Source organism: Peromyscus leucopus, chromosome 7 (assembly GCF_004664715.2).
Source record: "Peromyscus leucopus breed LL Stock chromosome 7, UCI_PerLeu_2.1, whole genome shotgun sequence".
NCBI lineage: Eukaryota > Metazoa > Chordata > Mammalia > Rodentia > Cricetidae > Peromyscus > Peromyscus leucopus.
In genome coordinates this window covers 7,379,545-7,500,360 of record NC_051069.1, presented here as the reverse complement: position 1 = coordinate 7,500,360, position 120,816 = coordinate 7,379,545, and the positions used below count along the sequence as shown (strand labels likewise).

At 43.9% G+C, this 120,816-nt stretch overlaps 3 protein-coding genes and 1 pseudogene across 4 annotated transcripts; 3 read left to right on the top strand and 1 right to left on the bottom strand.

Annotated features, from left to right (window-relative positions):
- Window positions 1–25,476: 25,476 nt before the first annotated feature.
- Clpx (caseinolytic mitochondrial matrix peptidase chaperone subunit X) lies at window positions 25,477–61,294 on the top strand. 2 transcript variants are annotated; one of them, XM_028866612.2, is made up of 14 exons: window positions 25,477–25,776; window positions 35,008–35,168; window positions 36,644–36,761; window positions 43,507–43,661; window positions 45,055–45,214; window positions 46,478–46,519; window positions 50,825–51,001; window positions 51,480–51,644; window positions 52,678–52,766; window positions 54,142–54,306; window positions 54,787–55,086; window positions 56,461–56,553; window positions 59,418–59,524; window positions 60,839–61,294. In XM_028866612.2, exons 1-14 carry the CDS (start codon window positions 25,698–25,700, stop codon window positions 60,927–60,929), a joined length of 1,902 nt encoding a protein of 633 aa, XP_028722445.1. In that variant the 5' UTR covers window positions 25,477–25,697; the 3' UTR covers window positions 60,930–61,294. The 2 variants fall into 2 exon arrangements, with proteins under 2 accessions (XP_028722445.1, XP_028722456.1); XM_028866623.2 differs by having other exon boundaries at window positions 25,482–25,776; window positions 59,418–59,559; window positions 60,839–60,926.
- Window positions 61,295–64,215: 2,921 nt separating this feature from the next.
- LOC114691992 lies at window positions 64,216–65,456 on the bottom strand (annotated as a pseudogene).
- Window positions 65,457–74,757: 9,301 nt separating this feature from the next.
- Window positions 74,758–85,301, top strand: Pdcd7 (programmed cell death 7). The gene is made up of 5 exons (XM_028866599.2): window positions 74,758–75,699; window positions 79,890–80,028; window positions 82,066–82,302; window positions 82,521–82,608; window positions 84,205–85,301. Exons 1-5 carry the CDS (start codon window positions 74,827–74,829, stop codon window positions 84,326–84,328), a joined length of 1,461 nt encoding a protein of 486 aa, XP_028722432.1. The 5' UTR covers window positions 74,758–74,826; the 3' UTR covers window positions 84,329–85,301.
- Window positions 85,302–94,939: 9,638 nt separating this feature from the next.
- On the top strand, window positions 94,940–106,866 carry Ubap1l (ubiquitin associated protein 1 like). The gene is made up of 5 exons (XM_028866585.2): window positions 94,940–95,410; window positions 99,300–99,881; window positions 102,281–102,490; window positions 105,695–105,796; window positions 106,641–106,866. The coding sequence occupies exons 1-5, from the start codon at window positions 95,051–95,053 to the stop codon at window positions 106,773–106,775; spliced, it is 1,389 nt and encodes a 462-aa protein (XP_028722418.1). The 5' UTR covers window positions 94,940–95,050; the 3' UTR covers window positions 106,776–106,866.
- The last annotated feature ends 13,950 nt before the right edge of the window (window positions 106,867–120,816 follow it).

Below are 120,816 nucleotides of genomic sequence, written 5' to 3'. Positions count from 1 at the left end.
ATTTCAGCATTTGGAGGCAGAAGTAGGCGGGTCTCTATGAGTTCGAGGCCAGCCTGGTCTACAGAGCTAGTTCCAGTGTAGCCAAGGCTACATAGAGAAACTTGCCTTGAAAAACAAAACAAACCCTCAAACAAGTGTTTCCTGGCATTGTCCTCAGGATTTGGAGTTCCTCTGCGTGAGCTTCAAGAACCAGTTCACCACCGCGCCCAGAGTCCAAGGGAAGTGTGGTAAACTAGCGCCCCCTGCTGACCGTCTCTCTAAAATCAGCAGGATGACTGCGTCCCCTGCCTCGATTTCTGAGGTCTTCCACGCAAAGCACTGCCACTGGAGAGCGGGGAGTCCTGAGGTCTCCTTCATTTCCCTACAACACAAAAGGTGAGCAACGACCCTGGTGGAAAAAAGCCAAAAAAAGAGATCTCAGGAAACTTAGGCTCGTGCTACCAGAGGGGAGCCGTTCCTCACTGCAAATAAGCCTTAGGAGTCCACAGCTCCCGCAACAGAAAATAGGTTCCTCAGCTGGGAATGTAGCTCGGTTGGTAGAGTGCTTGCCTGGCATGCACGAAGCCCCGCTTCAATTCCCAACACCAAGCAAACCAGACAGAGTAGCCATTGCCTGTCATTCCAACTCTTGGGAGGCAAAGGCAGGAGGATCAGAAGTTCAAGGTCATCTTCCACAGTGCTGTGAGTGAGTTTGAGACTAGTTTGTGCTACCTGGGGCCCTGTCTCAAACAAACAAGCAAACAAACAAAATATTCCTGAGTCCTAATCCAGAGTATTTTATCAAAGCACTTTGGATTTTGGGACAGGGACTTAGGTGTATAAAAACCAACACCCTCATGCTTTTTCTCTTTGATATAGGATCTTGCTGTTTACTCCTGGATGATCTTGAACTCTCAGTTCTCTGCCTCCCCAGTGGTGGGATTACAGGCATGAACCACATCCAGCCACTCCAGGATTTTTTATTTTTATTTTTAGGATTTATTTGTGTGTGTGTGCGCGTGCGTGCGTGCGTGCGTGCGTGCGTGCGCGTGTGTGTGTGTGTGTGTGTGTGTGTGTGTGTGTGTGTGTGTGAGATTTATGCCAAGTGTGTGTAGGTGTCTTTGGAAGTCAGAAGAGGGAGTCTGATCCCCTGCAGCTGGAGTTTTAATAGATTGACCCAGTGCAGGGAACTGAACTTGGTTCTTCTGAAACAAAACAAAACACTCCTAACCACTAGGCCATGCTCCCCCTCAGGTGTGTGTGTAATTTTAAGAGAACGAAGAATGCTAGGTCCTTGTCTTAATGAAGCAGTGGAGTTTTAATCCTTGAAGTGAGATATTTCTAAGTAAGGGGTAGAGATTCTGCAAATCTAAAACCTCACTATCATTTGAAGGAGGAAACAGGGAAGAAATGGGGGGTCCATGTGGGAGACTTCAGTTTGAGCCCTGATTCAGATAGGCCAGTCAGTTAAACTCAAGTGCTGACAGTTGTCTACACCTCAGGCTGTAGTGAGGATTAGATTAAAATACGGATGTGAAAGCACTTTCCTTTTACACAGGTATGTGTGGTGTGCACGTGTGCATGTGTATGTAGGTGTGGACACACACTTAAGGGCCCCTGGTTTTCAGCATCTGTCTTCCTCAATTGCTCTTTACCTTATTCACGGAGGCAGAGGTCCTTATTGGAACCCGGAGCTTCTTGATAAGTCTAGACTGGCGAGCCAGCTCTGACTGCTGAACTACCTCTGCAGCCCTCACTTGTTTTCCTGAGACAGCAGCTCACTCGTAGCCCAGGCTAGCCTGAACCCAGCATGTAGCCCAGGCTGCCTTCCCAGTGGGAGCCATGCTTCCACCTCCGTCTCCCAGGGCTTTGATTCCAGGCAGGAGCCACTGCACCCGGCTGTAGAGGTTTTCAAAACTGTGAAGTTCTGTATGATAGCGGCTCGCGCCACCTACAGTTGCAAACCCTTATCTATGTGTGTGGCATGTTTGTGTGTATATATTCACATGTTGCGACATATGCATGCTTGCACACTTGTGTGTTTGTGGAGGCCAAAGGCTGACTTTCAGAAGTCTTCCACAAGTATTCTCCCACCTTATTTTTTTGAGATAAGATCTCTAACTGAACCTGGAGGTTTACTTAGGGATTTGGGGCTGTGGAGATGACTCACTATAACTATAACTGTAACTATAACTATACCACCCTGATGTGGCTGCTGTGACTGTAACCCCAGTGCTGGGAGATGGGGGAGGCCAGAGACAAGAGGACCACTAGGCCATGGGCCTAGCTTCCAGGTTCAGTGATACAGACTGTCTCAAGAGAATATGGAGAGTGATAAAGACACCCAATAATTTCCTCTGACTTCTGCATATGTGTACAGGCATGTGCATATGTCATATGCAATATAAACTCCCCTCACACACATACTAAAAAAGTCTTTGTGGCTGGGAGGTGGTGGCACACACCTTTAATCCCAGCACTCAGGAGGCAGAGCCAGGTGGATCTCTGTGAGTTCGAGCCTGGTCTACAGAGCAAGATCCTGGACAGGCACCAAAACTACACAGAGAAACCCTGTCTTGTTAACCAGGAAAAAAATTGTGAAGCATTTATCTAATTATTCTTTATCAATAAAAAAAATTGGTAGTTAGATATCAGGTAAGAACCTGAATGATCAGAAAAGCGGCAGAGAAGCCACCAGTGACCTATCTCTTTCCTTTCTCAATCCAAAAGGCTGAGATCCTCTCTCAGTCTGACCTTACTACTTCCTGTCTCCTATCTGTCCTCAGTCCAAGACCTCTATGGTTAATTTTGGTCAGCCAGTGACTAGCTCTGTCCTCTGACTCAAAGCAAACTTGATTGTCAGAATGTAATCAAAGTACCACATAACATTTCCCCCCCTTTTGTCTAAATAAACGTTTAACTAACATAGTAAAACTATATACAATAAGTACAATAACTGTATACAAATATGTACAGATAAGAAGTACATTAACAATGTCCAGTCCATTTGCATTTGGAAAATTCAGAGAAAATACTCTATTCCTATCCTATCTTGGTGAGTCCAAAGTTTTGCACCTAATTCACTTTCTATCCCAACTTGCATTACCAACCCAAAACTATCTTTTTATGTCTCTCAACCTTATATATTTTACATCTCTTTTGTGAGTTTCTTTTATCAATTTGGTAACAAGGAAAACTATAATCATAATGATTTGGTCTTCAACTCCATCAGAGACCTTGAGTTTACTGCTTGAGTAAACATGAAGTGCAGAACAAACAACTTCCAAATCTAAGAAATGACAGAAACAACTGACTGCCTGGACAGTTATCCAAGGTTTCTCTGTAACATTGGGGTGTCCACCTTCATCCAATAGGCCTAGAATACCTGACAGAGTTTTCTGTGAAGCAGCAATTTTGAAGGACTGTCTTGCCTTATCTTGGCAAAGTTCAGCAGTCACTTTCTTTTGTGTCCTGTTTGTGCAGTTTGGACATCATACTGTCAGCAGTCGAGGTAAGGCAGTTCTTGCCCAGTGGCTAACATTTGCTACAAAGAAAGTAAACTCCATATGGAGTTTCTTCTATGCCCATCATTTTCTCTGTTGTAGAGTGGTGTTGCCAGGAGCAGACATGTCTCATTGTTATAAAAAAACCCTTATGTTATTAAAACATCTTAAATGCCATATTCTATAGATCTCTGAAGTGTTTGAAGACAACCTGTTTATCTAAAATATATCTCTTTTTGACCTTGAAAACATACCTAACATGATTACAAGTTTGATTGTTATAGGTGACTAACTACTAACCTGCATTTCTCTATTATCCTAAATAGTTTATAAAATAACTTTCAAGGACTAGAAATTTACATTACATTGTTAAATGAGATGCATAGGTACAATACCTTAAATAAGATAAGAAACATAATGTACAGTATGTTCTAACAAAAATAACCTTAAATTTGTATCAATATACAAAAATATCTTAAACAAGAGTAGAAACATATATACAGTATAACAAAAATAACTTCAAAATTGTATCAATATATAAAAATCCAAGCCAATATAAAATACTTAAGACTAATAGTTGCTTTTTTGGTTCAAAAGTAGATTCAATAATTTACCCTTTTATCCTATCATTTCTATATCCCTCTTTTTTCTTTTCAGAATGAGATTCCTGAATCTAATCTCCTTTGTTCAGCTTTTTTTCTTGACCATTACCAATAACAACTTGTAACCAACCCTCCTAAATGAAGACATATATATATATATATATATATATATCTCCCATTGAGTGCCACAAAATCAGCCACCCTACCTCTTGGGAATGTGGATGTCATATTTTCAAAATTACTTCCTGTTGTCTGGGGGTGACAGCATCTTTAAGGGACCCTGAGAAAATTGGGATAATTGTCAAGTCCTGGGAGAGCTAGCTGTATCATTTGTTGTCCAATATCTGTGTAATGGGAAAGTGAAGGGCTTATCTCAAGTGCTAGATAGAGTAGTCTGTGCGGCCAGACCATCTCAGCTATCGTCCTTGAAATCATCTTGAGCAGTTTGTAGTCCAAAGTTGATCTTCGGGTGGTATTTATCAGATTAGTGACATTACCACAATCCAAGTGGAATATTATTGTGGGGTCCTATCTTCCTTTTGGAAACTTCAAAGGTTTCTATTAAAAATGGTCATGGTTCGAGCCGGGCGGTGGTGGCGCACGCCTTTAATCCCAGCACTCGGAAGGCAGAGGCAGGCGGATCTCTGTGAGTTCGAGGCCAGCCTGGCTACCAAGTGAGTTCCAGAAAGGCGCAAAGCTACACAGAGAAACCCTGTCTCGAAAAACCAAAAAAAAAAAAAAAAAAAAAAAAAAAAATGGTCATGGTTCATTGTAGAAAACTTAAACATTTTAAATCTCGAAGCAAATCTCAAAGAGGTTGAAGGATCATAATTTGTTAAGTACATCCAGAATAAAACTTAATTCCTAGTTACCTGATAGAGACGCAAACCCGAAATCATGTACAGGAATCTAGATGAAGCCTTTTTCTAGAATTAGTATTCTATATGACCATTAATATAATGACAGAAATATATATATATATATATATATATATATATATATATATATATATATATATACAATCTTATAAATTTTGAGATAGTATTTATACTTTAAGAAAAGTTTTTTGTCTTTTTTTTTTTTTTGGTTTTTCGAGACAGGGTTTCTCTGCGTAGCTTTGCGCCTTTCCTGGAGCTCACTTGGTAGCCCAGGCTGGCCTCGAACTCACAGAGATCCGCCTGCTCTGCTCCGAGTGCTGGATTAAAGGCGTGCGACACCACGCCGGCTACTTTAAGAAAAGTTTTAAGGAGTCAAAATAAAACCAAAGAATTATGAGATTAGTGGCAATAGATTAGTCCATTAATTTTGGTTTTTCTTCTGTCCCATATCAGGTGGCTCTTCTGACTTGAGGCAGAGATTTTGAATTTTCCTTTAACAAGCATGCTTAGATTTAGAGAAGGAGGGAGTCAAATTCCAACTTCAAAGCCAGCCTTAATTTTTAATTGAACTGGAACTACAAAAAGACCTTTTGCCTTATATCTGTAGAGAACAGCAGAAACAAACATTTGGGAAGATTTATGAAATTTTATCATGTTGGAAATGTGATATACCATTAGGCCAATTTATTCTTTTTCTTGGGACATCTCTGGATGATTCATCTTTTTTCTTCAGATGCCTCATTTGTCCAGTGGCCTTAAGATTCCTTAGTTGGATGCCTTTATTCTCCTGGAAAGACAAAAATAAAACCCTGCCCCAACCCTAACTTTGAGGAGTTTCCTTTTGGGCAAGTTATATCTGATTAAATAAAAGACATTTGTTAGTCTTATAAGTTAGTTTAGATTGAATGGTCACACTGTTTGATGAAATATCACCTTTTTAATCAATCAAAAGGTCTCTCCTGTTTGAATCTAATCTTTATCAGTTTTGGTGGTATCCATAACTTTTCCTCTTCTGTGGAAACAAAAGCAAAACTTCTTTCCCAATGTAACACATATCCTGGTTTCCATTCTGAGGTCAACACATCTTTAAAGTATACAGGCTGGTTTAATTCAGCAGGTTTTTTTTTTTTCTATTACCTAACATCTCTCTGCAGCTGTTGTTTCTTTCTTATTAGCATTTATAAAATTTAAAGTTAATAAAGCATTGTGCAATTTATCTCTGGGTATCTTTATTACCTCTTTCTGTTTATTAAACATATCTTTAAGAGTGTGGTTAGATCTTTCTATAACTGTTTGTCCTGTAGGATTATGTGGTATACCTGTAATATGCTTTATGTTATAATATGCACAAAACTTTTATTATACTAGAGACATATGCTGGAACATTTTCTGTAGATGTATCCAACCATCTTATTAAATAAGAAACACAGAACCAATGTAAAAGAGAAAGCCAAGAGATCAGAGATCAGAGCTAAAATCTCACCCTTCCTCCTGCAGTGGTTCCAGCTTCCCGAAAGAGAGCTATTTCCCTGTGTGTAAGTCGTTTCACAGTCATTCTGCCTTCTCATTGGCTGTAGACCCAAACATGTGACTGCCTCGTCACTGTCTGTATGTACAGCCTCCCAGGTCTTAAAGGCATATGTCTCCAATGCTGACTGTATCCCTGAACACACAGAGATCTATGGAGTTAAAGGCATGCGCCACCACCGCCACACTCTGTCTATGGCTCTAATAGCTCTGACCCCCGGGCAACTTTATTTATTAACATACAATCAAAATCACATTTCAGTACAATTAGAATACCACCACATTTCCCCTTTTCTATTTTAATAAAAAGAAAAAAAAACAAAAGGTTATAACTAACAAAAGAAAAACTATATACAAAAGTACAATAACTATATACAATATATACAAGTAATAAATACCCAAATAGGTATTTGACAAATCAGAGAAAATAATTCCATCATCTATCCTATTTTGGTAAATCCAAGATGTATCTAATGCACTTTCTATCCTAATTAATTTTCAACTATAACTAACTAATCTTCAACCATAACTAACTAATCTTCAACTCCCTCAGAGACCCAAGAAGGGAATAATATTAGCTAACAAAAATAAAAACAGGAAGTGCATGCAAGAAACTTCCAAAAAATTTGTGAGTCGACAGAAACAGCCAGCTGCCTGGACAGTCACCTGAGGTTTCTCCACAGTGTTGGGGCATCATCTTTAGCCTACAGGCTTAGCGTATCTGACAGACTCATTTGTGAAGTAGGATGTACATAAGGTCAACAGTTCAACCTCACATTGGGTGAGAACAGTCCATGTACCAGAAACACCTGAATTCCACTAGTGTCCTGTCATGATTCAGGATTTTAAATTCTGGAAATTGTTGACAGTTTTTTAATTCAGCTGTCCATTCTTCTTGGCTGTGTATATATATGGCTTCATCTCAGCATCCCCTTCTTCTCCACATCCCTCTATTAAATGCCAGTCTACTATCGAGAGGCATGAGCTTTCAGCTGCTGTTCCATTGCACAACAGAAGCCATCGGCCCACTGCCTGTTCAGCTGCCTTTGAAGAAAAGGGCACCGTACCTTTTCCGGATGCGAAGGCCACTTCAGGGATGGGGCCATATTGTCCTGGCCTCAGAAGATTCCTTTTGATAAAGCCATAACAACACTTGTTTTGGCAGGAATCAGTAGTCCTTTGTTTAGTGTTCTGTCTGTCCATTTTGCCCTGTTGATTCGAGGATACTTTGTTGTCCAGTGGCTAACTTTTGCCACAATGAAAGTTGACTCCATATGCAGTTTCTTCAATGCCCATATTTTCTCTGAAGTAGATTGGTACTGCCAGGAGCCGACATGTCTTAAAAAAGAAAAAATTTCTAAGTTATTAAAACATTTTAAATGCCATATTCTGTAGATCTCTGAAGGGTTTGAAGATGACCTGTCTAAAACATCTCTGCTCAATTTTTAAAACATATCTAATATGACTACAAGTTCTATTGTAATGTCTAACTACTAACTTTCATTTCTTTATATCCTAATAGTTGGTAATAATAACATTCAAGGATCAGAAATTTGCATTACATTGTTAAATGAATGGTATAAATACAATTAGAAATATACATATAGCATTTTCTAACAATATCAATTTCAAATTTGTATACAATATAAAACAATCCAATCCAATGTAAAGTATTTAAAACTAGTAATTGTCTTTCTTTTCTTTCTTTCTTTCTTTCTTTCTTTCTTTCTTTCTTTCTTTTCTTTCTTTCTTTCTTTTTAAACAAGAACCTTAAATTTAATCTCCTTTGCTTAGCCTTTTTCCTAACCCTTGACAACAACTTTTACATTGGTTCTGTGTTCTTATTTAATAAGATGGTTGGATACATCTACATCTGGCACCCAACGTGGGGCAAGAGTTTCTACCTAAAACCTGAGAAAAGATTCTAAAATGGAGCTAAAAACAGCTTCCTAATTGTCTCTCTCAAATGAGCGGCAGCTGCCGGTTTGAGTTACTGGCGGGTTCCTAGAGTGCGAGCTCGATCTGCAGTATGGCAGTAATGAGGCCTCTGCAAGTGGCACATTAAGCTGCATGGTGGATTTAGCCTTTGCTAGTACAAAACAAAAAGAGGTTTCTGGGTTACACGCTGCTTTGATAAGAAGCATAGACCCACTATTTCTGAGAATTAATGGCTCCCAAAGCTGGCAGAAAATGTACCACCGCCATGTTGGGAAGCTGAAGTGGGCGGAGCCAGCAGCCACAGCGCCTTTTCAGTCTTAGAAGGCTACAGTTTAAAGCAATAGGCTCAAAGAAAAATAAAACATAAGCCACATAAAGATGGCTACCACACAGAGAATCTGGATTATGTTCTCTTTGATATTCGTAACTGAAGAAAAACATTTGATTGCAAAAGCTGTTGAGTTATGCCAAAATGTATATTTTAAAGGTACCTTGACTTCAAAATTTGGCTATAAGGATATGTTGCTTTGGAAAAGAGGCTCTGCTTTTGTTTCTACAGAAAGCCAGAGGCTATAGATTTGTTCCAGATTAAGATACATCAGGTTTGACCAGACAAGACCACCTGAAAGGTCTCCAATGACACCATGGCCCAGATGATCCAATATCTAGAATCATTTCAAGGCAACTGGCTCAGATGATACAGTCTCACAGACTACTCCATGATCCTAAAATTTTCTTTGTGTCCCCATAAGATACAGCGCCCCCCTCCAGCAGGAAGTAGTAAGAGAAGCTACGCCCAAATTCCCAAATATACCAAGCTGGCTTTGGAGATGTGTAAAAGTTAAAACCTTCCTTTTTAAAAAAAAGAAAAGGGGAAGTGCTGTGGGATGGTCTGTATGTCAAATTGCTCTGATTGGTCAATAAATAAAACATTGATTGGCCAGTGGCCAGGCAGGAAGTAGGTGGGACAAGGAGAGAGAAGAGTTCTAGGAAGCAGAAGGCTGAGACAAAAAAAACACTGCCAGCCACCGCCATGACAAGCCGCATGTGAAGACACCGGTAAGCCACAAGCCACATGGCAAGGTATAGATTTATGGAAATGGATTAATTTAAGCTATAAGAACAGTTAGCAAGAAGCCTGCCATGGCCATACAGTTTATAAGCAATATAAGTCTCTGTGTTTACTTGGTTGGGTCTGAGCGGCTGTGGGACTGGCAGGTGATAAAGATTTGTCCTGACTGTGGGCAAGGCAGGAAAACTCTAGCTACAATTTTCAGTCTTAATTTTTACAGGTATCCCCATGATGGCCATAACTTCTAGTAAATGTGTAATTATAGAATCAGCCGATATAGAACTCAAAGCAGTTGCCCATTGAAATCCTGAATATATATCTATGGTATGATGTACATATTTTCATTTTTTAAACTCTGCAAAATGAAACATATCCATTTGTCAAATTTCATTTTTTGGGTACCCTTTGGATTACTTCCTATAGGTAGTAAAGTTTGTTTATACAAAGAACAAGTAGGACATTTTCTTATAATTTCCTTGGATTGTTGCCAATTAATGGAAAAATCTTTTTTTCAAACCCTTGCTATTAACAAGGTATTTTTAATGAAAATTTGAGGTTATTTCTAGCATATTTCCTACTAATAGCTGATCAATTTTATCATTACCTTGTGCCAGGAGGCCTGGTAGACCTATATGTCATATGTGTTATATACAAGGGCTGATTTTTATTTTTGATTATTTTTTGTAATTGAATAAATAACAAATTTAATTCTGAATCATCTGGAATAAGTTCAGCAGTTTTATATATGCAAAACAACTCTTTTTGTATATTGAGAGCCAGTAACTATATTAAGAGGTTCTGGAAAATCTAATAATACCATGAAAAAAGCATACAATTCTGACTTTTAAACAGAATCATAAGGGCTTTGAGCCACTTTATTTAAAATTTCTGACTTATAATCTGTCTTTTTTTAATTTGTTTGTATCAGTAGAGAATGTAGGGGCTTGAGAAATTGATGTTCCACATACAGTGTAAGGAAGGACCCAGTTAGGTTTTTTTTTTTTTTTTTTTTTTTTTTTTTTTAAATAAACTGAAATCTCTTGCTTTTGGGATATTTGTTGCTAATCTCTCCCAAAAATTATTGCAAGTTCTTTCTCAATGTTTTTTTGTTTTTGTTTTTGTTTTTTTTTGTCTATAATTAGGAAGGAAATTATAACATCAGTAAAAAGTATCACCATTTCTGCTGGGTCTATTCCTGTTTATTGATGAAGTCTTAATTTTTCTTTAGGATCAATTTAGAAAATTTTTCTACACAGGTCTTTAATTTTTTACTTTGTTTGTGTGGTAAAAATATCCATTCTAAGATATCCATTATCTTTTCTCTGCATTAGAATTTCAGTAGGAGAATGTGTACAAGGTAAAATAACTAGAATACAATCGAGCTGTGGATCCAAATGATCCATATGTGCATCCTGTAATATTTCTTTTTTTTTTACCAAGACCAATTCTCTCTCAGCCTCAGCTGATAATATTTTTTGGACTATTTAAGTCCTTATCACCTTGTAGGGTTTGAAATAAATTACTTAGTTCTTGAGCTGTTAATCCAATTGTGGATCATAGTCAGTCAATATCTCCCAGCAATTTTTGAAAATCATTAAGAATTTGTAATTGGCTGGGCGGTGGTGGCACATGCCTTTAATCCCAGCACTGTGGGAGGCAGAGGCAGGCGAATCTTTGTGAGTTCAAGTCCAGCCTGGTCTACAAAGTGAGATCCAGGACAGGCTCCAAAGTTACACAGAGAAACCCTGCCTCAAAAAAACCAAACCAAAAAAAAAAAAAAAAAAAAAAAAAAAAAAAGAATTTGTAATTGATCTCTCCTGATTTGTACTTTCTGTGGTTGAATTTTTTGAAACCTATCTTACATCCTAGGTAATTAATAGAATCTCCTCTTTGTATTTTTTTTTTCAGGAGCAATTTGCAATCCCCAACAAGGCAAAATTTTCCTTACTTCTTCAAACATTTTTCCTATGGTATCTACATCTAAATCAGAGATATCATCCATATAGTGGTAAATTATAGATTGAGGGAACTGATTATGAATTATTTTCAATAGCTGTTGTACAAAATATTGACACATGGTAGGGCTGTTTAACATTACTTGTGGAAGAATTTTCCATTGATATCCTTTAACAGGCTGGGGAATTATTAAGAATAGGTAATGTGCCAGGGTGGTGGTGGCGCACACCTTTAATCCCAGCACTCAGGAGGCAGAGGCAGGTGGATCTCTGTGAGTTCGAGGCCAATCTGGTCTACAGAGTGAGATCCAGGACAGCCAGGACTCTGTTACACAGAGAAACACTGTCTCGGGGAAAAAAAAACCACCAATAAATAAATAAATAAATAAATAAATAAGAATAGGTAATATGAAAGCAAATTTTTCTCTATCCTGTTTTTCCAAAGGTTTAGTTTTTTAAAAAAGCAGTTTTTAAATCAATCACTATATTATAAACCATCCTTTAGATAATAGAGAAGGCAAGGGAATTACAGACTGTAAAGAGACCATTGGTTGAATCACCTTATTAATAGCTCTTAAATCTGTTACCATTCTCCATTGTCCAGATTTCTTTTTTAATGAAAAGTATAGGAGAATTCCAAGGACTGGTCAATTATTTGATATGCTGAGCATTCAGCTGCTCCTGTACCAGCTGTTCTAAGGCCTGTAATTATTCTGATGTCAAAGGCCATTGTTCCACCCAGGCAGGTTTGTCAGTCAACCATTTTAAAGGTAGGGCTGTTGGTGCCTTTGAAAGATCAGCAGCTGTTGTGTCCTGCTTATGTACAACCTGAATGATCGGTGACTGTTCTTTATAATACCTTTTAATATTTTCCCAGAAAAAAGTTAGTTTATGGTTTGTTTTTGAGATTGAAGGAATGTTAATCTGGGTATTCCATTGCTGTAACAATCATGTCCCATAAATTCATTGCTATCTTAGACACATATGGCTTTCATTTTCCTTTCTGTCCTTCTGTTCGTATACATTCAACCCATCTCTCACTTTGTTTTACCTGAGATAAAGTTCCAATCCCTAAAAGCTCAACATTTACCTCCTGGAGAGGCCAATTTGGATGCCAAGATTTTGGTGCAATTATTGTTACATCTACCCCTATGTCTACCAAACCCTCAATTAAAATGCCATTTATTTGTATTTTTAACTTTGGTCTTTGATCATTTATGGAAGTTTGCCACAATATTTGCTTTATGATTTCTCCTGAAAATTTTGTTTTATCTTCTAAAGCTGTTCTGTCATCCAGAGCAGTATGGTTTTCCATAACAGATATTAAGTCTTTTAATTGTTCTGTGGAGAAGTTTCCCCAATGTTGACAGGGAATGATTGACTAAATTTAATATGACAGCCTGCAAGAGGCCTCCTATGGCATTTCCTGATGGCAAAGGATTACCTTGCCTGTACCATGTTGATCTGCATTCATTAGTCCAATGTCAGCCTTTGCCACACCTTCTACATATCCCAGAAGGCTGGGGCCTAATATTTGGATTTTCTCTAGAAAAAACATTACTCCTAGGAATGCCTTGCCTACAATACCTTTTCAGATGACTTGGTTTACCACCATTAAAACATCTAACATTTTGATTTTTCTTAAAATTTTTAGAACTCACTTCTCAGGGCTGGAGAGGTGGCTCAGTGGTTAAGAGTACTGACTGTTCTTCCTGAGGACCCAGGTTCAATCCCCAGTGCCCACATGGCAGCTCACAACTGTCTATAACTCCAAGATCTGACACCCTCACACAAACAAAATACCAATGTACATAAAATAAGAATAAATAAGTTTTAAAAAAAGAAAAAAAAGAACTCACTTCTCCTATCTAAGTATCATCATATGCATGAGATCCAAATTCAGCTGTATTTCTCTCTCTCTCTCTCTCTCTTCTCTCTCTCTCTCTCTCTCTCTCTCTCTCTCCCTCTTTGGTGGGGGGTGGGTTTTGAGACAGGGTTTCTCTATGTAGTTTTGGAGCCTGTCCTGGAGCTTGCTCTGTAGACCAGGCTGGCCTCGAACTCACAGAGATCTGCCTGGCTCTGCCTCCTGAGTGCTGGGATTAAAGGCGTGTACCACCACTGCCCAGCTCAGCTGTATTTCTAATCCATTCATCTATGGGTGTTGATCTTGCCTTTAAAGGCTTGATCACCTTTTTACATTTGAATTAGCATTTTTAAAAGCCAAACTTTCAATTACTATTTGTCTAACTTCTGGATCTGATATTTTTTTTAAGATTTATTTATTATGTATACAACATGTATGACTGCACACCAGAAGAGGGCGCCAGATCTCATTACAGATGGTTGTGAGCCACCATGTGGTTGCTGGGAATTGAACTCAGGACCTCTGGAAGAACAGTCAATGCTCTTAACCTCTGAGCCATCTCTCCAGCTCCCTGATATTTTATTTACAACTGAAGTCAATCTTTGTAAAAATTCAGTGAAAGCTTCTTTTGGGACTTTTATAATGTTAATAAATGGCTCAGTTCTCTTTCATGGTTTTTAAATTTTGTCCCAAGCATTCAAAGCTGTTGTCCAGCATAGGGCCAAGTTGTGATCATCAAATGTAATCTTTCTTTCCACATCAGCATAATGGCCCTTACTGGGGATTTGATCTTGGGAAGTCTTGTAACTTCTAACCCTACCTTGTTGTCCAATGCCCCTAGTTTTGTCTCTCCACCAGGTTCTCTACTGTAACTTAGGACCAGCTTCTAGTACACTTGTAACTAAATCTTTCCAGTCTTGTAGAATAATTCTGTTCTGGGTGGACCATGAATGTAACATCTGCTTTACCAAAGTGGATGTATACCATAAGAAACTATTGCTTCCTTAAATCTCTTCAAATCTATAAAATCCCAGTTAACATCTGAATAGCCTTGGGGATGCCTACCAGCTGGTGGTCATTCTTGAATGGTAACTGAATAAATTAAAGTTGGTTTTTAATAACCTTGGGCCACTCTTCTTCTGTTTTCTAATGCAATGGTATAGTAACTTCTGCTCTAAATTCTCTGTGTGTGAATTTTTTTTAGTTCTATTAGTCTGTCTTTCTAATAATTTTATCTTATAAATCTATTTTTCATATTTGGCACTGATGTCAACCAACTTTTTAGGTATAAAACAAGAATTACCAAATTGATAATGATTATAATTGACATTATGTAAATCCCAGCTAAGTTAATTATCCCTTAATTTAATTGTTCCATGTGGATATAATTCTAAACAGTCTTATTAAATAAGAAACACAGAGCCAAATAAAAAGTTAAGAGCCCAGAGATCAAGCAGTAGCCAAGAGCTAAGACCACCTTATCTTACCACTCGCTGCTGTCCTTCCCCTCAGAGAGAGACCTTCTTCCTGTGTCCTGTCTTTTTATTGCCTTTCTGTTCTGCCTTCTCATTGGTTCTAAACCCAACCACATGACTTACTCGTCACTGTCTGTCTATACAGACCTCCAGGTCTCTTTGGTTCGTACTGAGATTAAAGGTTCAGGTCACCCCGCTTGGCTGTGTCCTTGAACACACAGAGACTCTGCCTGCCATGTGATCGGAATAATGGCTTGTGCCACCACCACCCGGACTTCTGCTAAATGGCTTGCTTTAATCTCTGATCTCCAGGCAACTTTATTGACATACAAATAAAATCACATTTCAGCACAAATGAAATATCACCACAGTTCCATTTTCAAACCATTCATTGTGGAATCACACAGGGACCTAACTCCCTCCATTGCAATGTTGTTTCCCATGGTTCCTCCCTTTGAGAATTCCCAGTTGTCTCACTAAATCTGTTGATGGTGACAGTGAAGTGTGAGTCTGGCTGTTGTTTCGTAGCACAGTTGGACAGAGAACACAGACGGTGCACACAGCCTGCCAGTGTGGTGGTTGCAGCCATAGAAGCCTGAGGAGGCGTCGAGGTGCCTAACCTAGTGTGGCCGCAGCCTGAGGAGGGGCTCCAGGGGAAGCCCCACAACCCACGGGGAGAAGGAGCCACGGAGCCAGCCGTCTGAAAAGCAGATGCAGAGGAAAGTGTGGAAGGGGCACGTGTGACCGGAGCTGCCTGATGGCAGAGCCAGCCGGTGCTGGACAGCTAACTCCGTGTTTGGAGCCCAGCCCGCGTACCTGTGGAGTTTGGGGTCCGTGGAGTCTGGGCGGCAGCTGGAGGCTGTTGCAAAGAGGCTGAGACAGGAAAACCCCGGGCTTGCTCAGAGGGCTGGGGTAAGGGACGAAAAGCTAGCCGATTCTGAAGGCTGTGGAGGCTGCAGAGCCAGTGGTGAGAGACTGTCTCGTCATTTTTGTGCCCCGGGCTGGGCTCCAGGTGAAGCGTTTATCTATTTATTCTTTATCAATAAAAAAAATCGGGAGTCAGATATCATATAAGAACCTGAATGATCAGAGAAGCGACGGGGAAGCCACAGTGACCTCACCTCTCTTCTGTTCCTCAATCCAAAAGGCTGAGATCCTCTCTCAGCCTCACCTTAATACTTTCTGTCTCCCATCTGTCCTCAGTCCAAGACCTCCATGGTTAATTTTGGTTACTTAGTGGATAGCTCCACCCTCTAACTCAAAGCAAACTTTATTGTCAGAAAGTGGTCAAAATATCACTCAACATCTTTATTTAAAAGGCAATAGTGATTGTAGAAGAGCATGCGTGCTGGAAAGTTTTATGTCACATTGACCCAAGCTAAAGTCATCTGAGAGGGGGAAGCGTCAAGAAGATTCCTCCATAACATCAGGCTGCAGGCAAGCCTGTAAGGCATTTTCTTAATAAGTGATTGATTGGGGAGGGCCTAGCCCATTGTGGGTGGGGTCATCCCTGGGCTGGTGGTCCTGGGTTCTATAGGGAAGCAGGCTGAGTAAGCCTTGAGGAGCAAGTCAGTAAGCCACACTCCTCCAAGATCTCTGCATCTGCTCCTGCCTCCAGGTTCCTGTCCTATTGAGGGCATGGTGTGAAACACAAATTGCTAAACGGTCTTATTAATAAAACCCGGAGCCAGATATTGGGGTGGAAGCTAAAAGATCAGAGGGATAGAACAAGCTAGCCACAAGTTCTTACCGCTAGGAAATCCTCAGCCCAAAGAGAGCTACTTCCTGTATACTCAAGCTTTATAAACCTTTCTGTGCCCTGCCATCTTACTTCCTCTTTCTACCCAGCTCTATCACTTCCTGTCTGTCTGTACAGACCTCCAGACCTCTATGGTTAACTAGTGCTGGGATTAAAAGCGTGTGCTACCATTGCCTGACTTCTATGTTTAATATAGTGGCTGGCTTTTTCCTTTGATCCCCAGGCAAACTTTATTTGTTAGAGCACAAATAAAATATCACCACATTGGTATTTCATCACAGCAATGATGCACTGATTAAGGCCCCATGGCTCTCTGAGAGGCAGCACTAGAATTTCTGGTGAAAGAGAAGGTGAGATTTAAAAACAGTGTTTGTGTGCAATGGGGTGTGTGGAGGTCAGAGCACATCTTTGGGGAGTTGGTTCTCTCTGTCTACCATGAGGGCCCCAGGGATTGAACCCCAGCCATCATGCATCCTGGCAGCAAGCACCTTACTCACCCAGCCGTCTCAACAGCTTCAAGCAGTAAAAAATTTAAACCAGAAGGCTTGGGCTCTATTCTGTCTCTTTTCTGAATCACCACCGGATCCTGTTCAAATGTTTACCTTTTTCTTTTAACATTTATTTATTTGTGTGTGTGTGTGTGTGTGTGTGTGTGTGTGTGTGTGTGTAGGCACACAACACAACTCATGGCCTCAGACACCTTTACCCACGATTCAATTTAAAAAAACTCAGTGTTGGTTTTGGGTGATGTGCTGACTCTAACCTATACAAATAATTTTTTTTCCCACAGAAACCCACAATATTCACAATGCTAGGAGATAAAACTGAGTAAAAAAGAAAAAAAAATGAGTTTTATGCAAGAAGAAGACACACAAAGCTATGTTCCTCCAGCTATGTAGTTTACACAAGATAATAACTGGAGATAAGGACTCGGCGGCTCCATTAAAACTATCTGAGATGGAAAATTGCACTTGATTTACTTTTTTTAAGCATCATTAACCTGTCTGAAAAGGGTAGAAGTAGGTGTAATGTGGAAGTGCTTTGTCTCAAAGAGCTGATGAGGTGTGACCAGCGGTATTTCCCATCCATTTTTTTAATCATAGCGGAAATCTCAAATGGCCCTGTAGTTCAGAATCAAAAACTTGAGAGGGTGACCTGGTAGGAATCTGACCAGAGGTTATCGGTGCTGTGCCAAGTGAGAGAAAAGCCATAGTATGCCTCTGGGATTCCATGTTCAGACTCCCAGCTCTGCTCTGTCTCACAGCTGCTCACCATAACCCTGGGCCTGTCCCAACCTGTGAATATCAGGGCAAGGAGTGTACACATGCAAAATGGAGCATGCACTTTGCTGAACAGTTCCTAAAGAATGATGCTTACAGCTGAGTAGTGGCAAATGCCTTTAATCCCAGCACTGGGGTGGTAGAGGCAGGTGGATCTCTGAGTTTGAGGCCAGCCTGGTCTACAGAGCAAGTTCCAGGACAACCAGGGCTACACAGACAAACAAACAAACAGAACAATGCTTATAGTTTCCAACATTGTTGTTATTTTAAATATGACACCCATTTGCATTATATGTGCATGAATGTTTTGCCTGTGTGTATGTATATGTACTATGTGTGAGCCTGGTGCCCACAGAAGTCAGAGGAAGACATCAGATGCCCTGGAACTGGATTTAGGGATAGCTGTGAATCCTGTGGGTACTAGGAACCAAAATAGATCTTCTGTAAGAGGAGAAAGTACTCCAGTGATCCCTCAGTTCCCTTTATTTTTATGGCAGGGTCTCCTCACTATATAGCTCTGGCTGGCCTGGAACTCAGTATGTAAATCAGAGTGGACTAGAACTCACAGAGATGACAAGAGTTCCCTAGTGCTGGGATTAAAAGAATTCACCATCATATCCAGTTATAAGTTCCCCAGTTCGAACACCACTTACAAGATGTTCCATCTATACTACTGTGAGCTATAACCATGAAAGAGCTTTGCATGAAGCCAGTGTCTCAACCCAGACTTTGTGAGTGCTAATCCCAATAGTTCAGATGCCAGGCAGTGGTGGCTCACGCCTTTAATCCCAGCACTTGGGAGGTAGAGGCAGGCGGATCTCTGTGAGTTCGAGGCCAGCCTGGGTTACCAATCGAGTTCCAGGAAAGACACAAAGCTACACAGAGAAACTCTGTCTCGAAAAACAAACAAACAAACAAACAAACAAACAAAAATCCAAATAGTTCAGGCATTCTGAAATGCAGAGCACAGTTGTTTGTTTTTTTGAGACAGGGTTCTCTGTGTAGCCTTGGCTGTCCTGAAACTTGCTCTGTAGACAAGGCTGGCCTTGAACTCACAGAGACTTGCCTGCCTCTGCCTCTTGAGTGCAGAGCACAGTTTTAGAGAACAAATTGAAACTACCAAATTTGCTTTGCCATGTGAGGAAACCTTCCCTGGCCTGATGCCAGAGCCACATAACCCTTGTTCACATTGATGAGAAAATTTAACCTGAGTTATGTGCAGTTCACTGTGTTTTGTACTTTCTAGGGCAAAGTCTACAGTCTGCTGATTGGGCAACCACTGGGAATCCCTTCCTGGACACTAAGATTAATTTTTATACAAGTTTATAGGATTTGTCTACTAATATTCACCTTTTCACCAAATGCAGTCCTACTTTTTTTTTTTTTTTTTTTTTTTTTTCTTTCCTTTTCTTTTTTCTTTTCTTTTCTTTTCTTTTTTTGAGGCAGGGTCTAGCTGGTGGACTGGACTTGTGATTTTCCTGACTCTGCCTACAAGTGCTGGAATTACAAGTGTGCATCACTTCAAGCTTTTTATTTGTTTCCAGACAGGGTCTCACTATGTAGTTCTGGCTGTCCTAGAACTCATGTAGATCATGCTGGCCTCAAACTCAAAGAGATTCATTTGCCTCTGCCTCCTGAGTTCTGAGATTAAAGGCATGTACCACCACACCTGGCAATTTGTCTTTTGTTTTTGAGACTTTGTCTCAGCCCAGGCTGACCTTGAACTCCTGATCTTCCTGTTTCCACCCAAGTACTGAGATTAAAAGTGTGGGCCACCACATCCAGCCTGGTTCTTGGCCTTAAAAATTATTTTATTTTTAATATGTATATGTGGTTATGTGAGTGGAGGTGCCTTTGGAAGCCAGAGGCATCAGCCCATCCTGGAGCTAGAGTTACAGGTGGTTGGAAACTTCCTGACTTGGGTGCTGGGAACCAGACCCGGGTCCTCTGCATGAGCAATGAGCACCCTTAACTACCCCATCTTGTTGTTTTTTTTTTTAAATTATTACTACATTTATTTATTCTTTCATTCATTGTGTGTGTGGGGGAGGGCAGATAGATTGTGATAGATGAGAGGACAACTTGTTGGATCTGTTTCTTTCTTTCCTCCATGTGGCTCTTGGAAATCAAACTCAGATCATTAAGCTTGGTAGCAAATGTCATTACCCACTGAGACATCTTGAAAGCCTATTGTTCTTGGTTTTTTAATTATTAGGTTAAAAAAACAACAATGTTCTAATGAAAATGAAGTTTGATGTGCTGGTTTTGAAAGCATCAAGGGATTTATTGTGATTTTTTGTTTTGTAGCATAGTTCTGGCTACTTTTAGGCTCTTTGCAGTCATTTTTGCTTCCTCTATCAGAAAAGTACTTGGTTTATTTCCTCTGTGTTGGAGAAAAGCTTCTGCTAAACATTAGGGAAATGTTGTGAGCTTCAGAAATATGAAGTAGGAGTTCATCTGACAATGGCAAAAGCTAATACCTGTAAGGGCAGGGCTCTTCCAGAGGATAAAGCCAAAACTCAAGGAGTATTGGTGATATTGGCTCTTGATTATATTAGCCGTTTCCTGTAATGAATTTCGTGTGTGCTATTGTAGCTTTCCCATGTGATTCTTTTCCTGAGAACTTTTTTTAAAAGATTTATTTATTTTTTTTTATATACACAGTGTTCCACCTGCATATGTGCCTGCATGCCAGAAGAGGGCACCAGATCTTTATAGATGGTTGTGAGCCACCATGTGGTTGCTGAGAACTGAACTCAGGTCCTCTGGAAGAGCAGCCAGTGCTCTTAACCTCTGAGCCATCTCTCCAGCCCCTCCTGAGAACTTCTAACAGTGTGGTGGATCACTCATTGGGCACAATTTCCCCTGTACAATTGGAGCATTTGGATACCATCCCCCAACTGTGCTGACAACAGTTACGCAGCCAAGACCCCTAATTTCAGGCCTTTCTGTAATCATCTTTATTTGCAAACATCGGGCCAGGGCTTTTTCCGATGAGAGTATTTTATTTGAGATAACTTCCCAGACCTAGATAAGGTAAAGATTTACACTGAGACAACCTTCCAGGCCAGACAGATGCACAAATTAAGCTTAACTCTCCTTTTTCCAAGTGTTACCTCTAGTTCCAAAGAACTCCCTTTAACAATGAACTCAGAACAGAAGGACTTTCACACACCAGGTACATTGGGCTGTGACACAGGCTGCCTAGCTCCCAAGTACACTTCCCCTGCCAGGCCAGAAAATGGCACAGCCGAGATAAGCTTGGACAGACACAGTGCCAAAGGAAAAAAAAGGTAGTTTTATTTTCACTCATGACTTAGTGACTTATAGACTCCTAACATTCTCCCTAACCACTTCTAGGAATATAATTTGAGCACATAAATTCCCTTTTTAGACTATTAACTGAATTTAGCCCTTAGTGGCTTCACTCCCCCATGAAAAAGGCACTTCCCTTTTGGGTTGCAAATGACAGCTGACAATTACTGCTCTTTGTGTGGATCTTATCACCTCTCTGACCCTGAAAGAACTCAAGCTGTGTGATCTTGCTTTGGCCAGAGTATTGCTGATGGCGTGGGTATATACCTGCAAACTCCAGAGACTTGAGAAGAACTAAGATGAAGAACTGAGATGGGGAGGAACGAAGATGGGGTAGGATTAGGATGGGTAAGAACTAAGATAGGACATAGAGAGAACAGCAGAAAATGTAGAGAGGATCAGGCAAGAGAGGAGCTCAGTGTGAGAACAGAATTGAAGCTGTGTGGAAAGATCTCCACTTAGATCTCTGTGAGTTCGAGGCCAGTCTGGTCTACAAAGCGAGTTCCAGGAAAGGCGCAAAGCTACACAGAGAAACCCTGTCTTGAAAAAACAAAACACAAAACAAAAAACAAACAAACAAACAAAAAAAAAAAAAAAGAAAGAAAGAACTCCACTTAGAAGACTAAAGTGAATGGACTAAAGAGCTTGGTGTACTTAGATTCATTCAACATCCCTCAGATTAATTCGCCACTGGTAGTGTCTCTTCTGGAACTCTGGGAGAAGACTATAAGGGGCTGGACATTTCCATTCATTACTTACAACTTCACGTGTGTGCATGTCTATGTTGGTGTACATAGGTGTTTAAGCATATGTGTATGGTTGCAAGTGCATTCGGAGGCCAGAGGACAGTTTCAGGTGCTGCCCCTCTGAAGCCATCCACCTTGTTTTTCTTTCTTTTCTTTCTTCCTTTCTTCCTTCCTTCCTTTCTCTTTCTTTCTTTCTTTCTTTCTTTCCTTTCTTTCTTTCTTTCTTTCTTTCTTTCTTTCTTTCTCTCTCTCTCTCTCTCTCTCTCTTTCTTTCTTTCTTTCCTTCTTTCTTCCTCTCTCTCTTTTTCTTTCTTTTGTTTTTAGAGACAGGGTTTCTCTGTGCAGCTTTGGTGCCTGTCCTGGATCTCACGATGTAGACCAGGCTGGCCTCGAACTCACAGAGATCTGCCTGGATCTGCCTCCGGAGTGCTAGGATCAAAGGCATGCACCACCACTGCCGGGCCATCCACCTTGTTTTTTTTTTTTTTTTTGGTTTTTCGAGACAGGGTTTCTCTGTGTAGCTTTGCGCCTTTCCTGGACTCACTTGTAGACCAGGCTGGCCTCGAACTCACAGAGATGTGCTCTGCCTCCCGAGTGCTGGAATTAAAGGCGTGCGCCACCAACGCCCGGCATCCACCTTGTTTTTAAGACAGGGCCTCCCATTGGCCCAGAACTTGTGAGTAGGTGAGACTGGAAATACTGGGTTTACAAGCACATGGCACCACACCCAGCTGCTTTACTGGTTTTTTAATGTGGATTCTGAGGATTGAACTCAAGTCTTCATGCTTGTGTAGTATGATGGTTAGTGTTAATTGTGACCTTGACAGAATCTACAAACACCAGGAGGCAGGCCATGAAAAATGAAATTTGAATACTACCAACAAATCTCTCCTCACACGAGGAGACTAGACAAATCCTGGTTTGTTTTAAAGACTTAAGTGGTTCTTCCAGTGAGCTATTTCCTTACAGAAAGTTAATCCCCTAAGTACCGGTTAGTACCTGTGCACTAAAGGGCTGTGGTTCATGTGATAATGTCTCATTTGGTTCATGAGAATTTAGTCATATGGCTGGAAATGTTGGCAGTTCAGGACCTGCTAGCCCAAGGGGGAAACACAATTTTGTAATACAAATTATTGACCTGAATGCTTATTCTGGACCCCAACTCAGTCCTTATGTGTGGGCTCAGTCTTTGCAGTTCTCAGGATTACTGGTTCAGCAGAAGCCAAGAAAATAACTTTGGAGTAATTACAATGCTATCCAATCGCAGACTGTTTTCTTAATTGTAAATGATGGTGAGTGGTGGTCAATACTTTTATATCAAAGGAAGAAGGAGGAAGAAAGGTGGTGGAGAGATGGCCTGGCAGTTAAGAGCACTGGCTGTTCTTCCAGAGGACCTGGGTTCAATTCCCAGCCATGTACATGACTGCTCACAACCATGTGTTAACTCCAGTTCCAAAGGGTTTGACATCATCTGCTGGACTCCTTGGACACTATATGCACATCGTGCATAGACATACATGCAGGCAAAACAACCATATGCATAATTTTTTTTTTCTGAGACAGGGTTTCTCTGATGTGTAGCCCTAGCTGTCCTGGAATTTACTCTGTAGACCAGGCTGGCCTCGAACTCAGAGATCTGCCTGCCTCTGCCTCCCAAGTGCTGGGATTAAAGGCGTGTGCCACCACCGCCTGGCTCCAAATACTGTTTTAAAGCTGAACAATTTTTCCCACATAAAATCCCAATACATAAAACAGATACAAGTGTAACTCCTTTTTTCGGGTTAAAGGTGGCGGGGGAGAGAACGCAGGGAAGGTGTACTTGGTTCCCCCACAGCAGCCATGGAGGGAGAGCTTCTGAGAGACTCTGAGAACACAGTCAACAAACAATGTACTGAGAGAACTTCAGAGTACCTTCAAAATTGTATTAGTGGATGTATCTGAGAAAAAAGTCGGTTCTAGTGAAGGAAGACATTAATTCTCTTCTAGCTCTACAACTTTAAGATGAGGAGTTATCAGGAGTCAGCTGCCCTAAGAAAGAATTCTGTGATATGAGCCACACCTGGAATTCCCCTTCTCAGAGCTTTACCTGGGGAACTGTTAATCACTTTTCTGGGTGGAGATTTAGTGAACTAGTGTTGGTCCTGGCTTGATTCTCTCTCTCTCTCTCCCTCCCTCCTTCCTTCTTCCTTTCGGTTTTTTCTTTTTCTTTCTTTCTTTCTTTTTTTTTTGTGACAGGGTTTCTCCTGGAATTTACTCTGTAGACCAGGCTGGCCTTGAAATCATTGAGATCCCCTTGCCTCTGCCTCCTGAGTGCTAGGATTAAAGGCGAGCACCACCACACTTGGCTTCTTCTAAATCTCTCTCTGAAGGTTCTAGCACGGTGTGGTGCAATTCTGTAATCTCAGTCATCTAGAGGTGGAAGCGAAGCGTAAACATCAGATGTTCAAAGTCATTTTTAGCTACATTGCAAAGTCTGGGCTACCTGGCAATTTGTCCTTTAGAGTTGATCAGACCTATACAAAAGAAGCATAACTACTCTGGCATAAACCACAAATAAAACCCAGACAAAGCCGGGCGGTGGTGGCGCATGCCTTTAATCTCAGCACTCGGGAGGCAGAGGCAGGCAGATCTCTGAGTTCTAGGCCAGCCTGGGCTACAGAGTGAGATCCAGGAAAGGCGCAAAGCTACAGGGAGACTCTCGAAAAACCAAAACCAAAAAACAAACAAACAAGCAAAAAACCCAACAACCCAGACAAAAAACATACAGATGCCAGTGGTGGTGGCGCACGCCTTTAATCCCAGTACTGGGGAGGCAGAGGCAGGTGGATCTCTATGAGTTTGAGGCCAGCCTGGTCTACAGAATGAGTTCCAGGAGAGCCAGGATTGTTGCACAGAGAAATCCTGTCTCGAAAAACCAAACCAAACCAAACAACAACCCCCCCCTCAAACAAACCAAACAAACAAACAAAAAAACCAAAACCCAAAACCAAAACCAAAACATATCTTCACTAAGCTTAAGAGAACAAGGAAAAGCTGTCTCTATCCAACAATTGTTGCTGGGGATGGGAGTGGGATTCGGTGACATTTCCATTCAACAAGTAAGGAAACAGAAAATATAAAAGCAGCCCAGAAAGTAGAGTCCATGAGGAAGAAACTTGTTGAAGTGCAAGTGCTTGTTGGTTACTGGCACTTTATTAATGTATTTATTATGTGCGATTAGGGCCTTTACCACTGAACTACATTCTCAGTCTTCGAATCACTTTAAAAAAAAAAAAAGCCCTCACCTTTTTCGCTTTTACTTTCCCTGCTTCTATGAAGGGTCGGGATAACTCCCGCCATGCATCCTTTTGGGACTAAAACTTCTCAAGATCAGAATAAAGGCGCTTCCTGAGAACTTAAGCGATCGCAAAACTTTGGGCTCGCCGCTTGCCGTAGCGCGCTCATTGGTGCCCAGGTTACCGCCCCCATTCTCTAGCTTCACGTTGGTCTCCACGCATGCGCGGCGTGTGCTACGCCCCCTCCCGGGCCTAGGACGCAGGCGCGCGCACGCTCCCCGGCTGGGGTAGGCGGGGGATGGGGGAGAGCAGGAGGGAGGGGAGGAGGGAAGGTGTCTACTCTGGTGAGTAGACGGCAGTGGGACACTCCGATCGGTCGAGCCTGGCTGCCTGGTGGCGAAAACGCTGCGCCAGCATAGAGCCGGCGGCAGGGAGCGGAGCCAGTCGCCGCGGCCCTCGAGCGGCACAGTCGGGCCGCTGAGCCCCTGAGATCCGCAGGGTGCGAAGCCCCGGCCTAGGCCCCGCGGAGATGTCCAGCTGTGGCGCTTGTACCTGCGGCGCTGCGGCCGCCCGGCTGCTCACCACCTCGCTCACCTCCGCGCAGAGAGGTAACGAAATAGTCCCGCGCTGGAGCCCGTTCTGGGCTCCCGGGAAGTGGACCGGGGAGGACCCTGGGGAGGAGGGCATGAGGACTGCGAGGCGCTGCCAGCCTCGGAAGTAGCTGGTGGTCCGATTTGGAAGAAAACTCCGTGTGCTGTCGCCCGCCGGAGTGCTCTCCAGGCCTCCGGAGTTTGTGGCTGGAATGGGGCCATCTCGCTTCAACTCCGGGAGAGGGGCCGAGGGCTGCACTCGAGCGTTAAAAAAGTGACAATCGCTCAGCCCTATTCGGGCCTGTCACTTTTTGCGGGCCTCTGGGTACCCGGTTGTCCGGCTAGCCGCCTGGACTCAGGCAGCGCAACACTCGGGTGTCACTGTCATTGTGCGGTCGGCGACGCTAGAACATAAACACCGGTCTCACGGGGCTTCTAGATATTTGGAAAACTTCGGGGTCCTAGGAAAGTGGCTGGGGAGATGGGAAACGACTGCTGGAATTCTTCAAATACTCACACACAGCAACAGTCGCTCTTGGGCTCCCCCAGTTTGACAGCTGGAATCTGTTCCCAGAGTGGCTCTTGTTTACTTTGCCTCTCTCTTCATCAGGGCCTGTGACAGAGTGCACACCTGCCAGGAGATTCCGGGAAAGAAACCCGTTTTTCTTTTCCTCAAATCTATGCATCTCAGAGTGAGGCTAGGTCCTGTTAGACTTTGTGATCTTACAGACGTCTTTTCATGACGACCCTTTGGTCAATAAGAGTTATTTTCCTACATTTTTGGATTAACTATAAAATCTTCATTGCTTACCAAATGTATAATTGACAGTTTTATGATACGCATGAAATGGAGTTGTTAATGTGGGTGGGAGCCTGTTGTATGAAGTGACACGTAAGTGTAAGGTTTAGTCTTAAAAGATTGCCACACCTCAACAAGTCGATGTCCCAATTCCAGAGGCTTGATTTGTAAACACTTGAAAGGAACTAATTTTAACCCATTTACTTGGCATACATTTGTTGAGGGCTTAAGGTATTACTGTTTGGTGTTAGGTAAAATTTTCACGTTTGAGTTTGGTCAAGTAGACAACAGCATTAACAAGGGTCCTATGTTTTGGACCGGAGGAAGTTCTTGATCTGTCAGCAGGATATTGTGGTGCACGCCTTTGATCCCAGCACTTGGGAGGCAGAGGCAAGCGGATCTCTAGAACTTGGTTGGCCAGGCTGGCCTTCAATTCACTTCTGTGTGCTGCCTCCAAGTGCTGGGATTAAAAAGCATGTGACATCATGCCTGGCTGATTTTTATATTTTTAAATGGACTTGACATGTGGACTGTAAAGATAGCTCAACAAATAACAGCATTTGCTGTGAGTTCAACCCTGGGACCTACAAAGTAGAAAGAGAACAGTCCTGCAAATGGTCATGAGTATACACACGTATGTATGTATGTATGTATGTATGTATGTATGTACATGTCATGTATGTATACATACATACATACACATACATACATGATACAAATTTTAAATGTGCTTGACATAGATGAGGTCACTTTGTATTTTAAATATGTGCATTCAGAAGTACTTGATGCCCATTTAAAATTTCTCAGTGACAGTGTTGACCCTGAATTTAGGTGAAAGAATTGTAAAATTGCATATAACTTCAGCTTCTGACTTCTTTTAATCCAATCCTTGTAGAAAGGGTGTTCTTTCAGTGTGGTGGTAGCCCACGACTTTAATCCCAGCACCCGCCTTAATCCCAGCACTCAGGGACAGAGTCTGGAGATCTCTGAGTTTGAGGCCAGACTGCTCTGCAGAGTGAGTTCCATGACAGCCAGGGCTACACAGAGAAACCCTGTCTTGAATCACGCCCCCCTCCCCCCCCCCAAGACAAAGGGTATCACTTGATAAAAATGTCTGAGTGAAGAGGTCAAACATGTTGACCATAGTTTTCATGATTAAATAGTGCACCTACCTTAATTTTTAGTCCTTTTTTCCCTCTTCCTTTCCTTCTGGTACTCAAGTTATAATAGATTAAATAGGGCAAAGTTAATAATTGATGAAACATTTTCATTTTAGCAGTTTTGCTGGGTAGACCAGGCTGCCTTGAACTCATGATTTCTTCATTTTGCCTCTGGAGTGCAGGAGTCATGGGCCTTCACAAGCAAGTCTGGTTTCTCAAAAATGTTTGTTTTGATTTTTTGTACTGAGGCTTGAATCCAGGGCCTTGAGTATGCCAGGCAAGTGCATACTGTCTCTGGCCTTCAAAGCATTTAAGATCTCTTTTTTTCTTGGCTAGCAGAATGGATTTAGTAAAAACCCATCAAATATTACAGAAATGATGTTATTTTTCCTTATTAAACAGTATTTTGAGCTTATGAAACAATAACTAGTGCATAAAATAAAAATCCCATCATAAATTAATAAATTCAGTCAGCAACCAGGTGTGGTGGTTCATGCCTTTAATCCCAGTACTCAGGAGGCAGAGGCAGGTGAATCTCTTGAGTTCCAGGCCAGCCTCGTCTACAGAGTGAGTTCCAGGACAGCCAAAGATACACAGAGAAACTCTGTGTCGGAAAAAGTAAATGCAGTAAGCACTTGGTAAGTTGCTTTTATATATATATATATATATATATATATATATATATATATATATATATATTTTTTTTTTTTTTTTGAGATAGGGTTTTTCTGTGTAGCTTTGCGCCGTTTTCCTGGAACTCACTTGGTAGCCCAGGCTGGCCTCGAACTCACAGATATCTGCCTGGTTCTGCCTCCTGAGTGCTGGGATTAAAGGTGTGCGCCATCACCGCCCAGTTAAGTTGCAGATCTTTTTTGATATTTTTTCTTTTTCTTTTTCTTTTTTTTTTTTTTTTTTTTTTTTTTTTTTTTTTTTTTTTTTTTTTTTTTGGTTTTTCGAGACAGGGTTTCTCTGTGTAGCTTTGCACCTTTCCTGGAACTCACTTTGTAGACCAGGCTGGCCTTGAACTCACAGAGATCCACCTGGCTCAGCCTCACAAGTGCTGGGATTAAAGGCGTGCGCCACCACTGCCCAGCTATTTTTTTCTTTTTCAATTTGTGCTAGAGGTTTGAGGCCAAACTTGTAAGAGAAGATTTAGCTTCATTTTCTACTTTACCAGTTATTACACAATTAAAATACTGTCACTAAAATTGGTAATCATTTTTCATCTTGAGACTTTTTTTAGAGTATACTCTACTATTGCTTATTTATTCTTTCATGCTATTTAAAATGTATAGATTGGATTTTTTAAAAAAAAAACTGGATCATTTGTAAAGTTTTTAGCCTTCTTAGTTCAAAATAAAGAATCTAAAGATGATCCCAGTAATTGGGAGGTGGAGCATCTGGGATTCAAGGCCAACTTCAGCTACATAGAGTATTCACACCAGTCTGGGTTACATGAAACTCAGAAAACAATGTTAGGTATGGTGTGGGCTCATGCCTGTATATAGCCTTAGCACTTTGGAGGGCCGTCATGGTTTTTAAGCCATAGAAGAGAGTGGAATAGCATGGCTGTAGAATGAAAGCTTGTCCTAAAAAGAAAAAGAAGTTAAATATGTATTAAATGTATATGTTAAGAATAATATCTAAAAGCTGAATAAATTGAGTCTGGAGATAGAGCTCTGAAGAGTACTAACTGCTCTTCCAGAGGACCCAAGTTCAATTCCCAGCACCCACATGGTAGCTCCCGATGTCTGTAACTCCAGTTCTAGGGACCCAGCACCCTTTGGCTTTCATAGGCACCAGGCACACATGTGTTGCATAGATTACATGTAGATAAAATACCCATACACATTTTAAAAAATTAAAAACTGAGTTAATTACTTTCTTATGTCTTTGTTTTGAGACCTGGTTTCACTATGTAGCTAAGGATTTCCTGGAATTCACTGTCTGAGCTGATCCTCCTGCATCAGCCTGAATCACAGGCATACACCACAATACTTGGCTTCTCATATTTATTTCTTTTTGTTTTAGCCATAGTGGGAAATTGAACCAGGCACCTTGAACATGCCAGGCAAGCATTCTACCACCAAGTTATATGCTTGGCCCTTTAAGAATATTTGTTTTGAGACAGGGCTTCACCAAGTTCTCTAGGCTAGTCTTGAATTCACTTTGTAACCCCGACAGGCCTTGAACTTGCCATCCTCCTGCCTCAGCCTCCAAAGCAGCTGGGACTAAGATCTGTGCCACTAGGTCTAGCTTCCTCCTACTTCTTAATAGCCTTAAAATGGACATTCCTATGCTATTATTTTAAAAGACAGCTGCTCTGAAACTCGCAAAGCTTTATCTGTCGGACAGATGTTCATAATGGTTTAACTTTTAACTGACTTTTATCATTGCTGCCAAACAGTGTTGCAAAATGTACAGAAATGTTTCCCTGGCTTTCAGGGGTTTTTCACCTGAAGTTCATAGGACCTTCAGGGGTCCATAGATAGGAATCAGGTTTTCTAAGCCTTATTTCCACTAATTTTTAACTGAAAAATAGCATTTCCTTTAATTATCAAAGTAGGCAACAAATCATAGTTTTAGAAGTATCTATGAATTTGTCACCAGTCAGAATCATACATTTTCATACTACAATTTGAGTTGGCCTGGATCTTGCTTTTGACCTCCCTCAAAACCACGTTTCCTTAAAAAAGAATTACATTTTATTTATTTTTTTGTGTGTGTATGTGCCTGTGTACATGTATCATGACACTGTGTTGTGGAGGACAGTTGTGGGAATGGTTCTTTCCATTCACCATGTGTGTCCCAGGGATTGAACTCAGTTTGTTAGGCTAGTCACAAATGCCTTTACCTGCTGAGCCATCTCTCTGGCCCCTGCTTTAGCCTTTTAGGTGCTGTAATAAGTAATAAGTCTATGCCATCAAGCCTTAATTTTTTTAAATCTTCTTTAGCTTAGTATAGTGAATTTTCTTTATGTATTTTATAGTATACATTCAAAAAATCTAAAATCTGTCCAAACATTCCACCTAAGTATGTAGGTTTTATGTTACAGAAACCAACTGAACCCTCTTATTAGTTTGCTGTAGTGCCTTATATTTTCTGTGATGTTTTTCTGATTGGTGATTGGCCTCTTTGTTTAGTACAGTTGTTTTTGAAGTGCAGTCCCAAGGCAGTAAGTAGCATTGGCAGCAGCATCAACATCAACCTGGGACCTTGTTAGAAGGTCATTCTTGGGTCCTGCCTCCAGCCTTCTGCAGAACCTGCACTGTGTTTAACAAATCCACCAGGCAATACTGATGCACACTTGAGTTTGAGAACCACCTGTGTTACAGCTTGGCATCTTGTTCATGGTCATAGATTACAGCATGTTAAAATAGCACTATGGTACCATATGAAAAGTTTGAGTAAAGAAATCCTTAACTTCCGAAGTTTAAATAACACATGAATTATTTTTTTCTGCTAGTGTTTTCTGTGGTGACTCTGTGTGATTGCATTGGTTTTTGTGTTTGGAAACACTGTATACTTAGACATGCAAATCCTTGATCACATGAAAATAAAATTTAAAGAATGAGTTCAGAATTTTACAAAGAATAAATTGAAGCCGGGCTGTCGTGGTGCATGCCTTTAATCCCAGCACTCAGGAGGCAGAGCCGGGTGGATCCCTGTGAGCTCGAGGCCAGCCTGGTCTACAGAGTGAGATTCAGGACAGGCACCAAAACTACACAGAGAAACCCTGTCTCAAAAAACAAACAAACAAACAAAAAGAATAAAATGAGAGGAAAAAATGTTTTCTTAAATTTAACTACTAATCTCTCCTCTACCACTTCTATTGTTACTTAGTACCTCCTAACAGCACTTTGGTAAACTGTTAGCAAGCCACCTTAGTGATTCACTACAGTCTGTGGTTTATGTAAGGTTCTTGTTTTGTTTTGTTTTTCTGAGACAGGGTTTCTCTGTGTAGCTCTAGAGCCTGTCCTCGAACTCACTCTGTAGCCCAGGCTGGCCTCCAGCTCACAGAGATCCACATGCCTCTGCCTCCCGAGTGCTGGGATTAAAGGCATGCACAGAGCTCCACCACCGCCCGGCTGTAAGGTTCTTAGTAGACCCACAGTACTGAAATAAAATAGAATTTTGTTTAATCAAAGGCCAGTCACCTTTTTGTTTGTTAAGGCAGAAGGAGAGCTGACTGCACAGTTATCCTCTGGCCTCCACTGCACCCACACATGCCCTCATACATAGATACCCAGTAGTAATAAATTAAGAAAAAAAGAACAAAAAGTCAGGCATGGTGGTGCACACCTTTAATCCCAGCAATCAGGAAGCATAAGCAGGGGAAATCTCCATGAGTCAAGTCAAGGTCAGCCTAGTCTATATATTGAGTTCCAGTTCAGTTAGGGCTACATATAGAGACCTTGTCTTTAGAAGAAAAAAAAAAAGAGAGAGAGAGAGAAGGAAAAGGTAAAAGAAAACAACACAAAGAGCAATATAATATCCATCAAGAGAGGAATACAAATAATACTTTAATCCCAGCACTCTGGAGGCAGAGGCAGGCAAATCTCTCTGAGTTTGAGGCCAGCCTGGTCTACAAAGTGAGTTCTAGGACAGCCAAGGCTACACAGAGAAACTTTGTCTTCCGGGGAAAAAAAAGAAATAGAATCTTGAGTCCAGGCTGGCTTCAAACTCAATATGTAGCTGAGTGTGACCTTGGACTAATCCTCTTGCACTAAGTACTAGGATTACAAGCCTGCACTACCATTCTATCCTTGTTTTATTTATTTATTTTTTTAAGACAGGGTCTCATCCCATAGCCCAGGATAGCCTCCAGCTAGGAGTTCTCCTGCCTCTGTTTTCTGAGTGCTAAAATTACAAGCTAGAATTACAGGCATGTGCCACTTTGCCCGATTTGGGGTATGTGTGTGCATGCATGCATGCGTGTGTACATGTGTGTGATGTGTTTCTTTCTTTGAGGCAGGGTGTTAAAGTAGCTAAAACTGGCCTTGAACTTACTATGTGTCAGAGACGGATTAAAAGTATATACCCATCATATTGAATGTCTGTATTATTTCATGTGCGGCTTTTATGAATTGCTGGAAGCAGATTCAACAGCACAATGTGTGTTTTTTATCCTCCTACACTGTCTGGTTATCTTGTATGATGGCTGTTATGGTGTTGAGTTTGAAGCATCCCACTCACTCATGTTGTTGGAAGTTTAGTGTCTGCTTGGGAAAGCTGTTTCGAAGGACTGTGGCACCCATTCAAGGAACTAGGCTTGGTTTGGTAGGAGTATTGAGGGCTGAGTCCAACGTGGCTTTGACCTTGCTTTCTATGTTTCCAGGTCAGCCACAGTCATGAACAAGCCTACCATTCTTAGTCCTGCCACCAAAGAGGAGCTGTCCTGCCATCCTTCCCTGTTATGAAGCGTTGAAATCTCTGGAAGCCAAGCCAAAATCAATATTTCCTGGCCCTATTGTTGTTTCTGCCTACGATATTCACCTCACGCCATGCCAAGGGTAACTAACATCGTGGCATGTTGTTGTACTTGGCTAAAAACTGTCTACAAGCACCTTAGCATTACAAGCTGGCTATAGTAAGGCTTGTTGTTTTGTTTTTCGCAATCGGGTTTCTTATAGTCAGTCAGTAGCCTGTCTATATTTTTGGTTCCAGCTAGCACTGCCATCTCACATATACTGCACCAGATACACATAGAGGAAAAAATAAAATAAAATAAATCTTTTACATTCAAAGGCCAGTCACTTTTTTATTTAAGCAGAAGGAGAGCATGCAATATCCTTGTTCCACTGACAACAGCCTCATACATAAGATCCCAGTTTATAAAATTAAGAAAAGAAAATTAAGTCTGCATGGTGTGCACATTTAATCCAAGCAATCAGGAATCATGAAGCAGGGGAACTCCATGAGTCAATAAGTAGCTTAGTCTATATTTTCATTCTGAAGCTGATGGGTGTTAAAGTAGCTAAAACTGGCCTTGAACTTACTATGTGCTCAAAAAAGAAGAACAGGAATTAAAAAGATATAAATAACGGAATTCTCTGCTTGTCTTCACTATTTTAAAATGTATAATTCAGTAGTATTAAATACATATTAAATATTTTTAAAGTTATTGTTATTTACTTTATCTATGATGTGTGCTTGTGGGTTTATATGCCATGGCACGTCTGTGGAGGCCAGAGGACATCGTTGTAGAGTCAGTTTTCTTCCTTCATCTTTATGGGGGTTCCAGGAATCAAACTCCATTCTTCAAGCTTGCACATCCAATACCTTTACCCGCTGAGCCATTTTGCCAACTCTACATTTCCAGTGTTCAACCATTGCCACCATCCATGTCTGTAACTCTTGATGTTGTAAAAATGAAGCTGTCCAACCGAAACTATCCATTCCTCCAACCCTAACAACCCCCACTCTAATCACTGTCTCAGACTTTCTACTGAGAACCTCCTGTAAGTAGGAAAGCATGTAAGTTTTAAAACAAATAACTGCCCCTGTAACCAAAGAGGCAAAAGTTGTTAAATGCTTATTCTCAGGGGTAGAAACAGTACATAGAAAGCACAAATATAGCAAGCATATAAAGGCCCTTTTCAAAAATGTACAGGCAAAACAAGTGTTAAACGTCTGTCATGTTTTAAAAGAGCCAACATGATCTTGCTCACCTTTTTTTTTTTTCCTTCGAGACAGGGTTTCTCTGTATAACAATCCTGGCAGTCCTGGAACTCATTTTGTAGACCAGGCTGGCCTCAAATGCAGGGATCCACCTGCCTCTGCCTCCTGAGTACTGGGATTAAAGGCGTGCGCAACCACCGGTCATCTGATCTTGCTCACTTTTAAATGATTGATCTGAAAAGAATGTATCTTGCTGGAATCATTCAGAGTCCTGGCTTGTTTGTGAAAGGCCTTTGACTCTGACAGTGTTATTTTTTTTTCCCTTGGTGTGTAGCTTTGCTGTCAAAGTTAGCATTTTTCAACCCTCTTTTGTTCAATTTTTATTTGCCGGGACTTTAAGACTTATTTTTATGTTGTGTGTAAGTGTTTTACTTGCATGTATGTATGTGTGCTATACATGTGTCTGGTGCCTGCGGAGGACAGAAGAGGTCATTGGAACTCCTGGAAATGGAGTTACAGGTGGTTGTAAGCCTCCGTGTAGGTGTTGGGAATCAAACCTAGGTCCTCTGAAAGCGGAGGCACTGAGCATTCTCTCCACTTCCTACTGGGAATTTATTGAGACATACCAGTGTTTGGTATGGGAAACTAATAGATTTCTTCTCCCTCCAGGTATTTCTTGTGGGCGCATTCATGTACCCATTTTAGGAAGACTGGGGACCGTGGACACTCAGATTCTGCGCAGGGCTCCTCTCAGAACCTTTTCAGAAACACCAGCGTACTTTGCCTCCAAAGATGGGGCAAACAAAGACGGCTCCGGAGATGGAAATAAGGTTATTTTTGTCTTTATTGGCATTTAAAGAGCTAAATATAACAATAGTGTTGCATGTTAGCTTAAATGTGTTCTGTAGGAAATACGAATTATGTAAAACAGTCTGAACTATAAATTGCATAAAAGTTTGATTTGATCTTATCTTGTATTTTATTGTTAGTTGTGGTTTTTTGAGACAGTGCTTATATGATTTAGGCCGTTCTGCAACTCACTGTAACCCAGGCAGGCCTGGAATGCGATCATTCCACATCAGCTTCCTAGGTGGTCGCCCCGCCCAGCTTGTTCAGTGCCTACTTTGTGCTGTACAATACTTGTGTAAGTAAAGTTCTAACACCCCAAAGCAGTAAAGTGTCGTTAAATATCCACATAGTAGGACCGAGTGAGGAGTGGCCATTTCCTGCTTTCCTACACAACTCTAACTTATGTAAGAAAGTCTGCCCTTCACTTGATGGGCTTTACGGAGAGATGGCTCAGTGGTTAGAGGGCTGAGCTTCAGTTCCACCACCCAGCAGCAGCTCACAACTGCCTAACTTTGGTCTTGGATCTAATGCCCTCTTCTGGCCTCCACAGGCACTGCACACATGTTGTGTGCAGACATACACAGGCAAAAACCCCATATATTTACATAAAATTACATACATTTACATAAAATGTAAAGATGAAAAACCAGGCCTCCGTTTGTCCTCTATCTAAAACCTTCGACTTCTCCATTTGCTGTCCCGCTGTACTGTAACTGGCAAGTGGATGATTAGTGGTTTACTGAGATTATGTTACTATTTTTCAATGTGTGAATTCAACTGTACCTGAACTATTATATATAGAGATAAAGTTCTAGGCATTTTCATTTCCATACATAATCCTGGCAATGACTCTGTATTAGGTAAAATTTTTCCATTTTAAATGAGATTTGTGAAAGTTACTTAGAATAGTTAAGGTTTGATCGTAGCGAAGACTTGGGAGTAGGTAACATGGTTGTTTTAAATGAGATGGAAAAGTTCTTTATCAGAATAACCAGTCTGGTGGCTTGTGCCTATAATCTCAGTAGGTTGGGGCTAGAGAATTGCCATTATATTTCAGGCCAGCCTGGGCTACAGAGCCAAAAAAAGGAGTGTTAAAAGTTTCTTCCCGTCATGATAATAACTCTTGATTGGTTTCATCAAAGAGATTACTTTACATAGAATAACATTTCTTTCCTTGTACTTACAGAGTCTTTGAAAGAAAGCTATTTAATATTCATGTTACTATAGATTCTATTTTTAAAAGATGGTTTTCAGATAACTGCATGTGCTAAACTGGAACTGATTGGATTTTTGTGGTAGATCTTTTGACACCAGTGGCAGTAGATACAAACTACTGTTACTAAGTCCAGCCTGGAAATTATAAGAGTGATGCAAATTACTGTGTATCATTAAGCTACCTCTAAAATGGTATCTGATGCCAATGACTGACTGTCATTCTCTCTTCTGTGAACATTAGAAATCAGTGAGTGAAGGAAGCAGTAAGAAATCAGGCTCTGGGAATTCTGGGAAAGGAGGAAACCAGCTTCGCTGTCCAAAGTGTGGCGACTTGTGCACACATGTAGAGACCTTTGTGTGTAAGTATTTGAATTTTCTTTCCCCTCCCTTTTTCTGTAACCAGTTGAATGTATAGAAATGAGAACCCAGAATTATTTTCACGCTGAACTTGAGTGATTCTCTGAGTGTTCTAAAAACACTAGGATGTCAGTCAGTAGGACTTGGCACTGTAAGAGATAAAATATTCACTTGTTTAATTTGCTTCAAAATGTTCATTTCAGATTTGGATTTTGTGAGTTTTCATATGTGTATTCATTGGGTTTTAGAAAAACCAAACTTGCTCCCTACCCAAAAAAAAGAAAAACCAAAACTTATTTATACTTTATTGCTACATTTTTCAAATATTTAGTAAGTATCTCATATGCTGGGAAGATCAGTCATTCATGTGTTAAGATAATTTCTTCTCTGGGTACTGATGTACCGGAAGAGATAATCCCTCAATTTTAGACAGTGTTTGATTACTAATGATTCAGACACTAAAAGAAGAAATCAATTGTCCTACTTCTGGTAGTGCCCTGAACTATAAGAGCAAAGTGCATTATATCTAGTGACTCATTGCCTATACGCTTCAGCTAATTACAGTCAAGGGAAAATTACACTGCATCACATGTTAGCCCTCCTATGTGTCATTGTCAAAGGTTTCTTTCCTTGTTTTTCTTCTCCCTCTTCCTTCATTCTTCTCTTTTCTTCTCTTTCCTTCTTTCCCCATGCTTTGAGACCATCTTGCTGTGTAGCCACTTGAACTCCACGCTCTCATCATCCTCCAGAGTATAGGGTTACAGTCACGCCTCACTGTACATTTTAGCTCTAATAGCAATACTTTAGTTGCATTTTCATATTTACCATAATATTAGTTGAGTATCATGTGAAAGATATGACACATGGCTTTTTTTTTTTTTTTCAAGACAGGGTTTCTCTGTGTAGTTTTGGTGCCTGTCCTGAATCTCTGTAGACCAGGCTGGCCTGGAACTCACAGAGATCCGCCTGGTTTTGCCTCAGGGGATCAAAGGCGTGCGCTACCACTGCCTGGCCCACATGGCATACATATTTTTATAGTTTTGGGAAGACTTTTTTTTTTTTTTTGAGACAGTCTCTACATAGCTCTGGCTGTCCTGGAACTCACTCTATAGACCTGGCTGTTCTCAGGCTCAGAGATCACCTGCCTCTGCCTCCTGAGTGCTAGGATTAAACGTGTGCACCACCACACCCTGCTGCTTATATAATAATTTTAAAGTAGCTTTATTGAACGGTTTGAATATGAAGATATTGTTCATGGATCTAACTGGTAAAAGAGAGAATCAACCTGAATAAAGTTTAATTTGGATCACAATATAGAGTGAGAGTGGTGGAAGTGAATGATGAAATTTTCTAGACACATTTGACACATACACAATAAGGTTCTAGAGTCTGGGAATTGCCGTCCTTCACTTTGTAAGAGCACTGCCCTGAGGACTCACTGTGTGGTTCTTCTAATCTGTGTTCACTTTGTAAGAGCACTGCCCTGAGGACTCACTGTGTGGTTCTAATCTGTGTTCACTTTGTAAGAGCACTGCCCTGAGGACTCACTGTGTTCTTCTAATCTGTGTTCACTTTGTAAGAGCACTGCCCTGAGGACTCACTGTGTGGTTCTAGTTTGTGTTTTGCTGATGACCTATAATGTCTAGTATCTTCCTATGTTTTTGGCCATTTGTGGGTGTTCTTTGGCTAGGTGAATGACTATTTGAAGACTGTTCGCTTTTAAATGAGGTTGTCTCTATTGTTGAAGAGCTCTGTATGTATTCTAGGTACTCGACCATTTCCAGATACTTGCTTCACAGTTTCTTTTAAACATAGTATAGCTCTAGTCAGCAAACATTTATAGGAAAAGGCCAAGTAGTTTGTGGACCATGTGGCCTGGTCCTCTGCATCCGTGTCAGGTACTTTCCTTGTTTCTGTGACAAAGTACTGACCAGACAGCTTGAAAAGAGGAAGGGTTTCTTTCCGTTCATGGTTTCAGAACATTCAGTCCATTTTACTTGGCTCTGTGTACTTGGACAAGGACATTGTGGCCACGAGGATGTATGATGGCCCACCAGAGACAGAAAAAGGGAATACCAGCAATCTGCTGACTTTCTCCCTTAAGTTTTTTTGTTTTATTTATTTGTTTGTTTGTTTGATTGTTTATTGTGTGTGTGTATGTGTGTATGTGGTCTCACACATATAGGATTGAGTGAAGTTTGAAGGAGTTGGTTCTCTCCTTCGACCTTTATATGGACCCCAGAGGTCAAACTCAGGCCATTGATCTTGACAGCGTGCACTTTTACCCTCTGGGTCAGCTCACTTTTCCCCCTATTGCTCTGCCCAGGCCTTCAGCCCGTGGGAATGTATGGCTACCTTAAGGTATTTCTTTTTCTTTTCTTTCTTTTTTTTTTTTTTTTATTTATTTTGGAGACAGGGTTTCTCTGTGTAGCTTTGCGCCTTTCCTGGAACTCACTTGGTAGCCCAGGCTGGCCTCGAACTCACAGAGATCCACCTGGCTCTGCTTCCCGAGTGCTGGGATTAAAGGCGTGCGCCACCAACGCCCGGCATCCTTAAGGTATTTCTAAGAGTTAAAAATTCTGCCTTATAATTCATGTCACCTCCATAGTATTTTAATAAGTAAAATTGAGTCATTGAACTTGAATATATACCGAACGAACATGCTTCACTGTAAACTTGTATTGCAAACCCAATATTCAAGTTAAATTTTTGTTTTGTTTTGTTGAGTCAGGGTTTCTCTGTGTATCCCTGGCTGTCCTGGAACTTGCTCTGTAGACCAGGCTGGCCTGGAACTCAGAGAGCCACCTGCCTCTGCCGCCCAAGTGCTGGGACTAAAGGCATGCACCACCACTGCCTGGCCCTCAAGTTAAATTTAAGCAGCCTTTCAGTATCAAGCACAGATGAGATATGTTGGTGTTTAATCTCTTTCCCTTTGACCTAATTTCCATAGAGAAATACTTTGGTCATTTGTTTCCAAGCCAGATTTTCCTGTTACACAGCTTGAACTGGATGAGACGCTTCTCTGCCCTTTAATCCTTGCCCTGTTTCCCATCAGTAGCAGCTGTGAACTTGCACCTTATTAGAAAACAAAGATGCTCACTGTTTTCTCTTTAATGGGAAATGGTGATTATATATTTGAACTTGTGTTAATTTGTGGATTTGATGGCTTGATATCTCTTTAAACATTTATTGGTGATCAGTAAATACAAAGTATTTATGAGTCAGTCCTTGATTTAAAATTTGCTACTGGAACAAAACAACACTTTGTTGTTGTGTTAATAGAATATCTTTTTAAAATGTTTTGTTTTTTAAAGATTCATTTTATTTTTTGAGAATAATTTTTTAAAAATTATTTTATGTGCATGGGTATTTTGCCTTCATGTATGTCTGTGCATTACATGTGTGCAGTCCCTACAGAGGCCCGAAGAGGGTGTAGGATCCCCCAGAACTAAGGAGTTACAGACAATTGTGACCCACCATATGTGTGTGGTGTTGTATATGGGGTATGGGTTCACGTGGGTTAGTGGAATCAAGATACTGAGGCACTTGGAGGAGAAAATAAGCCTTTCCAGCTGCAGGGCAATCAACCTTTCTGGACTGACTTTTTTCTACTGGACTTCTGGAGCTCAGCCTGGTGCTTGGCTGTGGATCTCTGCATCTGCTTCTATCATTTACTGGATGGAGGCTCTATGATGACAGTTAGGGTATTCACCAATCTGATTACCAGAGTAGGCCAGTTCAGGCACCTTCTCCACTATTGCTAGTAGTCTAAGGTGGGGTCATCCTTGTGGATTCCTGGGAACTTTCCTAGCTCCCTGTTTCTCCCTGTTCCCTTGATGTCTCCCTCTATCATGGCATCTCTTTTCTTGCTCTCTCACTCTGTCCCTATTCCAGCTTGACCATCCCGTTCCCTTATGTTCTCATCCCCACCCCTTCCCTCCATTTCCTCACTCCCCCCCCCCCCACCCCCCCCCCCTTTGCTCATGGAGATCTCAGAGAGAAGAGGGAGTCTATGAGCAAGGGGCATCAAGATCATGATGGGGAAATGTACAGAGACAACAAAATCAAACTAGTGGGAACTCATGAACTGTGGACCAGTAGCTGTGGAGCCTCTGTGGGACTGGACTAGGCCCTCTGCATAGGCAAGACAGTTGTTTAGCTTGATCTGCTTATTAAGGGGCTCCTGGCAGTGGGATCAGGGTCTGTCCCTGCTGCTTGAGTGGGTTTTTTGGAGCCCAGTGCCTATGGTGAGACAACTTTACACAGCCTTAGTGCAGGGAGGAGGGGCTTGGACATGCATCTACTGAATGTACCAGGTTCTGCTGACTCCCCATGGGAGGCCTTGCCTTGGAGAAGGTGGGAATGGCGGTGGAGAGGGGGGTGGAGGGGGAGGAAGGAGGAGAGGAGCACCTATGGTTGATATGTAAAATGAACAGAAAACTTCTTAATTTAAAAAAAAAAGGACTTTTTTTTTATTGTTTTTCAATTTACACCTTAAACAAGTTAATTTTTGTATCCCAAAACCTCTTATCTAAGCTCCCCAAAGGGACAATGCCAAATGCAAATTCTCAGTTAAGGAATACTGGTTTTCTGAGTTGCCCCTCAACCAAGTTACATAGGCTTTGAACCCCTAGGAAACTCTCAGAGAAGACTTCAAATAGAAGGTACCAGAGACAGAAGGTAGCAATCACAAAAGGCAGATCAAAGCTAGGTGCTAGCTAGCACTCCAGAATCAAACCCAGTGCAGCTCTGTAGGAAATCACCCAACAATGTGGGTGCTGGGAAATTGAACCCGGGTCCTGTAGAAGAATGGACAATGCTCTTAAACATTGAGCCATTTCTCTTTAAAAATCAGTTCTTAAAGATTTATTTTAATGATGTGTGTAATGTATCCCTGTGTGGGTATTTGCATGAGTACAAGTACTCACAGAGACATTGGACCCCCCTAGAGCTGGAGTTACAAGTGGTTGTGAGCCTTCTTCAGTGAGTACTGTGAACAAGCTCAGGTTCTCTATAAGAGAAGTGTACTCTCTTGACCACTTGGCCATCTCTCCAGCTCCTAGAATATCTTTTTTCTCCTTAATTAAAATTTTTCGCATACAATATATTTAGATTGTCCTCCTCTCTCAGCTCCTCCCAGATCTTCCTATCTCCCTATCCACACACAAGAAAACAAGAACAAATCCCAATACCCCCACAGAAATGAAATCAAAACAAATAAGAAACTAATAAGACAATGCCAAAACAAACAAAAAGGCCACAAAAATATTGGTGAGTTTGTTTTGTGATGGCTAACTACTCTTGAACAAGTATGGTTGATATACCTAGTGACGCTCCATTAGAGAAAAGTGATTTTCCTTTTCTCAGCAGCTACCAATTCCAGATAGCTTCTTGTGTCTACTTACCCCTTTCTTCACCCTTCTGACTTAACCTGTGTGGGCCTTGTGCATGCTGCCACACAGTCAGACTCCACACGTGCATCAGTCCTGCTGTGTCCGAAGACGCTGGTCCCTCAGAGTCCTCCCTCCCTCCCTCCCTCCCTCCCTCCCTCCCTCCCTCCCTCCCTCCCTCCATCACCGCTGGCTCTTGGAATCTTTTCATCTCTCTTCTGCATAGATCCTGAGCCTTGAGGGGAGGGTTTTGTTTCCATTTAGGATTGAGTGCCCCAAAGCCTCTTTCTGCACATTATCATGGATCTCTGGGTTAATTCCTGTCTACTGCAAGAAGCTTGAGAAATGATCATATGTGCAAGGGAATCTAAAGAACATATCTTCTTGCCAGGCGGTGGTGGCAGCGCACACCTTTAGTCCAGCACTCAGAAGGCAGAGGCTGGTGGATCTACAGAGGGAATTTCAGGACAGCCAGGGCTAAACAGAAATCCTATCTGAGGAAAAATAAATGTATCGCTTACATTTTCAGCAGTTAAAATCATTTTATCTCAACCTAAGTACTGAAATTTTTCATAAAAAAGATAGAAAATCTACTTACAGAACTCTTGTTACAGTTCATTAAAATATTTCAGTAAATAATTAGTCTATATTCTCAAACTAGTTTTAAAAATTATCTCTAGTAAATGTGGATAGCTGGATTGCAGCCGACTCTTTTTTTTTTTTTGTTTTTCGAGACAGGGTTTCTCTGTGTTGCTTTGCGCCTTTCCTGGAACTCGCTTTGGAGACCAGGCTGGCCTCGAACTTGCAGAGATCCACCTGCCTCTGCCTCCTGAGTGCTGGGATTAAAGGCGTGCGCCACCACTGCCTGGCTGCAGCCAACTCTTAATGAACATTAGATCAGGAAAAGAACCTAATGGAAATAAATAAAATAGTCTGTTTTTAATACATTTATTTCTTTTATGTGTGTGCATGTGTAGAGATCAGGTCATATCTTTGGTAGTCGGCGCTCTCCAACCATGTGGGTTCTAGCGATTGGACTCAGGCTTAGAAGCACATACCTGAACGTATGTGCTGCCACAGCCAGTGGGTAACAAGTCAGCTAGCCCAGGCACTGTTCACTGAGGCACAGCTCAGCCCTACAGCAAGGTTGTTTGTGTTTGTTTGTTTGTTTGGTTTTCGAGACAGGGTTTCTCTGTGTAGTTTTGGAGCCTTTCCTCGAAGTCACTCTGTATCCCTGGCTAGCCTTGAACTCAGAGATCCACTTGCCTCTGCCTACCTAGTGCTAGATACAGTAAGTTTTTTACGGTGGACTCTATTGAAATTATTTCTAAAATTTTTCTCTCTTGACCTTTTTCAGCTTCCACCCGTTTTGTCAAGTGTGAAAAATGTCATCACTTTTTTGTTGTGCTATCAGAAGCGGACTCAAAGAAAAGCATAGTTAAAGAACCAGAGTCAGCAGCCGAGGCTGTGAAGTTGGCATTCCAGCAGAAGCCACCTCCGCCCCCCAAAAAGGTAGAAGCCTTTCCTCCATCTTCGAGGCCTTTTATCCCGAAACACTCCATTCCTTCACTCTTCCTGTTTATGTTAAACCCTGACACTATCTAAATAAGTCTATAAGGTTTTTACCTCTTTTGGTTGTTTTGTTTTGTTTTGAGATCCATGTCCCACATAGCCCAGGTTAACCTTGAACTCCCTATGTAGTTGAAGATGAGCTTCTGATCCTGGAGCCTTCACCTTAAAGTGCTGGCTATTATGGGCATATGCTACTGTGCCTAGCTCTATGAGTCTTTTCATTTTTAATTTAGTGTGTGTGTGTGTGTGTAAATGTGCACATACATGTGCTCATGGTGTGTGTGTGTGTGCAGATCAGAAGACGACTTTCAGGGCTCCTCTATGTGTGCACATGGTTTTGATGACTCTTTCTAGAAATTTCAGACAGTGTGATTTGGTCCTGTCAAATATGACAGAGTATGCACTGGTTCTTTTGAATACGTGGTGTGTACTTTTGAGAACCCAGAAGGTCTTTCTTCCTGGCCCTGTGGTCTCTGTTCTGGCCATCTTTCTGTGGTCTGCACAATTAACGCTACTTCTTATTTTCTGCTTCATTGTATTCTGCTGTGTTTAGGGCATTCATGGGTGTCTGTCTCCATTTGTGCTGTGGCAAATTTAGTAATGCAGAGATATGATTTGTAAGGAGTAAGTAAAATTTGAAAACTGTAATTTAAGGCTAAAGTAATGGTCACACAAAAATTGGCACTCAGTCTGGCCTTGAACATGAGAGTCTCCTGCCTCTACCGACCACATGATAGGATTACAGACATGCAGCACTGTGTCCAGTTAAAACTTTCTTCACTAAAAACACAAGAAATTGATGTCTGGTTCCAAACAGTTGGTAATATGAAGTGTGAACCAGAACTTTAGTTTTTATTAACAAAGCTGAGTTGTGTGGCTCACTGGCAGGACATACAAAGCCACATCCAAGTTCCTAGGTTTGATTCCCAGCACTGTTTGCCCCCCACCAAAAGGAAAGAACAAAGCTTTTAAGTTGCTATCCAGGTAAATGAATATCTTTTAAAGATTACTTTTTTAATTTATGTGTAGGGGTGTGTGTGTGTGTGTGTGTGTGTGTGTGTGTGTGTGTGTGTTAGAAGAGAGCATCAGATTCCCTAGAGGTGGTTACAAGCAGTACTGAGCTTCCTGATGTGGGTGTTGGGAACTAAACTCCAATCATCTACAAGAACAACAAGCATTCTGAGCCATCTCTCCAGCCCCAGACACTTCATTTTTAATGGGAATCTTTTTTCAAATTTGAAACTCTAAGCAAATTTGTTTAGTATATAGTTTTGCAATGTGTTTGTTTTTATGATAGCTCATAGTGAATTTTTCATACCTAATCATTTTTCAGATTTATAACTACCTCGACAAGTATGTTGTTGGCCAGTCGTTTGCTAAGAAGGTACTTTCAGTTGCCGTGTATAATCATTATAAGAGAATATATAATAATATTCCAGCTAATCTGAGACAGCAAGCAGAGGTGGAGAAGCAGACATCGTTAACACCCAGAGGTCAGTGACCAAAATAGAGATTACTATGCTTAATCATTATTTGTAACTCTTTTTTCAGAAAGTCATTTTACTGTTAGTGACATATTAAATTATACCTTAGTAGATCATGAAATCATTTTGGTGGGTTACCAGTAGCAATAATTTTTTTTAAGTAGGTGAGAATAAGAAATACTAACTTTTAGTCAAGGTAAGTATTGTTTCTTAAAACTTGGAGTCACAGAGTCAAATGTGTTTCTTGAGGGTCTCTTTAGGAAAGTGTGACAAGCTCAGGTGTGGAGTACCTGCCTGACACTCCCAGGCCTCGCCTTTGCTCCCTAGCAGCACAAACACCAACCAAGACTTGAAGGCTGCGGAGTAGAGGCTGAGTGTCTTTGGATTTTGAGATCACCTTGGACAGGTCACTGCAGTGCTCTGGACAATTCCAGTTTTCCTCTCTGGGGTCAGGATACAGAATCTCCTTTGCCTGAGTCCGATCCCCGGAGAGAAGTTCACACAGCATCAGTCCTCATTCTTCCTTGGACCCCAGCCATAGAACGCGAGGTTCAGGGCAGATTTGTGAGTGATTCTCAGGGAGTCCTAGTTAGCCGAGAGTCCAATGTATTATTGTACATGCATTCAATTAAAATGTAAATATTTAGGTTTTTATTTTGTTGTCCGGGGAGCCCTGATTTCTGATCTAGGTCTATAATCCAGCATTTTAGGTTCTTTTAGTCATCATACAATTTGAGAAATGTCTGCTAAATGCTTTATAGCGGCTACTAAATATATAACGAATTTAATGAAAACACCGGTGAGCTTATTGCAAAATAGTTATGTGGTAATAGGAGTTGACCTTATTTTTAGAAAATGGAAGTCATGCCTACAGTGGACTTAGGAAAGATCGTGACCCAGTCATATACCAACGGTTGTCTGGTTCTTTCCAGTCATACCTAAATTGTATGATGTGCTGGGAGAGCAAAAGGCTTTGCATTTATAGTATGAAGAACTTTAACTCTTATTATACCTTAAATTATTGTTCTCTTTAAATAGATATTAATTTTTAAATTCTACTGATTGACTATTAGTATCGGGGCAACCATCATTAAGCTTGATTTTGTTTTGTTTTTAACATAGAAAGGATGTTGTTCATAATGTGAAAAGGTGAAAACAGTACATCCTGTAAATGAATTTGGAAAAAGGCAGGAAGTAGACATTCAGTCTTGACTGCCCCAAACTAAACAAGTACATAATATTTCATGTTGCCCTTTTTATCTCCTTTCTTAGAGTTAGAAATCAGAAGACGGGAGGATGAGTACAGATTTACAAGTAAGTCCCTCCCTTGGGTCCTGTCTGTACTCGAGATTGTTTCTGAGATTTGCCTCAGTGAAGCGTCTCAGTAGCAGCGATGATGTATTCATTCACCTTGTGTATTACTAAGAAAGAGGATTTAAATCTTCCTTGTGTATTATTTAAATAAATCTATTATATGTAATGTATAACTTTGGAACAGTTTTTTCATAATTTGTATATTTCTGATATTTTTTAAGGTTTCCTTCATTTTTACTTATATACACTTGTATGTTTCTGTAAGTACAGATGAGAGCAGATTGTGCCAGGCTTTTTCTTTGGGGCTACAGCCAGCTCCCACATCACAGCAAAGAGACTTATTAGTTATGAATGCTTGGCCTACCCTTAGGCTCATTTCTGGATAGCTCTTTTAGCTTTAATTAACCTGTTTCTCTTCATCCACCTTTTGCCTCTGGGGTTTTTACCTTTCTTCCTTTTGTACATCTTACTTCCATTGCTTCTCATGTCTGACTGGCTGGTGGATGCCTGGCTGGACCCAGGCATCTCCTTCATTCTCTTCTTCTCTTGTTCTTCTTCTCAAGCCTAGATTTTTCCTCCTATTATTCTTTCTGCCCACCAGCCCCGCCTATCCTTTCTCTGCCTAGCTATTGGCTGTTCAGCTTTTTATTAGACCAATTAAGTGCCTTAGGCAGGCAAGGCAAAACAAATGCAAACATATCTTTTCATAATTAAGCACACATCCTTACATTTTTAAACAAATGCAGAATAAACAAATGAAACACACCCTTACACAGTTAAGGTAAATATTCCGCAGCATAAACAAATGTAACACATCTTTGCCCAGTTAAAATAATATTCCACAAAGTTGCAGATGTCCATGGAAGCCAGAGGTGTTGGATCCTGGAGCTGGAGTTCCAGGTAGTTGTGAACTACCCTTTGTGGGTGCTGGAAACCAAACACAGGTCCTGTCCAAGAGCAGTATATACTCTTAACTACTGGGCCATCTCTCCAGCCTCTTTTTTTGTGAACCAGCAAGATGGCCAGATGAGTAAAAATACTGAATGTGCAAGCTTGCCGACCTGTGTTCAATACCTTGGTTCCATCTGCTGGAGATAATCTACTCTCAGAGTTGTCTTTTAGCTTCAACGTGTCTATCATAGCATAGAGAAAAACCAACCAATCTAATGAAAAATCAAGACTAAACATGCCTAATTAAAATTGTTTTCTTTGTGTTTTTCAAGACAGGGTTTCTCTGTGTGTAGCCCTTGCTCTGTGACTAGGCTGGCCTCGAACTCAGATCTGCCTGCCTGCGAAGTGCTGGGATTAAAGGCATGTGCCACCATTACCCAGCTAAACTAAAAAAAAATTTTAAGAGAAAATTATATTGTCTCTTGTGAATGAGTGCATGGATACATGCATGTGTGTGCTTGATACAGGATCTAGTTGTGTAGACAAGGTTGAATTGTAGAGTGTGAAGTTACAGATATGTGCCACCACGCCTTTTTTTTTTTTTTTTTTTTTTTTCTTTGAGACAGGCTTCTCTGTGTAGCCCTGGCTGTCCTGGATCTCACTCTGTAGACCAGGCTGGCCTCGAACTCACAAAGTTTGCCTCTGCCTCCCGAGTGCTGGGATTAAAGGTGGCACCACTATCGCCCAGCTGTGCCACCATATCTTGATCAAGTTATTTTTAAACTTGTGGAAATACTGATGTACAATGAATGATATAATAAAATTAAGACATACAATTAGTAGGGTTGGAAAGATGCTTCAGTGGCTAAGAACAGTGCTGCTCTCCAATGGCAGCTCGTAACTGTCTGTGACTCCAGTTCCAGGGGATCCAATGACCTTTTTGGCCTCCACAGGCACCAAACAAGCAAGTGATGCACAGATACACGTGCAAGATACACACTCAATACTGAAGATTGACCTTGGGTCCTCATGCATACTAAACAAGTATTCTGCCACTGAGCTATATCTCTAGACTTAGTATGAATAATTAAATTATTGGAAAATAGCAGTAATAAGAGCAAGTGCTTCTATAATAATAAGCCTTATCTTATAGGCACTGTGCTGTTTTATGTGTGATCAGTTAATCTTTCCCAAACACCAGCTCCTGCTGTGTTTTAACCTGTCATTGAATAAATAAAATACATGTATCATGTAGCTCCATTGTAATTTATGTATCTCTCTTTTTTTTCTTTTGGTTTTTTTGGAGACAGGGTTTCTCTATATAACAGTCCTGGCTGTCTGGAACTCACTTTGTAGACCAGGCTGACCCCGAACTCACAGAGATCCACCTGCCTCTGCCTCCCGAGTGCTGGGATTAAAGGCATGCACCATCACCGCCCAGCTATCTCTTGTAATTTTTAGGAAATTATTTACTTAAATCATTTTTCTCCATTGGGTAGAACTAATCAAAGTCAAGCCCTTTCCTTATCACCACAGCTCCAAATTGGATTTTCTGGAAACTAAAAAGAAAATTTTACTAATAACAACTAATCTCAGACAGAAGAGTATGTTTTCTTCTTGCCTAATGTGGATAATAATATTGTGAATTACTAACTCTTAGGTCTTTACAACTGGAGTTCTATATATATTGCATTAGTAATCTTAATGACTAGAATACCTTTTGCCTTAAGCATGATGATTTTTTTCAAAGTGATACTTGATAGAATAGGACAAAAAAATGGTATGACTGCTGAACTATTTATTCTGTCTATTGGCTTGTTTAAAATGGTTACTAGACAGCACTATGATATTCTTAACTCAGTTTCTTAGAAGCAACTTAAAAATAAACCCAGCGGGCTGAAGAGATGGCTCAGTGGTTTAGAATACTTGATACTTTTGCAAAGGATCTGAGTTCAATTCCCAGCACTCACATGGTGGCTCAAAACCATCTGTAACCCCAGTTCCAGGGACATAGGCATGTGCATGGTACACATATATGCAGGTAAGACATTCATACACATAAAATATAAAATAGTACAAAATTATAACCAAGTAGAACATAGTCACAGATACCTTAAGTAATGAGAACTGGGGACAATTTGGTTATTTGCTGAGGTGGATAGTCTTTAAAGACTCTGGTTTTTTTTCTCCTATTCAAGAGAAAACAAGAATAAACATTTATTTTTGTAAACTTATATTTCACTGGCACTATCGTCTTTTCTAGTAACATATTTTGTCTGTTGAAGGGCACAGAAAGATCCTGTTGATACCCAGTAAAAGTCAGATATTCAGATAAGGTTACTGATACTGAGATTACCACACCTGGTTTCCTGCTATACTAAAAGAAACATTCTTAAAAGAAGGGGAGACTGGAAAAGGCCTGTGTCACAGCGGAAGCGTGTCCAGGGAAGTTAGGCAGTTTTCCATGATTGCATAAGCAGGAGGCAGCCAGACTAAGACTAGGACCCGATTCCTGAGTCCCTGTTCCTGCTCCTCCTTTCTTCTTGGTTCTTCTCTGCCCATGTAACTCTGGTGGCCTGGAACTCACCATGTGGTCCCGACTTCCCTTGAACTCACAAGACATCTGCCAACTTCTGCTTCCCTAAATGTGTGTTCTCCCAGACTTGGTCTCATTGTTTTTCTTTTTCTCTTTTCTCTGTAGGTTCAGCTCTTTTCCATAAATCTTGTACTATCACCGAAAGTTCATAGACAGACTGCATGACCAGATCATCTCTTTAACTTTTGCATGCATTTACAGTCTTGAGAAATCAATTGTACTATAGCCTCATAATATCCGACTGTATGTTTGAAGTTAATAGGACAGGTAATAATGCTGTTTTGTTGATAGAAAACAGAGTCAGAAAGTAACTTGCGCAAGATTATGCGGCTCTTCAGAGGCAAAAGAAGGCTAGCAGCTGAAGCCCTGTTCTGTCGCATTATCTCTGTGAAGAGCGTGCTCACACACTGATGTAAATGATGAGGAGAGTTCTCTGAAGCTCACTGTATTTGACATTTGTCACTGGGCCTGGAGAGATTTCTCATCATTTAAGAGCACTCACTGGCTGCTCTTCCAGAGGACTCGGATTCAATTCCCAGCACCCACGTGGCAGCTCACACCTGTCTGTAACTCCAGTTCCAGGGCTGCTGACATTCTCAAACAGACATACATGCAAAACATCAGTGCACGTAAAATAAGAATAAATAACATATTTAAAAAAAACAACCACTTGTCACTGGTCATTTGAAATTCTCTCTTATGTAAAGCAGTGCTGCATATTTGATTCCAGTAGTGGCTTGTTTGGGATGCAGGATTACATGGAACATTTCTCAAGTAATCAGGTGCCGCTCTAGTAATCCAGTTGTTCTCTTCCCCAGAGTTGCTTCAGATTGCTGGAATAAGCCCTCATGGCAACGCCCTAGGAGCATCTATGCAGCAGCAGGTTAATCAGCAAATGCCTCAGGAAAAACGGGGAGGCGAAGTACTGGATTCTTCTCATGATGACATAAAACTTGAAAAAAGTAATATTTTGCTGCTTGGACCAACTGGGTCAGGTAAATAACATTTTGGGAAACTTTACTACTCATTTCTTAAAAATAGAGAGTGATACTGTAACCTATACCTTGTAACTATAGTGGATTCTGGCTCTCAGGCCTGCATGTAATCAGAACAGTTGAGAGGCTGATGCCAAAGGATTGTCACAAGTGTGAGGCCAGCTTGGTCTGCAGCATGAGAATCTGCCTCAAAAAAGAACAGTATCCAAGATTGCTCTGGCTACATCATGAGTATTCACCATTTAGACCTAAAACTGACTTTGAGATATCGGTGTGGCCCTTTGGGCTGATTCCTAACTTTTTAATTAACATATTAATTATATCATCCTCTAAATTTGTAAAAGGAATAAAGTTAGTAAGATCTGAATATAGTAGAGAACAGATATAAGAATGTTTCAGGCTTCATTATATACTTAAGTTTATTTTTGTAGAAAAATTGTAAGACAGTGTATTTTTTAGCTACTGTTTTTGTTTGTAGGTAAAACCCTGCTGGCACAAACTTTAGCTAAATGCCTTGATGTTCCTTTTGCTATCTGTGACTGCACGACTTTGACTCAGGCTGGATATGTAGGTGAAGATATTGAATCTGTGATCGCCAAACTGCTCCAAGATGCCAATTACAATGTAGAGAAAGCACAACAAGGTATGTTTTAAGTGTAGCTTGTTGAAGTGTCTCTGGAAAGCAGTCTAATATTAAGGAGTAGTAAAATTCTCATTTTGAGTCAAGGGCTAACATTTTCTAATTATTGGAAAGTACCTGATGTTACCCATTTTAGCATGATTGTTGGCTTTGTCTTATGGCTGCAAAGGTAGCTGGTAGTGTGCCAACAGGCTGTTACTATCCTTTTAGGTTTTAATATTCCCATTGGTTTTCCTGTTCTTACTCCTCTCCAGATTTCCAGTGCTGGGGATGGGAAAAGGTTGGGGACAGGGACAAAGACAAGAATTTAGGCTGGATAAGTGTTCATAACAGTAAAGCTACAGTTGTGAAGTAACAATGAAATAATTTTATGGTTGGGGTCCCTACAACATGAGGAACTGTATTACAGGGTCAGAGCATCAGGAAGGTTGAGGACCACTGTGCTAAGACAAAGTCTAGGTGATAGATAGGTCATTGAGATGGCTCAGCAGACAGAAGCACTCGCCAACAAGCCTGGTGACCTAAGTTCTCTCCTTACAGCCCACACAGTGGATGGAGGGAACCAACTCTGCAGGCTGTCTCCTGACCACCACGTGTTATAATGCGTGCGTTCCCATACACATGCTCACATATATACACTAAATAAATAAATATATTTGTATTTAGGGGGAATAGAGGTAGGAAAGAATAAACAGAAGTTTTATTAGTTCTGGCAAATACCTCATGCCTACAATGCTATATCTTCCCTTCCAAAAGAAAAAAAATTGAATTCATTATTAGTCATATAGACTAATAGACTATAGACTTTTGTCAGAGAGCATTTTGGTTATCATTCTAAAATTATATGCTATAGAATCAATTCCATAATAGTTACATGAAAAGATGAATGAGAAAGATAGTAGTATGTTCTTAATGATCAATGTTAAGTGTAAAAAAATTGACTTACTTTGTTTTGTAGCTGTCCAGTCTTTTAAAGCTGAGACTATCTTGTGCCTATCTTTTTCATATTATAAATAGAATCCTCCTTAAATTGTAGGAATTGTCTTTCTGGATGAAGTAGATAAGATTGGCAGTGTGCCAGGCATTCATCAGTTACGGGATGTAGGTGGAGAAGGCGTTCAGCAAGTAAGCAGTTGAATATTTTGTTCAAGCCCACTAAAAAGAAGGGAATACATCAGCTTCCCAAGTATTGTACGTTTGGTTTCACATTTAATTAGATTCTGTTTTATTTTTCCCACCCTAAACATCATACACCACTTTATTTATTTATTTAATGTGGGTTTTTTGTGACAAGGTCTGTGTAGTCCAGGCTGCCCTGGAGTATTCCTTCATCCTGCTGAATGCTGGGATTACAGGCATGTGCCACCTAGCTTTACATGCCATTTAAAGTAGGTCAGATCCTTTAAAAAGGTTATTAATGATTTTAAATAAGAAAATTCATTTCTTAGGAAATTTAAAATATTTTTAAAAACAGAAAAAGCTAAGGTTGATCTTTATTAGTTTTAGTTTTATTCTTCAAAGGCCCTCTTAAACATTTCTAGAAGACTGAAGACTAGGTATGAATAACCCACCCATGTTTCATTACAGGATTAGTATAAAGGCTGAGATGTAGCTCAGTGGTAAACAACTTGCTTGCCTTGTATGCGCAAGGCCATGGGCTCAATCCCTAGCACCAAAAGAAACAGGAAAGGAGAGATGAGACAGAAAAGAAAGCAGATGTACACATCTGTAATCTCTTGGCCTGGGTGGTTCAGGAAGGAGGATCAGGAGTTCAATGTCATCGTTGTCTACATAGTAAGCTTGAGATTAGCTCCATGACATGCTGTCTCCTAAAGAAGATGGTATAAAATATCCTTTCATTTCTTGTAGAATCATAATTAAAGTCACAATGATCTATTGGTCACCTTAATAAACTTATTCTCTAATGGCAATTAGCTGTGACAAACCAATTTTTTTGACAGACACAGAATTATGACTATTACCAACTATGCTGAATAATTTTTTATGAAGACATCTCAAAATATACTCAATGTTGACTATAGAATTAAGTTAGAATTAAAGAATTTATGTGCAAGATCGATATGTTTCAATTTTGAATATTTGAACTATTTTATTACCATTTTACAGAGCCACCATTCTGTCTTTATTAAGCGTTTACCATCAAGCTAGGTAAAGTGGCTCTTGACTGTAATCCAGCACTTGGAGAGGCTGAGGCAAGAGGATCACTGTTTGGGACCAGCCTGGGCTACATAGAGACGTGAGGATGTGGGGGCGGGGGAGGCTCTACCATCAAAGTCAACTTCCTTAGATTGCAATTTATTTATGAAGTTCCAAAGTGATAAGTGCAATTTATTTTTATTTGGGGTTATAGAAATGGAGGAATTTTCATTAGTTACACTCATTGACCATGACCATGTATTATTTTCGCCCATTGAATCCTATTCTTTGATGTATAATAATGTCTTTACATATGGTAATGCTATAATTCATTCATTATCAGGGTTTATTAAAACTTCTAGAAGGCACAATAGTCAATGTTCCAGAAAAGAATTCTCGAAAACTACGTGGAGAGACAGTTCAAGTTGATACAACAAATATCCTGTTTGTAGCATCTGGTGCTTTTAATGGCTTAGACAGAATCATCAGCAGAAGGAAAAATGAAAAAGTAAGTTTTTCTGAGCTTTTCCTTTGAAATTCTTCATGAGAAACATAAAGTTTCACTGGATGGACACTCAGCTTCAGTTCTCATGTCTACTGGTTACCAGCCGTTGGATTTTCTTAGAAAGATCTAATATATATTCCTAGTTGTTTGAATTTTAGAGTAATAAGGAATATGATTCCAAATACCCATGAATTAGTTATGCATGATGGTAGACATAATATGTAAAATTAAGTTAATGTTAAAGTTGATTATTTAATGAGTCAAAAGAGGATTTGCCACAATATTTTAACCTATTGGGAATTAAGTCATTTTATTTAGCTGTGAATTTAGTGGGAAATTTAAGACCTGGCTTTGCTACTTAGAGAAGCAAGCCTTGGCCAAAGTACTTAACCTTTGTGACCCTGTTTCATATGGGACTTATAGATGTAAAGCACTTTTGCACCATCTATCTACTGTTTATAACCTCTGTGGTTTCTTGGATAGTACCTTGGATTTGGAACACCGTCCAATCTGGGAAAGGGCAGGCGGGCTGCAGCTGCTGCAGACCTTGCTAACCGAAGTGGAGAGTCCAATACTCATCAAGATATTGAAGAAAAAGATCGGTTACTCCGTCATGTGGAAGCCAGAGATCTCATTGAATTTGGCATGATACCTGAGTTTGTGGGACGGTTACCCGTGGTGGTTCCTCTGCATAGTCTAGATGAGAAGACACTTGTACAAATACTAACTGAGCCACGTAATGCAGTTATTCCTCAATATCAGGCCTTATTCAGCATGGATAAGGTAAGGTTTGCCTTTTTCCTTTAATTTGTGATTCTTTTCTATATTAGAATTCTATTAAGTTAGCCCACATTATTACAAGAGAAGCCATTCATCTACATTACCAGCCTATTCTTCACTTATTGTAGATGAGGAAGGCACAGTGTGTCACATTATCAGCATTAAAATGACCACTGGAGCATAAAATACAGAGATACAGAGAAGTGTCAGCTTACCTCAGCTTCTCCAAGCCAAATACACAGAATTGTTCTTTCAGCTTTGTTATTCTAAGTGCTTCTACTGTTCACATACTGTGTATATTGTGTATATTTTTATATACTTTACCTAAGTAAATTTATTAGGGTTTTTTTTTTTTTTTTTGGAGACAGGGTTTCTCTGTGTAGCTTTGGAGCTTTTTCTGGAACTCACTTTGTAGACCAGGCTGGACTCAGATTCACAGAGATCTGCCTGCCTCTGCCTCCTGTGTGCTGGGATTAAAGGCGTGTGCCACCACCACCCAGCAAATTTATTAGTTCTTACATCCAAACATGGAGGTCACTCTAGCCAGCATATCCAGTCAGATAAAAACTATTTTGAGTTTTATGAACTTAGCATCTCTAAATATAAGTTTTCTCTCCATTTCCATATAAGCACTTTACCACTGAGCTACATATGTAGCCTGTGGAACAAACTTGTGACTCATAATAGTTAATTGATTAAAAGCATACTACTTGAGGATGACATTTTAGGGGTTTTTGTTTGTTTTGGTGGATTTTTTAGGGTTTTTTGTTTTTGTTTGTTTGTTTGTTTTGTTTTGAGACAGGGCTGCTTCTCTGTATAATTTACTTGGTAGACCAGGCTGGCCTTGAACTCACAGAGATCTGCCTGCCTCTGAGTCGTGTGTCACCATCTCACCATGAGGATGACATTCTAAAACATCATGAAAATGACAGACTTTTCTGAAATTTTCCCTTTTTAAAATATAGGGTGAGAGTGTTACACTCTTTAACATGCATTTAGACAGCTAGGGAAATAGCTTGGGGGTGGAGGGCAAGGCCCTGTGTTCAGCCCCTAGTAGAACTACAGCAAATGAAAACCATCTGCAGTGAGGTCTCAGTGATGGTGATTATCTAGTCCGCAAGGGTAAAGGTCTGTCAGATAGAGGCCACACCAGCCTAGCCTCTATCTCTTGCCTCGTTCCTGAGTCTCAGTTTACGGAACTTTCTGGAACTTGTTTATCTTTGAAATAATCATTGGTTCTATTATTTATAAAAATCTGTGAATCTGGAAGATTAATAATGGTCACTACTGTTAGTAGGTCAAATCCTATGTGACTATATTAGGAAAAGATCACCAAGGACTTGCTTAAGTTCTGATTTGTCTTTTCTCTATCTGTAGTGTGAACTGAATGTTACTGAGGATGCTTTGAAAGCCATAGCTAGATTGGCACTGGAACGAAAAACAGGTGCACGAGGTCTTCGGTCCATAATGGTAAGTTGGAGTTAAAAAAATTATCAGCAAACCCCCTAGATTGTCATTGATCTAAATAAATTTGGTGTTTTGTTTTATTTTACACTTGCCAGCGTGTGTGTGTGTGTGTGTGTGTGTGTGTGTGTGTGTGTGTGTCTCGTGTCTGTGTGTTCGTGTTCACACACATGCAGATGCGTGTTCCTGGAGGCCAGAAGTTGATGTTGGGTGTTTTCCTTTTTGCAGAGTGGGTAGATGTTGAGACAGGGTCTCAGTATGTAGCTCTGGCTGTACTGAAACTCACTTTGTAGTCCAGGCTGGCCTGAAACTCACAAAGATGTGCCTGCTTCTCCCAAGTACTGAGATTAAAAGACCATGCCCCTACAGGTGTCTCCATTTTATTTATTTTTATTTATTTACTGAGAATTGGTCTCTTTTTCTTTATTTTTTTTTGAGACAGGGTCTCTTTACATAGACTTGGCTGACTTATAACTCATTATGTAGACCATGCTTGCCTCAAATTCACAAGCTCTGCCTACCTCTGCCTTTTAAGTGTACCATACCCATCTGATCCATGTTTTCTGTATTTCTTCAATATAGTGTGATTCAACCTAGAGCTTGCCAACTTGTATAGTTTAGGTAGCCTGCTTGTCTTAGGGATCTGCTTTCTCTGCTTCTGAGGCACTAAAGTTATAGATAGGCTGCCACACCCACTGAACTTTTATGTAGGTGCTGGGAATCTGAACTCAGTGCAGATATCTCCCCTTACCCTTTGTCCAAGTCTTAAGACTGTTAAGCTTTCCTGTTTGTCTTTTGGAAGTACTATCTAGAGATCTGCCCTAAAGCTTTTTTATTTCGTGTGTGTGTGTGTGTGTGTGTGTGTGTGTGTGTGTGTGTGTGTGTGTAGAACTGATGGGGTAGTCAGTTTTTATTTTGCTTCACCTCCCAGAGAAAGGTATTTTGTGACTGGTAAGCATGACTAAATAGTGTGAATGTGTTTAGCATGCATGAAGTACTGGGTTCAAATTTTAGAACACACACACACACACACACACACACACACACACACACACAAATTTGGGCTAGGGATGTAGCTCAGAAGGTAGAGTGCTTGCTAGAATGCAAGAAGCCATCAGTTCTATACCGAGCATCATATAGCTAGGTAGGATGACTCATATCTGTAATGCTAATTAATACTCAAGGGGTGAAGGCAGGAGAATCATGCCTTCTCAGTTATATAGTGAGTTCAGTCAAGGCCAGCCTGTCATCAACCTCTTCTTGCCTTGTTTCTGAGTCTCAGTTTACTTAACTTTCTGGAACTTGTCTATGAAATAGGCATTGGTTCCATTTAGTCATAAAATTCTGTGATTCTGGGAAGATTAATAATCATTACAGTTAGTAGATCAAATGCAGTGTTACTGTATTAGGAAAAGATTGCCAAAGACTAGCTTAAGTTTTCATTTGTCTTTTATCTGTCTGTAGTGTGAACTGAAGGTTACTGAGGATGCTTTGAAAGCCATAGCTTAGATTAAACATAAAACTGGAACATAAAACAGATGTGTGAGGCTTTCATTGAAATCCCCGTTGCAGACAGCATGACATGGCCTCAAAAAAAAAAAAAAGAAAGAAAAGAAAGTCAAAATTGTAAACAAAAGAACTCTGTAAGCCTTAAAGTTTAAGGTGTTTGCAACCAAGGGCACATACACACACTATATTGAAGAAATACAGAAAATATGAATCAGCTGGGTATGGTAGCACATACCTCTTCCAGCATTTGGGAGGCAGAGGTAGGCAGAGCTCTGAATTTGAGGCCAGCATGGTTTACATAATGAGTTGTAAGTCAGCCAAGTCTATGTAAACAGACCCTGTCTCAAAAAAAAAAGAAAGAAAGGAAAAGAAAATCTGAATCATTGGAAGGAGAATTTGAGAAAATTCTACAGGGCAATTTGGGGTGGGATGGGGCATATAGAGAGCAAGATCTTATGTAGCCCAGGCTGGTCTCAAACGGGCAGCCGTTAATGGCCTTGAACTCCTGTGTCTGTCTCACAAGCTCTGCGATTACAGATGTACTATCATGTCCAGCGTTCATCGCCTTTGACCACTCCTTCTCAGACCTGTTGAAATCCCCATTTTAGCCCCTGTGCTTCCAGTGTGCTGTGAGCTTTTCCTTAGAGACCCTAGGGAGGACACAGACTTCCTGACCTTACTTGTTCCTCTCTTGAAACTTCTCTGCCCTATATCCCAGATCTGGCATGGATTACTGTTTCACTGTCTGCTCCCAAAGCAAGTATAGGATTATCTTCCTTGTTAAGAATTTCACTGTTGTCCCAGCCTCATCTCAGTATGACTTCAGTTGTGAACCATGCATTTACCACAAGCAGTTTGACACTACTGTGTGGTGAGGTATTACAGAAATAGACAGGCAAATTGGAAGAACAGGCCATTGCGTTGACATGCCTGGAAAATTGGATGTGTCAGCAATTCCCTCCACCCCTCCTATAGGAAAACCGGTTTTCTAAAGTTTTCTTAAGGTTTACTGCTGCACTTGAGGCAGATGTTCATTTGAATCAGTTTGAAATTGAAGAATTTGGTAGAAGTGATTTTAGGATTAATGGACATAAAAGTAAGGGTTATTAGTTGATGGCCTCAGTCATAGCATAGAAAAGGCTAGGCATGCTGGGCAGCAGGATCTGAGTCTCAAAGTCCAGGCTTTGTGTGTGCATGGTGCCTAGATAGGCAGGACAGTAGGCAGCTGACTTATTTGTAAAATGACCTGAAAGTAATTAGAAGCTATTTTAATATAACAAATAGGAAGGCTTTTACATTGATTAAAATTGAAATGTTTGTATACAATTTTCCTCCTAATTTCTTACCTTTTCTCTCTTTAGGAGAAGCTGTTACTAGAACCAATGTTCGAAGTTCCTAATTCTGACATTGTATGTGTGGAAGTTGACAAAGAAGTAGTAGAAGGGAAAAAGGAACCAGGATACATTCGGTAAACCATCCTCTCAAGCCAGAGTAGAACTAAAAGTTACGGTCCTTACTGCTTGAGCTTATCATTCTGTCCTTACAAACATGGATCACTTCTTATTTATAAGGGAAATAATCATTTTCTGTAAGAAAAATCTAATATGGTTTATAAAGTCATTTTGTGAAATGATCTTCAAAATTAGCCTCTACTTTTTTTAAAAATGTACTTTATGTATATGGGTGTTTTGTCTGAATGAACATCTGTGCATTACAGATGGTTGTGAGCCGCCATGTGGGTGCTGGGGATTGAACTCAGGAGCTCAAGAAGAGCAGCCAGTGCTCTTAAGCTCTGGGCCATCTCTCCAGCCCCACCTCTACTTTTTCTGCAGCAAGCATTATGTAAAGAGGCACATATCATCTGTGTGTGGAGGGGATACAAACAATGCCAGAATTTTATCTCTATTTACACTGTGAATTTGAGGCTAAGCTGGACTACATCATGACACTGTCTCAAAACAAAACCTAGGAGGCAGAGGCAGGCAGATCTCTGGGTTTGAGGTCAGCCTGGTCTACAGAATGAGTTCAAGACATTCAGGGTGACACAGAGAAACCCTGTCTCACAAAACAGAAAAAACAAAGCAAAAATCAGACTTTAGGTTGAATATCTAGAGATTAAAATATATTTCACTGCTAATTTTCTAATTGATGAATGACTTTTTTTCATGGCTTGCCCCATGTGTTTATTTTTTGGACATAGACTGGCCTTGAAGTCACTGAGCTAGGAAATAGCCTTGAACTCCTGAGTGCTGGGATTACTGGTGTGTACCAGTACATTCAGCTCTTTTTAATGACTTGCATAAGACCAAATCCTTGTTTACAAAGTTTATTTTCCCTCAGTGTCATACCAGTTGGCAGATTTGACAGTTCTGTTTTATCTATTCTAGGAATCAGCAGACTTTCTCATATAAGTTCTTCAGAGCCCTGCTTTCAATACTGCAACCGCTCAAACTGCCCCCAGCCAGACGCAGCCATACACAACACATGAGTGAACGAGTGTGTCAGTATCCCAGTAGATCTTCGTTTACAAAGCAGACAATGGGCTGGATTTGGTTCATAAATTGCCGTGCATTTCAGCAGTAGCTTTATTAGGGAAATCGATGAACTCCTTTATGACTTAATTCCCATATTTCACCACTAAGCAATCCTAATATTAAAAATACTCTTCTTCTTTTCTATTTTGAGGGGCTATTTAGCTATGAAGATTAGTTTACTGTTCTGAGTCTAGAAATCATATTCACTTCCAATTTTGTTGAAAAACAAACATGACTTTTCATTACAGGGCTCCATCGAAAGAGTCCTCAGAAGAGGAGTATGACTCTGGAGTTGAGGAGGATGGATGGCCTCGCCAAGCGGATGCTGCAAACAGTTAAACTGTCAGACTCCGGCCTGTACATACAGCTTTCCCTTGTTTTGTTTAGGGTCATAACAGTTTCTGCAGTCTGGCATTAAAGGCATTGAATCTATCTTGGATATCATACATGGTCAGAAGCCTTTAAGATAAGAATCCGATCATGTATATTATTGTAACATCACATTGATTTATACAGAAGACATTACATGGACTTTAATGACACAATGTTTAGAGATAAAAATGTACATTATTTTGGTTCTGTTTTTTAAAATATGCTTTAACAAAATTCTTAGGAATTCTTTTAAGCAATGCAGGTGTTGCAATAACTGTGGACTTTACAATAATGCTACTCTACAAATGAGAAAATAAATTCTTTAAAGTTGAGTGTTGGGATCCCATTCTTTAGTGTTACCCTTTTCTACCCATATTTTCTGGAAATATTAGAATTTTTATTTAAAAAAAACTGGACCAGATAGTTTTCAGATATGGAAAAATATCATGGAAACCCACATTTTTGAGTCTTTTCGGCTAGTGCATGACATTGGTTTCCCAGCCGGTACCATAAAAAAAGATCCATCCTCTTGATGGCTTGTGTGACTTATTTGCTATCTTTGAACCATTTTTAGTACCATCAGTGAGTAGATGGAATTAATAGTCTGATTTACTAGTCAGAAGAAGACAATAAATAACTAATTATTGAAGCAGCATGCTTTGTCAGCCATGTACCGGACTAAATAAAATATCTTAATAGTGTGCACTTTTCTTAAAGTACTGAATTTGGTTTTTTGTCTGTTGGTGCTAGATATCTGTCAATTTTCATACTAAACATGAAGAAATCTGATGTTTTATCATTAGTCATTGTCCTCACTGACATATAAATTACTACTGTGTATTATAGGGCAAAACAAAGACATGGGGGTGAGGAAAACTCATGAAAACAGCATCTAAGTCCATAAGTATCTTTTATGCTTTTCTTCCAATGTGTTACAAGTTTTATAACATTCATTCAGTTCAATCTTACTTGAAGTTCTTTACATCACAGTATTCATTTTTTTTCTTTTTCAGCTTTAGAACGTTGAGTTTTCTTTTCACCCACTTTTCCCCTGGGAAACACACCGAACACTTAAAGTCTAAATCCCATTGAAGACTTGGGTTTTCTATGATGTAAGGGATGTGAAGTCCTTTGTAGACAGAAGTAGGATGGGGATGCACATTAAATTTTGCAGATACACCGGAGTGGTGGCACGCTTTAATCCAGCATCGAGAGGCAGAGCAGCGGATTCTGTGAGTTGAGCAGCTGGTACAAGTGAGTTCAGGAAAGCACAAAGTACACAAAGAAACTGTCGAAAAAAAAAAAAAAATTTTTTTTTTGCGGATACCTAACCCTGGTAGCTGCAGAAAGGAACAGAAACAGATGTCCCTGTTCTCCATAGTAATGGTCCTGGTCTCATTAAGTCTTTTGTACTATAATTTTATTATCCTTCCCTTAAAAGAATTATTTCCATTTTTTTTAAAGAGTAAACTTGGCAGTTTCTAAATATATTAAAACAATTCTCCAAAAATGGACTAGGAGACAAACACAGCCAAATGCAATTATGATTTATCCTGGAATTTAGGTTCTGGCACCTGGCTAGAACAGAAGGACTAAATAAAAGCTACTGTGGTGCAGGGCACTGGAGGCAGAGAGAGGCAGGCGGAGCTCTGTGAGTTCGAGGCCAGGCTGATCTACATTGTGAGTTCTGGGACAGCCAGGGCTACACAGAGAAACCCTGTCTCAAAAAACCAACCCTCCCCACCAAAAAAAGCTACCATACTGGTGTGTCCACGGTGGTGGACAGTGCACTCTGCGTCAACAGTGCCAAGCAGCCAGATTGGTCTTTTGAGGCAGGGTCTCTCTACATAGCCCTGGACTCTGTGCCAGAAGAGTAGGCCACTTCTTTGTTACTTAAAAGTTAGTGGTCGGGTTAGGGATTTAGCTCAGTGGTAGAGCACTTGCCTAGCAAGCACAAGGCCCTGGGTTCGGTCCTCAGCTTAAAAAAAAAATGGTTAACTTTTTTGTAGACAGGGACTCAATTTATACATAGCTATAGCTGTCCTGGAACTCACTCTGTAGACCAGGCTGACCTTGAACTCAGGGATATGCCCATCTCTGCCTCCTGAGCACTGGGATTAAAGATGTGCACCACCATGCCTGGCTGTTGGTGTCATTTTAAAGAGCACAGATGTCATATGAGCTACTTTATTCCAGGATTGGTCCCTCTAATGAATGTTCCTAGTTGTAGATCCTATCAACCAAGTTTTACTAATATTTATGTTAAATGTTATTGAAAATACCTAAGCCTGGCAGTGGTGGTACATGTGTTTAATCCCAGCATTTGGGAGGCAGAGGCAGGTGGATCTCTGAGTTCAAGGCCAGCCTGGTCTACAAAGCAAGTTTCCAGGACAGGCACCAAACTACAGAGAAACCCTGTATCAAAAACAACAAAACCCTGTAAATGTCCTGCTTTGGAACCTGAACTGGGGACAAGGACCTTACGAGCATTGTAGGGGACAGACACAAGCTTCAATGGGTAAGGTAAACACCATATGTGGTAGCCTAATGAGTGTGGACAAACAATCAGGAATTTACCAGAAAAGAATGGGAATAAAATCAAAACCTCCAAAGTAAGATGAATCTAGGGAGCCTCGGGGATTCAGAAGTAGGTAATAACTATGACTTCCTGTTATTACTCTTGTGGGTTTTTTTTGTTTTGTTTTTGTTTTTTGGCCCCCATCTTTTGCCACTTTTATTCAGTAGTAGTTTCCCCCCTGGTTTTCAGTTCCAGACATGGCAGGAGGTGATTACAGCCGACTGCTATTAAAATACTTGTTCACAACACATACACCTGTTACCACTGACTTCACATGGGCCCATTTTGATGGCTTTTATTCCCTTTTTATAAAATATACCACCAAGACCAGGTGGGGAGAGCAGGAGGAAGGGATCCTGGAGGGAGAAGTCAGGAGGCCAGAGAAGAGAAATGCTGCAGTCCACTGTAAAAATGAGCTGTATTTCATTTTAAAACGGGAGTGTGCCCCACAAATGAAAAAAGTAATGAGGATATGTAAAGGTGTTCACTACGTTTATTGACATCACAAGAGAAAGCATAAAAAGTGGAATACATCAGTGCTGACACAGTCCAGTCCACCAGGCAAAATGGTGCAAGAAGTCACTATATTAAAAGTGCCCTGCCCTCCCCTGAATGGCTGGCAGACATGGAGAGCAGTCCGTAATGCCTCCACGCAGCTTTCTCCATGTAGCTATCCATGTTGTAGAACAGCGGTGTCAAATACTGCGGGCACTCTAGTGAACTGTTCTATCTCCCTAAGCAGGAAGCGACTCCTCTGCTAGGAACGCCCACCTAATTTATGTTGAGATATGTATAGATTATAGTCAGTACAGCAATGGTGTTCTTGGGGTGCCAGGCTGTAGGAGGGATTTTCTTGTTGAAGTCCAGGTTGTCGACACTTATTTCCTCTTTCACTTGCCGCTTGCACAGACTTTACATGGCTTCAGAGCTAAGTGAAGCTTAGTGTTCTCTTGTGATTCTTATAGCTTTTTATCTTGCTTTGTGGCTGCATTCTGAAGAAACTACACCATCCAGTCATGCCAACACTAACATTCAAATTTGTCAAATACGCGGTTGTTTTTTTACAGTGAGCAATGTTTACTTCTGAGGCATTCATTGGTGCACTTGGTTTGTCTCCACAGGCCTGTTTTTCTATTCAAGTCCTGAATTCTGACTGCCTCCCTAGTTATCATATAGCAACCCCTATGGCTGAATTTTACATCAGACATAGATATGAGTTCAGAAAAAAAAAAGCCCATTGCTGAGTCCCTGAGGTTTTCAAACAGTTTTTAGATTGCATGTGACAGAGTGCAGATGCCCTTATGTCACATAGCCCATTGTTCCTGTACTGCTGGTACACAGATGTGTGATGCTGTTGGGATAGAATTGTGCTGCTCCAGATGGAGCTTTTCCATATTGCCTGGCTTGATATCCACACTATTAAAACTCCCATCTGTAATTTCCAGATGCTAGAGATTATTCTGAAAATCATCTGCTGGTAAGTGAGTTTCATAATCACTGTTGATGGAAATTTGAGTTGATGTGATAGGTGTGAGCGTTGCAAACATTCTTCATGGACTGGCCTCTTCCATTAGATCAATGGGCTTAAAGACGGGCAGCTGTCGTGTAGTGACTATGGGAGGGGCTCTATACCTTCCGTTTCCTCTTTCAGTTATAGCCTTCTGGGCTTTTAAAAGTCCCTTTCACTGATTTTCCATAATTTATTGTTTTATTGTTATTAGACAAAAACAACAGTATTTTTTCTGGGGTAATCACTTGATTTTGTTGATCTTGTATTTATAAGCTTTGCAAGAAGTCAAATTCCAGCTTGTGGCTCTGAAAGGTGCTGTCAACATTGTGTCCTCTGCTGTGAGTTTGGGTTTTGTTCATTTACATCATCTGAGAAAGTCACCACTGAATATCACTTCCTCCTCCTTCTGCCATATCTTGCTGCAAATGGTGACCCTGCCAGGATCCTTGGGATCTCTGGGATCAGGGCTCAGCCCCCTCACCTGGGGATGTAGGGTCCAGGGTGGGGATTGTGGCAGCTGGCACTGGATGGGGGAGGGGGCAGGAAGCAGGGAGAAAGGGAAGTGTTGGAGCCCACGAGGTTTCCTAGTGGCTGTACCCAGCAGGACTACATAGGAGGTTGATTGGATCATGGGCCTGGGTACCAGGTATTTGTAAGGGTCTAACCAGCAAGGGGAAGGTCTTTTGCTCCACCCTTGGCATTGCTATAAATAGACCTTTGGAATAAAGTTCTAGGTCTGTGGATAAGGATCCATGTCCACCCGAGTCTATCCTGTGTTTTCTCTGTTTCTCTCTCCTTATTTCTAACTAAGTCTCTTATCCCTCATTCCTCAAGAGTTCCTGGGGTAAATAAGTGTGGGGGCTGGTCCACTACAGGGAAGCAGTTTGGGTCATCTCCACTTGGCCTCCTCCTTTCTCCCTGGGTGGTGGCAGCAGTGGCAGGAGCAGGTGACTCCACTTTCAAAAGAAGTCCCTGTCACTACTCTTAAGATGCCCATTTAACATTCTCTCATCAACTGAAGACATTGGAATTCATCCCACCATCTGTGACTACCTTCCTCACTTGTCTGAACTGAACAGTCCTGTTAGCAAAACTGAATCACTCCACATATAATCTGGGACTGGTGATTCCCTTTCATTCCTGAAAGTCTTTAGTCCTTGGTAGTGTCTCTGACACTTTCCATCTCGTACCTTGTGAGTCACTGTAGTAGCATCTAAGCATTCCTTCCGTTAGCAAACCTCCAAACTTCCCTGTATCTTTCTAGCTATTATGCTGAACGTTTTCTCAGGTGAAGATGGAGCCCCATTTGTTCATTTCGGCCAGCAGCTACCATAATGCTTCATATATCTAGTTGTCCCTGCATTTAAAGTCTATCCTGGTGTGGTGACTTAAGCCTATAATCTCTACACTCAGAGGGCTGAGACAGGAGAATTGTCAACTTGGGGCCAGCCTTATCCACAGAGTCAGACTCTTGTTTCTAAAACAAACTGGCCAGACCTTGCACATATGCCAGATTGGTGGTACTCACCTTTGATCCAGGCAGAGGGAAGCCAATCTCTGTGAGTTCAAAGCCAGCCTGGTCTACCTACAGTTCCAGGCCAGCCAAGGGTTACATAGTGAGGCCATGTCTCAAAAGAATAAAACAATCCTTGCAGGCCAGGTTAAATGGTGATTTCTTTTTACAGAAAGTAGTGAGATCAAAGTTTCAAGCCAGAGTTGGCCATGATTAGATGTGCATTTTACAGTGTGGCCAAGGGCAGGCTCTGAGGAAATAAATGGAAGCAAACATGGCTGGAAACTTACTTTGTTACTGGAACATTGCTTTAATGTGTGTCCCTCTATCTTACCAATTTTCTTATTTTTTTTCAGATCAGGTGTCATCAGTAAAAAGACAAAACATGGGTCATCCAGATGGCTCAGAGGGTAAATGTGCTTGCTGCCAGCCCTAGTTAAGTCCCCAGGATCCAACTCCCACTAGACCTCTGACCTCCATCCAAACTGCACCAACACTCACACACATTCTCTCTCTCACCAGCACACAAAAAATAAAAAATAAAAATAAAAAACCAGGCAGTGGTGACTCACTCCTTTAATCCTAGCACTTGGGAGGCAGAGAGAGGCAGGCAGATCTTCCACTTCCAGGCCAGCCTGGTCTACATAGTTCCAGGACAGCCAGGGCTACACAGAGAAACCATGTTTTGGAAAAAAAAAAAAAAAAAAAAAAAAAAAAAAAGAAAACAAAAGAAAAAAAAAAAAAAGACTTCCTTAAACCCATATCTCTCCCATCCGTTAGCTTGTTCTCTACAGCAAAGCTAAAAGTTAAGTCTTGCTGTTTCCAATTTCTTTCTTTGGCTCTAAGAAGCCGCTGGAAGCTTTTGTACAGAGAAATGTCGTATTTAATTAAAAAAAAAAAAAACCACTCTAGCTGCAATGGATTGGATAGGGAGAGCAGCAGTAAGAACTTAGAAGGTGAGCATTTTTGCAGACTAATACAAAATGCTATCCATATTCTTCATGAGGAAATTGGATGTTAAAAAAGCATCCTTGAGCTGGTTATGGCACATGTCTTTAATTCCAGCACTAGGGAGGCAAAGTCAGGCAGATCTCTGAGTTTGAGGCCAGCCTGGACTACATAGTAAGTTCTAGGACAGCCAAGAATACACAGAGAACTCCTGTCTTGGAAAAAAAGGCGGTGTGTTATAAATCTAGTATTTCAATAAAAATACCAATTAAAATGCAATTTTAACTGGGTGGTGGTATTGCATGCACTTGGGAGGCAGAGGCAAGCAGATATCTGTGAGTTCAAGGCCAGCCTTGTCTACAGAGTGAGTTCCAGGACAGACGCCAGGGCTACACAGAGAAACTCTGTCTCCAAAAACAAACAAACAAAAAATTAAAGATAATTCTTTGAAGAGACAGATGCTCATAATGCTTGAATAGCTTCCCCATGTTCATACAACTAGCAGCAGAATCTAGGATTTAACCGACTAGATAAGGAGGTTTCATAGCTTTTGCACTTAAAAAACACAAGTAATTTGTTTTGTTTTTTTGAGATAGGGTTTCTCTATGTAGCAGTGGCTGTCCTGGAACTCACTTTGTAGACCAGGCTGGCCTTGAACTCACAGAGATCCATCTGCTTCTCTGCCTCTGAAGTGCTGGGATTAAAGGCATGCTATTGCTTTCCAGTATCCACATGATAGCTAACAATTATGTGTAATTCTAATAATAAGGGGATCTGGTACTCTCCTCTGGCCTCCATGGGCACTGCACACACATGGTGCATATATATATACAAGCAGGCAAAACACTAATACACAGTGTCAAAATAAATAAATCTAAACATAATTATAAATAACACTAATACACAGTATCAAAATAAATAAATCTAAACATAATTATAAATAGATACCTTTTAAAAGGTACCAATGCACTGGTATAAAAACTGACATATGGACTAATGGAATCGAATTGAAGACCCTGACATTAATCCATGCACATATGAACACCTGGTTTTTGACAAAGGAGCCAAAACTATACAATGGAAAAAAAAAGTATCTTCAACAAATGGTGCTGGCATAACTGGATCTCAATATGTAAAAGATTACAAATAGATTCATATCTGTCACCATGCACAAAACTCAAGTCCAAGTGGATCAAAGACCTGAACATAAATCCAGTTACACTAAACTTAATAGAAAAGAAAGTAGGAAGCACTCTTGAACGCATTGGCACCGGAGACCATTTCCTAAATAAAACACCAACAGCACAGACCCTGAGCACACAATTAATAAATGGGACCTCTCGAAACTGAGAAGCTTTTGCAGAGCAAAAGACACAGTCAATAAGACAAAAAGACAGCCAACAGAATGGGAAAAGATCTTCACCAACCCCACATCTGACAGAGGATTGATCTCCACAGTATATAAAGAACTCAAGAAACTAGACATCAAAATACTGAACAGTCCAATTAAAAAATGGGCTAAAGAGCTAAACAGAGAATTCACAAAACAAGAACTACAAATGACTGAAAGACATTTAAAGAAATGCTCAACATCCTTAATCATCAGAGAAATGCAAATCAAAACGACTCTGAGATACCACCTTACACCTGTCAGAATGGCTACGATCAAAAACACCAATGACAACCAATGTTGGAGAGGATGTAGAGCAAAGGGAACACTCCTCACTGTTGGTGGAATGTAAACTTGTACAACCACTGTGGAAATCAGCATGGTGGTTTTTCAGAAAATTAGGAATCGAACTACCTCAAGACCCAGCCATCCCACTCTTGGGCATATATCTATCCAAGGAATGCTGATTCATACCATAAAGATACATGCTCAGCTATGTTCATAGCAGCACTATGTGTAATAGCCAGAACCTGGAAACAACCTAGATGCCCATCAATGGAAGAATGGATGAAAAAAATGTGGTACATATACACAATGGAGTACTACTCAGCAGAGAAAAACAATGAAAGCATGAAATTTGCAGGCAAATGGATGGAACTAGAAAAAAATCATCCTGAGTGAGGTAACCCAAACCCAGAAAGACAGTCATGGTATGTACTCACTCATAAGTGGATTCTAGATATAAAATAAAGAACAATCAGACCACAACCCATAGAACCATGGAGGCTATATATATAGCATGGAGGTCCCTAGGACGACTGTGGCTTATAATAAATTTCAGTTTTACTCAATTATTGAAAAAAAATAGCCAAATGAATGGAAACACATGAACTATGAACCAAAGGCTGAGGGGCTCCCAGCTGGATCAGGCCCTCTGAATAGGTGAGACAGTTGATTGGCTTGATCAGTTTGGGAGGCAACTAGGCAGTGGGACCAAGTCCTGTGCTCATTGCATGAGTTGGCTGTTTGAAACCTGGAGCTTATGCAGGGACACTTGGCTCAGTCTGGGAGGAAGGGACTGGACCTGCCTGGACTGAGTCTACCAGGTTGATCACAGTCCTCGGGGGAGGCTTTGCCCTGGAGGAGATGGGAATGGGGGGTGGGCTGGGGGTAAGGGAGAAGGTGGGAGCGGGGAGACTAGGGGAACCCATGGCTGATATGTAGAACTGAATGGTATTGTAAAATAAAATAAATAAAAATTTAAAAAAGGTACCAATGCATGAATGAGCAACTAGATAATGGAAAAGAATGAAGTCTAGAAATCAGAAATGAAGAGAATTTAAGTGTAAAAAGATGTTTAAAATTTATGAGGAAAAGGAATACTATTCAATGATTGGTAATGACAACTGAGCAGCCATTTGGAAAATACAAAATTATACCTTACATAATTTAAAGATAGCTGAAGGTTTTGAATGGTACAGTTTCACAGAGTTTCTGGAAAGTTTAGGGCTAGAGAGATGGCTTAGTGGCTGCTCTTCCAGAGGACCAAGGTTTGATTTATCACAGCAGCCATATGGTTCATTTCCAGGGGAAACTAACATCCTCTTCTGGCATTTACAGGTACTGCATGTACACGGTACACAGCTACCCATATTAGAGAACACCCACATACTTAAAAAGTTAAGCTTCTGAGAAGTTTGAGAGGTACCTTGGGAAGTGGGGCCACATGAATTCTTCTCAGACACCAGAGGTTCTGTCTTTAAAGAAACCCTTCGGTTGGAGAGATGGCTCAGTGGTTAAGAGCACTGGCTGCTCTTCCTGAGGTCCTGAGTTCAATTCCCAGCAACCACATGGTGGCTCACAACCATCTGTAATGAGATCTGGTGCCCTGTTCTGGCCTGCAGACATACATGCAGACAGAACACTGTATACATAGTAAATAAATATTTTTTTTTTAAAAAAAGAAAGAAAGCAGCACTCGGGAGGCAGAGCCAGGCGGATCTCTGTGAGTTCGAGGCCAGCCTGGGCTACCAAGTGAGCTCCAGGAAAGGCGCAAAGCTACACAGAAAACCTGTCTCGAAAAACCAAAAAAAAAAAAAAAAAAAAAAAAAAGAAAGAAAGAAAGAAAAGAAACCCTTCTACCTCACCTTCTAGGCCTCAGCTCTTGGCATAGAAAGTGACTAATAGTATTGATGAAAATATGAAGTGGGGCATGTCTGTTGTCTTAGTCTGTTCCACTGCTGTGAAGAAACACCAAGACCAAAGCCACTCTTATAAAAGAAAGCATTTAACTTCGGCTTGGTCACAGTTTCAGGTGATCAGTCCATTATTATTATGGCAGGAAGCAGACAGGCAGGGCACTGGAGCAGTAGCTGAGAGCTTTACATCCTGATCCATAGGTAGCAGGCAGGGAGAAGAGAGAGGGGGAGAGATAGAGACTGGGCCTGGCATGAGCTTTTGAAACCTTAAAGCCCATCCCAGTGACACACTTCCTCCAACAAGGCCACACCTCCTAATCATTTCCAAACATTTCAGCGGAGGACTAAGCATGCAAATATATGAGCTCATGGAGGCCATTTTCATTCAGACCTCCACGTCTATCATGTAGTTAAGCTGCTCAGACTGTAGAAGTACCATAAAAGGTGAAAGTAGGGCTCAGGGGTGTTGCTAAGTGGTGGAGTTCTTGGCTAGCATATTTGAGGCCTGCCCAGAACTGGAAAAAATTAAAATGATGCTGCAACAAATGGACATTCCTTGGTGCAAAGAAATACCTTGATCCAGTTAAAGTTACACACATGACGAAAGTTAACTCAGGAGGGCTAGTGAGATGGCTTAGCAGGCAACAGATGGAGAGGTGTTGGGAGAGTTCCCGCAGAGGTGAAGCTGGCACCCAGCTTTAATCTGCCTTCTTCTGTCTCCCGCACTTTCTATGTGGATCTTGTCTGGGAATTTTTCTTTCTCTTTCTTTCTTTTTTTTTTTTTTTTAAAGATTTATTTATTTATCATGTATACAATGTTCTGCCTGCGTGTACACCTGCAGGCCAGAAGAGGGCACCAGATGTCATTACAGATGGTTGTGAGCCACCACGTGGTTGCTGGGAATTGAACTCAGGACCTTAGAAAGAACAGCCAGTGCTCTTATCCTCTGAGCCATCTCAAAGCCTGTGCAAACTTGGTTGAGGACAACCCAGAGAACTGTGGTATTCCTTAACTGAGAATTTGCATTTGTCATTGTCTCTTTGGGGAGCTTAGATAAGAGGTTTTGGGATACAGAAATTAACTTGCTAAAAGGTGTAAACTGGAGAACAATAAAAAAGCCCTTTGCACGCTTAATCCAGCACTCGGGAGGCAGAGCAGCGGAGCGTGGAGTCGAGCCAGCCTGGCTACAAGTGAGTCCAAAAGCAAAGCTACAAGAAACCCTGTCTCGAAAAAAAAAAAAAAAAAAAAAGCCCTTTGCTAAACTAGGAGGAGTCAGTCCAGAGAGGCTGATCCCCCTGCAGCTGGAAAGGCTAATTTCATCCTTGAGGTGCCTCTGTGTCTTGATTTCACAGATCTTGTGAACCCACACCCAATATAGAACAGAGAGTGATGGAGAAAGAGGCCCTCTTCTGGCCTATACACATGCACATACACTCAGACATACATTTAAAAAGAAACAGTAAGGGCCAGCAAGGATTATTAGCTAGAGTTCCCTGCTTCCCACAGTCAGGACAATCTTTGTCACGCAGCCACAACCACTCAACCAACCAAGTAAACACAGAGACTATATGCTTACAAACTGTATGCGTGCAGGCTTCTTGCTACTGTTCTTATAGCTTAAATAATCATTTCCATAAGTCATACCTGCACATGGCTGGTGGCTCTGGCGTCTCACATGCTGCTGTCATGGCGTAGTGTCTCTCGCCTGCCCCAGAATTCTCTCTCTTGTACTACTTCTGCACTGCACCAGTGTTATATTGACAATCAGAGCATTACATTAGACCGTCCACACATATTAGCAAAATACCTGCATTGCAAACAAGATACTATTGAAATAGTGGAAAGAGAACAGACTCTGAAGTGACTCGACTAAATGTGCCATGTTGCTGCCATTCACATACATAAAAAGATCATTAGAACTATGTGAAAATACAAAAAGGATATGAGAGCGTAGCTCTTAACTGTGAAAATAAAAAGGTATGGCTACTCTAAAAAACAATTTGGATGGTTCAGAGGGTAGAAGTCCTTGATACCAAGTCTGATGACCCAGGTTTGTTTCTCGTTGGTGGAAGAAGAGAACCGTCACCTTTAATCTGGGAGGCAGAGGCAGGCGGATCTCTGAGTTCGAGGCCAGCCTGGTCTACTGGAGAGAATTACTCCTCTCCTCCTTCCACATCATGGCATGCACCCCACTGTAATTTTTTTGCCTGTCCTGGATCTTGCTCTGTAGACCAGGTTGGCCTCGAACTCACAGAGATCGGCCTGACTCTGCCTCCCAGTGCTGGGATTAAAGGCGTGCGCCACCACCGCCTGGCTTTATTTGTTTATTATGTATGCAGTGTTCTGTCTACATGTATGCTTGCAGGCCAGAAGAGGGCACCAGATCTCATTGATGGTTTTGAGCTACCATGTGGTTGCTGGGGATTGAACTCAGGACCTCTGGAAGAGCAGCCAGTGCTCTTAACCTCTGAGCCATCTCTCCAGACCGCATTGCAGCTTTATAAAACGTTGCAGGTGGGGAAACTGGGATAAAGGACACGCAGAAAGAAGCATTCTGTATTGTTTCTTACAGCTGAGTATGAATCATAAGTTATTTTAAAGAAGTTCAATTTTTTAACTAATAAAATTGAAGGACTTTCCTTCACAACTCTGGCTTATAACCACTGGTTTTTCATTGTTCTTAAGTGTTAGTATTCTAATCTGCCCCTTGGCGCCTCCCTGCGTCCTGACATAAAAGCCCCATTTTAAGGAAAAAAACCCTCCCCTTTCTCTCTCACTTTTCTTCCCACGAGGTGTGCACCCTCCATCCCCCTCTTTCTGTACCCTTTTCTCTCTCTCTTCTCTCCCTCTTTCCTATCTTTCTCTTTGTCTCTCTATTATAATAAACCATTTCCCCACGGATGCAGCGTCTGGGTCCTGAATGACTGTCCGGTCGCCTGCAGCCGCGGCCCTGCGCATGCCACATGGCGAGGGTCACCCGCCAGCCCACGGCTGCATCTGCCCAACATGCCAGCATGGCTCCCTGCTCGCATGGAATATCCTGGCCCAGGGATGATATCAGCTGGGGATCCCCGACCCGTGCAAATTCATAACATTAAGAGTTGGCAACCTGGAACAGAGCGCTGGTGGTTCACGTCTTTAATCCCAGCACTCGGGAGGCAGAGGCATGCGGATCTCTGAGTTCGAGGCCAACCTGGCCTACAAAGTGAGTTCTAGGACAGCCAGGGTGTCACGGAGAAACCCTGTCTTGAAAAAACAAAAAGCAACAACCCAAACCAAACCAAAAAATCCACAACCAACCAACAAAAAAACCGATATGACACTGTGGACACTGAACTTCTGTCCATCTCCCAAAGATCACCAAGTTCCCCTAGTGTTTCTGTGCTCCACACACTGGCATTCTTTCAGACCCCCAACAGGCATTCTACAAATTACTAGCACATGCTGTTTCCATGCAGACTGTGTTCCTCTCTTCTAATTAATTCCTTCCTGTCTTTCGGATCTTGGCCGAAGCCTCAGGCTGAGTCTCTGTAGCCCCTCACCCAGAACTTTCAAAAAAGACAGGTCTTGAGCATTCAAGACTGGACCACTGCACTGCAGTACGACGCACTTCCGGGAGGCGAGTGAAGCAGGGAGTCGCGCGTTGTAAACGTCACTTCCTCCCGGAACTCGCCTAAAGAAGTCCACAGAATTGCTGTCAGCGTTCGCGGCCGCTGCACTATCGACATGGCCCTGCCACCCTTCTTCGCCCAGGGCCGTCCGGGTCCGCCGCCCCCGCAGCCACCGCCTTCCGCTCCGTTCGGCTGTCCGCCCCCGCCGCTGCCCTCCCCGGCTTTCCCGCCGCCTCTTCCCCAGCGGCCCGGCCCTTTCCCGGGGGCATCCGCCCCCTTCCTCCAGCCTCCGCTGGCGCTGCAGCCCCGCGCCCCGGCCGAGGCCTCCCGCGGCGGCGGCGGTGGCAGCGGCGGCTCCTTCTTTCCGGTGCCGCCCCCGCCGCTGCCGCCGCCGCCGCCGCAGTGCCGGCCCTTCCCGGGGCCCGACGCCGGCGAGCGTCCGCGGCCACCGCCTCCAGGCCCTGGGCCGCCCTGGAGCCCGCGCTGGGCTGAGGCGCCGCCGCCGCCCGACGTGCTCGGGGACGCGGCCCTGCAGCGCCTGCGCGACCGGCAGTGGCTGGAGGCGGTGTTCGGGAACCCCCGGCGGCCAGGCGGCCCCGGGCCCCCGCGCACACCCGTCGGGCCTAGCCTGGGCGAGGTGCGCGCGCGATTGCGCGCCGCTTTGCGCCTAGTGCGGCGGCTACGCAGCCTGGGGCAGTCCCTGCGCGAGGCCGAGGCCGACGGAGCGACCTGGGCCTCGCTGCACGCTCAGGCCGAGCCATTGCGAGCGGAGCTGGCCGAGCGGCTGCAGCCGCTGGCCCAGGCCGCCTATGTGGGCGAGGCGCGACGGAGGCTGGAGAGGGTCCGGCGCCGCCGGTTGCGGCTTCGTGAGAGGGCCCGGGAACGCGAGGCTGAGCGGGAGGCGGAGGCCGCGCAGGCCACGGAACGGGAGCAGGAGATTGACCGCTGGAGGGTGAAATGCGTGCAGGAAGTGGAGGAAAAGAAGCGGGTGAGAACTCCTATGCAGTTGGAGCGGTGGTGACTGGAACCTGAATCTGCGTGCTGGTTAACTTGGATGCTTATCCGTGAAAGCTAGCCTTTACCACCTCTTTGTTCTGTGTTCTGTTTTGAGGATGTATGGTACACAAGAACGTACACTATTAAGTCCCGTAAACACATGACAAGTTCACGCTGATACATTTCTGGGAGGGCACACCTCCTGTCCCCTGCTTCAATTTGGATCCACTTACTGATATTCAATACTAACTGGCCTCCGCACTATGTTTTATAGTATCCTAAGCATGCAAATTTAGAGGACTTGGGCCACACCTCGAGACATTTATAGCCCAATTAGCTGGTGAGATTAATAATAGTTTCCCCCAGGATTCATGTGTTTATTAGTTTGAAACTGTGAATCTGTGTGTATTGGGTGGTATGAGTCTGTTTTGTCCAGGTGTTTCCAGATACTTCTTATTCAAATGATTGAAATAAGGGTTCACACAAAATTGCAAAAATAGTAAGAAAACTATATTCAAAAAGAAAAAAGCAATAATAAGTACAGATTAGAAGGAATACACTGTCAAGATTGGCAGCCACAGGGTCCACACGAGAGAAGATACTCAAAAGTCTCCGGCTGTTTCTTGGCACTTTCTTTTGTAGGGTTATAGAGGAGGAACTTGGTTACTAATGTGTCTAATGAAGATGATTCTCTATTTTGATTGAGGATTAGGCCCTGTGATCTTTTCTACTATATATGCCGCCCCGTGATGCATTTGATTTTAATCATAAACACTTGGCATGTGTATAGGCGTAAGATGGTAAGTAGGTTACTCTAAAAGTTTACTTGGACACAGGTTTAACTTTTTCCTTACTGTGCATGCACCAAAAACCAGTTCCAGCTGGATGGGCCCTCCTAGTAGGATGTATTAGGAATATGCTTGAATAGAAACTGTCCAAGTTCAATGGTCATTAGGGGAGAAGAAACCTATTCCTTTGTTTAGTGAGGAGGAGTATATGTAAAGATGGAGGCCTGAGGTTGCTAGGTGCATTGTTTGGAGAGGCAAAGGAGCTTGGCTGCCAGGGGCATTATTTATTGTAAGAGGAGAGTGTGCATAACCCAAATACACTGGTGTCCCTGGTTGCTACCCTGTTTTCTAGCTTGCCTTCCCCAGTTCAGCACTCACATCTATAGTGGACACCACACTAATGTCCTACATACAACCCTGAGAAATTCATTACCTAATTTTATAGATTGAGACTTAAAACAGTTAACTTGACAACAGTCACACAAGTTTGTACCAATATTACATCAGACGTAAGTCTAGGTTGTCTATTTTCAGAGCTTATCTATCTCATGTTCTTCAGTGGAGCCAGGGAGAAAAATTTGCCAAGTGTTGGCTGAAGGCATCCTCATTACCTTTGAATGCTGTTGTTATTGTTATTACTTTAGATTTATTCATTTTTATATGAGTGTTTTGTCTGCATGTATGTACGTGCACTGCATGTTGCCTAGTGCTCATGGAGGTCAGTGGAGGACATTGGACCCCCTGGAACTGGAGTTACAGATGACTGTGAACCACTATATGGGTGCTGAGAATTGAACCCTGGTCCTCTGTAAGAGCAGCAAGTGCTTCTAGCTGCTGAGCCATCCTTCCAGCCCCACTGCTGCTTTTTTAGAATATACATTTTAGTTTTGAAAATATAATTACATCATTTCCCTTTTTCCGTTTATTCCCTCCAACCTCTCCCATGCACCTCCCTTGTTCTCTTTCAAATTCATGGCCTCTTTCTTTACTTATTGTTACATATATACATAAATACAACCTGACCGGTACATTTAATGGTACTTGTATGTGTATGATTTCAGGGCTGACCATGTGGTATTGGTAATGAATTGAGCTGTTAGTCCTTGGGGAAGACCATTTCTCTTGCTCTGAGCCTTCCCCAGTTGCCTTTAGTTGTCTAGGGTGGAGGCTTTGGGAGCTTTCCCGATTCCATGCTAACATGTCTATTGGTGTCATTGTTTGGGTCTTGTTGGGACAGTGCTAAGGGTTCTTTTGCCTCTCTACTCTCCACAATCAGCTAACACTTTTGTCTTAGTTAGGATTTCTATTGCTGTGATGAAATGCATTACCAAAAGCTACTTGGGGAGGAAAGTGTTTATTTCACTTACACTTCTACATCCTAGTCCATCATTAAAGGCAGTCAGAACAGGAACTCAAACAGGGCTGGAACCTGGAGGCAAGAGCTGATGCAAAAACCGTGAAGTGTTGCTTACTGGCTTACTCTCCAGGGCTTGGTCAGCCTGCCTTATATATCCCAGGACTACCTGCCCATGGGTAGCATATAGGCAGAAATTTCCTGTACCGACAGCCCAGTCCCAAATAACCGACTCAGAGGATGAATATGAATTATACTCAGTCGATAGCTCAGGCTTGTTACAAGCTCTCTTACGCTTAAATTAACCCATGTTTCTCTTTATGCTTTGCCACATGGCTCATGGCTTGTTACCTCATTTTTATATGTCCTGCTGGCTCAGCAACTGGCTGCTGTCTCTCCTGACTCTGCCCTCCTTCCCATCATTCTCAATTTGGCTTTCCCACCTAACTTCCTGCCCAGCTACCAGCCTGTTAGCTTTTTATTAACCAATGAGAGTAATACATATTCACAATATAAAGAAAGATTATTCCACAGCAGTAGTACCACCCACAATTGGACATTCAATTGAGTGTCCCTCTTCCCAAAGGACTCTAACTAGCTCGTGTTAAGTTGACATGAAATTAGCTAGTACAATCTCCCTTTTCCCTGTGTCTACCACTGTCCTAGAGACCAGTATAGCATTGCTGGGAAGTATATTGATAGCAAACTTTAGCATTGTACCCTCAGGAATGTCAGCACTAGGGAGGCAATACTTTAATCTGATGAAATTAGAGTCACTTCAGCAAACATTTCGTAAGGGCCCATTAGGTATTGGGCCTAGTGTCTGATAGCAGGGCTACAGAGGAATAAAATATAGCTTTTCTTTGATTGCTTAGAGCCTTGAGGGGATCATGTCAGTACAGGTAGTAGAAGGAGCCCAGCGGGAATATCTGGTTCATTGGAGGAGGCCCGAGATAACGGAAAGACTCTGAGCTGAGCCTTAGAAGCAGTGCTAAAGTGAAGCAACAGTTACAGACGGCTGCGGTTTTCCAGGCAGGAGAGTGGAGAGGCGTCGTCACTGGCTGCGGTGGAGGGATTGCAGACACTCCCTTGACAGATGGGAGAGAACTAGGCGAGCAGATGAGGATATGGAAGACAGATCCCAGGAAGACTGGTCCCCCAGTGTGTGAGAGACGATTGTGGAAGCCATCTCTGGGATCTTTGGGAGCAGAGGAGGACAAATTAGTGTTACTCTGAGACATTGTAGAGTCCTAGGCTTTTTTTTTTTTTTTTTTTTTTTTTTTTCGAGAATTTTCTTTATCTTTGCTTTCTGGAGTCACTGTAGCCAGCTGCCAACTCACAGATCGCCTGCTCTGCCCCATGCTGGATTACGTCCCACCCCCGAGTCCTAGGCTTTTCCAGATCCATTTCTTGTCCTCCTTGGGAGCCGATTAATCAGGTCTGTTAATCTGCATTTTTAATAGAACTTTAGCCTGACAAGGTAAATTGGATGCAGGCACTCCTGGACCACACCTGGAAACACTGAGAGACAAGAACTCAGTGCAGGTATTGAAGCTGCTGAGAGAGAGGGTCCCCTCTAAGAAGGTTCTTTGGAGCTGGGCGTGGTGGCTCACATCTGTGATCTTAGCACCTGGAGGCTGAGGCAGGTGGATGCTGTAGTTTGAAGCCAGTCTGGGCGACAGAGTAAGACCATCTCTTAGAAATAAAACAAAACCAAAAAGGGAAGGCTGTGTGATCATCTGGGAGAGGTGGATCACGTCAGTGGGAGGCTGAGGTGAGACAGGGAGTTCAGTCAGAGCCAGCCTGGGTTCCGTGGGGCGGGGGCAGTCTCAGCAAACAAATCGCAACATGGTTGTCTAGTTAACCAGGAAAAGAAGCCCTTGACTGAACCAGTGTAGCATGCTAGGCCTGGGAAATAGAAACATAGACTTGGTGGTCTGTTGTGGACGGCCTGATTCTCTGGAAGCTTGCCTCCAGGGAGGGCTAATCTGCTGTGAGGAGGTTCCTAATACAAGTTCTTGTGGCTCTTTCTCCCTTCAGGAGCAGGAACTCAAAGCCGCTGCTGATGGGGTCTTGTCTGAAGTAAGGAAAAAACAATCGGACACTAAAAGAATGGTGGACATTCTGCGTGCTTTAGAGAAACTGAGGAAACTGAGGAAAGAAGCCGCAGCAAGGAAAGGCAAGGACAGTCTGCATTTCTCCTCCTTTCCCCCCTTCCTCCTCCTCCGTCTTAGTTCCTCCCCATCCATGGTGGGAGTGTTTTCCTTTCCTACCTTTCCCTGTCTTGTTTCTTGTAGATAGAATCTCAGCTCTGCAGCTCATGCTAGCTTTGAACTTGTGACAGTTGTCCTCCTCAGCTTCTCTGTTGTAGAGGTCACAACAGAGGTGACCTGGGCCTCTGTGCTTGGCTTGCAAATATTTTTGGAGGAAGAACATTTGGTACTTAATTATCTGTAGAGTAACTGGTCTTGACAGCAGTAGCTCAGAAATATGTTTTTTTGTTTTTAATCTATTTTTAATATTGTGTTTGTGTGACTGTCTGTATGCATGATGTGTGTGTAAATGCCCGTGGAGGTCAGAAGAGGGTGTCGATATCCTGGAAGTAGAGTTACAGGTGGCATGTTTTACTCCCGTAGGAAATTGCATCACAACATGTACAAGTTACCAAGTGCCAGTCTGACTAATAGTTTCCCCTGAGTGGTTTAAAATAGGACACCAGGACCAGCAAGATGACTCAGGAGAAAGAAGCATTTGCTGGGCAAGCCTGAAGCCCTGAATTTGAACCTTGGGCCCACTATAGAAAGGGGGAACCACCAACTCTTGAAAGTTATTCTGTGACCTTTACATGCATGCCATGACATGAATGTGCCTGACTCATAAAATAAAAAAGTTTAGATGCCAAGTGGTGGTGGCGCACACCTTTAATCCCAGCACTCGGGAGGCAGAGTCAGGTGGATCTCTATGAGTTCAGGGCCAGCCTGGTCTACAGAGTGAGTTCCAGGACAGCCAAGACTACACAGAAAAACCCTGTCTCAAAAAACAAAAACAAAACAAAACAAAAAAAAACCCCAAAAAAATAGATAAAGGAAAAAATACTATGAAAACAGAACTTTTAGATCCTTAATAAGGTTTTATTGGGGTGTAACTGCTGTGCATTGAGCCAGACTCCTTCACTAACGGATTGCTTTCTACAAGTCAGCCTCCAGTGTATTCAGAATCCTATGCTCTCACCGGTTCTTTCAGGGCAGTTGTATGTAAGAGGCAAGGTTAGTAGTTGCTGTTTGAAGCTCTCTTACAGAACCAAACACCTCTCCCTTTTCTTTGTTTGTTTTATGGTGATTTCAGGGTTCTAACCTGGTCTGCTGCACAAATGATGATACTACGCCTGCTGAGACAGAAACAGGGAGAACAGTCTTGAGTTGACCGGTCAAGTTTAAGGAACTTAGGGTCTACACAGATGTAGTTACACGTGCCTTTGTCCCAGTGCAGGGTTGTACTCAGGAGGATGGCGGGGACTGCTAGGTGCCAACCTAGCTCCAGGTTCAGTGAGAGACCCTGTTTCAGGGGAACAAGGCAAAGAGTGATAGAACAGGACAGCTAATGTCCTCCTCTGGTGTGTGTGTGTGTGTGTGTGTGTGTGTGTGTGTGTGTGTTTTTTTTTTTTTTTTTTTTTTTTGTGTTGTGTGTGTGTGTGTGTGTATACACAACCCTCCCAACACACATGAGTAGCAAGTAGTATGAGTTGCAATGACCTTGAGATTCTAGAATGATATGAGGGCCAAAAGACAAACTTCCAGAGGACGCCAAAGTAAGGATCAGTAAAGAAACCAAAATAGGTCAGATGGAGAAGGTGCAGACCTGCCTCTCCTGGAAAGTGAGAGGTGGTCATCAGTTTTCTCAGTGGTGCCCTGCTATCTTAGGAGTGTGTGTAAACACAAGGCAGGTGCTGCCTAGGTGCTCCTCTTGCTTTTTTTTTTTTTTTTTTTTTTTTTTTTTGGTTTTTTTGAGACAGGGTTTCTCTGTGTAGCTTTGGAGCCTGTCCTGGAACTCACTTGGTAGACCAGGCTGGCCTCGAACTCACAGAGATCGGCCTGGCTCTGCCTCCTGAGTGCTGGGATTAAAGGCGTGCACCACAACCGCCCGTCTCCTCTTGCTCTTCTTTTACTGCCTAGGAATGGACAGGCAAAGGAACCTCCATTTACTTCTTTTTGCACAGGGGTCTGTCCTCCTGCCTCAGCGGATGAGACTTTTGAGAACCATCTTCAGCGGCTGAGAAAACTCATTAAAAAGCGCTCTGAACTGTATGAAGCTGAAGAGAGAGCCCTCCGAGTTATGCTGGAAGGAGAACAGGAGGAAGAGAGGAAAAGAGAATTAGAAAAGAAACAGAGAAAAGAGAGAGAGAGACTTTTACTTCAGAAGCGAGAAATTGAGTCCAAGTTATTTGGAGATCCAGGTAAGTTTACCCTTGCCAGTGGAGACGGAGGAAAGATCTAAGTTGACGGTTCTTTTATTGTGAGAAACCCAGCTTGAGCTGAAAGGCAGTCCTGACTACAAGTTGAGCTTCTCAGCTACATGGTAGAGGTCAGGGTTCCCAAGAGATGAATTAGCCTGTTGTCATAATCGGGCACTCTGAACAGCAAGCAGGGTGACATGTGTGCCTTTCTCTTTCAGATGACTTCCCACTTGCTCACCTCTTACAGCCGTTCCGCCAGTATTACCTCCAGGCCGAGCACTCCCTGCCTGCGCTCATTCAGATAAGGTCAGAAGGGCAGCCTCTTGTGTCCCTTTGTCTTGGGTAGCAGCAAACTCTTGATGAAATGCTTCCACTGTTGAGGTCTGTTGCTGCATCTTTTTTTAAAAAGGTTCTTTTGAGTGTGTAGTGTTGCCGAATTTCAAGGGTGCCGCTTGTATCTTAAAAGTCCTCATTAATTCTTGGAAGTCAGTATCTCCATTTGAACAGGTTAAGAAACTTGGCTGTAGACCAGGCTGTCCTTGAACTCAGAGATCCACTTGCCACCACCTCCTCAGTGCTGGATTAAAGGCCTGCATCACCATAGCTGGCCTTGTTTTCTTCATTCTCTTTTGAGAAAAGCTTCTTGCCCACATGCAGTCTTTTGAGTAGTCAGTAGGTAAAATGAAGTAAATGATTGATGTCCCAGGCAGTATAAACTTGTTACCTAGAAGCATTTTGTTGTCTCTAGGCTAAAACATCTTAGGACCTAGGGGTCTCAAAGAACAGCTTGAAAGTAACTGAAGTTCCTTCCAACACTCCAGTAATTTCTCAGTCTTGGGAAGGAATTTTCTGGCATATCAAATTTATTTTTCAGGAAGAGTTTTAACTTTGTCTGATACACAGTCTTAGCCTTTAAACCTATTATTGATGACAGGGTGTGTACTCAAGTTACTGTGAATGTTGAGTCACAGAACACTGGACATTGCTCCTAAAGGAGACAGCTGAGCTTCCTGTCTTGACTTTTTTTTTTTTTAATTTTATGTGATTGAGTATTTTGCCTGAATGTATGTCTGTACAATATGTGTGCCCGCTGTCTGTGGAGGCCAGAAGAAGGCACCAGATTCTATGGAACTAGAGTTACAGACAGTCGTGAGCTCCCATGTGGATGCTGGAGGTCAAACCTTGATCCTCTGGAAGAGCAGCCAGTGTTCTTATGGCTGAACCATCTCTCCAGCCATTGTCTTACTTTTTTTATTAGCTGATCACCACCTTGTTTCATGTGTCTGTTTGAAGACAATAATTTAATGTATGCTGTTGATTATAAGCATCACATCAGGGCTAACTGTCTATAATCTAGAAGCACAAAACTGACCACATGTCACAGAGCAGGCCACGAAAAGGACGCTGATTTGTACCATAAAGCCGGAAGAGACGAAAGCAGAATATGACAGATTTTTTTCTTTTTCTTTCTCTGCATTTGTGGTTGTCCATGAAAATGCCACATGGGGTGATTTAAATTTGTTAATATACCCAAGTGTGGTGGCTCATGCCTGTAGCCCTAACACTTAGGAGGTGGAGACAGGTGGATAAGGAGTTCAAGGCCAGCCTCAGCCCAGCCCTGTCTCAGAGAGAGAGAGAAAAATTAGAAATATAGATTCTGCAAATGATAAGTGTCAACTGTACAGTCACTGTTTGGCTGTTTACAGAGTTTAAAAACTTTTAAGTTTTTCCTTAAATGTGTACACTAATGTGACCCTAGGCATACTTCCTAGAAACCCAGTTTTGTAGCAGGTTAGTACATATGTCATTTGAAAACAGTATCCTAGATATGAAATATAGTTTCTGAATATCTTGCTTGGGGAAAACCAGAAATAAACATTGTTCTGTAATGTTCTTATTAAGGCATGATTGGGATCAGTACCTGGTGCCGTCTGATCATCCTAAAGGCAACTCCGTTCCCCAAGGATGGGTCCTTCCCCCGATCCCCAGCAATGACATCTGGGCAACGGCTGTTAAGCTGCATTAAGAGGCTCCAGGAGCGTGGTCCCACAGGCGAGCACTGCAGCTCTAGATGCTACGATGCTGTCATCCCTGCTGTGGTCTTCTGCAAACCTTCAGCTCCATGTGGCATTGTCCTTCCTGGCTGGAAGTCTGCTTCCTTCTGTGCCCTGCCCTGGCCAGCGTGCCTCTTTAGCAGGAGATACTAAGGTTCATCAGGAAAGGGCCTAGATGAACTGAGGTTATTAGCACGGCAGTGGCCTTCATTCAGTAAATCTGCCTCTGTTTTGAGGGGCTTGGTCTGATGTGGCCTGCTATTTGCTGTAGTTTGTTGTATTTTGGTGGGTAAGTACGGTCAGCACTTGGTTACTGCTTGAAGGTGTTCACTGAGGAGAGGTAGCACCCTACTCCTGGTCTCCCATACCAACTGCCCTCCAGCTCCCAGGAGTGCAGGTCAGAGTTTGACCTACAGTTCTGTTAACCCCAGTCTGGTGCAGTTGGGAGGCTGCTCCTGAGGACCCTGGCAGTGGCTGTAGACTGGGCTGCCAGGAATGCTGACGGCTTAGAACTGGTGTCTGTCCTGTGGAGAGCTTAGAAAACCCAAGGGCCAGACCAGGTCAGCTCGTGCTCTGACAGACAGTGCTTGTGTTCCTCGTGAAAGCGCCAGTCTATAGAGTTCCGAGGGATCTAGCTGTGGGGTCTCCAGGAATAGAAACGTGTTTCCCTATGGGACCGTAATCTCAGTCACATGGTAGGGACTGGAGTAGCTCTGGGATTTTCCCCCCCTTAGCTCAAGCTTCCAAAAATATCCATATAGTAAAAGTTGGGAAAAGAGCAAATATGAATGGTAAATTTTATTTTTTATATTCATTAATAAGAGCTATTGTGCTTGGACATGATCAGTCATATGACATGTTATGGTTTTTGTTTTGCTTTATTCTGGGTTTTGTTATTTAATTTCCTAAAAGCTAAATAAATACCATTTTTCACTTTTCGTTTGAGCCTTTGCCCCTGATTTATCCTCTCTTGAATCATTTAACACATTTCATCTTCACATTGCTAAAGCATTTCACTCCAAATTTAATAAACAGGTGTTTGCTGCAGAAAAATGATTGTAAATGCAAAGCTTGGGCTGTAAAATCTGACTCTGGATAGCAAGAAAGATCACCATCAACTTTGGAAATGATGTGGAATTGGGAGCCCTTAAGGTGTGACATACTAACACCCTTGTCCCTTTTTGTAGTTTAATATATATTGCTCAGTTGTGCATTCTACTGTACGCCTAGGGAACAGAACTGCTTTATACCGGACAGCTAGGGAATGGGCTGTTTTTTCCCAGTGTGTCTGAGCTTATGAGTTTTAAGGTCTGATACAGTTAGCTTCCCCTGACCGACAGGCCTGTGTACCTTTTCCTTTGAACTCTTCACTTCCTGCTCCGAGATGAGCTGCAGGAAGAGCAGCAATGGATTGTATGAGTTGTGACAGTATGGCCCTGTCACCATGGATACCAGCGTTGATGGGCAGGAACTAGGGAGGTTCAGCAACTGACCCAGAAAAGGAGGCATTGAACTCTGAGTGGAGAAAAGCTACTCCTGATCTATATTTGGTGTTGGCAAGGCTCTTATAAAGAGAGTGTTATTTTTGTTCGTTTTTCGTTTGCTAAGTTTCCTGGTATATTGCCTGCCTGTGAGCTGTAGCAACTGCCATTGGTCATTTCTTAGGTTTTTTTTTTCCTTTCTTTCTTTCTTTCTTTCTTTTTTTTTTTTTTTTTTTTTTTTTTTTAGTTTTTCAAGACAGGGTTTCTCTGTGTAGCTTGGGAATCTGTCCTGGAACTCACTAGACCAGGCTGGCCTCACAGAGATCCGCCTGCCTCTGCCTCCCAAGTGCTGGGATTGAAGGCATGTGCCACCACCGCCCGTCATCTTAGTCTTTTCTTTTTTTTTTTTTTTTTTGGTTTTTCAAGACAGGGTTTCTCTGTGTAGCTTTGCGCCTTTCCTGGAACTCACTTGGTAGCCCAGGCTGGCCTCGAACTCACAGAGATCCGCCTGCCTCTGCCTCCTGAGTGCTGGGATTAAAGGCGTGCGCCACCACCGCCCGGCCATCTTAGTCTTTTCAATCAGCAGAATTTAGATATATAATTCTGTTTACCTTCGCCAATTCATTTTTTTTTTGATTTTTCACTTTTACCTAAATTCTACATATATTCAACATCAATGTTTAATAAAATGAAATAAAATTCAAAGATAAATCAGAAAGTTAACTAATTGTTGATTTATCATATTTCTTAAAAATATTTCTTACTATTTTATGTTAATGGGTGTTATGCCTGCATGTATGTGTTTGCACTTCATGCATGCCTGGTGCCCACAGGCCAGAAGAGAGTCCAGTCCCTTGGTATTGGAGTTAGAGATGGTTCTGAGCCACCATATGGATGCTGGGGATCAAACCCAGGTCCTCTGGAAGAGCAGCCAGTACTTTTAACCACTGAGCCTCTGCTCTGGGCCCAGATTAATTATATTCTATATGGAAAAAAAATACACACATCCCCAAACCAGGACTTGTAAGAGACTAACACAAGTTTTTAAGGAATTAGGTAAACACAAGCCATGAGTGGAAAGAGTCATTGTATGTTAAATACTAAGTATTTAGTGGAGTCTGCTGTCTGAGAATTTGCTGCAACAAGCCAGCCAGCTTAATCTCTCTAAAACTCTTTATGTTTCCATGTCCATGTGACTTTTAAAAAAGCTTAGCTGGGATTACACCATCTGTTGTACTGTTCATGTCTTCATAGTCTGTCCACAGGGAAGCTCTCCTGGAGATTACAAGGTAAGTACAAACTGTGTCTTATTTCCAGATAGCTTCTTTTTTTTTAACCATACATTTAAAAATGCTTCTTTCAGCTGATACATGTTTCTGCTTTACCTTGTGAGTTAACTTGAACGAGCTGTGTACTTTTGTATAGATCTACACAGAAGTTCCTCATTGCCACACCTGGCTGCTGCTGAAGAATTTGTTTCCAAAGCAAATTCCATTTGGCTTTGGAATAAGCTTGTTTTCTCATAATTTCTGAATCAAAAATTGAGGCGTTCGAGGCAGGTGGTGTGGTGTTTGCCTTGTATGACCGCACATCAGTAGGTAGTTTCAGCTTTATTGGTTCCTGTGAGGATGAGGAAGCGAGGATTAGAGCTGTATCCTTTGGGAGATGGCTTTTGGTTTTCCATTTTCCAGGTATTGTAACTTAGGTGCTAAGAGCATAAAAAGGAGTGAACAGAATTCCTGCTTTCCTGGTGTTAAGAGAAGTAAAAACTTTGTGAAAGCTTTCTCCATCTTTCTCCATCTAGACTAGTTTTCACTGATACCGTAGCTGCACTGGAAGAGTTCTTCATTGTCACTGTGATGGTGCTACTAACACATCTGTATTTTCATTGCCCAGATGTTTCATACAGAGTGCTCGTGGATGCTGAGAAATATCTTATAACCCCACAGAGAACACAGGTTAAAAGGAAGATGGCCGTTAATACAACAATCCAAAACTGTTCTGAGTATTTAGAGGGCTCTATGAGATCACAAAGTAGGAACTGACTTCAGACAGATAACACAGTTAAGTGAGATTATGTAAAGTGTCATGTAGTAAGAGTAAGTCACTGTTCCATCTACATGTGTGTCCTGGTTCACAGCATACACTAAGGTCAGAGTAAATGGAGGAGGGAGCTGGGAATGTAGTTTAATTGGCACATGCTTACCTAGCATGCATGAAACCCTGGCTTCAGTCCCCAGCACCCTATAAAACCAGATTCCACACTTAGGAGGTAAAGGCAGGAAGATCAGAAGTTGAAGGCCATCCTCTGCTGTTTAGAAATTCAAGGACAGTCTGGAGGACTCAAAACTCTCAAAAAATGATTAGGAAAGATTGCTGAAAGCTGCTCTTGGAGAAAGGTGCTTTGAGCAGGTGATGTTTCAGCTCTGGGGGAAAAAGTTTTTAATTGTTGAGAAGAGAGAAAAACATAGGCAGAATCATGGTAGCTCTGCAGAGGTGCTATGGGGGCCAAGGGACCATGGCTACTCTGTCTGGAGTTACGTGGGTAAGAATCAGCCTAGTGCTGGGTGTGGTGGTGTATTCCTTTAATCCCAGCACTTCAAAGGAAGAAGCAGGCAGATTTCTGTAAATTCAAGGCCAGCCTGATCTACAGAGCAAGTTCCAGGGCAGCCAGGCCTACCTAGAGAAACATTGTCTCAAAAAGACCACATACACACACAGAGTCTAGCTATTGCAAGCCTTCAGAATTTTTATTTTTATTTGGAAAGCACCTGAGAACTATGGAAAGAGGAAGAATGGTGGCTTAATTTTGTAGTTTGAAATGATCACACTTCTGTGTGTAGAACAAAAATGCAATAGTAGCACAAGAGAAGTTAAACAGAGGTGAGCTGCTCAGTGAGGTAACACTGAAACCAGCTTGGATTCCCGTGTTAGCCATGGAGGTGCCACAGGCAGACTCTTAAACTTGGCAGAGGACTTGAGATGGGAGGTGGTAAAGGAAAGTGTCCAGTGAGTGTTAGCACCCTGCAACAGCTCATTATACCTGAGACAAAGACCTCTGGGGAGGAATTTGGGGGAAGAAAGGTGAAATTCACTTTGTGTGTGTTAAATTAGAGGCACTCTAAGCTTCTTGGGAGGTGCCTTGTAGGCAGGTGTTCATGAGTTTGATCTCAGAAGAGACATGGAGAAGGTGGGAATTGTTGGCAGGTAATCGAAGCTCTAAGCAAGGATGAAGTCATGTAGAGTACAGTGGGGAGTCATTCCTTGCTAGGCCCCCACCTAGGCCAGTCACTACAGCTTTCTCCAGTCTCCAGCCCCATACTTAGATATGCCCAATGGGCACATGAGCTGGGAATTGAGAAGTCTGGATTACAAAGTTTGTTGAAGTGCATCCTTGCTTTCCTTGTATACCCCACCCCATCCCAGCACCTCAGGGCTTTGTCTGCTACCTACTGATTGGAGTCAGAACTCAGCTCAAAACTTAAAGCCCTTGGGGCTGGAGAGATGGCTCCGTGGTTAAGAGGACTCACTGCTGTTCCAAAGAACCCAGGTTCAATTCCCTGCACCTATATGGCAGCTCACAAAAGTCTGTAGCTCCAGTTCCAGGAGATTCATCCAATACCTTCCTCTGACTTCAGAAAACACACACACACACACACACACACACACACACACACACACACTAAATAAATAAGTAAATAAGTAAATAAATATAAAAATACTTAAAATCCTCCCAAGCATGACCCTAATCTACCTACCCTGAATCACACACACAATAAATAAACAAATATAAAAATATTTAAAGTTCTCCCAAGCAGGACCCTAATCTACCCTGAGTCTTGCTGCAGAGTTCACATACTGTTCATTCACATGTGACCCTCTCACCCCACCCTGCAGATTCCTGTATCTGCTGTCTGTCTGCCACTGTTTCTTCTCTGGATGCCTGCTCTTTGATCATTTTTTCTGCTCACAATCCATCCTTCTACCCTTTGATACCCAAGTTAAACCCCATATATTTCCTAACGCTTTCCTAAGCCCCATGAGGACTAGGCTGCCTCTTCTGGAGGCACTCCCTGATGCATTTTAGGGTGTTATAACTAGCTCCAATCCACTGTGGCCTTTGCTGTTCTTCAGAAAGAGACCCTCAGACTCTCCAAATTAGAAGCCAGTTCAAGGTTGTGCAGAAAACAATTATTAAGGATGCAGATGTCGAGTGGAAGATGGGAAGAGGGATTGTTATGTCTGTATCTCAAGTGGACAAGAATTTATTCTGGAGCTTCAATAGAATCTGGGCTTTTCCTTCTCTATAATTCAAGGGTAGCTGAGACTGAAAGATAAATCTGAGGATGTTGAAACCTGCTTAGCTTTCCTGAGTCTCCTGTAACATCCTTAGGCCTCACAGGTATCCAGTAAAAATGAGCCGACAAGGCAGATTTTCCCCCAAGACTTGTCTGATCTTGCCCATAGAGGGGCATAAGTAGCCACTCACTGACATGCAGTGACATGGATTCAGGCAGGAAGAGACGAGTCCGAAAGGCTGGAAGACACCGTGATGAGAAGAAATAGACTGGGGAGGAGATGAGGGAATTAAGGGCTTTGGCCACCTGCCTTCACTTGACCTGTTTGCTCCCAGATTAGTCACTACGTGACTATTGGGAACAGGATGACCACACAGTGACCCCAAGCAGCAGGGCTTTGTGTCATCCTGCCAGGGCTGACCAATTGTTTGGGGCCAGAGGCATACCCTGGTCCTGGCTCCTGACTGTTACTAAACTGCCGGGCTGTGATAGGAATTTAGTTTACATTATAGGTAGTTGTGAGCTTGAATTCTATGTGAAAGAGTTTTATTTTGTTTTCCAAAGACAGTGAACTCCTTATTAAACCCTGTGTAAAAGACAAGTGATATGAAGATGCATTTTTAGTTGTAGAATTTCAGCCTTGGTAGATACCGGGCCAGTCCTGATTGACATCCTTCCCAACAGTGCATGAGAGTTACAGACGTTCACATCTTCAACAGCATGTCATGGCCAGGCCTTAATTTGAGCTATTCATGACTGATGTGTGGGTCACTGTTTGACTTTCTATACCCAATGACTAAAGAGGTTAAATATTACATCCTATATCTATTGGCCATTTGGATATCCTCCTAATGACATTTTAAAACTTCCTATTGTAGAAGTTCATTGTATAGGCTGAATATGAGTCCTTTGTTAGGAGATATTTTGCAAATATCATCTCCCATTCTGTGGTTGTCGTTAAACTCTGATGACTAAGACTTCTAACTTTAATCCCTTTTATCAGTATTTTTTTCATGGTTAGCCTTTTTTTCTTTGTGTGTATCTATATAATGTGATACTGGGGATTAACTGAGGGCCTCCTGCCCGCTACATAAGCACTCTACCACTGAGCTCTATAGCCCACCCTCTTTACTTTTGTGTTAAAACAGAGTCTCACTAAATTGCCCAGGCTAGACTTAAACTCATTCTGCAGCCCAGGTAGGCATTGAACTTGTGATCCTCTACCTCAGTGTTCTAAGTAGCTGGGATTAGAGACCTGTGCCACCGAGACCGCTCTGCAACACGAGTCTTTTGTAGACTTCTCTAAGACACCTTCATCTTGGGAGTCCATGTCTGCCCTGAGAGCACAGACCTCAGAGTCCTCTACTGCCAGTGCACCCCAGTCACCCAGTTCTCCATGGGTGATGTCATGGCTACATTTGTAAAATCAGCTTCACCAGCAACCATGCTCCCCCACAAGTCTATACCTCCATCTTGAGCTGCCAGGGTGTGATGGTAGACTTGAGCCAAAAGGACTCATATGTGGGTGTTGAAGGCCAGAGCAAGAGAAGCATCCTGACCCTGAAGTATCCCATGGAGCAAGGCATTGCTACCAAACGGGGCCACATGGAGATGATCTAGCCATGTCTTCTACAATGAGGTGTGTTTGGCCCCCGAGGAGTACCCCACACTGCTCTCTGAGGCTCCCCTAAACTCTAAGAGCAACCATGAAAAGATGACCGCTGGGCGGTGGTGGCGCACGCCTTTAATCCCAGCACTGATCTCTGTACGCCAGCCTGGGCTACCAAGTGAGCTCCAGGAAAGGCGCAAAGCTACGCAGAGAAACCTTGTCTCGAAAAACCAAAAAAAAAAGATGACCCAGATCATGTTCAAAACCTTTGACACCCAACCATTGCATGGCCATGCGGGAAATGCTGTCCTTGTACAACCCTGGTGGTAGCACCAGCAGCATGATGGACTCTCGAAACAGTCACTGCAACTTGTTTTTGTTTTCATTGTGCTCCCCTTTTTTATTCCCCCAACTTGAGATTATGAAGGCTTTGGACTTCCTGGGAATGGGTGGAGATGTTGAAGCATCCAAAGGCTCACCTGCACACTGATTTGAGACCAGTTTCATAAAAATGAACACCTTACAAACAAGTAGAAGTGTTTGTTTGGGGTAGAGAGATGACTCGCTGTTATGAACACTTGCTGCTCTTTCAAGGAACCTGGGTTTAGTTCTCAGCACCCACATGGTGGTTTACAATTGTAACTCCAGTTCCAGGGCATCTGATGTCCTCTTCTAGTGTTGAAACGCACTAGGCACACACACATGCACAACACACAGGCAGGTAAAACACTCATAAAATTAAAAAATATGATTGCATACTCATTTTTTTTTTGGTTTTTCGAGACAGGGCTTTACAGCTTTCTTTCCTGGAACTCACTTGGTAGACCAGGCTGGCTCGAACTCACAGAGATCCGCCTGCCTCTGCCTCCCGAGTGCTGGGATTAAAGGCGTGCGCCACCACCGTCCGGCTTGATTGCATACTCTTATCTTTATATACATATATACATACACACATATTGGTTTTTGAGTTGTTTTTTGGGTTTTTGTTTTGTGTGTGTGTTTGTTTTTTTTTTTACTGTTGTTTGTTTTGGTTTTTAGAGACCGTTTCTCTGTGTAGCCCTGGCTAGTCTGAAACTTGCTCTGTAGGTCAGGCTAGCTTTGAACTCAGAGATTTGCCTCCCTCTGCCTGCCTCTAGTTCTGGGATTAAAGGTGTGTGCTAAAGCTTTTGTTTGTTTGTTTGTTTGTTTTCCGGAGCTGAGGACCGAACCCAGGGCCTTGTGCTTGCTAGGCAGGCGCTCTGCCACTGAGCTAAATCCCCAACCCCAAGCTTTGTTTTTTTATCTTTGCTATTTTACATCTAGAATTGTAGGATTGAATTTAGGTATGATGTGAAGTAGAGGTTAAGTTTTTCCAGTTCTAAGGTTCATTTAAACTAAGCAAGTGCGCTACCACTGCGCTATACCTTCAGACCCAAGATTGCTTCATTCTTCCCTCCAGATGGATATCAGGTTGATCCAGAACATTTACTGAGCGGTCTTTTCTACTCTTCTGCAGAGCAAATGGTCGTTAATCAAGGGCCTGTATTGTGTGGCTGTCTCTGGATTATTTCCATTCTGGTCTGTTTGAAGGCCCCTGTCTCACCACCACACATTTCTTTCTGTTTGTTGGCTTGTTGTTTGGGGGGTTTTATTGTTTGTTTTCTCTAGTTTGGGGGAAAGGGTCTCACTATGTAGCCCTGACTGGCTTGGACCTCGATAAGTGGACCAGGCTGACCTTACACACACAGAGATTCTCCTGCTTCTGCCTCCAAGTGCTAGATTAAAGGCAATCTCTGGTAGTCTCTCTCTCTGCCTGTCTCCCCTCTTTCTTCTTTCTCATTTGGTTTTTGTTGTTGTTTTTTTTTTTAAGATTTCACTGGGACTAGGGAGATGGCTCAGTGGCTAAGACCACTTCCTATGCTTACAGAGGCCCAACATTAGACTCCAAATCCCATGTTGAGCAGCTCATAACACTCTTACCTCTGTGGGAACCTGCGTACATATCACTTACATCCACGTAGATGCACATACACATTAAAAACAATTGCCCTGGATTTTCTTGGTTCTTTGTATCCCATTTAATTTTAAAATTAGCATGCCAATTTATGCCAAAAATGTGATAGAATTATGATCTTTGGGATCTACAAATCAGTTTGTAGAGAATTATATACTGAAGTTTATCATCTTCCAGCAGGGTATGTTCCTCCATTTAATCTAATAGCTTTTGGTTTTCTGTATAGAGGTCTTACACATACTGTGTTAGATTAAATCCTTTGTGGTGTATATAATATCAATAAATACCAATGGTCTATTTTTAAAAATTCAATCTTAAATTAAAAAATTCTTTTATATGGTTTATTATTCACATATAAGGATGCAATTTACTTTGCATGGTGACTGCGTAGCCAATGTCCTTTCTAAACTGTGTTATGAATTCGAAGAGCTTGTTCATAGATTCTTTTGGAGTTTTCTCCTGTAACTGTGATCTACCAAAATGGTTGTTTCCTTCCTTTCCAATCTGTATGTGCATTAGTTTTCTTCCCTTGTTGCACAAGCTATCTGGTCCACATGGGACAGAAGACAAAGTGCTCTGACACCCTGTTTGCCACAGCCTTGAGGACATCGCTCACTATCTCGCTTTGAACAGGGTGTTTGCTGTAGATGGTTGGGGATATTCTTCACTAGGTTGAGGAAGTTGCCTTTTAGTCCTAAACTGCTATGACTTAAGGCTTTTTTTTTTTTGTGGGTTTTGTTTTTGTTGGGAGGTTTGTTTTTGTTGCTCTGGGTATCAAGCCCAAAGCCTCATGAAGATCAGGCAAACGCTGTCCCATTAGATAGCATCCTAGCCCCATGTTTCTTAGAATTAATAAAGAGAGGGTTGCTTGCTTAGGAAAGCAAAGCTCTGGGTTTGGACCTCCCTGCACTCCAGAAAAAAGAACACAGCTCAGCCTGAGAGACCGCTGTGTGGTAAGAACACTTCCTACTTTAAGAGGACCAGAGTTCTGTTCCTAGCACCCATGTCAGGCAGCTTATGGTCAAACCACTTGTAACTCCAGCTCCAGGGCATCCTGAGTCTATGGAGCTGTGCAGTTATATAATTTCTCCACTTTATTTTGTTCTTTAAAAAATACTGCATTGTGTGTGTGTGTGTGTGTGTGTGTGTGTGTGTGTGTGTGATATGCATATGTAGCATATCATGTGTGTGTAGGTCAGAGGATAACTTGCAGGAGAATGGCACAGGAAAATAATTGAAAAAAACATCTTACAATGTTTTAAGTAAGTTTATAGTTTTGTATTGGGCTTTATTCATAGCTATCTTGGGGGTGCATGCAGCCTGTGGGCATAGCTGGGACATGCCTGGTAACTCATGACTTGGACATGAAACAGTCAATATGGATGCTCTGGGTTCTACTCATTTCTTCCCTGTACAGCACTGGCCACTTCTTCTTTTCCTTCCAGTTGTGGGGGCCTCCACACAGGAGAGTGTGGCCTGAGGCTCGTTCTGAGGACTCTACACCCTCTCCCTGCCATCGGTCTTCTGAGACAGTTCCACCATTCTCTGGCAGGATGAACGCCCTTGATGGTGTCCCCTTCAAGGTGCCCAAGGGCTTTGCAATGGACACAGAGCCCCACCCTGCTCCAGAGCTCAGTGTCCCGGACTGTAGAGAGCTTCTGCTGGGCTCCATGGTAAGTGAGTCTGACTATCTGGCTCCGTCCCTGGATCTGACATCTGAGACCGGGTCCCTGGGACCTGTCTCATGATTGTAAAGGGAAGCTTGGTTTGCTTTCCAACAGTCCAGGGAGTCTGAAAGTAAGCTAATGGGTTCAAAGAAGAAGGCTGGGGTCTGGGTGATGGAGTTGTTTCCTAGATCAGCTGAGAGCCTGCCTGCCTGTGTGAGCGGCCTGTGTGAGCTGCTTGTCACTGCCAGTGTGCTCCACTTCATCCCCTCCTCCCCATCAGCCGTTAGAAATCACTCTTGGTGATAAGACTCCATTTCCAGAATAGTTAAAAAAAAAAAAAAAAAAGTACAAACAGCTAGCCAGGCGGTGGTGGCGCACGCCTTTAATCCCAGCACTTGGGAGGCAGAGGCAGGCAGATCTCTGTCAGTTCAAGATCAACCTGGTCTACAGAGCTAATTCCAGGACAGCCAGAGCTACACAGAGAAACCCTGTCTCAAAATAAGAAAGGAAGAAGCATTCTGTGTAGGCTCATGGGGAATAGTAGTCCAGAGCCCAGCACACTGGCTAGGGCCTGAAAGGACCTCAAGCACCCCTTAAGGTTAAAAAATGAATTAACTTTCTACAGAATCAAGTTTACTTAAAGATTTTGGAGGAGATACATTGCATTTACATGTATACTAAACCACAGGGCTGTAGCTCGGGTAGAGGAGTTGCCTATATCATAGCACAGATATATTCTAAGGTAGACACAGATCCACATAACTTAAAAAGTAAAATTGCCAAGAGCTTTCAAGTTGATCTGGGGCTCGCATGTGTGGTAGCGCATGCTATATAATCCAAGCACTTGAGAGGCTGAGGCAGGAAGATCCTGCGTTCCAAGACAGCCTAGTCTATAGTGAGATGGCAAAAACCAAACAACAAAAAGGATCTGAGTCAGCTCCTACTCACTCGGCACGGGAGAAACCTGAGGAGCAGAGAACAAATAGGATTTATTCAGTCATTGCCTGAGGCAAAACTGACGTTTAGTCCCAGTCTCCAGATCCTTTTGCCTTAGCTAAAAGTAGGATCTAACACATGAGAGATAACATAAAAAAACACGTGAGGTTTGTAGGGAAAAGTAATAAAAAAAAAAAAAAAAAAAAAAACACCGGAGGGACTGGGGGAGTGGTCCTGGGAATTCAGAGCAGAGAGCACAGAACAGGGTCTAGGATGGGGAGACCTGGGCGGGCGGAGCGGAGCGGAGAGGCTCCAGTGGCCTCCAGAGCACTCAACAGGGTGCCCAGGCCCTGCTCTTTGTACACAGCTCTGAGTCTTCCTGCAGCCTGTACTATGGCCTCTCTTTCTCTGACACAGGCCTGTGCCACCGAGGAGAGGAACTTGGTTGTCAGTCTTACATAGAAGGCACTAACCAGAAGTCCTTATGTGTGCATGTGCAAAAATAACCACCCATTTTTTTCTTTTCTTTTTAAAAAAAAATTTTATTTTTATTTTATATGCATTGGTGTTTTGTCTGCATGTATGTCTGTGTGAGGGTGTCAGATCTTGGAGTTACAGACAGTTGGGAGCTGCCATGTGGGTGCTAGGAATTGAACTCAGGACCTCTGGAAGAGCAGCCAGCACCCTTAACCACTGAGCCATCTCTCCAGCCCCTTCTTTTTCCTTTTTTGCTCATGGGTATTTCTTTTTGTTTTCATTTCAATGTATTATTAAGTTTTTGTTGTTTGTTTGTTTTTCAAGGTAAGATTTCACTATATGACTCTGGCTGTCCTGGAACTCACTCTGTAGCCTGGCCTTGAACTTAGAAATGACCTTGCTTCTGCCTCCCGAGTGCTGAGATTAAAGGCATGCACCACCACCACCACCACCACCACCACCACCACCACCACCACCACCACCACCACCACCTGGCTTATAAGAATTTATTAGTCTATAGTTTATTGTTTTTCATTGTATTTTGTATTATTATCATAGGAAACTTGTTGAACTAGTTCACTCTTGCTGGATAGTTAGGTTGTTCTGGAAACTACTTGCCTATATACAAAGATCCTTCAGGATTTGCATAAATTGTGTCTGGTGTGAAGCTGTCTTTTCTTCTCCGCTGTCTTTCCTGCCATGCCTGCTCTTGCTCCAGTCTCTCTAGTCATCTTTCCTGCATATTCACATGGGCCTGCTGTGTGCCTGGGCAGGCCTGGGCCCCGAAGCTGGAGAGGAACAAAGCGTGGTCTCTAGCTCTGGACAGGCACTCACACTGGATCAGCTGAGCTATGTCCCTGTCCCCAAGGTAGAGCTCTGTCAGCAGAGGGGAGAGTGTCCGCACTGTGAGTCTAGAGTTTGTGTGTCCTTCTGCCCACCCACCTCTTCTCCCTGCTTCCCAACACCAAACACTCCGTTCCCCAGACGCTTTCCTCTGTTAGCTATAGGAGAGAGAACTCTGAAACGGCCTCCTGCAGCTGTTTCTTTGTGCTGTGTTGGGGATGGAGCCCAGAGCCTTGTGCACTCCATGCAAGTGTTTGACCACTGAGCTAAAATACTGATATTTTTAGCAGAATTGTATATTTTTGTTCTTAACTTTAAAGATAAGTGGTGGGAAGACTCTGGTTTTTGCCTCATTTGTCAACTCCCGTTAGATTACTTATGTGGGCTCTAGTCTGCTTGCTTTCTCTTTTTTGTCTTTCCATAGTGAGCATTTCACTATGATGTAATCTTGGCTGGCCTCTATCTCTCTATGTAGAACCAGGCTGGCCTGGAACTCATAGAGATCTGCCTGCCTCTGCCCCCATTGCTGGGATCATCACACCTGGCTCTGTTCTGCTCTTTTTTTTTTCAGTTGGTTTGTTGAGACAGGGTTTCTCTGTGTAGCCTTGGCTGTCCTGGAACTTGTTCTGTAGACCAGGCTGGCCTTGAACTCACAGAGATTCGCCTGGCACTGCCTCCTAGTGCTGGGACTAAAGGTGTGTGTCACCACTGCCCGGCTTTATTCTGCTTTTAAGTACCTGACATGCAGTGGAGGAGGCTCTGTAGTCAGAGAGACAGAAACACAGCGCAGCCACTCACCACCTACCCGTCCCCAACAAATAGCATCACCTGAGCCTCGTTTTCTAGTCTGGAAAACAGGGAGGACTCCTGAACCCACCAAGTGGAGTTCAATGAAGATTAGATTGTTATGTTTTCTGGGCCCTGAAATAATCTTGGGTATCAGCAAAGGGAGTGAGGACAGGTATTACCATTGTCTGAAGAAGTTTGTCTGCCGGACCTCCTTCTCAGGCTGACAGCTCTGTGGCCAGTGATCTGGGCCCAGCCGAGAGCTCCTTGACCAAGAACACACTGCTTTTGAAACAAGGTTTTATGTAGTCTAGGATGGTCTTAAATTCACCATGTAGCCCAGAAGGACCTTGAACTTCCTCTTTTCCTGCTTCTACCTCTCAAGTTCTTAGCCCACAGGTGTGCGTGACCATGTCCAGTTTATGTGGTATCGGGGTTGGAACCCAGAGATTTGTGTGTGCTGGGCAAGCCCCTCTGCCCACTGACCTAAGCCCCCAGACCACAAAAGTGGTTTCTACTGTAGTGTCTTGAGGTTGCTGTTGCTCAATGACGTACTGAATGGTGACAGGTTTTAAATATTGGAGTTCTACCGTGGTTAATACTGTTAACTCATTACTCCATTTGCCCTTCATGTCAGGGCTTGCCATTGAACTGTTATGAAGTCTGTCAGCCTCAGAAAAACACCTGTAAAGGAGGATGGGAGTGGGCTGTGAGGATACCCAGAGCTTAGAGCCAGGAGCTTTCCCCATCTGGCAAATTTGACTGAACAGGGTCCCCAGGGCAGCACTGAGGGCTGTGTCTCCACGGCCCTGGCTTGCCACAGCTGAGCCTCCCGTCACCCATCTCTCTGCAGTATGACTTCAGCCTGGAGAGGAAGGCTCTCTTCTGGGTGGAAGCAGCCATCCGAGGACCTTGTCCCCAACACTGTAATGACCCGGGGATTGCATCAGCACCTCCAGCCTGGTTCTTACTCGTCAGTCCAAACGGCAGTCTGGTGCCTGCACCTGCTGAAGTCAGAGGCCCAGAGGCTGGACTACAAGAACCTCCCGAGGAGGAAGAAGAGGAGGAAGAAGAAGAAGAAATAGGGGAGAAGGGGGATGAGGAAGATGCCTCCTCTGCCAGCGAGGAGGAGATGGACTCCAGCAGCCCTCAGCCCGGCTCCCCTACAGGCCATCGCCGCTACTCCCTGGGTGTGCTGCGAAACATGAGGTCTGAGCTGGCTGGTGCCCGGCGCCGGCTCTCGGAGAGCAGACTGGCCACGTGTCCTCGGGCCCTTCTGCACCGCTTCCGAGGCCACCGCACTCTGAGCCTGAGTGCCAGCCCGGCGCCAGCCCCTGGCCTAGCACCGCAGCCCCCCAGCATCCCCGAGCTGCCCCCACGACCCTCCACCGCCGACGCCATGCCTCCACTGCGGAGCCACAAGCCTACTGTCGCTGTAAGAACTGTGGTTCTCCTCCAAGGCCACAGGCCCTCAGCCAAGGCTTCCAAGCTGAGGGCCCGCAGCCTGGGTTCCTTCCTCCCTGCACCGCTCTCTACTCATCTGCTCACACCTGGCCCTGTGGTCCTGTCCCTCCTACAGCCCGGTATATCCGGCTTGGAGGCTCTTGATTTCCCACATGGGCGTATGTCCCAATGATTAACAACCATAGTTTCTAGTCCCATCTTTCTCTTGCAGTGGAATATGAATTCTTCTAGGGGTGGGATGGGATAATATTCATTTGTTTCCTGGGCACAGTAGACCCTACCAACAGGGGGAGCTCAGTGCGTGCCTTCTGCAGACTCAAATCTGGGGCTTCACACTGAGCAGGCTGGAGAGGCAGGCTCAATAAAGAAATATTCACGGAACAGTTGCTTCCCACCAGACACCCACAGGACAAAGAGAGCTGGTCAAGAGGATGTGGGGAGAGGCCTAGACTCAGCTGTGGGATCAGCTTTTGACAGACAAGCCTGGTGTAGCGGGCAAGACCAGGGTAGAGGGAGTCGCAGAAAGTTCCGGGTGCAGAAGCCTAGAGTCCAGAGGAACTTACAATCTGGGCAGCTCAGCTGTGAAAAATTTTGTATTTATATCTTTTTTCTATTAAGTAGATTTCAGGGTCCACAAGTCCTAGATCCAGGGAAGACCGAGGTAGATCCGGACTGGTAGCAGAATATGGTGCTTGGGCACAGCGTTCTGTCCCAGTCAGACACCAAGGTGCTACAGAAAAGGCCAAGGAGAAACTGAATCCAAAAGACAGAGTCCAGGAGTCTGGCTGGGTTGCTGGGCCACTCTGTGCTACCCTCTCTACTTATAAAGTGGATCCGCGTGACAGGAGGGGCTTGGGGAGCTGGGCAGCTTCCAGATGTTGATGCCGGAAAAGCTCTTCGCTGTCATTAGCAGAGCATGGTGGTACACACTTGTAATCTCAGCAACTCAGGAGACTGAAGCAGGAGGATTGCCAGTGTGGGACCAATTTTGGCTACATAGCTACTTTAAGGCTACTCTATGCTACATAGTTATTAAACAAGCTATTGTCTAAAAATTCAACTTTAGCAACAACTCTAGTTGGGGGCAGCTGGGGCAGGAGGAAGAGGCATAAGGAAACTGAGGCAGACAGTAGCTAAGAGTCTTTTTATTTATTTACCTATCTATTTATTTATTTAGAGTCTCTTTCAAAGACAAAAGTAATTCCACTGCTCAAATCTGGATGTTCCTCAACTTAGGGTAAAAGGAGGAGTCATAGCAGAGAATCCTGACAAAGTGTGACAGGTGGGGAATCCATATGTCCCATGTATTAACCAAGGCCCAGAAGCAAGGCAGCACCTGGTTTCCCTCAGGGGAGGGGAGAAGTCCGATGGTGTGCCACCAGTGCCTCACTAGTTTGGTTCCTAGCTGGGAAGTCCTTCCTCATGATGCCAGGCAAACACAGGAATGTCCTCAGCGAATGTCTTCTGTAGTGCAGCATTCCCCTGAGTCAACATGCTTGAGTCCCGTCCTGCTGGGCTTGGCTCAGCCAAACTCCAGGAGAGAGTGGCTGGGAAGATGTTCCCTCTCACTGAGTTGTGGGGTACAGCAACCTCAAGGTAGGGTTCATATCTCAAACGTCTACTGTGCATTGGGTCACTGACTTCTCTGAACCTGGATGATCCTCTCTCTCTCTCTCTCTCTCTCTCTCTCTCTCTCTCTCTCTCTCTCTCAAACAGAATCTCATGTAGCCCAGGTTGACCTCGAACCTGCTCTGTAATGGTAGCTGAGGACAACCTTGAACTTATTATCTTCTTGCATCTGACATTACAGGCGTACACCACCATGCTCTGTGCATGAGATGCTAAGGACTGAACCCAGGACCTTGTGCATTCCAGACAAACATACTACCAACTGAGCTATATACCTTGTCTGTCTGTCTCTTGTTATCTCTTCCTGACCTGACCTTGTTCTATGATGCCCAGGCTCACCTTGAATTCCTGGGCAATCAAGCAATCCTCCTGCCTCAGCTCCCAAGTAGCAATGATTACAGGCATGTACCACCACACCTAGGCTACCTGTCGTATTTCATTTACAGTGTTGTAGGCACCAAGTGAAACATGAGCCTTTGCTGACAGCTTCTGCATGCCAGGCCCTTCGCTAATTAATCGCTTTGCTCATGCTCTGATTTATATCTCCTGACAGCCTGATGAGGGAGTTCCAAGATGGCCTCTGTTGACATCTTGGCAAAGTGAATAGAAAATGAGTTGGGCCTGCAGGACCTACAGCTCTCCACAATGTGCATAACATGGGATGCAGTCAGCCCTTCAGATGTCCAGCCCAGCTGACTGTGACCTCCTTTGGTTACTGACCTGTTACCCTGTCTGTTTCAGTCCCTCAGCCCCTACACCTGCTTGCCACCTCTTAGTGGGACACCCCAGCCCCTCGACTCCTATAGATTGCATCCTGACTCAGCAACTGACCTGCTGTCTGCTCTGACCAAAGAGGAGCAAGACCTCATCGGGCCAGTGGTTGCTTTGGGCTATCCCCTGGGAAGGGCCATTGTGGCTCTGCAGAAGACAGGAAGGCAGAGCCTGAGCCAGGTGAGTGGGCCCAGGGCTGAGGGGCTGCCATGCTGGAGCTTTTGACCTTTAACTTGCAAAGGGTTTGCGTCCTCCCTCTCTCTCTCCCGTCTCCTCTCTTGCAGTGCTGGGGAATCCACGGGCCTTGTACATAGTCGGCAACCTCTCTACCATTGCTCTAGAGCTCCAGCCCTTGAGTCCGTCTCTTTAGAGGCAGAACCTCACCTTGGCACAAATTACCAAGTTTGTGATTGAATTTCTAGGCCTTACTGCTTCCCCTCCACAGGACTTCAGCAGGAATCCCCATGGCCATTTGGGGGAATCTCCATAGTCAAACCCTATCCTAGTCCGTGCCCCAAATACAGGCGGCTGGAGCTTTAGACAACCAAGAACCTCTCTAGAACTGTCCAATAGGACAATCTCTACTGAGAGATATCTGTATGTGTGTATTTGCTCATGTGTGTGCTCTGTGTGTGTGTGTGTGTGTGTGTGTGTGTGTATGTGTGTGTGTGTGTATGCAAATATGTGTGAAGGCCATAGGTCAGCCTCAGGTGTCTTCCTCAAATACTGTCACATCTTTTTAGACAGTCTCTTACTTCTAAGTGATATTTGCTGCTTCAGCTAGGGTGGCTGCCTCAGTCCAGTGATTGGTGATACTTGCCAACTAGGCCACATTTCTTCAGAATACTAGCTCAGTTGGTTCCAGTTGGTTCCAAGAGTAGAAGATGCTTCCAGGTCACCTGAGCCTAGCCTTCAGGTTGTGTGTGGTCCCTTCCACCTCTTCTGTTGGTCAAAGCGTGTCCAAGACCAGTCCAGATCTGAAGCGTGGAGAAATAGACTCTACCTCTTGATTGGAGGGACTACAGAGAAATCCTATCCACTGTCAACCTACCACAATGGGGTTCAGGTGCTCAGGAGAGGTTTCGTGGGAGTTCCACACACTGAGGTAGACTTCGAGGCTAGAAGAGCTCTGACTCTGAGATAAGAAGCGCTGCCATGACAGGGACAATATCTTTGGGAGATGCTACCTAACCAGTCTAGCTGTGGGAGGTAAGAGAGACAGGCTCCTGGGACTTAAGAGAGGAAATTGGGGGCCAGTGGAGGGTACCTTGATGCCTAGATTAAAAATGTCGGTAAATGACCCAATAGACAACTGGGAAGTATGGAGGGACTGTGAGCAGGGATGGGAGGTGGGACTGAATGCCTCTGCCTTCGCCCACTCCCCATCCCAATGTGCCTGTCCACTGTCACGTCAGCTCAACCCCCCCCCCCCCCCGCCATTCCTGCAGCCCACTTTAGCTGATCAGAGTGACCCTGGGAGGTCAGGTGATATGGAGCCTCATTCTGGCAAACCATCAGCTCTGCCAGGGCCTCCATTTCCTCAGCGTGGAAAGGGTGGGGTGAAAGACTTTCAAAATGTGCTCAGAGCCAGGTCTATGTGTCCCGTGGTAGCTCCTCCCCAGGGACTCCTTGCTCCTGCATCCATAGACCTCCAGCTGCAGGCAGCCTGCTCTCTGCTGCTGCTTGTTGAAGCTTCCTGTGCGGGGACGAACAGACCAAGAGCTCTGAGAGTTTGAAAGCCACAGAGCTGGACGATCTGTGCTCCCGCCGGCTCTGAAGGTCAGCAGAAACTTGACCTAATCCTTCCCAGCGACACACGTGGTTCTCACGGCCTAGAGCTTTCATCTGGCACCTGTCCCCTATAAATCCTGCTTTGATTTGCCCAGCACTGGCATTAGTCCCCCATGTCTGGTTTATCTCCTCTGCTAAGCTGCGAGTTCCTTGAAGGTAGTTCTTAATTGGTTTTATGAACATGGCATGTGTTTATTGGGCTCCTTTGCCTCCGCTGCTGTGGGGACTAGTGAGTGGACACACATGTAAAGTGGAGCGGTGTGCACTGCACTGGGTGGGTGGGGCCCAGTGAACACAGAGTCTGCAGAGAGGCCTCCTGGGAGGAGACTGAGTCTTGGATGGGGAGCTGGACAGAGGCCTGGAGAAAAGGAGGAAGCTGAGTCTGGGAGCAGGATGGAGAACCGTGATGAGGCGGCACATTTGTTTTGGAGACAGGGTGTTTATGTAGCTAGGCTGGCCTTGAACTCACTATGTAGCTGAGGATGATCTTTAACTTAATTAGTGTGTGTGGTGTGCGTGTGCACACGTGTGCATGGCTACACGTGGTGTAGTGTTTGTGCACATGTGTGTGCAGGTGCAGACACTCATGAGCGCATGAGAGACCAGAGAAAATAGCCTGGTCTGTCCTTTTCTGCTTTATTCCCTGAGACAAGATCTCTCGCTGAACCCACAGTGCTGAGGTTACAGCCTGGCATGTGTCGATGTCCAGGGTTTTATGTGGGTGCTGGGCACTTGAACTCAGGTCCTCACATTTAGGAAGCAAGCATTGTTACCCACAGGGCCATCTCCTCAGCCTTGACCTTAACTTCTGATCCTCCTCCTTGCACCTTCTCAGTACACCATCGCGCCCAGTTATCTGGGGCTGGGGATGGAGCCTCTTCCATGAGAGGCAAGCACGCTACCAGCTTAGCTACCTTAAGGCGGCACTTACTTTGGTTTTTGTTGTTTTTTGAGATGACAGGTCTTTCTATGTTCCTGGCTAGCCTCAAGCTCACTATGTAGCCAGGCCAGCCTTGAGCTAAGGATCCTCTGGTGCAGCTGTTTACCCTGAAGGCAAAACAAGCCTCTGACGACATAATCGGATGTGTGTGTGTGTGTGTGTGTGTGTGTGTGTGTGTGTGTGTGTGATCAGAACAAGCTTTTCTGCCACGTCCCCTCGCCCAGCTCTGGTGCAGACTGTTGCCTGGTGGGAATTCTGTTCATCCTAGGTGACAGGTGTGTCTGGGGGTGGGGAGGGGTGCATAGGGATAGGAGCGTGAGGAGGCTCCTTTTACATTTGGGTGCTCCTCTGAGGAGGATGGTGAGTCGGGTGGCCATGGTGGGATGGACTTACTTGTTCAGAGCTTGTCCTGCACCCCACTTAGGCTCTAGGAACATTTGAACAGCCCTTTTCTTGGATTCTAGCCCCCTACCTGGGACCCTGAGGACCTGTTGTCTCTCTTCTGTTGGCTGTTACTGTGATAGGATGTCCAGTCTGCATGGCCCTGGGGAAGCCCTGGGGTGACCCCCCAGCACGCCCTAGCCCTGGGGTGACTCCCCGCATGCCCGGCCACTCCTCTTACTACCTTTTCCCCTCTGCCCTCTTTGGCCCAGTTCCTCGGCTACCTCAGTGCCTGCGAGAGGCTGCTGCGTCAGGGCTATGACGAGGCCCTGGTGGATGAGGCCATGGAGATGTTCCAGTTCTCCGAGCACCAGGTCAGCTGGGTCTCCTGCTTGGGCCCCAGGAAGTGGAAGCATAGGGTGCAGGGGTGCGGCAGCCCCAGAGCAGGCTGTGGAGCTGCAGGAGGGAAGTGGCCTGTTCACACTGGGGACAAAGTACTGACCTAGAGAGTGGAGTACAGCCCAGGTGGGAAACAGAACGAAGGGGTGGAGAGGGCAGGAGGCTGGTGTAGCAGGGGCTTTTCTGTGGGTAACCGAACCAACACACCGCATATTATTGGATTCCTGGTGTTTTTGAGACTCCCGTGCAGGAGCAGGCGGAAGACTTGAACTCAGGGAATTTGTGCCCTCCCGGCATGCAGGGAGCTGCAGGCCCTACAGAAAGAAACAAGTGTCCATGACAGCTCCTGCCTCAGTAACAGGGCAGCCATTCACAGGGCTAAGAGTTTCAGGAAGGACTGGGTACCAAAGGGGAGAGGAAGCCATGGTGGGTGGCAGGAGCGTGGGGGTGGGGTCTTCAGCAGAGGCTGAGCAGCACAAAACCCAGCAGTACCAGCACACCGGCAGCACCCCTGGCTGGGCCTCTGTGTCCCCCTGGTCCCGCTATGCAGCCCTCATCCTGCCCTAATACCAGTCACAGGGAACCAGGGTGAGCCAGATGATGGGGCCTTCTTTCCTTGGTAGAGGAAGAAAGCATGGAGCTCGCTGTCCCCAGAGGAAGAGAAAAATGCCAGGCACAGCCCAGGGTCAGGCTTCCCTGGTGAAGGGACCACAGCTTTCTGGGATGGTTTGAGGTGCAGCGGGCACCAGTTTGGGGGGGGGATACCCAGGACTGAGGCAGCCTTGCAGTGATGGAGTTCCCCGTCTCCCTCCTCTTCAGGCGGGGGAGTTCCTGCGCCTCTGGCAGCAGTTCAGTGACATGGGCTTCCAGCCAGACCGGATCAAGGAGGTGCTGCTGGTCCACGGCAATCGGCGGGAGCAAGCCCTGGAGGAGCTGGTCGCCTGTGCCCAGTGACAAGCCAGGATACTCCGTGACACATGGCTGACCAGTGAAGTACCAGACCCACCACCCATCCTAACTGCATTATTAAAACCTAATAAGACAAGCCTGGTGGTGGTGGTGGTGGTTGGCGGCGGCGCATACATTTAATCCCAGCACTTGGGAGGCAGAGGCAGGTGGATCTCTGAGTTCAAGGCCAGCCTGGTCTACAGAGTGAGTTCCAGGACAGCCAAGGCTGTTCGATACCGTCTTAGGGCGAAGAGACACCATGACCACAACAACTCTTACAAAGGAAAACATTTAATTGGTTGGCTTACGGTTTCAGAGGTTCAGTCCATTATCATCCTTGTGAGACATGTCAGCATGCAGGCAGACTTGGTGCTGGAGAAGGAGCTGAGAGAGGGGAAGGAGCTACATCTTAATACACAGGCCACAGGAAGTGGTCTCAGACACTGAGTGTGGCTTGAGCACATATGAGACCTCAAAGCCCACCCCCACAGTGACACACTTCCTCAACAAAGCCACACCTACTCCACCAAAGCCACACCTCCTAATAGTGCCACTCCCTATGAGCTTATGAGGGCCAATTATATTCAAACCACCACACACATTGAAACCCTGTTTGGGGGGTGGTGGTGGACAAAACCAATCCAAACCAAAACAAAACTAATAAGACTAAAGCCAGGTGTGGTGTCTCAAGCCTTTAATCCCAGCACTCAAGATGCAGAGAAAATGGATTCTTGAACTTGAGGCCAGCCTGGTCTACAGAGTTCCAGGATAGCCAGGACTACACAGAGAAACCTCATCTATAAAAACAATTATGAAATTAAATTAAAAATAAAAAATACCTAACAAAGCAGGGCATGCTTACTGTGAAGCACAGAGAATGTCATGGGTGGGAGTCATTACCAAACAGCCATTGCTAGAAGCAGCAGGTAGAGAGGAACTGTTTCTTGGGCAAGCCTTGGAAAGCATTCTGTATTTAACTCTTTAAACTATGAGCATTAATTTTGAGACAATTAAGTAAATGACAGGAATTATCTTGAATCCTGCATGTTTGGGACCTTGGTGTGGGAATCCCTTAATATATATCAGACACCCTGAGTTCTTTTTAATGTATTTACTTTATATGTGTTATGTTTACACACACATGCATGCAGGTACCCACAGAAGCTAAAAGAGGGCATCAGATCCCCTGGGGCTGGAGTTATAGGTGGTTGTGAGTCACCTGATGTAGGTGCTGGGGACCAAACTCCAGTCCTCTACAGGAGCAGCATGTGCTCTAAAGCTCCTGACTGCTGAGACACTTCTCTGGACACACCCCGAGTTCTTACTGTCCATGTCCGACTCAGGAACACTCTCAGCTTCAATTTCCTAAGGAAAAATATAAAACTGACGTAAAATATAAAATATAAAAGTTCCTATGGTGGCGCATGCCTTTAATCCTAGCCCTAGGAGGCAGAGGCAGAGGCAGGCAGATCTCTGTGAGTTTGAGGCCAGCCTGGTCTACATAGCAAGTTCCAGGACAGCCTGAGCTACATAGCAAGACCCTATCTCAAACATAATAAAACAAAGGAATCTGACTAGGTCTACATTTTCCAGGCCTGGCTCCTCGTCCATAAAATTTTTAGGGAATCCCTGGGTCCTGCACCTTATATTCTGATTCAGAAAGCACAGATGGGAAGGCCTCCAGGAATCTGGGGTTTTGTTGTTGGTTGGTTAGAATTACATTGTTTTGCTTTTGCGTGAGGTATCTATGTTACCTGGTTGGTCTTGAACTTGTGAGCTCAAGTGATCCTCCTGTGACCTCAGTCTCCCAGGTAGTTGTCCAGCCTTGTTTTATATCTGAGGCTGTTTGGAGGCTTTTGCAATGCAGCAGGCCCATGACCCCCGTGCATGACCCCCTAGACCACCAATCTGTGCCGCTTTCTGCTCTGATAATCTGGGTCCTATACCAGCCTGTCATCTTTGGGGGGCGGGGTTGGGATGACAGTTGTCTCTAGCCACCCCAAGCCTGTATTTAAGAGGCCTCCAGGGATTGAGAGGACCAGTTGCTGGAGTGGCCTGTGACTCAGCCAAGGCGCTGGCGCCCTTGCCTCTGACAGCAGCTCATCCAAAGTCCTGTAAAAGTCACCAGGATTTGGACCTTTCATTCTCTTTGCTCTGTAAACGGAGATGGAGCCGGAGCCTGTGGAAAACCCAAGGACAGTGCCCAGAGCGCTCCACTCCCTCGCTCAGTTGTGTATTGGGGACTTCTGCAGCTGAAAGAGCAAGCTTAGGACTGTGACCCAGCTCCCCGGAGGGCCAGCTGCTCCCCGGAGGGCCAGCAGCTCCCCGGAGGGCCAGCTGCTCCCCGGAGGGCCAGCAGCTCCCCGGAGGGCCAGCAGCTCCCTGGTGCTCTCCACTAATCTCAGTGCCAGCCAGCCTGAAATCACGTTGAAAACACTCCTTGGCCTTCTAACTTGCTTTGAGTAGGTGGAAGGCAGTGCCCGGAGGAGTATTTGGGGAAAACAGGCCAGAGAGCATGAAGCTGGTCATGAGTCTGTTGTTGAAAATTAAACTGACTTGGAAAAGAGTAAAATTAAGTCTGAACGCCGTCAGGCTGTGATAGACCTGAGGCTTGTTCCACTTAAGCTAATCTGGCTCAGAAGGTCACTTTTATTAAGTCCATTGAACTAGAAGTGACCAGCTGGCAGACCAACCCACAAGTCACTCACCGCTCTTCTTTCCTAGTGCGAGCAACCCTTCCTCCATTTCCATCCCTGGGAAACTGCTGATTACCAAGGAGACAGCAGAAACATTGGTAGTTTACAACAAATAGTTCAGTTGTTTTTTAAAATTTCATTCATGTATATGGGTTCACAAGTTTAATTAGGGTTGTTTACAGGAGATGGGCAATTTTCCAGTAGCCACACCACCGAAGAAATGTCTCTCCTTCCCTCACAGCTGTTAACTGCCTTTAGGATCTATGGTTTAGCTCCTCAGGGAGGGGTGGTGCCTCACAAACCACACCCCCTTAAAGATTGTTTTAGGAGGTGGAAAAATAGAGTTTGAGACATAGACTCTGAAATCAGATGAGGCTACAAGTTCAGCCTTATTGATAACTAGCTGTGTGAACTTTTGAAAGTTGTTCGTCTTCCCTGTGCCTCAGTTTCTCATTCATAAAACACAGACTGAAACTTTTCAATGATGCTGATTGAGTGGGATAGTGCAAAGGATGCTTGTGGCACTATCTACCAGCCCATTCACATATTTCCTCCCTTTCCCTTCTCTGCTCATCTCTCTGTCATTTAACGAACACCAGCTATTATGATTTGCTTACAAGTTCCCGAAAGTTTCGGACTTAGTTCCCAGCTGATGGTGCTGGTGGGAATGGCAGAAGGAAGTCACACCATGTGCTTTCGAGGACCCTGGCCCCTTCTCGCTTCTCTGCTTCTTGGCCACTGTTATGAGAGCAGCTTCGCTCTGTCGTGGACTCCCACCATGATGCTCTGCCTCACCACAGGCTCCAAACAACAGAGCAGAGCAACCATCATTTGGAACCTCTGAAACTGTGAGTCAGAAATGTCCTTGGTTTTCTCACTCATTTTCCCAGCTACAGAAAACTAACACAGCTGAATTCTGTAACCAAACTCAATACCTGAGCAAATCTGTCCCCTGTAAGATGAATTGCTAAACGGTTTATTAATAATAATAAAAAAAAAACCTGGAGCCAGATATTGGGGTAAAAACTGAGAGATCAGGGAAGCAGAAAGAAGCCACCACGTTCTTACCACTAGAAATCCTCAGCAAAGAGTTACTTCCTGTATACCACACCTGTATCCTTTCAGCGCCCTGTCATCTCACTTCCTCTTCCTGCCCAGCTCTATCACTTCCTGTCTGTCTGTACAGACCTCCAGACCTCCATGGATAGTGCTGGGATTAAAGGTGTATGCCACCATGCCTGGCTCTGTTCCTCAGTGTGGCCTTGAACTCACAGAGATCCAGATGAATCTCTGCCTCCCGAATGCTAGAATTAAAGACGTGTGCTACCATTGCCTGACTTCTGTGTTTAATATAGCGGCTGGCTTTTTCCTCTGATCTCCAAATAAGCTTTATTTATTAGAGCACATATAAAATATCACTGCAGTCCCCCGGGGACCCAACCTCTCTGATCAGCAGAGTTGAAGAAAGTAGGCAGAAAGAAGGATGACGGAAGGGCCACCTGGGAAAATGGCAGCTCTACAACTAATAGGAAGGGTCAGGTGGCTCCTGAGATATCAGCAGATGACAGACACCTGAAGCAGGACTCTGGATAAGATGACCCCTACAGGGGAGGACAAGAGGATGGGGAAGTCCAAGCCCAGGGAGACCAAGCCTGGCCCCAAATCCAGCCTTGCTTCTTATCATCCTTGTCCTCTCAGGTGCCGTCCCCTCTTCTGGTCCCCACCAAGTCCCTGAGAGACACACGCCAGTGGGGTGAAGAAGGAAGACCCCTGGTCTGACGGGACAGTTATCTTAGAAGCCACTTCAGGCTGAGCTTTCAAGCTCATTGTGTCCCCAGGGAACTGTGCAGAATGTCTTCTGTTTAGCTCACCCTTGGCCACTTCCTCTGAAGCACCCTGGTGATTACTCTGGGCCCACTGGACTAATCCAGGATGATCTGCCTGAGACACAGTGCCCAGCCTAATCTATCTGCAAAGCCCTTTTTACGTGGGAATGCAGTTCACAGGTTCTAGGCGTTAGGCTAGAACCTCTTTGGAGGATCATTATCCAGCCTGCCTCATGGGGGCAGTAATATGTGATTAATGGTAACAATCTGTGCTTGTATTATACCTGGGACATTCCTGTTTCAGAACGGAATGACAGCAAGGCCCATGTCTGTGTGGCCCTGAGTTCCTAGTTTTACTGACTGATGTGCAGGTAGGCCAGGCCCTCCTAAGGCCGGACCTCAGACCTCGGACCTCGCTGGCGCAGCTCCATCTGGAGGAGCCTTGCTGCTCTGGCTTCAGAGCGAGCCGCCTCCTGCAGCTGTCACAGGAGGAGTGCTGGCCAAGGTGCTGCCATAGCCTCCTCTCAGCCTCGACCTTTGCAAGCAGGGGACAGTGCAGAGAGACACACCCTAGTTCTTGGTTGGAGTGGAGAACTCAGGAGTCCCAGATCTCTTCCCGAACGCTCCTCCTCTATCAGCCCTTTCCTTCCATACTCCCTAGGCCCAAGTCTGTCCCGCGGCCCCTGTCATCCTGTCTGCCTGCTGTCAGAGAAGTCTTTGCAGGCTCCACAGAGGGCACATGGCCCTTTGCTTGCCTTAGGCTATGGCGGGGTCTTAGGCACAGTGGAAGCTGGCCAAAGGAAGGGTATATCCCAGCTCTTCACCCTTGACCTTGAGACCTACCATAAGGAAGATCTCCAGGGGTCTCAGGGAAGTTTCCTCATGAAGGCTAGGGAGGATCCCAGAGCTTCACCCTCAGTGCAGGTACCTGTGGGGTACCCACCTCTCCTTCAGACCCTAGGGGCCGGACCTTTGCTCGTATGTATGCGAATGTCACAGGAGCACCGGCACCCAGGAATCTCTCAGCATAGTCTCTCGGTCTCTCCCCCAACACCCAGTGTGTGTGTGTGTGTGTGTGTGTGTGTATGTGTGTGCATATGTGTGCATGTGTGTGTATGTGTGTGTATGTGTGTGTGAGTGTGTGTGTATGTGTGAGCGTGTGTGTATGTGTACATATGTGTGCATGTGTGTGTATGTGTGTGTGTGTGTATGTGTGTGTGTGTGTGTGTGTGTGTGTCTCCCACCCTCTCTTCCTCTTTCCTCCTCCTCTCTCCCTCTACATCTTCCTCCCTCTCACCCCGGGAAATGAAATCCTGCTACAGGCACTACCTGAAGGAAGTTTGGGGTATGTGTGCTTTCACTCTGGGGACAAGGGTGGCTGTGCAAGGCAAAAAACTGCCCCCTCAGCTCTTCTCACCGGCAGCCCCACTCCAGGCGCCCCACATCGCTTCTCCTCGGCTCTGCATTGGTGCCTATGGGGGGTCGGGCTCCGCCTTGTGTTCCAGGAGCTGCTGCCCAGGTCATGAGCCAAAACTGCCACCAAAGATTAACCAGTTTGGTTCTGGGGATATGGCTAGGGTGCGGCTCATTTGTTGAATGCTCGCCTAGCATGCACAAGACCTTGGATCCAAACTCCAGCACCACATAAACCAGGAGTGGGGTTTTATACTGGCAATGCCAGCACTTAGGAGATAAAGGCGAGAGAATCAGAAGTTCAAGGTCATCCATTCTCAGAGTTTGAGGCCTGGGTTTGTTTGTTTGTTTGTTTACTTGCTTGTTTTTATTTTTTTTTTAATACATTCACCAATTCTCCCACCATACATATCTTTATTGCCTGGCATACCAGCTGGGCACAGGTCAGGGAGAAAGCTGATGAAAAAACAGGAAATGGTCTCTGTCCTTCAGTGAGCTGCCAGAGTTGGGCAGGCATGACATGGGTCATAGCCCGGGCTGACAATGGCCGCAATGAAGGGGCCCAGCAGGGGTTGCTGGGCCTTCACTGGGCCAGCTCCCCCCACAGAACTGGGTCCTGGCCGAGAACGCCTGCTGCTGGTTCCATACCCTGCCCAGCTGGGGCACCCACCCCAGCCTCCAAGGCTCCCGCCACTGCTGGTGACCCTCCCTCCTGCCCACTCTCCTCCAGAACCTGCCCTTATAAGGCCACCCACTCAGGAGATGCAAGTTCCGTGTCCTCTGGGCAAGTGCCCACACAACGTCATCTGCTGCTTCTCTGCTCAAGAGATTTTTAACCTATGATTTGATTTATTTTGTCGTTAAGAAAATGTTTCCAGGTTGAACAGAGACATTAACTGAGTTCCAGATGAGGGAACAAAATTAGAAGCCAGGGTGCTAGGGTGCTGGGGAGCTGGGGCCCAGGGCAGGCCCCAGGGGATGGCTTAGCCAGTTTCCACATTCCCTCAGTAGGCAGGCAGTTCCAAGAACTTAAGCTCTGTGCTTAGGTGACTCCCAAGTGCTTGGGGGAGCAGCCCTCCCTCCCCTGCAAGCCATCTTAGTGCATTGCCAAGGTGCCCTGTCCTCCTTTGACCAGGAATGGACACATGTCACTGCTCAGGGCCAGCTCACTCTGACATGTGCCATTGGATCCTTGAGAGCCCCCCTTCTGGTCCTGGCCTTGGAGAATCTGTTCCTGCTACAGAGCCTGTGCCACTGAGTGCCTGCCCTTCCCCGTCCCAGGGAGCTCTGAGGAAGCCAAGGCCTTCCAGTCTGATCCTGTGCTCCTTAACTAGCCGAGGGTCCCTTCTGCTGCACACGGCCACGCTCCCTGCTGGATGTGGTGGGAGGACACACAGAGGCTGAGTACATCCTGCCTGACGGAGGCCCAGAGACAGGCTTGACTGGGTCCCACTGAGGCACTGTCATTACCTGGGAACTGACCCTCAAGGTCCTGTGACCACTAAGTAGCGGCCTCCTTCATCCCACGGCAAGGCCTCAGGGACAGAAGCAAACCTGGCTGTCTCCGTCCTTCACCCGGCACAGTTCATGGCTGGAGGGGGCACTAAAGGATTTTCTGGGTGGAGAAAGAATAAGGCAAGAAGGGAGGGAGGGAGGGAGGGAGGGGGGGGGAGGGGGGGGGGAGGAAAACTCATGAAAGCCACCCCTGCCGAAGTGGCCCATACTAAAGGGAACTGGCTTCCCTTAAAAACAAAGGAAAGCGCTGGCGATTTAGGATGCTACTCTCATTAGGGAACCAGGCAGCCATGCTTAGTCCTTGGTGGCCATCCCTCAGTCAGAGACTGGAGGACCCAGGTGTACAGGACCGGGGTAAAGAAGAGATCCTGGTTTCTGGGAGGGTCTCAGCATTCATCCTCAGAAGGCCTTGAGTCCAGACCTCACTGACAGCCCCAGTACCACACTCCTTTTGGAAGCTTCTCGGCGGCGGCGGCGGCGGCGGCGGCGGTGGCGGCAGCAGCAGGGTTAAGCAGAGAGGAGCCTTGGTCTTCCCTGGCGGTCAGAAGCACACCACACAGTGCTGTGATGCAGCAGGCTAAGCTCTGTGGAGAGAGATGGGTGCTGCTGGTCCAGGAAGCTTCCACCTTTGCCCTTTGCTGTGTGACCCTGATTCTTACTGTGCTTTTACACACACATACACACACACACACACACACACACACACACACACACACACACACACGAGTTGTTTTTGAGTAGGTAGGGGTAGGGAGGTGGGGAAGTGGTTTCTGGGTAAGAGGCTGATGCTGAGGGAAATATTTTGAACTCCTCAGGGATACAGGGCCCTCAGGGACAGGTCATAGGGACAGTATGTTCTTGGTATCTGGATTTTCAGTGAGACCTGAAGCAGGGAAAGCCATCTGCTGCAACAACCCAGCCGAGAGGACTCCTGTCTGGAGGAGCATTGTCCCAGGTCCCTATGATGGAGAGGGATCTGGGTTTGTGTTCTGCAGCCGATGCCCTGGCAGGAGGAATCATGACAGATGCTTCCCAGGCCAAGAGCCCCTCTTCATGGCTCCCACTTTGCCACTGCCAAAGACTGCCTTCCCTGCTTGCAGCCAGACCAGTGGCTACTGCAGAGACAGTCCACAGCCGTTCCTTGAGGTGGAGAGCCTTCTGGTTCATTGACAGGAGCCAGGCACTGTTTGAAGTTCTGTGTTCCTTCCAGCCCTTTGAGTTTAGGCATTGTTATTGTGCCCACTACCAGATGCCCACCCGATGTTCAGAAGCTGAGCAGCTGTCCAAGAGCACCCAATCAGAAGGCCCTAGAAATGGATGTGAATCCGAAAGTCCGAGCTAGCAGCTGGAGCATTCCTACCACTCTGCATGCTCTCTCCCTTGAGCTAGCAGCTGGAGCATTCCTACCACTCTGCATGCTCTCTCCCCTGTGAGCCTACACTCAGCCCCCTCCCTGACCCCATCGCAAATATACACACAAAATGGGTAGCATGGGTGGCACTTCCTAGCCCACAGCAAGGGCCTCCAGAGCTCTCCCTCTGGGACCTGAAGAACTCCTTAGTCAAACTTAGCTACCTTCAGACCCACTAGGAGGAGAGAGCCAGGCCTAACCTAGAATCTGGAGCTATGGGGCTGCTGGATCCCTTACCTAGAGGGCATAGCCAGGAGCTTCTCACATCTGCTTGTTCCTCACCTAAGAGGGGTTTGAATGGTCAGTTTTTTCCTCCTCAAAGTGGTTTGGGGAGGCAATAGTCCAGCTTCCGGTCACGGAGACACCACCCCTACCCGGAAGACATGTCTCTGCTTCCTATCACTGTGTGATCAGTCCAAGCTTTGAGATGGACACTTGCCAATATGCTTTAAACTGCTGGGTGACTGGTGCCCGGGTCGCTGAGGGCCAGAGGATACAGGCACACAGCCAGCAGGCCCTTGCCAGGAAAGATGGCACGCTCAAACTGGGTCATTAGAGGAAACCTGAGGACGAAGGCTGTTGGCAAAGGGTGAAGGGTCACTCCAGGGGCAGAGTGAGGCAGTGACAGGGCTCTCCCTCCACCCCTCCACCTATAGGTGCAGGTGGGCACCCCAACCGGAGGCCTGAAAGGACGGCTTGGAAATAGCCACCTGACAGGAGCTGACATTCAGAGCAGTGGGGGAAAGTCGGTTCAAAGCTCCTGGAGGAGGGAGCTGGGGGCTAAGGCCTTGACTCACCCACGCTTTCTGGCTCCCTCTGCTGAAAGGTCCAAGCCTCCCAAGTCTCAGGAGCCCAGTGATGTGACCCAAACAGAGGCCTCAAGGGTTGTCATATATCTCTGCCTGTCACTTTCACTGCCTTAAAAACAAGCTGCAGCTCCCATTTCCTGCAAGATAAAAGCCCTGTTCTCCAGCCTGCGTGCGCAGGCTCCGCCCTCATCTCTAGCCTCACAGCCCAGGAGCTCTGCGGAGCCTGCAGGGTGACTGCAGGAGCCTTCCTGTCATCCACAACTCCATCCTGCTCTTATACAGAAACCAGGTTCAGAGCTGGGGTGTGGGTACATGCCTGTAGTCTCAGCGCTTGGGAGACTGAGGCTGGGTATCCCCGGAGTCTGGAAATCCAAGGCCAGCCAGCCTGGACAACATAGGATCTCATCTCAATAAGATGAGTTGGGGGACACACACTTGCAATCTCAATACTGGTGGGAGTGGAGGATGAGAAATTCAGAAATTCAAGGTCAGCCTTGGCTACCTAGCAAGTCCAAGGCTAGCCTGGGCAACATGAGACCCTGTTTCAAAACAAAAAACAAAACAAAAAAAACCCAGCCAGAAGGGCATCCATCTCTCTCTCTCTCTCTCTCTCTCTCTCTCTCTCTCTCTCATAAATAAAAATAAATCTTAAGTTGCCGGGCGGTGGTGGCGCACGCCTTTAATCCCAGCACTCGGGAGGCAGAGGCAGGCGATCTCTGTGAGTTCGAGGCCAGCCTGGGCTACCAAGTGAGCTCAGGAAAGGCGCAAAGCTACGCAGAAAACCTGTCTCGAAAAAAAAAAAAAAAAAAAAAAAAAAAAAAATAAAAAAATAAATAAATAAATAAATAAATAAATCTTAAAAAAAACCAAGCCATGGGATCTCTGTGAGTTCGAGGCCAGCCTGGTCTACCGAGCGAGTTCAAGGAAAGGCGCAAAGCTACACAGAGAAACCCTGTCTTGAAAAACAAAAAAAAAATCAAGCCATGGCTGGAGAGATGCACTGTGTTCTTCAGAGAACCTGGGTTCAGTTCCCAGCACCCACATGTCACAACTCCAGTTCCAGGGGATCTGATGCCCTCTTCTGTGGGCACCAGGCACACACATGATGCACAAGCATACAAGCAGGCAAAACAACCAAATAAAAATGAATTGAGCTGGGCGGTGGTGGCGCATGCCTTTAATCCCAGCACTCGGGAGGCAAGGGCAGGTGGATCTCTGTGAGTTCGAGGCCAGCCTGGTCTACAGAGCGAGAGGCTCAAAGCTACACAGAGGAACCCTGTCTTGAAAAACAAACAAACAAACAAACAAAAAAAGAATTAAAATGCTAAAAAAAAAAAATAGTCACGCATGGCAGCATACACAGCTTTAATCCCAGTACTTTGGAGGCAGATGCATGTAGATAAGACTGAGTTCAAGGTCAGACTGGTCCATATAGTGAGGTCTAGGCCAGTTAGGACTACAAAAAGCCATTTACCTGTGTGTGTGTGTGTGTGTGTGTGTGTGTGTGTGTGTGTGTGTGTGTGGTTGTGCGCGTGCCACAGGTCCACCATGGGTATAATTTCTCTTGAACTGTCTACTTTGTTTTTTGAGACTAGGTCTCTCACAGGGACCTGGGGCTTGTCAGTCAAGTGAAGCCTACAGACCAGACAGCCCCAGAGACTTGACTGCCTCTCCCTCCTCAGCACTTGGATTACAAGCTCAGCTTTTGTTGTTTGTTTTTTTGGTAGCCCAGGTTGCCTCAGACTCACTAAGTAGCTAAGGCTAGTTTTGAAGTCCTGGGATCATTTACAGGTAGGCTCAGCAGCTTTTTAATGTAGTTGTTAGGAAGTGAACTCAGGTCCTTGGGCTTACCGGGCAAACACTAACGACTGAACTCTCCCCAGCTCCTCCATTCCCTTTCTTAGCAGCTGATACGCCAGAGGGAAGGCTCCATGCTTCCTGGCAGCCGAGGCTGCAGAGGACAGTGCTGCCGTGAGACCTCTGCACTGCGGTCCTGAGTCGCCATCCCCACACCCAGAGGGAGCTTGTCTCCTGACAGCTGGGTCTCACACCAGCTCAGTCCATTCGCTGCTGCTCCTGAGGAGTGACAGCAGCTTGAACAAAGCAATTAGGATGAAAAAGAGGCCCAGCTGCTTGGGGCCAGAGGAAAATAAACAGACCGGTCCTGTGTGTACTCCATGGCCAAGAGGAGCAATCCTTCACTGGGTGATTAGCTTTTCCAACCACAGCCTCCTCCATCTCTTGAAGGAAGACAGGGTGGCTTCTATTCCCGGATCCCACTCTGCCCAGGGTGTACAGGTCACCCTTTCCTCATGAAGTCTGCTCTGCCCCCTAACCCCCAGCCCTCACTGCTTGGACAGAAACTTTCCCCACCCCTCTGGAGTCCGAGGCTTGCGATGTACCCCCCAGGGGTTTTTCTCCCAGTTGCTCTATTGACTCATCCTTTTGTTCTTTCCGTCAGCAGACATCCATTAAACACTACTCATTCATCTAACAGATGGTACGCATCCTTGCTGTGTTGTAGACACTGTTCCTGGTACTAGTGATACATCAGTGAACAACACAAACAAAAGTCTCTGCCCTTGGGTGCTTGCCTAGCATGCTGGAAGCCCGGGGCTTGGTCCCTAGCACCATGAGTGGGGAGATCGCTGCTCTCTTGGATTTCGAATTTTAGCAGGGGAGAAAAAAGATAAGAAACAGGTGAAACCATAGCGGAGAGGGTGATGCTAAATGCTGCAGAGGAAAACAGAGGGCTGGAGAGAGAGTTCAACAGTGGAGAGGTCCTCTTGGAGAGGACATTTTGGGGTGTGTGTGTGTGTGTGTGTGTGTGTGTGTGTGTGTGTGTCTTAGTCAGTGTTCTATTGCTGTGAAGAGACACATGACCATGGCAACTCTTATAAAAGAAAGCATTTCATTGGAGCTTGCTTACAGTCTCAGAGGTTTAGTGCGGCGCGCTCCTCGGCCAGCGAGGAAGAACGACCACCATGCGAGGATTCCTCTCAGAACACACTTTATTGGAGCGCCTCTTGGTTAAGGGAGAGCGGGAGGTGAGGGGAGGACTAAACTGCAGCTGCTTATATAGGGAATCAGGCAAACGTGCCGTACTGCGATTGGGTCCCGCCAGAATGCTAGCACGGGGAGCCACGGGATAGGCTGAGGACATAAGGCCAATTACCATACTCGTGCATCATAGCCAAATATGGAGTTGTTTACAGCTAGGCTACCAGGAAGCCAGCGCCATCTTTGAATAGCGGCTCCCTACAGTTTAGTCCACTATTGTCGTGACAGGAGCATGGTGGCCCATAGGCAGACATTCTGGAGAAGTAGCTGAAAGTTCTACATCTGGATCCACAGGCAGCAGGAAGAGAGAGAGAGAGAGAGAGCCAATGGGCCTGGCTTAGGCATTTAAAACCTCAAAGCTGACCCCAAGGAACACATTCCCTCCAATAAGGCCACACCCACTCCAACAAGGCCACACCTCCTAATCCTTCTCAAGCAGTGCCACTCCCTGATGACTAAACATTCAAACATATGAGCCTATAGGGGCCATTCTTATTCAAACCACCACAGTGTGTCTGTGTGCACATGTGTGTATGTATGTGTGCAAAAGTATGTCTGTGTGAGTGTTTGCTTATGTGTGCTTGCCTGCAATGTGTTCATGCACATGCATATGCCTATAAGCCAGGAGAGAGTTGCTATTCCTCAGATGCCATCCATCTTCCTTTTTTTTTTTCTTCCTGAGAAAGGGTCCCTCATTGGCCAGGGAGCTCCAGGGACTTCAACATCTCTGCCTCACCAGTGCTGGATTGCCAGCCTATGCCTCCACACCCAGCCTTTTAAGGCGGATGCTGGAGACAAACTCAAGTCTTTGTGCTTCCAAAGCAACATTTTACCAGCTGAACTGTCTCTGTAATCCCCTCATTACCTTTCTTTGTTGCTGGCTGGAGTTTTAATTTTTTTTTTTTCAAGACAGGGTCTCTCTGTGTAGCTTAGCACCTTTCTTGGAACTCACTCTGTAGCTTAGGTTGGCCTCGAACTCACAGAGATCTGTCAGCCTCTGCCTCCCAAGTGTTGGGATTAAAAGTGTGTGCCACCACCACCCGGCTTGGAGTTTTAGTTTTTATTTATTTATTATTTTTTATTTTTAAATATAGGCTCTTGAGATTAAATTCATGTCCTCCCATTGGCAAAGCAAGCACATTACAAACTGGGCTAGCTCCTTAGTTTTGCTTAAAATTCTTTTTCCCCTTGTGTTTGTTTGTTTATTTATTTGTTTGTTTGTTTATAGGCAGTGTCTCTCTATGTAGTTCTGGCTGTCTGGGAACTTGCTATGTAAACCAGTTTGGCCTCCAAATCAGAGATCCACCTGCCTCTGTC

Bases quoted from the DNA above. Each gene is read 5' to 3' on its own strand.
- Ubap1l (XM_028866585.2), top strand. From the start codon at position 95,051: ATGCAGCCTGTGGGCATAGCTGGGACATGCCTGGTAACTCATGACTTG. The intron at 95,411-99,299 runs GTAAGTGAGTCT...ATCTCTCTGCAG, and splicing joins AGCTTCTGCTGGGCTCCATG to TATGACTTCAGCCTGGAGAG. The intron at 99,882-102,280 runs GTAAGAACTGTG...TGTCTGTTTCAG, and splicing joins GCCACAAGCCTACTGTCGCT to TCCCTCAGCCCCTACACCTG.
- Pdcd7 (XM_028866599.2), top strand. From the start codon at position 74,827: ATGGCCCTGCCACCCTTCTTCGCCCAGGGCCGTCCGGGTCCGCCGCCC. The intron at 80,029-82,065 runs GCAAGGACAGTC...CTTTTTGCACAG, and splicing joins AGAAGCCGCAGCAAGGAAAG to GGGTCTGTCCTCCTGCCTCA. The intron at 82,609-84,204 runs GTCAGAAGGGCA...GTTCTTATTAAG, and splicing joins CCTGCGCTCATTCAGATAAG to GCATGATTGGGATCAGTACC.
- Clpx (XM_028866612.2), top strand. From the start codon at position 25,698: ATGTCCAGCTGTGGCGCTTGTACCTGCGGCGCTGCGGCCGCCCGGCTG. The intron at 46,520-50,824 runs GTAAGTCCCTCC...TCTCTTCCCCAG, and splicing joins GGATGAGTACAGATTTACAA to AGTTGCTTCAGATTGCTGGA. The intron at 59,525-60,838 runs GTAAACCATCCT...TTTTCATTACAG, and splicing joins AAGGAACCAGGATACATTCG to GGCTCCATCGAAAGAGTCCT.